Source organism: Periplaneta americana, chromosome 8 (assembly GCF_040183065.1).
Source record: "Periplaneta americana isolate PAMFEO1 chromosome 8, P.americana_PAMFEO1_priV1, whole genome shotgun sequence".
Classification (NCBI taxonomy): Eukaryota; Metazoa; Arthropoda; class Insecta; order Blattodea; family Blattidae; genus Periplaneta; species Periplaneta americana.
The window spans coordinates 19,590,064-19,734,242 of NC_091124.1; the positions used below are offsets into that span (position 1 = coordinate 19,590,064).

At 35.7% G+C, this 144,179-nt stretch overlaps 2 protein-coding genes across 11 annotated transcripts in view; one reads left to right on the plus strand and one right to left on the minus strand.

Annotated features, from left to right (window-relative positions):
* Positions 1 to 1,751, plus strand: part of LOC138704535 (cilia- and flagella-associated protein 36) — a 43,533-nt gene extending 41,782 nt beyond the window's left edge. For both annotated transcript variants that reach the window (XM_069832528.1, XM_069832529.1), the window contains exon 7: positions 1 to 1,751. This exon is cut by the window's left edge and continues 7,145 nt beyond it. The gene's annotated coding sequence lies outside the window, so the exon portion shown is untranslated.
* A 27,335-nt stretch (positions 1,752 to 29,086) lies between these two features.
* flfl (serine/threonine-protein phosphatase 4 regulatory subunit 3 flfl) lies at positions 29,087 to 94,488 on the minus strand. Of its 9 annotated transcripts, none has more exons than XM_069832520.1 (17): positions 94,405 to 94,488; positions 72,020 to 72,165; positions 69,488 to 69,686; positions 67,504 to 67,559; positions 66,792 to 67,034; positions 64,298 to 64,502; positions 62,046 to 62,139; positions 60,445 to 60,625; positions 56,635 to 56,784; positions 56,392 to 56,553; positions 53,392 to 53,584; positions 50,372 to 50,572; positions 48,184 to 48,353; positions 43,672 to 43,823; positions 37,181 to 37,365; positions 35,721 to 35,884; positions 29,087 to 33,357 (listed from the first exon to the last, which is right to left on the minus strand). In XM_069832520.1, exons 3-17 carry the CDS (start codon positions 69,627 to 69,629, stop codon positions 33,262 to 33,264), a joined length of 2,394 nt encoding a protein of 797 aa, XP_069688621.1. In that variant the 5' UTR covers positions 69,630 to 69,686; positions 72,020 to 72,165; positions 94,405 to 94,488; the 3' UTR covers positions 29,087 to 33,261. The 9 variants fall into 9 exon arrangements, with proteins under 9 accessions (XP_069688621.1, XP_069688624.1, XP_069688620.1 ...); XM_069832523.1 differs by having other exon boundaries at positions 72,020 to 72,160; positions 94,163 to 94,480; XM_069832519.1 differs by having other exon boundaries at positions 94,163 to 94,480.
* Between the last annotated feature and the right edge of the window lie 49,691 nt (positions 94,489 to 144,179).

Sequence of the window (144,179 nt, forward strand, 5' to 3'; positions counted from 1 at the left end):
CAGCAAGGGAGTCGGTCACTTGTTTTCTAACTCACACTTTTGTTCGTAAGTCAGTCTTGATAATAGAATTGTCCTAAAAAATTCAAGTAAACTGGTGTCAGGAACTGTTATTTCACTCATTATTTATTATATCAGCCACAGTGCACACTAACACTTCAACTGAACACAACTCACGAAAGGGATAACTCGGAAACTAAATTATTTTGAATGTAAAAGCTAGCTTCTGCGAGCCTTGCGACTAGGGTTGTTTAGTTACAAAGGGATGGAAAATCTGCCGGGTGGGTTACACAGAAGAATGAGTGTAAGAAACCAGTCTGCTTGGAAGCTGGTGTGTGCAGGCTTCTTGTTTACTGCTGCATCACAAATCATCCTAAGCTGCCGCATCACAATATTTAACGCATAAATATAAACTCTATTAAAATTAATAAATAGTTTTGTTCATAAGCTGCAGGTTATTATGAAATTATTATTAACTGGGGAAGCTGAGCTTTTTAGCTTACATTGACTGGGAGTAGCTGGGATATCAGGGGCTGGGACGGCAGCCCCCGATTAACATCATATTTTGAAGTATTGCCATCGTGTGTGACCTCATATATCATGTCATTGGTCTCCTGTTGGTCTGGAAAAACAGCGACTGATTCTTGGATTTTACCAAATTATGGTAATCATGTTTTGAGTTTCTTTAGTTGGCGAAAAATGTGTTCGAATACTATGAAAGTATGGATGTAAATAATGATGATAATAATAATTTTAAACATTTGGTAAAATAGATAACACGAAACAAAACAAAATTGTAATAAAGCATGGAGAGAAATGATTATAAAAGGTAAGCCTATGTGTAACACCCAAATTATGTACAGATTTCTTCACAAAAATTATAATATAGAAAAATCGATATTAAACCATTACTGCCAAAGTAAACGAAATCCTGAAAAATGTAACTTTTTGTTACTGTCTGCTCTTCCTTCCTCAATCAGCCCCTGTACTCACAACAATTATATTACAACTTGTAAAAATGCAAAACAGATGACATTTATATTGGCATTAAAAGCTGAACTGAGCCTAGTAACTGAAGCGTACAGGGAAAAAAATGATGAATGTCACATTTGTGATAAGGGTGGGATAATGATCTTATTCAATATATTACTGCAAAATTTATTGCTGTTCCTACTGAAAATGAAGGAAAGGAAGACTGCATCCGTAGTCATAATCCTTCTTTTTACCAGTTTTGATAAGAACGACAATAAAGTTTGTAGTAATCTACTGAATTATTACCCTTAACAGAACTGTGACATTCGTACCTAATAAATCTGAAGACTTAAAGCTTTTATCTAAGAGTGACGCAGTGTTACAGCAGTGACAAACCAGCAACTATTGCAATTTTCTCAATTTAACTTCATAACTCTCTGATAACACCAATATTTTGAAATAATCAGGCGCATATTATAGTAGGTACCATAGTATTATTGTTGTTGTTTAATTGTTAATTCTATGTAATGTATAAATATTTTATTTTAAAAGTTGTTTATATTTTTAATTTAACTTCGAAGTTACGATACATTTCTGTTGCATATGTTTTGTAATGTTACAATAAGTTAAAAAAATTCTTTACTTACCTTTAATATGGTACCAATATGAGTCAATGGTACTTATTAAGCTTTACAATGGCAGAAATACTGTATCATAAATTATTAATAAAGATATTAATGACTGTACATCACTAATCTAAATAATAAAGCGATTTTCAGCAATATGAAGTTATTTAGTTAAAAAAAATATGGCAGCAGAGCATAACTGAATGGAACCCAGGTTCATTTAATATACGCATGATGAACAGATTTCCATACTTGCTTCTATTCAATAATATTATTTAAATGATGATATATAATCTGACTCATAAATTGAGCTTAATAGCATATCTAAAAGGTTGCAAAATGCCAACAAATCCAACCTATTAAGACCTTTATGAATATGAATATATCCAAGAACTTTGCATTTCAATAAAGTTAAAAAAGCAACATCAACACAAAATAATCTTTTCCTTTTTCAAAAAACAACATTAAAAATTTTCATATTAACAAATAAGATTCACAATAAAGTAAAGTAAATTAAGTTACCAATAGAAAAAAGAAAAGAAAATAAACACGATTTTACAATTAATCAATGAAGTACACTATCTGTTAATAATGCCATATACATGATTTCGGAAAATAGCTGTAGAGCATTTTATGATGATACAGAAAACTGTCTTGAATATTTTTACTAATTTTATATTTACCTCTCCAATTTACAAGTTTCGTTAATTTTCCCCCATGATCTTGACATCTCAGATCATGTATTCGTATTTTATTGTACTGTTCTCCAACCAGGAGATTAACCGTGAAAGGAAAGTGCTTACTATTGCGCCATCTATTGGAGCGAAGTAGATAGATAAACAAATTTAACAGAAAAAGCCGCCTAAATAAGGGTTCAAATAGATTGGCCTACTAATCAATTCATAAAGAATAATCATTAAAACCAACTGTGTGACAATTTGAAAGGAAAAAGAACGAAAACATAGGAAATCATTTACAATAAAAGTTTGTTGGGTACAAATGATTCCTAATTATAGCTAAGGATGATTTTAACACATGAGATCCTATGGCATCAATCGTTGCATCATTACTGTTATAACGTCAGTTTAAAAAACATGCACTCTCCTGCATATGTTATTTCCTGTATGGAGGGATTAAAAGACCAGGAGATTAATCATGATCTAATTTTGTAACTAGGGTAGTATAAATGTGTATCAGTGTTATCGTTTGTGCTTTGAGAGTTAGCCAATGGAGATGCATGTACCAGTACCCATGTGTGTGACCTTATGACATCAACATCCATTCACAGCATTACCCCGCTGCGTCTCATTCCCCTGAGACTTTCTCCTGGTTGGAGTACAGTATTTATGTTTATAATTGTATTAAAATTATGTATTCTAATGAGAGTTATTGATCTTTTAAATTAATCTATTTGGGGCTATTATTACATGCTGGAGAAGCAAAAAAATTATATAAAATATTTCAATTTCTCACATTGCACTTGATACACACCGGTACCCTCAACACTGCTGAAATGCACTCTTGATATCTGTGAACATTATTCACTGAAGTAACTAACATTCTCGCTGATACTGTAAGTTACATTCTGAGTCATTATGATCCTCCATAGCTAAGGCTACCAACTATTTTTTAAGAAAATACAGGAGACTAAGGATTCGACAAAATTTCACACAGAAAACTGACAAATCTTTCAGTTCGGTTAGTAAAAAACAACTTTATACTATGGCAGCTAGGCTTAAATTAAGAGTATTTTGAGACAGATTTTGTCTCGCATAATAGTTGAAGTCGACTGCAGTTTGCAGCTCTGATTTTATTAGATGTGTCGTGCTCCTGTTTCTAATAGCTGTCCAAAATTGTTCATCCTTTTTATATGAGCATTAGTACTTGGTACGCTTAGAACAAAACTCGCTAGTTTTTCCAAACTTATAACATTAATATTGTTTGATTTTAAATGGGTGCACACTAAAAATCATTTCTGACAAGAATTACAAAGACTGCAAATTTTATGGTATCTTGAACAACAAAATTAATTCATCATATAAAATATCATGCAAGGCAAAATCAAATGTTTGTATATTGTTGTTTAGTCAACTGTCTGAAGACAGGTTTGAACCTCAAGTAACACTAATAAGGCGTCACTCATGAGGCAACTATAGTCGCGACGGTGTTATTCCCAGCGTGACTCCTCCTCTTTGCTTACGTCTTAGGAAGTGAAGGCTCTATAAAGTCTAGGTAGGTAGTATCGTTCGCCAGTTTTGTTCTTTCGTTGCCGAGCTACCATATGAGGAATCTATTTGCCACACCATTAACATTATCATGTCGTAGCTCCTATGATAATAAATCAAACGCACTTTAATTGAGCGGCAAATAATGTCCTCGTGTGCTTTCTGCGAACGCCAACGAAAGGGCCAAAATGGCGGGCGATTATATTTAGTATTTATCGAGCCTTAAGAAATGAATAACGTCTTCATAAGCGAATCACAAGACGCACACATTTAAATGTAGCCGACCTGCAACGCGATTGGCGGCAGGAAATTAGAGCGATGGGACTATAGGTCAGGAGATAATGGGGTAGGGTGGCTAGTTCCTTTCCCCCTCCAATGCATACATCGCCAATTAGCTACATATTCGACTAATCAGACTTCAGATGCATACAAACAATCAAATGTTTAGAACAAGGATTTTTAAATTATTAAAAAATAAGGGTGCAAAATGCTCGAAAAGAAGAAAAATACAGGAGCTGGGAGATTGTTAAAAATTAGGGACAAATACGAGAGGGTTGGCAACTCTATCCACAGTATAAACACTTGGTAAGTTCACTGTTCTTTAAGGAGTAAACAAAAAGCAGCACACTATCATCTACAATTCTTCAAACATGATATGAAAATTAAGGGAGTGAGACAGAAAAGATAAAGAATGTGGCCACCTGTCTTGCAATGCGGAAATTCATGTTGGCACAGTTTCCTCTGTGACAATCTCCACTGCACAACTGACAAGGTGTTCAATACTTGTTCACCCTTCAGAGAACTCCTGCACACAATACTGTAGACAGTTTGACTTGACAGGCAAAGTTCCACCACAAGCAGCATTTCTTTACGAATATCCTTTGCTGCCAGACCTTTTAACTAGAAAAATGACACAACAGAGGACTGTTCGACAATCGTACACTTGCGTAAAGGTGTCGCCATCTTGCAACTGCTGCTTCTTTGTTTCACTTGTGCGCACATTAATCATCTTTCCACCTGGATAATACTGGCTTCTAGCGGTGATAGCCTCAAACAATGCAGGTACTCAGACTCGCCTGTGTAATTACAGACACTTTCAACTGCAGCATCGAAATTCAATGTGGGTGAAAAATGACCTTGGCATGCTTTGCCCGGGGGTGGGTCAAGGAGAAGGTGTACCGAAGGAATCCACGCCACATGGATGAACTGGAAGCAACTATCTGCAACAATGTTTTCTGCACAACTTTATGCAGTCAACAGTACAGAACGTACCAGTTCATTTAAGGAACTGTGTCGACAGTGCTTGACTACACGGAGATTTAAATGTCAAACAAAACCTCAAGAAATGGAGTATATAACAGTAGTTTCAACAGAAGCGGTTTGCAAATAAAGAAGTTATAATCATTTAAAAATAGGGAGTAACTTATCACTTATCAGACACTGTAGAAGGAGCTTGTATTATCTTCTTACATTCAAAAGAAAAAGAGTTTCCATATGCAAAAAAAAAATATACTTAAGTTTTCTGACAATTTGAGTTGTATATTAATATTATTATTTTTAGATAATGTCCATTCTAAATATTTTGTCAATATAAATAATACATATTCCAGAAACAGGAACAAATAGACAGTATATGTTTTTTTGTTGTTACTTTCCTGACATTATATATCCAAATGGAAAACATCTAAAAATACTAATATTATTATAACTGATACAGAGTGGCACACAAGAGTTGACGAAATGATTTATTTTAAGATAAAATATAACAAAGTTCAATGACTGTAACACAGAATTTCTTGGAAAATGTATTTTAGCAAACATGTTTCAATATTACTTCAGTGTTGTTGAACAAATACCATTAAGTGTGTTAATACACAATGAAAAGGATTTTAAAAAAAATCTTCTCACAAAATTCAAATTTCAAAAGCTCTCATGTGAGAGTGTTGATCAGATTTTTTTTTTTTTTTTAGTTCTTACAAGTTCATACAATATACTGAGGCCTATGGATCTATAAAACTTAAGTAGCATATAGCATATACTTTTAAGAATATTCATTACTTTTTCGTAACACAGAAAACATTTCTCTAAAAAAGGAAAAAATTTTTAGAATTAAACAGGGTATAAAAAGTTTATTTTTTTTTAACAACATACTGAGAAATAAATCATTGCGGTAATCTGTCTCTAGGTCTTCAAAGACATCTCATTATAACACCTGTACACAGTATTCCTCTTAAGCGCACCTGAAGTCAATTGCCTTTAAAAACTTAATGATTTAAGATATATGTTTAAAATAAAAGTCATATGATAGGAAAACTCACCAAGTTTAAATTCCTACCATAAGATGAAGCAGAGGTCGAGTACTGTCAAATCGCGAGTATTATCGTCAAGACATGACAAAGCCACAGATCAACATCCAGGTCTTAATCTGGCATGCCCAGTTATGGTATTGCATGCAAAAGAGATTTAGACAAGACGTGTTTAGCTGGGATGCACCGAATACTAAAAGAGTAAAATTTTTTTAGCTACTGGACGTGTGTTAAACATGGTGGTGGCTGCAGAGTATCAGAGAATACAGTGGAAAATGTTCGAACTTCATTTGATAGGAAATCTAGTAAGTCACGCGACCTTCTAGACAGCTACAAATTCCAACATTTCACCCAATTGTACATTTTCAACTGAAACTGTATGCATACAAACTGCAATTGAGGACCATTTTTGCAAAACTTACTAACTGCAAAATTGAGATTTTTATGGATTCATTAACACAAGGCAGGCCTCTACGTGATGTTCAAAGCGTCTTAGTAAAATTGGATTATTTCTCTTCATTGTAGTGTGTCAAAGTGTGATCGTATTTTCAAAACTTGCTTTCTCCTATAAGTGAGAGATGGAGCAAAACTTGCTTACTATAGTGTTTTGTCTCTCCTGTAAAATTTAGTTTTTTCAGTTAAGGTTGGTTCACAATAAACCGGGAACAGAAACGACGAGAACGAGAACGGAAATATTGCTAGAATAAATGTATTTAAATGTGAGCATTCACAATTAAATGCATTTATTTTAACAATATTTCCATTCTCGTTATCGTTTCCGTTCCTGGTTTATTGTGAACCAGCCTTTAGCAAGTTTTGCAAAAACGGTCCTCAATTAGTGTACCATCAACAAATGTGCACGAATCTGATATGCCAATGATATGCCTAACCACCTATTTATTGATCCTGATTTTTTCTCCAAGATTTTCTTCTCCGCTGAGGCAACCTTCCATGTTTCAGGGAAGGTTAGCCACCACAACCTTCTCATCTAAGGCTCAGAAAACCCTCACACTTTAATTGAACACACTGGGCTAGTCCAAAACTAAATGTTTGGTGTACACTCACACAAAATTAAATCACTGGGCCACCTTACAGTAGGAATTTAAACTTGATGAATTTTCCCATCATATGGTACTCTGATGTATCTTATACCTAAAATTTTTTAAGACAACTGAAATCAGGTACATTCAAGCAGAACATCCTGTATTATAATGGGCAAATGTATCTACATGCGTGTGATCATTATTCACAGAATATTTCAATAGTTGACAAGCATCTGCAGAATGTTTGTTGTGTGTGGCAATTAAGCAAAGACAAATAGGTGTACTGTCAAATGACAAAAGTCATTTTAAAGCACATACCAGAGGGAAGTTCTTTACAAATGCCATGGGACTCAAAAAGAAAAGAAAATGTTTCTCCCTTGCTTCTGGCACATCACCGTAATCACTTGCTGTATCAACAGATAAGAGTCAAACCTCGATACAGCAATTTTCTGGAGGCCAAGAAAATTGTACTGTTATATCAGGGTTATTGTTGTATTGAGGTGTTATGAAATTTGACTCAAATTTATGTTCTGAAAGAGTAGAAATAAATATAAAACATTATACACTATTAACCATTTCATTACCCTACTTGAAGTACAAATTTTTAATATTCAGGCATGTTATTTGAAAAACATTTTTGGGTTTGAGTTTTTGAGCAACAAATGTGTTTCTTATTGCTTCGAGTACAAACAGATGTTCTGGTGGTATGCTAGAGATAGTGAACAACTTCAAGGTAGGAATGTCAACGTCTCTGCTGCAGTTTTAAACATGTTCAGGACTAATTTTACCTCTTGTGACACTGTCTTCTATTTCCTTGAATTTCTCTATTAATGTTGCAAGCATTGACTACGTAAACTCATATTTTTTAGCCACTTTAGTCTGTTTGCTTCAATTTACTATCTAAATCACTAAATATAGCTAATTCAGTCTCCAAACGGATTTGTTTTCGTGTTATACCTGCCATTATTAACAACACTCGAATGTGAACGGTGCCATGCGGCAGGAACCATCAACACAAATCCTGTAAAGGGTCACGAGACCTTTGGTCAACAAAAGTATGAAAGAGGGTAGCTGAAATAATGGGAAAAATTTTGAGAGGGCGGTACCAAATGAGAATTGAAATACTGAACATCAAAACCAAGTAAATAATAATAAAAAAAAAATAATGTAATCTTTTTATCATTCCATCAGGGTTTCTCCAAAATGATGGAAAAACATATTTAAAATATGCTGTTGTTGTCTAATGCCAGGCGTTTGACAATGAAGTCATTTGACCTCTTGCAGTCCAATATTTTTCAAAGATATTATCATGACCAGCCACTGAAGCACAGATTTTGAGGTGTTCCGAATCCATTTCTTGGTTTGAGTTGCACAATGGGCAGTTAGGGGACTGATATATTCCAATTCTATGCAGGTGTTTGGCCAAACAATCATGGCCTGTTGCCAATCTAAATGCAGCTACAGACTTTTTTCGTGGTAAATCGGGAATTAACTGTGGATTATGATGCAGAGAGTTCCATTTTTCCCCTTGAGATTGTGTTATCAAATTTTGTTTGTTGAAGTCTAAGTATGTAGATTTAATAAATCTTTTCACAGAGTAATACGTAGATTTAGTAACAGGTCTGTAAGTAGCAGTGCTGCCCTTCTTTGCTAAAGCATCAGCATTCTCATTTCCCAGGATTCGACAATGGGATGATATCCATTGGAATATTTAAAATACAGGAAATATCGTTGCAACAGGGTTTATCATTAATTCGATTTTTGTTATATGGAGATTCGATTGTGTTAATATTGTTTGGAATAGAAAACTAACACAATTGGTGAACAGTTGCATTGTGAAAATGAGGTGCAGCATTTAACAATTTTGTGACTAATAAAAAGATTTTCATGGAGAATTCTACATACAGTTCACAACTGAAACTTTGGACATTCTTCTATATGAGTAGTCCTCGGTGATCTAGAAATAAGCATGCTAGCTTTCGGATTAAATGTTCGCAGTATCAAATGACAAAGTATACTGGTCATTTCTGGAGGTAGCACAATGGGGGCACACCAGTGACCTAAATGCAGATGGGCTTGTTTATATCATCCATAATTTACCAAGTTTATTGATACTTGCAGGTTTGGCTCGTTATGTTTTTAACTAGATAATGACATAAATTAATTTCTCTTACAGTACATTAATATTGAGCCTATTTTGTTTTTTCCAAATTGACAGATGTGGAAAGTAATTACACATATTTTATGCAGGACAACACATCGCATACACTATAATTCAGTAACAGGAATCTGTCAAGTCTTTGATAATGATGCTGTGAGGTCTACAACTGTGGAGTAACGCTTAGTACAGGGATGTCGAACAGCGCTCTCAAACTATGAAATGATTAGTACTGTTTCCTACCATAGCTGAGTTGAAACGACAGTTGGTCAGCTCGCTGTAGCAGTGTTCTGTACGCAGTGTGTTTATCAACTCTGGCAGCTGGTATGGATATGGAACAACGATTCAATAGTGAGTGGACAGATAAATATTTATCTTAAAGCACGGAAAGGCACATTGCTTAATATGTAGAAAAGAACTTGGATACATTAGCCATCATAATATTAAAAGGCATTTTAATTCTACACGTCATGCTGAAGCTTATGGACCAGAAAAGTTATCCGGTTTCACTCGTGAAAAGGCTGTAGAAGAATTAAAATGAAGATAGAATTCAGAAAACCTTCCATCATCATCGGGTGTTAGTAGAATATGCTTGGTTCGTGCTAGCTACAAAATTTGTGAAATTATTGCAATGGCTTCAAAGCTATTTACTGACGGAGAGTTTGTGAAAGGCTGTCTCATAGCTGTTGCAAAAGGGATATGTCCGGAATACGTTAATGATTTTAAATCTATATGTTTGTCTCGTAATATTTTTGCAGAGCACGTATCGTAAATGGGAGATAACTTGGAGGAACAACTGATAGCAAGAATGAAAACTTTCATTTGTTACTCACTACAGCTCTTGATGAAAGTACCGACTGGAAAGATACGGCGCAGCTAGCTACAGTATATTCATAAGGAGTGTCGATTCAGATTTCAATGTTCATGGAGATCTTGTAGATGTCATTTCACTAAAGAATCGAACTCGAGGAGGAGGTATTTTTGAATCTGTAACATAACTATGAACAATTTTCAAGTCACGCTAAAAGTAATTAATTTTATACATCAAAACAGTTTACGTTTCTGAACTTGGAGTTGCACTGCTACAGCACATACACACAAAGTTGATATTTTAAACATGATATTAACAACATTATTATTATGATTTACCTATTTCCGTCACTAACGAACAACATTCATGGAATGACTCAGTAGGTAAAACATTATTATTATTATTATTATTATCATTATCATCATAATTAATCCTCACGTAAGCTACATTCTTTGATTATCAGAGTTCATCAAGTGCAAATCTAAACTGAGTTCCTAATCAATTGGTAAGACGTATAAAAGTTATCAAAGTACCAGCCGCCGCAGTTTCGCTTTTGTTTACGATCATTCGGCCGGACTGCCTGCTACCTGTGTTCAACTGTTGCACGGTAAGGGAGGAGTGAAGGCTCTGCAGTTCACAGCTCGAGAGCGCTGTTCGACATCCCTGGCTTAATATGTCTGGCTGTGAAACAAGCAGGCCCAGGTTGACATCCTGATTGGGAGAAGTTACCTGGTTGAGGTTTTTTCCGAGGTTTCCCTTCAAACAAATGACACAGAATTATTGAGTAACTTTTGGTGTTTGATCTCAGTTCATTTCACCATCATAATTACACTTCTCCTTTCTTATCATTTCAGTTTTTCTCCCATATTTCGGGCTTGCGTCTGATGTAGAGTGGGTGCAGGTCACCACCTAACTTGGACCCCTTGGTATAAGGTTATGCTATGTACCGTGGGCTCTGCTTTGGGGCTCATGGTAGCTCTTCGGACTGGGGTTGAGGGACCGTGGCAATGTTTACATGGGAAAGTAAAAGGGATTTTGGAGACTGTCGGAAAGTTCAGAGGTGGCCCAAAGCAGCTACACATAATTTCATTCTCGGTAGTACAATGGGCCCAATCAAATAGCCTACATGCGAGGGCAGCCCCCCCCCCCAGATTGTGACCCTCCCCTCAAGGGTGACTAACAGAATAGAAACATACTGTGACTTTTGGTATGTGGTCTGAAGTAACCCAATTTGAAACAGGAAATTCTGACACAGAACTATGTCTTTGTATTCAACACAATAGGTTGCCAACTGCTTTGTAAAGATGTAAAAAAAAGTATTACATTAGAATCACTTACAGTAGAGTGTCTCGTTTAGGCACAGTGAAAAAGTAACAAAGTGCAGGTAACATGTGGGGGGGGGGGGAGGACGAGCTGTAACAAAACTACAGTATATTGGGCTGAAGTGACAACACTCTTTCCTAAACATAATTAATAATTACAGTACTGTAGTTTTGTTAATTCGGTCACAGAAGACGGTGATATTATGTTAGTCATACAGAGAATGAAATTCATGACTGTAAAAAATGCTGTTTGAAAGCAACATCATATAAGTAGCAAAATTTGATGTGTTATATTGAATTATTTCAACATTACCATTGCTTGTTTGTTAAAATGTGTATATGATAACGTTATGGCTGTCGGTCAGCATGCTGGCTTCCAGATCAGGAGGTCCCGGGTTTGATTCCCGGGCTCGGCTCTCGGTGAATTTTTCTTGAAGAAGAGGAATTCCCTGGGTGCCTAGAGTCTGAAAATTTGTATGAATGTGAGTGTGATTGTGAGTGTGCCGGGTTAATATTAATTAACCAATCATCACAAATATAAAAATACATCAGGACCGTCACTGGGCAGTAACCTGAACACACGTTTCAGCATCACATTGTTGACAAGTAACTCCATCTGTTAGCACAACCATAAAGCATCTAATAGATGCTATAGAGTTATCAACAACGAAGAAAAAAAAAAAAAAAAAAAAAAAAAAGAAATGATAACGTTATGCAATTTGTGTTCTTTTGTTTTGTGTTTTTTTTGGAAAACATAATTTCAATTAATGCTCCGACATAAATGTTGTAACTAAAACCTTGTGCCTAAACGAGACGCTCTACTGTATAACTTTTGAACAAATAAACATAGTAAAACAAGTAGTAATATACCATTGTGCAGATAAAGAAATCCAGTAACCGTAAACATCCTAACAAAGCCGGTCAGATCCTCAAGGCTGGTAAGGTGAATGGGGCAAAAAATACATCGAAAACTGTGTTCCAGCCGCTATTTTATACAGATAACTCTGTGAGATTCGAACTGACCAGGACTTCTGAGTTGTTGATTGATCAAGCACGATGAGATTGACTTAATAAAGAAGGAAAAATGAGAAATTAAATTAAATTATGGTTTATTTAACGACACTCGTAACTGCCGAGATTATATCAGCATTGCCGGTGTGCCGGAATTTTGTCCAGCAGGAGTCCTTTTACATGCCAGTAAATCTACTGACATGAGCCTATCATATTTAAGCACACTTAAATGCCATTGGCCTGGGCTGGGATCGAACCCGCAACCTCGAGCTGATCCAGTGTAAACTGAATCATCAACTTTAAAAAAGTAGTCCTGAAAATTTGTCGAAATTCAAACTTTAAGAGAAATGTAAAGATGGAGACGAGCACAGCAGGAGAGAGGGTATCACAAGACAAATCAAACAAGCCCAAGATCACTGATGCGGAGTAAAAGAGACAGGAGAATGCAAAAGAGCATGATGAACGTGAGCTCTGTGGCTTAGAATGGCGAGACATGGCACTGCAGCCATCTACATTGACTCAAACAATGAATCCAAGTATTAAGAGTTATATAAATATAATCCATATTCTGTGAATCATTCATTCAATAAATTTAACAAATTCAAAACATTTCTTTTGCTAGAACAGTGAAACTCGTCTAAAACAATCATTCTTCGTTCTTTAAAAAAAATGCCCATTAGTACAAGTGACCGCTAAAATAAGGTTATGAATTTCTTAATGGAATCATATATTTTTTTGATCACATTATTAGGTATATTAAAAGTACTGTAAAATGTTAATTCATTGATTAATTCTTCTTTAATTAATATACTATTGCAAACAGTAATTATACAATAATAATAATAATAATAATAATAATAATAATAATAATAATAAATGTTAAATCAAACACACATTTGCACTAATATGACTTCTTAATTCACTTGTTAAAAAATATTTCATTGTTATTCGTTTACTGTTTGCACATAACTTTTTAGTGGCACAGTTCTCAAAAGATTCTAAAAGTTTACCGAGATGTGACAAGGTACTCTCGCCATTCTATAGAGTACGGCAGTGGGATATGACTGTCTTTATAGACCTGTTGTGGGACACTCAGGACGAATTAAAAGAAAATACATATACTGGAAGTAATATAGTACAATGCAATTTTTTAATGTTCGATTACTTTTTAAAAACTATATTTCGTAAGTAGCCTCCATGTTACCGAACACATTCCGGCAATCTGCTATGAAAAATCTGCATAACTCGCCCCAACAAAACAAGTTTGATGGCATTAATTTCGTTCCTTATGTTTTGTTTCAGCTGGATGATGGTGCGAGGCTTGTTGTGATACACCTTAATTTTGAAATAAGTAAGTAATCAGCTGCAGTCGGGTCAGGAGATCTTGGTGGCCAGGCAATGTCTCCAAATCGTGAAATTATTCGTGCTGGAAACATTTTTCGCAGACAGTTCATTGAACTATGAGCAGTGTGCACTGTGGTGCCATCTTGCTGGAACCATAATCCACCATCAAAATTAATTTCATCAGGAATTTCCAACATTGTGAACTTCGTTGATACTGTTCTGAACTGACAGTAGCAGTACGACCATCTCCTTCAAAAAAGTATGGGCTGATAATTCCTAATTTACTCACCCACTTTAGAATAGTGTTTCAGGACGGAATTCTTCCTTGCCGTATGATATTGAACGCAATCCTAAATCTTCTCTGCACACCAGTGGTCAATTCCAACTCCAAGTAAGTTCCTACTCCGAACACACGTTCTGCCATAGACCAGTTATCCATACTGTCTTTCACAACAATGAGAAAAAGAATCGCATGGCTTCGGGATCACGTTACCAACACTGCTGATTCCTTCATTCAAAATTGCTAGCAATGAGCGCATTCTAAAAACTGTCACATCCCACTGCCACACCCTATATTTGTCTAAAATATGACATAGTGACCATATAGTGTAGTCCTTAGCATCGATAGCTTTCGAGAATCACTTTTCTCCTTTCCCCAAAGCTTAAAATCACCCTTTTTTCTATCAACCTTTACTATACATTTACACTGTACCATAGATTCACTGACTGCACACAAATGAACTCAATAACTAAATTGGAGAGAATGTTTTTCTGTAACATTGGTGTTGTTCACGTAAAACTGCTCCAAATTCCAACCACTATTCAATATGTTTCCGAACAAGCATCTTTTAATGATCTTGCACAGTCGGCTTGTTCAATAATACGTCCCACTCACTGACGCAAAGTAATAAAATCTACAACTTTGTTTGCTAGCAGCCTTGAGGAGCGGATGAGGAAGATGCATTTCTTGCTCACAGAAAAGAGAAAGTACGAATTCGATGGGTCAGCCAGCTTGACAATGCATGTCTCAGGGATGAACACAGGGCTGTACAGTAGTAGTGTTCGAAGCAGTTCATGCTGATCATCTAATACAGGTCAGTCTATGAAATGTGCTGGCCGCTGACCGCAGTGCAAGGTGGTCGCTTAAATGAGGTTATTTACACATGCTTTATGTGAAAATAAACTGGTTCGAAATAAAAATGATCGTGTATTGAGGTGGCCGCTGAGTAGAGGTGGCTGTTTCACTGTATTTCATCGAGAACTATCTCTGCTGACAAACAATAGTTCTCTGTTCATAAAGTCTCCAGCTCACTTCACTAGTAAGCCACTATCGTCTTTTTTTTTTATGAAAGAAGTAAAGACAAATTGTAAGAGATATTACTAATTTGTTACATGACTTTAAAGAAAATATCATTAGATAAATTCTAATACAGTGGAGCTTTGATTTTTATCGTCTTTGACTAATGTCGAAATTTTAATGATTATCATTTTTGACAGATCATGTACCGGTACATTTCTTCTGAGTGACAAACATTCGCATTATCTCGAATATCCAGCAGGGGCGTATTTTGCGGGTAGCCCAAGGAAATTACAAAAGAAAAAGTTTATAATATAACATAATGTAATAATTTTGTATTATTAGTTTTACCATAGTAATTAAAATTAAAGTAATTGTTAGATATATTTTGTGTAATAATAGGGTCAGCGGTAGCCCAAACCCTTTAACCAGTATACGCCACTGATACCCAGTCACACATTTGAGTTTTTCATTTTGTTGTGGCACAGGCATCAATGTCAAAGCCAGTTAAACAAGTACAGCATCTTGCTGAAATATATGATTCTGTGTTTATTGAATGTTATATCTTTTTATTAAATATCTCTAAGAAATGTAATGGATTTAATCATTTTTCATTAAATTAAATCAATACGAAAGACGTTTATATGTGGCTACCTTTTATTTTTTGAATGAATCGTCACTATAAAATGGGTTTGAATATTTTGATTATGGCCATTTTGATAACCATCAATATTTCGTGCAAAAAATTAAAAACAATCAAAGCTCTGCTATATATAATGTTAAGAATATTCCAAAGCTGTGAAACAAAATATGATAATCATTTCGTGCAAATACTACAAATGTATAAATAACAAGTTATACATTTTTAATTGTGAAAGCAGGTTACAATTTACCGGCAGATGGCTCAGCTGCAGGAGAGAAACGACAGACATTGGCATTTGTGAAGAACATCACTACTATAATATTATAGATGCCAGTTAAGATTGGTTAGACCATATAAATTGATATTGCAATCTATTCTGTGTATATATTCATTTTCTTTTTCATATTACAAATTACAATGTTTTCATCCCAATAAAATGGTGGAAAGTACCATCGAATGGCCGGCTGTTTAGTGTAACATTTTTATAAGGACATTTGACAGTTTTACTAAAATGTGATAGGGTATTTTAAATGTTTTCGATATACACAGTAGGTACTTTCAGGAATTATTGTAAACTGTCACGAAATTCAAACAATTGGATTCCAAACAATAAGTAATGCCAACATATTCTGTGCCACCCTGTACCTAAATACATGACTTCTGTCATGCAAGCATCTTGTGTATGTCATGCTGGAAAGGAACTCTGACAATGTAGTCATGCACTACATACATCTTCAGGGTATGTTCATTTCTGTCACAAATAATCATAAGTTCTTCTACTGAAGCTTTCCTGGCGACGTGATATTTCGAAATTTTCTCGGGCTTCCAGCCAGGTCATAAGTTGGTGATCCACCGACATTTCGAGGATGTTCATCTTCCTCATCTTCAGTGTTAACCCTGAAGATGAGGAAGATGAACATCCTCGAAACGTCGGTGGATCACCAACTTATGACCTGGCTGGAAGCCCAAAAAAATTTCGAACTATAAGTTCTTCTGACATAACACAAATCAAATCCATTATTCTTTATCTTTCTTACGTATACAAAAAGAAAACTGTTCAATATAAGCATCACTTGGGGCATGGATTACTCTTCACAATTCAAATTATAAAATGTAACGAATCCTGATGTTAAGACACATTCTGTAATTATTGTGTGTTTTGAGAGGTTGTTTTTGTGATGGTCAAATAACTTACCAGAGTAAAAGCCATGTGGTGGATTTATATTGAAAATGTAATTGTAACAAAGTCTGCAGGAAATGTATGAAATTTATATTGCCTAGTCTAGAATGCCTCATACCAAGAAAACTATGCACTCAAATAAGCAAATGTGGACAGTTTGGTCTCTTAAAAGTAAACCAGCGATGGCACATAAATATACTCATTCATAAAACAAAGTTCTGAATACACTGTTTCATGGATTTTTTTTTCTAATTATCATATTCTGTTGTGATTCTAATAAAATACATGCACACAATCAGTTCATACCTCATTACTACCAAGAAAATTGCACAAACCTAAGTACAGTACATAGTACATATCAAAAGATGATTCACCAAGACAAATTGACACTTCATATAAATCATAAATAGACAGAAAACAAAATTTCCCGCCTTCCAATCTAATGATCGTCAATTGTTTCTCAATTCTAAGAGGCCTTCTATACACCTGATGCTTTGTTTTTATTTATGGACAGAAAATGATCAAAACAAATTATCCAGGAGACTATTGTCCTGATTTGGTGTCTATCAGGAAGACATAAATATTGCATGTAGCTAGCTATACACAACGAGTATTCAAATTACATAATATGAATATGGTATTGTTATCCTCACATAAATCTACATAAACAGATAAAAATCTTAAAAATGGAAGCTCAAAAATCAAAGTCCTGTAACAATCTGCAAATTTGTCTTGTTGAATCACAGCAGAATATTCGAAACAAATAAAAGATAGAAAATTAAGCTTTTAAAATATAAGACAAAATCAAATAATGAAATAAGTATTTTCTAGCAAAACGTAAAAAGATAAAGTTACATGTAGCACTTTATACATATATATTCCATCTTATAATTTACACAACTGTAGTGGAGGGTAATTTTTGTAACAGTCTTCCCAGCAGGTACAGCCAAAAGATAGTAACAACTTCTAAATCATAAGCAACAAATATTTCACTGAAATTCAGCATGTGTATGGTCTACCCTTCACCTCCAATTAAAAGGAAAAGCAGGACTGTGCCAATGCTATATTAAATGATTTTCTTAAGGATAATCTTTGTCTGAATGCATCAAAAGGCAACATGACGAATTGGTTTTTTCATAAGCTTAAGAGGGTTCGGAAAAACAGAAATAAATACAGAACATTAACTAGAGCTGAATTTGGTGAGCTAGAAAATCAACACACTGATTCAGAGGCAAAAGCAGTTGCTCATATAAAATTAATTAATTACATCTACTACTGTGTACTGTGTTTTTGTATTCCTACTTGATGTGGCCAAAAGAAAAGAATGGTTTGACTGACAAGGCATGGCCTATAGACGAAAAGAAGAAGAAAGAAAAACAATGTTTTTATATTCTGAAATAAATAACATACTAAAAAAAAAAAAGTACACATAATTCAAATAGCCATAACAGGTACCTTTGTTGAATTATGTCAATGCTAAATAAACCTCACTTAACATTTTCCTCAGGTCTGTATTCTTATCCATTACTGTCGAATAAATGGATTCAGTTTAACCTTTAAGCTTAAGCAGTTGCGCCTAAATTTGTAACATTGAGTTGCGCGGGGTTCTTACGGGCTATTTTTTTAATGAACAATTAAAATAACTGTCTTTATTCAATTTATACAACTATAGGAAATTATTTTGTGCGAAGATCGTTTATTACATACCTGAAAGAGGAATTTCTAATGAAATCTCCATCTTGGTTTCTGTTCAATGACGGCAAATTTGCAAAACAAAAACATCTATCTTCAACATTGTTGCTTTAAAATGTTTTCTGTGTTTACTACACTCCAGCAGGCCGTGATAAACGTCTGTCTTTTTTTCCCCCAGTCTATAAATGCGAACTTAAAACAAACGGTAAAGTTATGTAATGATTTATTTTTCATTCTAATATTTTAACAATATTATTTATATAACATATTGCAGTAATAACATCAGCAAGTTTAATTTTTGTTGGTCTTGTTGATTTTTTCACGGCTTCCTTAATGTTACTTGCATCACGAATGCAGTAACTTTAGTGGAGTTGTAGAGTTTACTTAATTTTTGCAAATATTTAAAAACAATAATTAACAGTGCAATTTAGGTGAAATTGCAGTGGTAAGTTTCCAATTTATAATTATTACTATATTGAACGTCTCTAAAAATAATATGTTAAAAGCCTAAAGCAGTAAAATCAATATGTCACTTAAGCGGTAAGAAGAGAGAAATTGTTATGTGTGTTAGGTTGGGAATACTGAATGTGGAATTTTACACTTTCCGTGGATTGGTTTTGTGCGGAAACCAAGCAAATACGCACGATCTTCACACAAAATAATGTACGATACACGAGTGGTATGTTTTCTTTCAATTCTCGGAAATTAAAAAAGTTTTTTCAAACTTTTCCTCGAACATGAAAACTTCAACATACCGCTCTTGTAACGCATATTACTATAACCCCTATCAAAATGTTATAATTAATGTACAGTAATGGTAATATTTCAATATTGGTTCACATGTAATATCCGAACGTCTATTCACTCCTAATCATAATTTACTTTTTATCTTCCTTTCCAGACCACTTTCTTCATTTTTCTGTGAGCACAGTCACTACTTAACATCCATTGTCATTATTTGTTACACAAGTATGGTCAGTATAGCCACTGTCACTCTTTACAACAGGAGTGCTGGGTGTTGGCATCACCCTACACCATTTAAACCGTTATTATCTCAAGTATGCGAATTCCGATTTCAAACATATTTACGGTTATTGTTGCCTTACCAATTCTAAGAAAGGTACTGGAAGTTTCAAAAGTACAGGCTTACTCAATATGTAGTTAACAGCTCCATATATGTGTCAAGAGTGTTAACAACACCCCATACGAGTGCATAAGGGTTAATATTTACCATTTTCGAAATAAAAGTAACAATCTTCATATTTTAACGGAAAACATTTTATGTACTTGGCATTCAAGAGCATTACATCATACAAGTGATAAGAACAGCTCAGGATGGGAATCTATAATAATAATAAATTTGTAGCCGAAATTTTTCTGGTAATTTTCGATTTTCCAAAAATAATTGGTCCTAACATATCTAATTAACCACCCTGAAACCGAAAATCGCTTTTTTGAAACTTTTGTTTGTATGTCTGTCTGTCTGTCTGGATGTTTGTTACCTTTTCACGCGATAATGGCTGAACGGATTTCGATGAAAATTGGAATATAAATTATGTTCATTGTAAATTAGATTTTAGGCTATATGGCATTCAAAATACATTATTTAAAAGAGGGGTTATAAGGGGGCTTGAATTAAATAAATCGAAATATCTCCCTTATTATTAATTTTCATGAAAAATATTACATAACAAAAGTTTCTTTAAAAATAATTTCCGATAAGTTTTATTTCATGCAAAATTTTGATAGGACTGATATTTAATGAGATAAATGAGTTTCAAAATTACAATAACGCCATTTAAGGCGGTGTAATGAAATAAAAAACAAATTAATTCGTCTATAAGGAGCCTTGGACAACAACAATCGAAAGCTATGAAACATAGCCTACAGAGAATGTTTCTGTGTTTGTATGAAGTAATATCGGAAGCTAAATTAACCGATTTTAATTATTAATTCACCATTGGGAAGTGTAGTTTCTCTAGATGGACATAATGCTAGGCCTATAATGTTATTACAGTAACTTCTGAGTGAATCGAGGACAGGTAAGATTAAAATAGCTTCTTATGCACAGAAAACTTGATAGGTATTCGTTTCCTGTATTTCCTAAAATAATTTTTATGACCAAATGAGTGGTCTCTGGATCAAAATGATCGCATTTTAATTTTTTAATACAATTTAAATTAAGTAACATAAACGATTTATCCTTCTATCAAACACGAATGTTCCCTGGATCAAATGTCCTATTTTAATTATGTAATTACTTTATACTTATTTCTAACGGGTGCAGCGGAGCGCACGGGTACGGCTAGTATGTACATAAATGTAAAAGTTTAACGAAATATTTAACTAAATCTAATGAGTCTAACTCTAAAGTATTTAATGTAGTATTAATTTCCAAATGAATCCAATTCTCTGTGATGATATATTATTATTCACTGCAATTTCAAACAACTCATTGACAAATTATCACTAATGTGTGAATTATTCCAATTTCAATTGCACTGTTGTCTTTAGATTAGGCCTCATGGAATAAAGAAGCAATTATGAAGTAATTAACGAAAAGCCTCTGCTTTATTAAATTTAAAAGCTGGGAATATCAAGGTAGAAATGGAAAGAAATGCCATAATTATATTTCAAATCCCAAACAGACTTAGAATCTAAACCATTCTTAACAGCATGAACATTTTATGCAATTACAGGAACTGAATGAATCTCCTGCCATTTTTTCTAAATTCAGATATACTATTGGTCTAAGACAAAAACTATGAAAAAAGAAAGTGTTGCCTTTCATGAACGTACTCCTACCAACATTTATACATTCGATTTAATATTTCTGACACATGTTAAAGCTGAGGAAAATCTTAAATAGTGGTATTTAGCAACAACATAAGCAGACAAACTCTAAAAACTTAAAAGGTTGTTATACTGTACAAAAATGAAGATCTACCAACCAAAAGTCTGTTGAGAAGGGAAAACTGATTTAACAGGAATATGTGTGCATGCCTATATATACAGATCATTTCATAAGAGATGAGACACCCTCAGGCATGACTTTGTAACTTCGAAACAAGCACCTATATGTTTTGAATCCACATCTAAAGCGGGACCCAAATGTTACGAAATATACCATGTTTGTGTATTGTATAATCTTGCAGAAATTAATGGATGATGCATCATAGTTACATCACATTAACTTGTTTTGTTTATACAGTCAAATGATTTATATTTATTAACTTTTAAGCAAAGGTTTTTTAGTCAGTTACTTAACAACACTGTATCAACTACTTGGTTATTTAGCATTGATGAAATTGGTAACAGCGAGACTAGGCTGTGATATTATATATACCGGGTAGTGACTTGGAACAGGCATCATAGGAATTTCAATGCTAAAACTTGTATTTTGTTATATTAGCTCCCATAATTATTGTAGAAGAAAATGTCATCAAAGTTTTTTGTGGAGAAAAAAATTCTGCATCCATGTGTTTTATTAAATTAATACCGGTACTTTGATTATAAGTGTGTTTGGAATTAATTATAATTAAAAAGTAATTATAACCATCTTTAATGAAAACTTAATTACAGTAGGTCATGGATAACTGACATTTGCTTTTAAAACAAAATAGATTAGGATCCAACCAGTTATGATAAAATTGAAAGTGGAAACAAATGAATGTGACATCAATGTGAATTAATTTTTTTTTTACAAATTAACAATGAAAATACCAATGTTTATATTATTTCATGGTAAATTAGTAAATCATAATAATATTCAAATAGACCTCCATTTGCTACTAAACAATAACTAAAACTCTCGTCTGACATTTGCTAGCTGCAAGTTTGATATCTTGTTGCATTCTGCTTGTATTGCATTTTTTAAGTGATCTAAATCCTCAAATATTCTCTCATAATAGATTTTTTATTTTATGTACCCGCAGAGGAAAAAATACACATTCTACTTGCACTGTTTCCAGTATAATACCATTTAATAATCTGAACTTTTTCTTTCATGGAATACATTTTCTCACATTAACAAATGAACTATAAACAATATCTTTGCATTCAATTATTTTTACTAATCCATGGCCAACTATGATTGGTATACATTAAAAATTAGTGCAGTTTCTGTAGAGGGAGTATTTTGTATTATTTTTTTAGATTTTTTTATCCCCAGCCAAAAATTGTTTTAATGGTATGATTGTATAATTTTTTTTCTACAAAAAACTTTACTTTTTCTTCTATAATATTAATAATTAGGGGAGCTAATATAACAAAATATAAATTTTAAAACTGAAATTCTTATGGTGCATGTTCCAGTCATTACACTGCATACAGAGCCAAATTCTTTAACCACAGGACCTCTGTGACAGATAGTATAAAATTATTAAATGGTGTAAAAAAATTATTGGTGTTTTCTTTGGAAAAATGACAGTAAAGTTGCACTCTTCCATGTACTACCTTCATACAAGAGCACATTATGATTTCTCCGAATTGTAACATTTGACATTCATATAAAATATGGTATGATTGAGAATTTGCAAGAGGGGAATTAGAACATAAGATGATAACACTATTGGCAGATTATTATTTTAGGTGACAGTTATAGCAAGAGGAACGTGCAGGTTGCATTCGACATATCTGAAGTGCTGCATCATACTGATTTGTCTATTGTAGTGAAGCTGGAGCACATGGTTGGCTTTACGAGGACTGGACCTGGGATGAGTCTGTACAAAGTCCGATAAGTGGCATTCGTGAATCCGACTCTGACAGGTGGGCCATCCTTCCTAAGCCTCTAAGGCTGTCACAGAAGTTTGAAAAAAAATATATATGATACAATCTTTTACAGTGTAATATAGCATCTTTGATCACATCTGTGACATAGTTCTGTGATAAAAGTTATGATTATCAACATACCTTTAATAAAATCTGTGACTGAGAAGAAAGAAAATGGCGGACATTAAGTACACATGGCCTGTGAAAACCACAAAACTTTTAATATGACCGGTATATATAGGATTGCACAATACTGAAGTTCTCTCAGTAGTGTTTGATGGATTCCTTTTGTATCTTTTCTTTCTACCCCAAATTGTCGGCTTAAAGTGTAAACCTGCTGACTAACAAAAAGGAAATTTTACAGGGGGAACAAAAAACTGAGTATAATTTAACTCTGAAACTTCACCACCTGTACTTTGGATTTGGTACTAAAGTTTCAGAGTTAATTTATACTCAGCTTTTTGTTTCCTCTGTAAAATTTCCTTTTTGTTGGTTAGCACGTTTACACTCCAAGCCGACAAAATACATTTTTTCTTTGATTTCTACTTTAGTATTAATGCAATAACCATTGCTGCATATTTTAGTTACAGCAAGCATAGAACTACTGTGGATCCATTATTAGAAATGTGATGAAAGATGCGATCAAAGCTTTGACATAGTGTAATATAGTCAAAATCTTACATTTGATCATATATATTTGATCAAAAATTTTGTCATATTCTGTGACACAGAAATTTGATAGTGTAATATAGGCCTAATAGAGCCAGGTCTCGTCTGCATATGAGTAGCCTGAAACCCACAGGAACCTGGAGCCCCATATGCATTTATCAAGGAGTGGCTGGTCTGATTGGAGTGGGACAAACTTGTATGATATTGTATTAACATACTTCACATTCTCTGATATTGTTACAATTCGACTTGTAAACCGAACTGTTCCTTTAAATAGCATGTTAAATTAAATGAAGTACAAAACTTGCGTACATTCATCTTGTAACTAATATTTCCAGCAGAGGTAATAGCACTACTACATGAACGAAGTATTCAAGTTGGATGGGTGAGCGACGAAGATCAAATTCCTTTCGATCGTCTTGTCTTGAGTCACTGACAGTATGCAAGTTGGAATATCCAAAACCAAACAATAGAATCTCTTGGTTAGTAAACATATTATAATTTGACGCTATTGTTGAGAACAAATTATTATTACTATTATTATTATTATTATTATTATTATTATTATTATTATATTTAAAAGTAGTAAATTTTATTTATCCATGACCATAATGAAAAACATGCCTTTACTAAATACTTTTGCGTTTGTAAAGTAGGCTTTTATTCAACATTACTTTATTTCACTAGTGAGATAAAGACTTTACCTCACAGTTCATTAGTATTTTCCTAGTACCCGGGTACACACGTATACTTTTCCATTCAACTATTACTCAAGAAGTTAATATATTAGTTACTAGATGTCACTATTTCTACTTCTTTATTACTGTTTCTTAAATATACATAACACTCAATCTCCTTCTCTTTTCTCTATCTGCTACGTCGTAATTTGTACATTACATCAATATCTAATATGAATCTTTTTAAAATTTTGCAATAATTTACCTTTTGGGATGCGAGGAGACTTGAATCTGCGAAGTTGGGTTTATAAGATTTTAAAACAACACGCGTTAGCCAACTGAGCTAAACAGACACGATGTGTAAATAAGTTTTAATATTCCTCTTAAGTTTACAGAAGTAAAATGTGAAATTATTTTAATCACAATAGTCCCGTGAACACTTCTAAATAATCCCTGAAACTTCAAAAAGACGAAAATACACGTTTAAAATGAAAAAATATATATATATTAAAATTATATAATTAATTATAATTTGTTATTTATCCAACGTCTCAGATACCATTCTTTACTAATCATGGCCTCCTACATCATAACCTACCTAGTACACGTATTGATTCTAAAATCCATGCCATGGTATGTGATTACATGAGGACTTATTTTCAACATATTTTCTTTTATAAAACATAATTTTTCGTTATGGTCATGGATAAAATTACGTATGGTACTTGTGAGCGTGATGTTTATTGCACTCGTGTAATTTAAGCACTCGGCTGACGCCTCGTGCTTAAATCTTTCCACTCGCGCAATAAAGATGCACTTACCTCACAAGCACCATAAATAACTATTTATTTTTACTGGTTTATTTTACGACGCTGTTTCAACATCTAGGTTATATAGCGTCGGAATGAAATGGTGATAATGCCGGTGAAATGAGTCCGGGGTCCAGCTAAAAGTAGTAATCAGTTTTTATAACTTAAAAATTTTCGTTTGTATGAAATTCTCGTACATTTGGGGCATGCGACATTCCTGTTTTCGTACCTAGTACAAGCCATCGAAATTCATGTGATTCTGTAATTAAAAGAAAAATAGTTTAAGATAGTGTCCTGCAATGTTCGAACATGAGAGAGGCAACCAAGACATTATAAACTTCGTTTTATTTCAAATGAAAAACTAATCGCAGGATATGTCCTAAAATTCTTAAGGGCTTAAAACATGAGTGAAAAACAGTGAATATTTTTATAACAAGGTGGAATAAATACAACAGGCTTCATTATACAAAACGAACATCGCCGAATATCGAACTTCACCGTATTCGACAAACTTGAAACAAACATAGCACCTGTAATGCACGACGCTAGTTTGAGATGTGAACGTCGTAAGATGTTTCTCAGTTATTTTAGATGATACTAGTGATATGTCTTCTTTATTGCGACTGAAATCTTGTCTTTGCCTATTATAACCAATTACAATCTACGTTTAGAAAAACTCTCCACGTGGAGGGAGAGTTTCCACATCTATGAATAAACTAAACTGCAGTTGTACAGCATGTGAAAGGGGAGAATCAAAACCGTTTGGGTAGGAAGTTGTAATTGGAGTTGTAATTGTAACGTCTTGTAATACTCTTCATATAGAGCAAATGTGTAGCTACGTAATTCCTACGGTACATGCCAGCCATGCAGCCATTTTTTTTCTCATCTCAATTGTAGTTGATTGATGATAGCGAAACAAAAATAATGGGAATCGCAATGAAGGCTGGTGTAAAAGTTGGTTCATTACAAGTAATACCTCTCTGTCTTCAAACGCAAATAAATATAAATATTAAATCTGTCATCTAGCAGATCTTTCTAGCCTTGCACTCACGATTCTTGGGTTTAAGCTTGGCCAAAGTTGACGATTTTAAAGGGCAAGAGCATGGTCTCTTCTAGAAGAGAAGTAGGCCTAACCATGTGAGCTCCATATCGTATATTTTCATCATGTGAAAGAGTCCTGTCCCTCATAAATGGCTAGACAAAATATATCAGCCGTATCTTGCCCACAAATATCAATGCTGAATAACTTCTGTAATTGGAAGCATAGTTAAATGAAATATTGCAATGTATAGATCCAGAAACAAAATTTGGACCACCTGAATTTTGTTTCTGGGCCTGTACCATAAAATCCAGTCATTCCAGGAAATAACTGTCTCAACTTTTGTTCTAAATGATTCTGTGAACATTATCGTTCAATAAGACAAAGTTTCTGAATTGATTATTGTGTTTCAATCATCAGTTACATTAAGTGATGTAATATAATTCTTAAATCAACACTTCAGTTTGTTTTTAGTTTCTGGAAATGTAGTTAGACATTCTTTTGAGTTAATTCCTGTTATTCAAAGTTCTAACTATTAGGGGTGGAGGGGGGGAGGGATCTTAAATTTTTATCTGCTACAGAATCCTTCATATCATGACTGATCATTAAGAGTGAAAGTTCCAATGTATAAAAACCTGGAAAATATATATGAGCAACCACAATATTAAAACTATGTCTCTATTGATTTCAAGAGGACACTTGTACAAAATAGTCACATAATTATAGTATAAAGGGTGATTCACGAGGAGTTACCGGTACTTACGAAGCATATTTTCAAAGGCATTTTGAACAAAAAAAATGTCATATAAATATGGGTCCTGTTGTCAATATTTATAGAGTTGCACTAATTTGAAGTTGTTTGTAAAATACCATTGTTCTTTAGCTTTAAGGGTAAAAGCATATTACAGATAAACAATGAACTATTCAGGAGTATCATTTCTTTAATTAGCTAGATTCTGAAGCTAAAAATGTGTTGTGAATTCCAGAGTCGCTTCATTTCATACAGATTTTTTTTTTTCCCCGATTTTCAACTACAAAATTACATTTTACTTACACACTTGTCAGAACAATTGTTACAAATCACACCACTCTTGTAAATTCTTTAAGACTGTACATTAGGATGCAGAATTAAACTGTAAAGAATCAAGTTCCTATAGTCGTATGATTTGTAACAATTGTCGTGATAACTGATAAGTGCGTAAGAATTATGTAATTTTGCAGTGTAGGCTTTCACGGCCGGAGTCTATAGATGTAGATTCATTTTCCGGGCTGAGAGGCCGTGGTCTATTAGTTGGTTTTATACCAGACGTTTCGTCTGCAACTGCGGCAGACATCTTCAGTGGAGTGGTATCCGAGGTCGCAAGACTCTTCTCGGCGTACCTGAGGCAACTGATCCTGTGTCTGGTTGTGCGGGCGTATTTATAGTGCGGCTCGCGGGCCGAGGCCTGTTGTCGCTGCGGTCCGCGCCGCTTTGTTCGCTGCTCCCGTTCTGGGTTCCGTCCTTTTGTTGTAGTGGCTTCTTATCTGTTCTGTTTAGGACCGGGTACCAACACTTGTTTAGCTTTACGCCTTCTTCCTTGCAATTAAAGTTGTTGTTATGTTTATGTATTTCGATCGCTTCTCTATGTAGACGGGGGAAGAAGTGCGTCGTCGTGCTCAAGATGTCCGTGTCCTTGAATCTTATGTTGTGATCGCCCTCTTGATAGGCATGTGCTGCCACTGCCGATTTGTCGATCTGTCCTAGGCGGCAATTCCTATTATGTTCTGTCAGTCTCGTCCTGACGCTTCGCTGTGTAGTACCGATGTAGACCTTGCCGCACGGACCGCAGCGACAACAGGCCTCGGCCCGCGAGCCGCACTATAAATACGCCCGCACAACCAGACACAGAATCAGTTGCCTCAGGTACGCCGAGAAGAGTCTTGCGACCTCGGATACCACTCCACTGAAGATGTCTGCCGCAGTTGCAGACGAAACGTCTGGTATAAAACCAACTAATAGACCACGGCCTCTCAGCCCGGAAAATGAATCTACATCTATAATTATGTAATTGTTAAACATTGAAAAATAAAATCTGTACAATGCAATTAACAAATTTTTGCTTCAGAAATGATACTTCTGAATAGTTCATTCTCTATTTGTAATATTCTTTTATCCTTAAACTAAAGAAATAAGGTATTTTTTTTACAACTTCAAATTAGTGTCACTCTGAAAATATTAGCAATGTTTATATGACATCTTTTGCTCAGAATGTCATCGAAAATATGCTCAGTGAGTGGTGGTGAACCCTGTATAATAAGTGAAGTGAATTTAAAAAGGAAATTATGCTTAATGAAAGGCATTGGCACAGCCCTATTAAAAAAATAGAAGAACAAAACAAATAAATTACTGTTATAAGACGTTTTCACAACCAGTCTAAAATATATGATAGAAAACATGCAACTTTAAATTCAAATGATATATCATGTGCACCAGGATCTTTTTACAAAACACATACTTTACATTAATATTCTTTTTTATTCTTGAATATAACTTGGTTACAATTTACAATTAAAAATTCCCTTCTTTATGACGCTACAAAACATGAAGACTATATTTGTCATAGCAATGGCAATATGTTGTTAGAAAGATGAGTGATGAAATCCCGAGGGGTAAAAATAACCAGCTTGACTTGGATGCACTCCCGGCCGAGCTACTTTTCCCCTCTGAGATGGGTACAGGGAGTTGGGGACAGGACGTGTACAATGAAACAGAAGACGACTTCCGAGAGGCTCGTGCTATTCCCGACTCCCTACACATCGATGGCAATGCACGAGTTACCACTATAACTGTTATGTGTGTTGTCTGCGACGATTCAAAACACAAACTCGGTAATCGGCCCACACAGAAACTGACAGGGCAAAACAAGAAGCACAATAAAAACAAAAATATGTCCAAATACTTTATACACCTACACAAAGTACATAAAAAGAGGGGAGCAACACGAACTGCAGGGAAAAGAAGCCGGCGCAATTATAATAGCAATGAAAATGTACACAAGATATATATTGCAAACACTCAACTCAGTCCATTACAACCACTCTGTATACACTGGCTCTTTGATTGGTTGTTCAAGTTTACTTTGTGCAAAATTTATGAGCAAGAATATTTTATGCCTACAAGAACAGAACCCCGGCATTCAGCGGGGTAAATAATGTTGGCCCTCAAAATTAGTTTAGAGTAAAATGAAAGTGGACTGGTATCTTCCTGCTTGTTTAACCTCCTCCTCTAAGATGTGACAGCCAACATATCGTGGTAATGTACCTTCCATAAAAATGTATAACCGTCAACGTTAAACTGCTAAAATTTATAACCATGACAAATTTTTAATATTCAAACTTAAAATTTCACTTGTTTTTATTCCAGTATATAATCCATACCGATACATTAGAATCTGTAATATTGTTAGAATCAACAATACTGCAATAGTGACTTTAGAGGAAAATAAAATAAAAAGAATCCTCATACTACGAGGATCAAAATACACAACATGAAATTTAGGAACAAGTTAAAATATCTGACAGATATTTTTACTTTTCTATGTTTATGACTTTTTCAACAAAAAATATAAAGACAAAAACTGTCTACAACCTCTACATTACAAACCCATTGCCCTATTACTGTGTGATAACTATGAAAAGGTGAGGAGTCTCGTCCTGGTCTGGAACTCAGGTACTGTACACAGCATGCACCCTGTCCCCGCCACACTTCATCCGCATGCAGGAGTGTCTCTATGTACACTTCACTCGTCACTCGCAGAGCACTGGTGGTCTCGCACTGCCCAGCCATCGCAATACAAAACTACGACAATAATTATACCCCACACAGGTAATTATTAAATTCATTTCCACTATCTATTTTCCTGATTTAATTTGTGTAGTAGTTGTAATATAAAATAGTGTGGGAAATCGTACAAGGAAATGCACAAATTCTGCTATGGTTCATGCTCAAGGAACATTTACACTGTCACAATATATTTAATTATAGTTAACATTTTTAAAATACCATCCAAAACTTTGTTTTGTTATGATGCCTGAGCTTTCCTTTCCTGTATTTACACTTTCAAATTCTTACAGTCATTGTCTGATAATAGAACCAAAAGTGAATCAATTTCGTTCACATTTAAATAAAATAACATGTTATTGCCTTTGGCCAATACAGTTGAATATAGAAGATATTTAGAAGTAATTTCAATAAATTGAACTGATAACAGTTCAATAATCACAGAGTTTGAACTGTAATATGAATTAGAGAGAAAAATTAACAGATTTCACAAAGTAGCAGTAATCCAATCAATTTATAGATAATGAATCTACTTTAAGATAAAGTTCTTGTACCTCACAATGTACATATCAATAAAATTAAATATTTCTCTTGGTCATTCAAGTAGATTCCTAATGGCACTAAAGAACATGGAAGCAATACTTCTTATACTTTCTATATTACTGTAATTTTACTCCAACAATTGGGAAGATGAAGTGACATAGTTAAGAACACCCTGAATTTATAATTATAATTGAAAGATGTTTTATGCAAGACAGGGCACATCTTTCTTTCCACAACCACCAAAGCTATGAATAGAAATTTCCTTGGAAACGTCAACTTTTGAAGTACTGTTCCCAAATCTTCAACAAGCAGAACTGAATCCTCATATCAGAAATGGAATGTCAATTGTGATGGCAAAATAAGACGGAATTTCTCACTGGCCTGCATCTCAGCACAAAAAAAAAAAAAGACAGAAAATCTGAATTTGGAATGTCAAGGCAGCATTTAATACCAATTTTAAAGTCACTGTGTTGCTTATTAAAGCACGTTTCTTAACTGCTTAAAAAAATAATAATCAAACAGTAGACTACAATAATTGACTGAAGGTAATCCAAAATCCAAACCATACTATGGATGAAAGAAATAAGTAAAAATTTCATTCAGATTCTGAATTAATTCAAGAGGCATGCGAAAATATCTTTAGTGTTAATAATGTATTCTTGATCATGTAATAAGAATAAAGTTTCTGAGATAAAATGATTGCTGAATTTATGCATAAAATTTTGAAAATATAACAAAAATAAATATTCCTTTTGTTGGCAGTACAAAATTTGTTCTAAATAAGATCAGAAGCACAAAACCACAGAAGATAAAAAAAAATATTTCATCAGATGATATATGTAGTATAATTAATTACCATTTGTCAAATACCAATTATAAAGCCTTGATAATATGAGACAAAATACATTAGGACAAGAAACTAAAAATATTCAAACCACTGGTATAGGAGTGATTGTCATTTCTGACTGGCGATAAAATATTCGTAACAGTACTTCAGTTTGTTGCACATCTCAGTTCTTCTAAAATCATAGTGTTTATTAATCATGGGCACTAGGGACAAAAAAGAACTTATTTGACAACGATTTCATTTGATTTTCATTTTACTGTTCTGCAAACCAAATGAATTCGTTTTCAAATTATCAAATAATTCCATTGTTTTGAATAACAGAAATATTCGATAGTTTTTATTCAATAATGTTTGTTAGAGTAAAGACTTCCTTCCATGTACTAATGATGGAGATCACCAGTCATAAACGACAAACCCTGCCATACTTTTTTGTTTGCAAAATTTCACTATTCTTTTTCGAGTTGTAGCACAGATTTGCAAACAGTACTCGTTCCCTATACATATTATATCTGTCACAGGTTCCAAACCCTATCAATTAAAATTAACAATTTACATCATGACTAAATACACTACAGTCAAAATGAATTCTGTTATCAGACAAGCTAATTCAAGAACTGATAAATGCATACAACCATCCCCGAACTTTAATTACAGACATCAATTATGCCATAAGACACAATGACACCAGATTCTGTGTTCGATACATATATAAAAGCTTGACGGTCTTCCTGTCACCGGACAGGTTGTAACAACAAACACAACAAATTTGCATTTCCCAACCTTCAATGCTGAAACCCAGACTGAAGCGAAGTGATGGATGAGTGATATGTGTGGCAGTGCTGGACCAGGATTCGTTGGATCGATTCATTCACAGAGTCGCTATGCAGACAGGAGCACATCGACTACTCTGCTTTCAGTAATGATATTAACTCAAAAGATGCCTTGCTTAATACTTTAATCTAATTTTGAGAGGCATCTTACAAATTTTATGAAGTTGTCTATAATGCATTCTCGTCCCACACATCCACATGAATCGTAACGCTGTACAGTCTCTCCTCCCAGTGCACAAGACAGGAAAACATGTGACACTCTCCACTGTTGCCGCAGTCTGCGCGAGATCATGCATTTCACACTTTCTCCCATAACGCCCCGACAATACTTCCCTGCTCGTACTGCCAAATTTTATTTGTTTGCGACAGCAGAAGCTTACGATATTTCGACCACTGACCGGAACCATCACTACTACATCTACCCACTTTTAAACAAGGAGATCTTGCTTCCGTAAACTGAGGGTCAAGATAAAATACTCCACTGACTGGCAGTCTTGTTTCACGCCCCCACACCTGGACCGGACTTGGAGATCCCAAGCATTCACAACACACTCAGGCACGAGGTCAATGACTGGGCACTCAGCCAGTTCACTTCACTGTCACTGTAGTCACTTGCTGGTGGGTGGTGCACTATGTCAGCCTGGCACGCTTGGGCGACGGGGATAGCACGTCTCCACCCTCCTCCTCGTCATCTTCGTCAGAGTCCCCTTCATAGTCCACCAGAGCCTGAAACAGGTCAAACACAGACTCGTGAGGAACAATAATACTGGCTTAATTTCTTCTTACTCCTCTCATGGCTGGTTTCACCAAACTTCAATAAATCAATTGAAATGAGACATTAACTAAGTGGTGAACATTAGAATATTTAACAATTCACTAAAATTCGAGCTGTTCATCAACCAAATTTTCTTAACATTTAATTAACAGTAAGTAATACTTCATTACGGATAAATGTGTTCACTGAATTTTTCATAATTATATCACAACATTTTTATGAAACCACAGCCTACTATATCGCAAATCATGTACCTGCTATATCATTTGTATGCTGGCCAACAATGAAGCAATGCAGTTACAAAATATAGTAAATGGAGAAAAAAGTACTACTACTATTATTATTATTATTATTATTATTATTATTATTATTTTTACTTTCGCCATAAGTATAGCTATTGTATTTATTGCATTCCTGATTTCAATGATCACCTCATTGGAGGGATGATGATATAAACAATAACTGCAATTTAGGTATAGATAATATTCTTGAAACCTATTACCCAGAATGAAAAAATTAAAGATATGAATTTACTGTACTATGGAGTAAAGTTGCAGAGCTGAAAAAAAGTAGAAACTTGATACCTAATATACTGTATTAAATAACTATTGTGCGAGATCGTGCGTATTTGCTTGGTTTCCGCACAAAACCAATCCGCGGAAAATCTAAAATTCCACATTCAGTATTCCCAACCTAACACACATAATAATTTCCCTCTTCTTACCGCTTAAGTGACATATTGATTTTACTGCTTTAGGCTTTTAACATATTATTTTTAGAGACGTTCAATATAGTAATAACTATAAATTGGAAACTTACCACTGCAATTTCACCTAAATTGCACTGTTAATTATTGTTTTTAAATATTTGCAAAAATTAAGTAAACTCTACAACTCCACTAAAGTTACTGCATTTGTGACGCAAGTAACATTAAGGAAGCTGTGAAAAAATCAACAAGATTTATAGACTGGGGGAAAAAAAAAGACAGACGTATATCACGGCCTGCTGGAGTATAGTAAACACACAAAACATTTTAAAGCAACAATGTTGAAGATAGATATTTTTGTTTTGCAAATTTGCCATCATTGAACAGAAACCAAGATGGAGATTTCATTGCAACTAATTAGAAATTCCTCTTTCAGGTATGTAATAAACGATCTTCACACAAAATAAGTACGATACATGAGCGGTATGTTTTCTTTCAATTCTCGGAAATTAAAAAAGCTCAACTATGTTTCGATTTTTCAAACTTTTCCTCAAACATGAAAACTTCAACATACCGCTCTTGTAACGCATATTACTATTTTCAAGGTATACATTCAATGTGTGCGTAAATTTAATTCCAATAAATGGAAGTTAATATACCAATTAAGTTTTGTTATGTTTCAATGTACATTTACTAATATTTCTTAGCTATATAGTTACAGTAACTATTTTCATGTTTTTTTACAGTGGAATCTCGTTAGCATGTTCCTCATTACCACGTTTTCCTGTTTAGTACGTCTATTTTTTAAAGTCCCAGCCCCAATTCCATTAAACATATATTAAAATTACCCGTTTACACATTTGACATCTCTCGCTTACTGCGTTCAAACTTGACGGTCAGTGGCCATATTGATGAACAATCGCACATTGCAAGCACATGCATTCTCTATCCTACTCTCAACCTCTCAACTCCGCAGCCTATGCCAATTGCATGCTGCTACTTCGTTTCCGTTAGAAGAAGACGAAGGTTGACGAAGTCCGATAGTATCGTAGCTAACTTGTTTCATTGTTGGAGGAAGTTTGTATGTACGCCACGAGTTTGTATGCCATGTATAAGAAGAAAGTAAGTCATATTACGAATGAAGAAAAATGGAACATAATTCAAGAAGTGGACCGCAACCTACACATGAAATGCATTGATATTGCGTGAAAACTTGTTGTTGTTGTTTTCTAATGCCAGGCGTTTGACAATAAAGTCATTTGACCTCTTGCACTCCAATATTTTACAAAGATATTATCATGGCCAGCCACTGAAGCACAGATTTTGCGTGAAAACTTAACATTTTTTTAACACACATGAGAAAAAGAATGTTTTTCACTAGTATGTTTTCCTGTATATGACGTTCAAATTTTTTTGTCCCTAGAAAATCATACTAACGAGATTCTACTGTACATATTTTCATTATATTACAGATATAACTACTGCAAATATCACATCAATTCTTATTACATAAAAATCCTAGCTGCCATGGTGACCACATAAACACAAACAATTTCCAAGACAAAGTGGAACATCCAAAAGTCTATTTCTGATAAACAAGACACATACCTTTTTGAATAATGTTGTTGATTTGACATCACCTGCTGTTGGACTTGGTGGTGAGCCACCTGTTGCATTATTGCTCAGGTTGTTGTTGAGAATATTACCAGTTTTGTTGCTACTATTCATCAATTTTGGACTATTACCATCCTGTTTTTTATCAATCATTTTCCCTGAAATAGAAAAATGTGACAAAATATAACAGTGAATCACATTTCAGTTCTGATCCCGTATCTATAGTTCTCCTGTTCATTTCAACATATAAAACGTAAGTGCAGATTGGTTTGAAAACAGAATTTAATGAAAGGACTATGAATATATCACTTCCATACGAATTTCTAAAATATTAATCCATTTTAGTCAGAATACATAAAACATTTATATAGTGCAAGACAACAAAAGTCACTGATTTTCACATTTTCCCTAAAATGTTTAGTAATAAGTTTCATTACAATTCGTACACTGGGTGCAATTTTATTTCATGTGATTGAATGGACGATATAAATTACTTGCTTCATGGCAGAGTTCCACCTATTAATATATAAGTTAACATGTTTATTATTAATCTACATAAAATTCACTTCTTGCAATTTGCACTAACATTAACATGTCCACAAGAGGTTAAAAAATCTTAGCTCCTTATTAATGCCTCAATACTGTCCTAAGATTAGAGACAGTGCTTGCTTGGAACTATTTATAATAAAAACAGATTGTAAATTATTTCTGTTCATATAGGAGATTCATAGACAAAAATTCAAAATGCTGGAGGGAGTCGTAAATACTTTCCACCCATATAAACAGGCTGAAGAGAGGTTGTCAGGTTTCTACAATTCCTTTCACATAAGAGCAAAGCTTTAATTTTTTTTAACAAAATTTAGCAATAAAAACATTACAGTGAAATGTATGGTAGTTTCCTGCCCTGATAAAAAGTTCATGCTTTTCAGTTTGCACATTCTCCACTTAAAAAGTTTTCAGTTCTAGAAACTTGCCAAAATCACTTGATAGTAGATTTGTTCATACAGCAGTTTCCGATAGCTTGAAACTACGATGAGCATGTGCACATCGGCTTTTCAGCTCGTAAATTCCAAGTTCACATGCCCATGATAGTTGAAAATTGTTGCATGTACAAACTTAATAAGATACTAATTTTATTGATCTCGCAAACGACTAAACATATTTTTCATCACCTATGCAAAACATTTATTTTTAAATATTAATAAGTGTAAGTACAACATTGTAAGCTTAATATTTATGAATACACTGAAATCGATCACACTGTACAAAATTCCTGAAGTCCAAGCAAATATGCTAAGAAAGGTGACATACAATCTAAAAAGTCAAACCTTCTACCAAAAAATACTGTATCCCAAGATAACAAGAAGTTCAGTCGTAGACTCGTACAGTTGTGGTTACTGGACAGAGAATAAACTCATTAAAAGAACTTAGACATGTAAACACTTTACTCATACCTATTGAGTCTATGTCAGAGTCCAGTTTCTTACTAAGAATATCGTTTGCTGCTGGAACAACTGCCTCACCATCGTCAAAGTCATCGTCTTCGTTAAACCACATCTCTTCTTCCTCCTCTAGTTGGCGTTGGTCTCTCCGGTACCGACTATTCCGCAGGATGGAAGGCACACTAGAACATATGGAACTACTGTACATTAACCTCATCACAACTTTACTTACTCTATTTACATGTGAAAAAAATGTTTCACACTTCAAACACAAACAGATTTTATCTCACACAGGAATGAATAGATACATGATACAATAGTTATTTATGGTACTTGTGAGGTAAGTGCATCTTTATTGCGCGAGTGGAAAGATTTAAGCACGAGGCAGGTTCAAGTCTCCTCGCATCCCAAAAGGTAAATTATTACACAATTTAAAAAAAAAAAATACATATTAGATATGGATGCAATGCACAAATTACGACGTAGTAGATAGAGAAAAGAGAAGGAGATTGAGTGTATGTATATTTAAGAAATGGTAATAAAGAAGTAGAGGTAGTGACATCTAGTAACTAATATATTAACTTCTTGAGTAATAGTTGAATGGAAAAGTATACGTGTGTGCCCGGGTACTAGGAAAATACTAATGAACTGTGAGATAAAGTTCAAACTGTGACGTAAAGTCTTTATCTCACTACTGGAATAAAGTAATGTTGAATACAAGCCTACTTTACAAACGCAAAAGTATTTAGTAAAGGCATGTTTTTCGTTATGGTCATGGATAAAAATAATTAAATGAGGTGAAGCTGAGTTTCATAAACACACGAAGGCCAAAAAGATAACTGTACGAATGTGTATCACACAATTTTTTATACAACAGCACAAATTTACATTAAATTACTATTTCAAGTTGGAGAGGTTATAAAATAACGATTTCACGGCCTCTAAACTCAGAACCATTAAGAATTATAATGGAATGGACTGGAATTTACAGGAGGGGGGCACTATGGCACAAAGGCCAAAAAGATAACTGTACGAATGTGTATCATACAATTTTTTATACAGCAGCACAAATTTACATTAAATTACTATTTCAAGTTGGAGAGGTTATAAAATAACGATTTCACGGCCTCTAAACTCAGAACCATTAAGAATTATAATGGAATGGACTGGAATTTACAGGAGGGGGGCACTATGGCACGAAGGCCAAAAAGATAACTGTACGAATGTGTATCATACAATTTTTTATACAACAGCACAAATTTACATTAAATTACTATTTCAAGTTGGAGAGGTTATAAAATAACGATTTCACGGCCTCTAAACTCAGAACCATTAAGAATTATAATGGAATGGACTGGAATTTACAGGAGGGGGGCACTATGGCACGAAGGCCAAAAAGATAACTGTACGAATGTGTATCATACAATTTTCTATACAACAGCACAAATTTACATTAAATTACTATTTCAAGTTGGAGAGGTTATAAAATAACGATTTCACGGCCTCTAAACTCAGAACCATTAAGAATTATAATGGAATGGACTGGAATTTACAGGAGGAGGGCACTATGGCACGAAGGCCAAAAAGATAACTGTACGAATGTGTATCATACAATTTTTTATACAACAGCACAAATTTACATTAAATTACTATTTCAAGTTGGAGAGGTTATAAGATAACGATTTCATGGCCTCTAAACTCAGAACCATTAAGAATTATAATGGAATGGACTGGAATTTACAGGAGGGGGGCACTATGGCACGAAGGCCAAAAAGATAACTGTACGAATGTGTATCACACAATTTTTTATACAACAGCACAAATTTACATTAAATTACTATTTCAAGTTGGAGAGGTTATAAAATAACGATTCCACGGCCTCTAAACTCAGAACCATTAAGAATTATAATGGAATGGACTGGAATTTACAGGAGGGGGGCACTATGGCACAAAGGCCAAAAAGATAACTGTACGAATGTGTATCATACAATTTTTTATACAACAGCACAAATTTACATTAAATTACTATTTCAAGTTGGAGAGGTTATAAAATAACGATTTCACGGCCTCTAAACTCAGAACTATTAAGAATTATAATGGAATGGACTGGAATTTACAGGAGGGGGGCACTATGGCACGAAGGCCAAAAAGATAACTGTACGAATGTGTATCATACAGTTTTTTATACAACAGCACAAATTTACATTAAATTACTATTTCAAGTTGGAGAGGTTATAAGATAACGATTTCATGGCCTCTAAACTCAGAACCATTAAGAATTATAATGGAATGGACTGGAATTTACAGGAGGGGGCACTATGGCACGAAGGCCAAAAAGATAACTGTACGAATGTGTATCATACAATTTTTTATACAACAGCACAAATTTACATTAAATTACTATTTCAAGTTGGAGAGGTTATAAGATAACGATTTCACGGCCTCTAAACTCAGAGCCATTAAGAATTATAATGGAATGGACTGGAATTTACAGGAGGGGGGCACTATGGCACGAAGGCCAAAAAGATAACTGTACAAATGTGTATCATACAATTTTTTATACAACAGCACAAATTTACATTAAATTACTATTTCAAGTTGGAGAGGTTATAAGATAACGATTTCACGGCCTCTAAACTCAGAACCATTAAGAATTATAATGGAATGGATTGAAATTACGGGAGGTGGGCACTATGACCCAGCACTGCGATCTGTTATGATCTATTGTGCTAACCCTCAAGCTAGGCGCATTCCCAAACCCACACCGGCTGACTACACTAAGGTTTACTGCATACTCAGGTTTCGAGCAGACAACCCCCTCATTCCCAGGTCAGCCCCCTATGTGTGTCGCCAGCCGCCTATTAGGGAGTGCTTTGGAATGACGACGAAATGGAGAAACAGTGATGAAAAATCCCAGACCTGACCGGGACTCGAACTCAGGCTGTCTGCGTGACAGGCTGTAGGTCTGACCACTCAGCCATCGCAGGGGTTATTAAGAATTATAAGTATTCATGGAATTGCAGCAATTTTATTCATGATCGTGATTTCATGGCGATCTAAACCGGCCATAATCAACAGAGCAGTTAGGAAAAATTAAATGCTATCTACATCTTGTTGCAATGAGTACCGTACTAAAGATGTAACTTCAGAATAATACGGGCTAAAATGTAAATATGAATGTTAAATTCGTTACTTATATGTGTTGTGTACTATTTACTGTACATCATGAAAGATCGAGGTAATACATTAATTTCTTATTGAATGAAGTTTGTATATTGAATATTGCATTTTCTTTGGCAGTGTATGAAGTGATTCTATTACTTACTTTTTTTAAGCACTAGTGTTTTAAAGGCTCACTTCATGCATTGATAACAGTGGGTAAAATGTAACTTTATGCACTATCGTAGAAATAATATTTTTAAAAAATCACAAAAATCAAAACATGCAAAACAATGATAAAATCAAATTCCAATTTATAGAAGTGATGTGTTGTCCATAATGATGGATATGATAGGAGTGAATATATGAGAAAGAAAAACTTAGAAATACAATCTGTACTAAAAAAAAAAACAGCATGTAGAGGCTGAAAACAGAGAAACAGAAGAATAAAAGAACCATATGTTACAGTTGACATTAAAAAAAAAACTGAACTGTAGGACACATGCTAAGGAAAGTTAAATATTTGAAGATAAATCTGAAAGAGAAAAATGAGGCGACAAAGAATGAATGGACAAAAGATGACGAAAAAGAGATTTGAGAGACCAGATGGCTTCTGGAGGTAACAACAGAATGGCTGCAAAATACACAATGCTCTAAGAAGACAGTAATACTGAGAGAATAACAGCTGTAATAAATAAAATAATGCCAAAACAGGCATTACTTCAACACTAAAAAACACTTTACTTCATTTATTAGGGCATTACTGCACAAATTTAACATAATGTAGTGAAGTTTGCTAATTTTGAACATTTTCATTACAGATTACCTGCACAATAAACATAATTACAGAGAATGTTGAGAATATAATATCATTTAATAGTTTCCAATGGTGAACACCTGTCGTCCAAATCTGTTGTATTTCAAAGTCAGATTTAAACTATGTAACTGGTACATGAGGGCTGTTTGAGAAGTTCATGGTCTCTACAGAAATAAGATATATGGATCATTGAGGAGACAAAGAGGAAGGCAGAAAATAGGAAAGCTGGAAGAAAGCTGGGTTTGCAGTGAAAGCTCTGTCCTTGGGCAGAAAACCGTGAATGAATAAATTTCTTTCAATTGTTGTAGTTTGTTACAATAGTACTTCAGTTATGTTTGGCCCTATGAAAGGTAGCAGTGACCATAATCACCTGAGTCTGCTACTGCCACTACTACTAACCAATTATGTATTATACAAAAACAATAAGATCTGTGGACCCATAAATACTTAATAATACCAATATGTAACAAAAAAATGTTCACATCATTATTATCAAAGGAAATATTGTTTTAAGAATTATGTCTAAACCATTAAACAGTCAAATGCCATAATAGTTATTTACGATATAAGTGTTAAAAATTACATTCAATTTTGTAACAAAATACGTTTACAAAACGTGGTTGCAGGCCAACCGTAGCAAAACCTACAAACAAAATAAAATCATTATTAACTTATGTGTCACACACTATTTTTAGACAACCATTCATTTATGCTGGTAGAGAGGCAATTCCGACATCACTGGCGTATTCCCATTCATTTAGTGAAACTTTTATCAACAGTAATCTCACTAGAGGTTTTGATTTATCTAGAGAAAATCAAAACTCGAGTGGGATTTATTTGACTATTTCACGATTAGAAGAAAGTATATAAAGATTAGAAGTAACGAAGTACTCCAATACAATAAAATATTAATTGACTTACGACAATACAAAACTGTCTTCAAATTTGTACCATCTCAACATTGCAAATATTACACTAGTAGATGGCAGTAGTGTGTTATGGTTAGCTATTTTCTTCTTATCAGACGTGCCAACTATGGAATCTTCATTGAACTCTGTTGTCGGTTACTGGTCAAGAAGGGTTTGTTGATTCAGTTTCATTTTTATTAAAACAGTTACATTCCACTTCAGTTATATCGATCCCAGTAATCAACGTCACTTGACAGATGATTTTCAATAAATCTTAGTATTAAACAATTTATGACACGTGACTATTCATAATATCATATAGCAGAAGCTATAACATAACCTAAATAATATGAACAAGTGTTAGAAAAGTTTTAATTAGGGATGATGAAATAAACAAGAAATATTTTAATTAACGATGATGAAATAAAAAATAAACATTAATAATTTTAAAAGAAACAATTACTGAAAGTACAATTTTCAAATTTGAATGTTTTAGTGGTTGGTGGTTCAGTTGATGTTATATTGGACGTGTGTGTAAAAGAAGTGAACTCGTTGATGTACATGATGTATCCCTCAACTTATTCAGGATTTCCGAATGGTGCTCTTCATTTATTTCAGGGAAGATGCATAGCTATGACCAGTGATCTTTATTAATTCTTGTTCTTGAATGCCAATGCGAGTCATATTTGAAAGTGCTGTGCATCGACTGGAGTGGTTTGTAATTTTCTGCTTTTTGACGTCCTGACCAGAGCAGTTTGAAATGTTGGCAAACAAAGAAACAAATGCTAGGGTAGTGATAAAAATAAACAAATGCTAGAGACGTGATAAAATTAAACAAATGCTAGGGATGCAATAAAATTGTTCAATAAGCAGCCATGGTTGGGTGAAAGACGTCCTTTCGTATCGTTTTACTGGTCAAAAGTAGTGTGATGTAATAAAAGTGTAATAGTCACTTTAAAGCATTAAATCTGTCTAGTATTAAAAACCTACTTTTAGCTGGCTGTTTAAAAAATTCACTTACATGACCCAAACTGTGTTACAAATGAGATCCAAACTCATTTCCCGCAGAAATAACTTTTACTTCAGATATTTTCATCCGAAAAATCCATCACCATCTGACAGGGTTTCAAAATATTATGCCATCAGGGACCAGAGGCAAGCAAATAAAATGACCATAAGATTACTAAAGGCATTATGTATGAAGAGATAATGTATAGCCTTACACACAAAAAAATGATCCAATATGCTGTAATGTGAATTTGTCTGAATCCACTTTGGGCAATGCCTGGTTCATATGACTAGAGAAAGACGTTTATTTTGCACCTAATTTACTCCTTGAATATACTCCTGTTATAGATTTGTTACAACACATGATCTATAAACAGACAGTAGAAGCAGCAAACAAAACTAAGGAAAAACAAAGCGGAGTCGCACAGAAGAAATTCCTTTATGTGTAAACCAAAGTTCTCATGGAAGAGAACTTAGCTTATGGTAATCAATCATTTTTTTTTGTCTAAGTTGGTACAGATGGACATTTTAATTGTAATGATATCAAAATAACAGGTATTTCAAGTTATCTTGAACTTGTACTCACTGTTTGCCGTTATATTCACACTTACCTATCTAATGCTGTTCTATCTCTGTCCTTGAGTTTATCCTGATGCTGGTCATACCTCAACTTCAGGGCCTTGAAGGTCTGGACATATTCAATATCGTCCAGAACTTTACCAAAGTTCTCAACAACATGTGAGCAAAGAGACTTTATGTCTTCCTGCAACAGCAATACAATTACACGTAAGTAAAGATGTTTCAAGTACAAAGACCTTCTTTACAGCAACAAGGTGTGGCAGAAAATATTAAGACGATGATATTTGATAGACGTCCCAACCAGGGTTTAATAACCGGCCTCCTAATCAATTCTAAATGAATATTTATATTTCATTTAATTTTGTCTTTAATAGAAACCCTAGTTAGGTAGGCTATCATTGAAAAATTTATTGGATATGTAATAAACATAATAGGCTACAAGACAAATTACATTTTATAAAGAAAAGAAATTATGATTAATTATGCTAATCGATGACTTCAGTGCAGTGGAGGATATCATGTCCAGGGTGCTGTCAGGAACTTTTAATTTTCGGAAGACTTCTAAGGACTCCCGTGGGATTGTGCATCTAGCCCCAATCATAATTCCTATAACATTCCATGTCTTGATGTTATATTTGGTCCCCAAATCACTGCAGCATGGCAGATAAATTGCCCGTTTTTCTTTGCAGACTTCTCTAGGTTATTCCTCGCTGTTCTCAAACGGACTGTGGGATCTAGAATGAGTCCACAATTTTTTTTTCCTGTCTATAATAATGATATCTGCTCTTCGAGTTGATCCGTCAGCAGAAAGGCACCCAATTTCCTCGTACACCTCATACTTATCAGTCCGGTGAAGTTCATTGGCAATCATGGAGCGAATTTTATTATGACGGTCAATTCTCAGTAATTCTCCCTTCCGGCAACAACCCAGTACATGGGCTAAGGTTTCTTGCTCATCGCATCTTCTGCAATGTGTAGTACCAAGGCTTCTGCCTGGGAGGCTTCTGACTAGAATAACGTTGCAGCTCATTTTGATTGCTTCAGTCCATTGGCTGCAGGAGAGACCCTTCTTGTTGGAAATCCATGCATTCCCTTTCTTCCAGTGGGAATAAAATGTGACACCTTTCCCTTTTCCAGGAAGTTCACTCAATTTCTTAAAGGAGTCCTCACGAAGTGTTCTTCTCAAACATTTTGGACGAAAATCATTAACTTGGTCTGGCTAAAGGGGTAAGCGACTAATACTCAGATCAATTTCGTCTTGAAGGTTTCGGGTAGCAGCAATATAAGGATTGTTTTCATCCAGAAGCAGCCGACATACATTTATGTGCTGAAGAAATGCTTCCCACCGAGCTCTGAAAACTCCTAGACACACCAGTCTGATATTTCAAAAGATGGTATACTATAAAAAAGGAATATGTATAGCTCAAGTCAGAAACCCAGTCAGCATGAAGTTTCCTGTTGGGATGACTACTGGTTGGAGGAACATCAAGCATTTGTCATAAAATCATTTAAGAAATAACAGCCAATGCTTCAAATACAGAAGCACAATGTGTATTTAGAAGTCTTTTTTGTCAAACAATTCTGAATTAGAATGAGCTCAGGAGAACCAGATCTGCCACAAACATAAAACCCTTTGATGTTCCTGGATTGTATGCCCTCCAAAGAGTGAGAGTCACATTGAGGTAGGGTCCAGGCATTCTGCTGATTGTCATTTGATAGCCTGCAGCATATTGAATAGAAGTATACAATATATCTTACCAAACGATTTCACTTTTGTCCTTTCAAAATGGATAGAGAATTACTCCATTGTGATCCAAATCAATTGTTGCAGATTTGCAGAAACTTCTTGTAACTGATAGACATAAAATGCACAATTTCAGACTCATCTACTGACAACACATTATACAGAATTTTGGATATTCATTATAGTTTTCTGCCCCAGGACAGTTCCTTTACTATAAACCCAGTATTCTCCAATCTCCCATCTTTTACACCTTCCTCTTTAGTCTCCATTTATGATTCATGTATCTTAATGTTGTCTATCATCGGACATCATCTTCTTACCTGAACTTTTCTCCTATTCACCATTACTTCCAGTGCGTCTTTCACTACACAGTTTCTTCATAGCCAGTGATACAGCCAATTTCTTTTTCTCTTCCTGATCAATTTCAGCATTATCCTTTCTTCATCCACTCTTTCTAGCACAGCTTTATTTCTAATCTCTCTGTCCATTTCACACGCTTCATTCTCTCCATATCCACATTTCAAATGCTTCCAGTTGTTTCTCTTCACTTTTTCTCGTAATGTCCATGTTTCTGCACCATACAATGCCACATCCCAGACAAATCAATTCACTAGTCTCTTTTTTAGTTCCTTTTCCATAGGTCCGCAGAAGATACCCCTTTTTCTATTAAAAGCTTCTGTTGCTATTGCCATCCTACTTTTGACTTCCTGGCAGCAGCTCATACGAGGCCTGTCTAAAAAGTATCCGACCTTAAATTTTCCCGCGCAAAGTAGTGATTCTAAGGCGGCGCCACTGTGCACGTTTGAAGGAGGAACTGTAATGCGCATGCTTGAATTTTTTCACCGCATTCGCTTGTGCCAGTCACTGGCTGGTGGTCGCCAAGTAAGGTGCTGTTCTAAGTGTTTGTCGGATTTAGTTTTCTCGCAAGATGACTGAACGAACTGAGCAAAGATACTGCATCAAATTTTGTCAAAAGCTTGGTGATTCTAAAGTCAAACAATTCGTAAGATTCAGCAGGTGTTTGGGGAAGATGCGATGGGTGTAACACAAATTAAGGAGTGGTTCAACCGATTCAAAGATGGCCGCACGTCAGCGGAGAGTGAGCAGCGTTGTGGCAGGCCCCAAACTGCTCAGAGTGCAGCTGTTGTTGAGAGGGTGCGAAATTTGGTGATGGCAGATCGTCGTTTGACCGTGCGAGAGATTGCCGAAGAGGTTGGAGTGAGTAAAGATTCTGCACATGCAATTTTGCGTGATGATTTGAACATGAACCGAGTGGCTGCGAAATTCGTGCCCAAGTTGTTGTCCCCAGAACAAAAAGACCTCCGTTGTGACGTTGCACAGGACCTTCTGGACACCGCCAACACTGATCCTGGGCTTCTGAATACCGTGATAACTGGAGATGAGTCATGGGTGTACGGGTACGACCCAGAAACAAAAAGACAGTCGTTGCAATTGAAGCATCCCGAGTCTCCAAGGCTGAAGAAAGCGCGGCAGGTGCGAAGCAAAATCAAGGTGATGCTGACTGTTTTCTTTGATGTCCGTGGAATTGTGCATCACGAATACGCACCGGAAGGACAAACGGTGACAAAGGAGTACTATCACGATGTTCTCCGGCGACTCCGTGATGCAGTTCGGCGCAAAAGACCAGACATGTGGACGGCGAACAACTGGCACTTGCATCACGACAACGCCCCCGCACATTCATCCCAATTGATCCACACTTTCTTGGCCAAACATGGAATTACAACCATTCGCCAACCTCCCTACTCTCCAGACCTGGCTCCTTGCAACTTCTGGTTGTTTCCAAAATTGAAGACACCACTGAAATGATCCCGATTTGAGAGTAGAGAAGAGATAATGCGGAACGTGACGACGGAGCTGAACACCATTCCAAAAGAAAGCTTCCAGAGGTGTTTCCGGCAGTGGAAGGATCGGTGGACTAAGTGTGTGTAAGCACAAGGAGCCTACTTTGAAGGGGATTAGGGTCCCATCCCCGTCAGATATTTGAAATATTTTTTCTGGCTAAAGGTCGGATACTTTTTAGACAGGCCTCGTATTACTGCTTACAGTACATCCCAAGTATTTGAAGCTGTCCATTTTGTTCTATTGCCTCATTTCGAATTCGCACATTTACCTTCTTTATTTTTCTTCCTATGACCATGGTCTTTGTCTTGTTTGCACTTATCTTCATCCCATAATGCTCACAGCTGTCATTTAGCTCCAGTAGCATATCCGTTAGTATCATCTCCTCTTCTGCTAACACTGCCATATCAGACACCAGAAATGTTACGTCTGTTGTACAGAAAACCTCAGAATAGTTCATCATCATAATGTCCTTCACGTGTTAGACCTTAGTGGATCCGTTACAGTCTCATGCCAGCATTTTTGTAGTCTTCCCAAATTTCTCCTTCCTCTTGGTACATAGGTAAAAATTTGTCTAGGCCATCTAGTGCGATCCATCCTTTCGACATATTTCTTCCACTGAAGTCTATATCGCTGAACAAAATTAATCAAGGTAACAAAAGCCACAATATAGTGGAAGTTAGAATACAGAGAGCTGTGGGAATTTTAAATTATATATTCCCACTATCCTTAACCAGACGACTCAACAAATCCTATCCTTAAGGACCTCAACACGAAATTTTGTCTTTATTTACGTTATTTACGAATAAAAGAATCTTTTACAAGCAGTAAACATATTACACACATGGTTAATAACTGTAATTTATCCTTTGTTGCTTGGGTTCAGAGACTTCTTTGATATAGCTTTAATCTTTTTACATAATAAATTAAAACTTACCAATTTGATGAATTCAAACATCTCTAATATTGCAGAATCCAGGAGATTGTATCGCCCATTGTTCCTTACAAATGCATCAATAACTGGTGCGAAGAGGTTGCCCTTTATGATGTATCTATTATAGAATTCATCCTTCAAGGCAATTATCTTCCTCATAAACCTCAATGCACCTACAAATCAAAAACGATCAATCATATTATTACACTCAATAATGCTAGACATGGATTACAGAGCCTATTCTGTGCTAACACAAAAGCATGCATGTTCCAGCTTGACTAATAAGGGGAAGCCAGAATGTGAAAATGCAATATTTTAATCAAACCCATATCAAATTGTAAGTTTCAAGAATGGACTCAAATACATTTAAGTGATGGTAATGGGCATTGATGGTTAGATTTTTTTTTGTGAAGAGACTAATTTTAATAGTGTTTTACACTCAGTTGCAGCTCATCTACCATTAAGTCAGACGGAACTAATGGTAATTATGTAGAATGCTATGCAAGCATTCTGATTTAAATTTCTGTGCTTTCTGCTTTTCCTCTTTCTTCTCTTTTTCTACTTTCTACTATTGAATGAACTTTTACATTACTGTATCATGATAATGGCACATTAAAGCTTCACATAAGTTAAAAAATATTTCTTGTTTAGACCAAACTACATTTCAACCCATACATAAAACCTCACTTTCGACCCATGTAACATAAATAACTATTTCAAAATTAGCAGACTGTAATGACGTGAAGAGATTCGTTTTTGAGAGCAGAGTCTTTGCTGTATGTCCCAAAACAATCATTATTGGACTTCGGAAGCACCTCATCATTTACATGAGTGCCACCTACACTAAATTCGTAATGTACTTCATAAAGATCGTAACATTCCACAAGAAGAACTGGGCCTAGCATTCAATAATTAGAAGTCTGTGAAATTCTAGAGATGCAATAATGCCAACTGTTCTCATTTCGCCAATTTTTGCACCATTTCTTTATGTTTCTTCTTATAACCCCCCCCAAAAAAACGCAATTTTTGAATTGTGAAAAAATTCGAATTCGTATTATAATAATGTGGAAAAAATATAATTCAAGTTTCTTAAACGAATTTCAGCAATACTTGTAGTTTTAATCGTGAAAAATCTTAACAATGTTCTATTTTTAAGCAATATTTCCATAACTTCAGTCTTTTTTACTTTCTCAAGGACACATTTCATTCCACCATTGCCAACAAATGAATGCAGCCGTGTATTAAGATCTATATAAATTGTAAAAATTCAAAACTGATGCTGGTAATGCTACATATCGTCGGCTTAGAGTGTAAACCTGTTAACCACCAAAAAGAAAATTTTACAAGGGAAGCAAAAAACTGAGTTTATATTAACTCTGAAACTTTAGGACCAAATCTGAAGTAAAGGTATAAATGCCACGTGTACTTTGGATTTGGTCCTATAGTTTCAGAGTTAATTTAAACTTAGGTTTTTGCTTATAAAATATTCTTTTTGGCAGTTGGCAGGTTTCCACTCTAAGCCAATGATACACCACTCTTTTCGTGTTTAATACCACAATCCAGGATTATAAATCTTTCATACACCTACATAAAATTAAAACATCACCAAATTGGCAATAACATTGAAATCTCGAAATTTTAAAACGAATTTTTCTCAAAAGTAAAACGACTTTCGCAGGATTCTGCCAGTCAGTCATTGAAGCAATGTGAAGCTGGTCTACAAGCAGATGAACATCATTTCGAATATCTGTTGTAATTTAAGGTAAGTTTAAACACTGTGATAGCATTTATACTTTTAATCCTGTAGAGTAATCATGATAGATTTTTTTTTATTGGGTTATTTTACGACGCTGTATCAACACCTAGGTTATTTAGCGTCTGAATGATATGAAGGTGATAACGCCGGTAAAATGAGTTCGGGGTCCAGCACCGAAAGTTACCCAGCATTTGCTCGTATTGGGTTGAGGGAAAACCCCGGAAAAAACCTCAACCAGGTAACTTGCCCCGACCGGGATTCGAACCCGGGCCACCTGGTTTCGCAGCCAGACACGCTGACTGTTACTCCACAGGTGTGGACATCATGATAGACACAGGTCAGAAATGGCTGAAATGTGTTGGGAGCACTCGAGATATGAAACCTGTGCCATCATCTGACAGTAATGAGCTATAATACTATGAAACAAATACTTACAAAGCACGAGGAACGTATGTGTGGACTTCATGAGTACTAAAATACGTCTAAGCAGATCCTTATTGAGAATGCAATTCTTAATGTGGTAAGTATGATGTTCTACACAGAAAGACAACAGCTCCAAAATGAGGCCCAGTAGCTGTACAGTCTGATAATCTTCCTTAGCCGGATGGTCTTCTGCTGTGTTAGCTAATAATGGAGCTGAAACAAAGATACAAGGACAAAATTAATCCTGATTTTCAGTACTATTTATGTATATTTTTTAATGTTATTTAATAACACATTATAAAATATTAGGTTATATTTTGGCAACAACAACAACATATTTTGGCATTGATGAAATTGGTGCTAGTGAGATGGTATTTGGCAAGATGAAGCTTAGAATTCGCGATAGGATCACCTGACATTCGTCTTAAAGTTGGGGAAAGCTCGGAAGAAACAAAACCAGGTGAGCCCAAGCAGAATCTAACCCATGTCCGAGCACAGTTCTGGATCAGCAGGAAAATGTACCTACTGCAAGAACTACATGCCAATGGTCACCAGTTATGTAATTTCTGATTTTCTTTAAAGGTGAATTACATAAAATATATATTTTTACATACAGTAAAACCTCGTTTTAACATTCCCATTTTTAAGGAATATCCGTTTTTAAAGAATCATCTGTTAAGTCCCAGCCAAATTACCGTAAGAATAATGTAATTAATTCCTGCTTTTAAGGAAATCTGATTTAAGCAAAATCCCACTTTTAAGGAATATTTCTAAGTGGATTTTGTGATAATGAAGCCCAAAATATCGACTTGACTTTTATTAATCAATAGTACCAGCATATTCAATAACACATCTCAACTGATAGTAATGTGGTGCCATGCGACGACGTTATTCTTCATGGTCTTGCTTTGTGTTGCTTTCACAGAATGGTTATTTTGCTTGCTTTGTTCTTGCGAGTTACATGGATCCTGCTTCCAAGTTTTTCTTGTTAGTTTATGCTGTTTATATTTAATAGATGTTTACGAAGAATTTTCAAAATTAGATAGCCAGATATAATCACAAACTCAAAACTATGGAAGATAACAAATCAAAAAGAAATCACAATAGAAATCAAAAGACGAAAGTGGAATTGGATAGGGCACACAATCAGGAAAGAAGATGGAGCAGTAGAAAGAATGGCTTTGGACTGGAACCCCCAGGGTAGTAGAACAAGAGGAAGGCCAAAAAATACATGGAAGAGAACAGTTTTGGAGGAAATTGCTAGGGAGGGGAAAACATGGAGCGAAGTGAAGAAGTTGGCTACAAATAGGGTCCGATGGAGGCACTTTGTGAATGCCCTATGCTCCTCATGAGGAGATACAGGAGTTTGATTGATTGATTATGCTGTTTATACATCGTTATAATGCGACTAAATGGAAGAAATTATTATCTATCAGACAAAGTGAAAATAATAAGGGATGTCGAGGTTAATCCTCAAATAACACTATCGTATATGGCAAATAGGCATGGTTTGCGAACTACTCTATTATGGGAAATAATGAAGAAAGAAGAAGTTTTCCATGTCTAGTTTCAGTGCAGTTCGGGTTCAACCAAATGGAAAAACATTCGTGCCTCATCATTGAAGAGTCAGAAAATATTATAATCAAATGTATTGTAAATAATAAGGTCTAATTAAATGCTTATAATGTTTGGTATATAACACACGTTAGAACTAGTTATTTTTAGCCTTTCCTGCTCATTTTATATAAACTTCTTTTTAAGGAAAACCTCTATTTAAGGAAAAAAAAAAAAAAGTAATCCCTCACACATGCGTTAAAAGAGAGTTCCATTAATATATATATATATATATATATATATATTTTATTCCAGTATTATAAACCAGTCTTTATCGTTAGTTAAAATCGTGCATAATATTCCACATTATTGTACCAGTGCCGTAAAATATTACCATGCCAATTAAAACGTAATGACTTCTATTATGACGACATAACTTATGCCATAGAGTTAATATTATGAAACGATTTGCTGTGCTGTAAAATTTAATACATCATTGTTGTTATAGCAATTCCATTCTTCATAAACCATATCAAAATAGCTACCTACCATTACAAATTTGATGTTATTTCTTTATTAATTCTTTTACAATGCTGTTGTAAAAAAATTATGCACAAAACACGTTTTACTCATTCCTTAACTCCTTGCAGCACAGTGGTTATTCAGAAGAACCACCGTTTTCTTTCTTTCTATATTTCATGGCACAGATATTCCGCCAAGGAACTACCTCTCGAGTATACATAGAGATCCATCTGTGTTTTGAAATTGTGTGCAGAGTTAAAATGTTGAAAAAAATTGATCGAAGCTTTGTTATGATCCATGAAATGAAAATTAATTTGTGCTGCAAAGGGTTAAACATATGCCATAAAATATAAGATTATAAACTTGTTTCATAATATACTAAAAACAGATATCAATTTGTAAATGCAGAAAGACCCTAACTTAAGTCGATTCTACATAAGTAAACTCAGACTTACTAACATCTTCTTTAAAAATATTGGAGTGCAAGAGGTCAAATGACTTTATTGTCGAATGCCTGGCATTAGAAAACAATAACAACATCTTACATAAAAAAAATCTATGGAATGCTACATAACAAAACAGAAAGACAGAATAACGCAGATTACGAGAAATGCGTGAAATCATGGTAAGTGGCAACTCAAGTCTTGCATCTAACTCTGTCTCAGTTCCTGTACTAGCCCATAAGACTGGTCTGCAAGTGATATCTTTCTGCAAACATTTAAAATGTATTTTTGTCTTATTGTTTACGTAATTTTGTATGCAAATAAAACATTAAATATTACAGTAATGAGTATTCTTTTAGTGTAACTTACTTGATACTGAGTGTGTGTAGGAGCATGATCTGACAAACGCAGATTTTGACACGTTAGCATTCTGCAGAACACTCCAACTACATAAGATCAGTTTGAAACATTCTTAACCGACTACGTAATTACAAAATTTGTATAAATACTTACCAATGAGAACATGTATACTATGTTTGTAGAAGTAGTTAAGGAAGTCTGTTTTCTCAGATTTGTTGACGGAAGCTAACATGTTCTCTGGATCTAGAAGTATTCTGAGAATACCCATCAGCTGCACAGCACCCCCCAGCTCAGGGTCGTTATCACAGATCATTTGTTCAATCACCACATTGATTAACATTTGGTCCTAGAAACAAACACATTCAAAAATAAATTAACAGAAATCTTGTGATATGGACAAGAAATCTGATGGCACATACAGTAGCTTCTCTCTTTACACTTTGCATAATAAAAAAGTTAAATCTAAATAATTTATGATTTATGCCACAGCCATTGAAGCTCACATTTTCTATTATTTATGTGCCCTGCTTTGTTCATTAGAAACCTCTACGCTTACGTGAAGTTGTCCCTTAGAGGCACTGGCCCACAGATATTTGTTCACACAGAGCATAAAAATTTAGAATAGAATATAATAGAATGTTTTATTTTCGCTGGCAGAGTTAAGGCCATAAGGCCTTTTCTTCCACTCAACCAGCCTTAATCAATACAATACATATTATTTAAATTACGAATATTTACAATACACTTAAAAGATTCTCCAGCAATATTCTTGAGTTAAGTTTTGACTAGTACATGCTTATTTAAATTCAGATAAACCTATAAGATAAAGTAACAACTTAATTTATGAGCTAATTTAATTCAATCAATTATAATTAAATTTGGTGGGGCAAGAAACACTTAGCCTGTAATTTTTTCTCTCTGTGATCCAGGCTTCCTCTATACATAGCAAATATATAGCACAGAATCTCTGATTTTACTTGACTTCCAAAGAAAGAACACTCAAGATTTAACCATTCTTGATTGAGTTTGATCTTGAGATACTAGATTTAGAAGCAAATATGTAACAGGTAAACTACCAAACAATATGTCTTAAGTCGTTGAAGGTTGTGCAACATAAATACGGTAATCCACAAGTCACAGAGAGAAAAAAAAAAGGATATGGTAGAAGTTTATGGTAAGGAAGTAAATCTTAGAAAATTATGTAGGGAAATTCTCAAAGATGACATTAGTGAGGATAGTTACAATTTTTAGATAGTTTATTACGAGTGTTGTTGAGGTTAAGGAATGGATGATCAAACTAAAGTGAACTTGATACACATGTTAAGATTTAGCAAGATTATTATAATGATGTGTATTAGGAAGAAGAGGATCCCAATGAGTGAAACCGTGTGAAGTGTTAAGGTTTAAATAGGAAATGTTAGTATAGTGATTTTACATAAGCTAGGCAGTTAAAATTTAAGACTGATATTTTGAAAGAGTAATAATGATCAATAGAATATATCGTATGGGAAATAGCATAGAGTATTGCAATGACATGGAAAGTATAAAATGTAAAAGGCTAAAGTAGGATGAATAAGATGGGCTGTAAAAAGACCATAATGATATATAAATTTATGGTAATAAGAATAGAATGCTGGAAGGAACGAAAGTAAAGTGTGATATGGGAACTGAACTAACAGATGGTGGATATTTAAGATCAATGAGGAGTTTGTATAGGTCAGTTTCTGTCAGATGCGCTTCCAATTCACTGTGGGCTAAAGCAAGGAGATGCACTATCACCTTTGCTTTTTAACTTTGCTCTATAGTATACCATTAGGAAAGTTCAGGATAACAGAGAGGGTCTGAAATTGAACGGGTTACATCAGCTGCTTGTCTATGCGGATGACGTGAATATGTTAGGAGAAAACGATTAGGGAAAATAAGGGAATTTACTTGAAGCAAGTAAAGCGATAGGGTTGGAAGTAAATCCCGAAAAGACAAAGTATATGATTATGTCTCGTGATGAGAATATTGTACGAAATGGAAATATAAAAATTGGAAATTTATCCCTTGAAGAGGTGGAAGAGGTGGGAGCAACAGTAACAAATATAAATGAAACTCTGGAGGAAATTAAATGCAGAATAAATATGGGAAATGCTTGTTATTATTCGGTTGAGAAGCTTTTATCATCCAGTCTGCTGTCAAAAAATCTGAAAGTTAGAATTTATAAAACAGTTATATTACCAGTTGTTCTGTATTGTTGTGAAACTTGGACTCTCACTTTGAGAGAGGAACATAGGTTAAGGGTGTTTGAGAATAAGGTACTTAGGAAAATATTTGGGGCTAAGAGGGATGAAGTTACAGGAGAATGGAGAAAGTTACACAACACAGAACTGCATGCATTGTATTCTTCACCTGACATAATTAGGAACATTAAATCCAGACATTCGAGATGGGCAGGGCATGTAGCACGTATGGGCGACTCCAGAAATGCATATAGACTGTTAGTTGGGAGGCCGGAGGGAAAAAGACCTTTATGGAGGCCGAGACGTAGATGGGAAGACAATATTAAAATGGATCTGAGGGAGGTGGGATATGATAATAGAGACTGGATTAATCTCGCTCAGGATAGGGACCAATGGCAGGGTTATATGAGGGCGGCAATGAACCTACGGGTTCCTTAAAAGCCAGTAAGTAAGGAGAAATTGACTGTTTGGAGTTAAGTTAATAGTGGGAGTAGAAGAGTTATTAGTTAAACAGACAGTCGGAATTGCATACTAATTGTAGATAAATGTAACAGAAAGTTATGGTGAAACCCATAAACAGAAATGAGGTGGTACACCACAACTGTTATAAATATTGATGGCAATACAATACATAAATAAATAAATAATCAGATATTCATCTCTACATAATATACATCCTGTCTCTCTTCCCGCTTTCCCCATATATCATAGCAAAACAATGCAACAAATGTTTGAAGAACAGAAGATATGGAGAAAGTCAAAATTATGATGCACAAGGTTCATACTATTCAGGAAAAACTCAAAATAGGCAATTACTAATGGTGCTGATGAATTGCAAGTACAACTGTCCCATCCTTACCTAACCTCAAGGAAATTACATTAAAGCAACATTTCCAATAGACTGGGACAGATTAAAAAAACTACTTACTTCATCTGTATTGCTGGTCTGTTGTAGGGTGTAGTCGCGGACGACGGACGGAGAGAACTCAACAATGTAAGTGAGGATATCGATGGATGCTGTCTTTGTTTGAGCATCATCTGCCGCTAGCGTGATCTCCAATGCTGGGAGAATTCCTAATGTGGAAAGGGTCTGAAACAGTAAACACACGATTAGGCATGTTTCTTTGCATAAAGAAGCCGTTCTTCGTAATTTACAATTAAAATACTGCACCTTATAAAATGACTCCTTTCCTTGAGGTTGTAAGTTTTGTGAAAAATTACAGAATTCTTTAAGAAAAAGTACCAGGTCCCTACGTTTTTGTTCATCAGTTCCTTCATCTGTTAGTTGTGCAAAAAGTTCACTCAGGAACTTTTCATCCTCCTGAAACAGAAAAGAATTATTATTGTTAATAGTGTAGAGAAATATACATTAAAGCAATTTACAGTCATTTTAGTGTTCATATTGCAATTTTATATTTTTAACAAGAGTCTCAAAACACGAAATTACAAACACTCGTTTCAAAAACAAATAAATGTAAATACACTTTAAGTATATCAATGGGAAATTTTCGGAAGCAATTCTTTTACTGTGAACAATGAATTTTTTGGTTCGTAACTGTGAAAAACTGCTCGACTGTATCTTCCTAAAAATATTAAGATATCAAATACCTTGTCTTACGCAACGAATTCATAAACATGTGATGTTTAAGAAATAGTTTATCTTCCTAATAAAACAACACAGAAAGTTATGCGAATTTTTATGAATACATACAGAGAGGTTTCTTCCCTACTCATAGGGGATTCATTCTCCCGTCTAGGGGATGAGAACAGTGTGATTCCCACCACACAGAATCCATAACAGATGAGCAAGTGAGAGGGCAGGAGAACAGTACATGTTAGATAGACTAATTCTCACCATATGGATGTAATAATAGCCAGCCCGGCAGGCAAACAGCTCTTTTACAAGTGTCATTCATATACTATAATCTTATTCTTCACCCTACATCTTCGCTAGGTACAGTACAATCAGTTTAGTTCAGATGGCTCGTTTTTATATACAATAATTTTGTGAAAATGAAATCTGTAACAACAGTGAGAAAAAGATTCTGGGAAGAATTCCCAGATTCTGAGGGTCAAATCCAATGAGTGTGCGAAATATAGATAAGAAATTAAAAGAAAGACTGGCTTCTTTTTTTTATTCAATAGGTCACAGTAGGCTCCTGCCTAGTGCAGCAAATTTTTAAGACAGCAGTTTTGTATTTCCATTTTCTTCATAAAAAAAACCTCAGATAGACATTCCAGAGGTTCAGAATCGTGCAAAAGCGTTATTTTAATTGTTACCCAAGTGATTTGTAAGATTCCTTCGTCGATGAATGCCTTCATTTACGTCCTCATCTTGTGTCACAAACTGATAAAATAAGCACATCATTAGAACTTAGTCATTTTATTAGGCAAAAGCTCCAAAATGTATATCTCGATGTGGACATTGCTCTGAGCATGTTCATATGCACAGCTATTAGTATTGCTTTCACGAACTCTCTTTCTCAACACAGAAATGTGTTAAGAACTCGCTCTTTGTCAACATAGAAATATGTCAAGAACTATCTCTGCTCTTCAATGAATGAAGACATCATGAATTACATAGCTATTCTCACCACTGAGTCCGACCTCACCTGCAGCATTTCATTTCGAGACACTAATGACTTCACAGCTCAGAGGTAAAGAAAAGTTAAGTTTAAGCTGTCAAAACCAACGGAAATGAGTCCACATCCACATAGCATGTAAGGTAATAATGTTGTTGTTTTCTAATGCCAGGCATTTGACAATAAAGTCATTTGACTTCTTGCACTCCAATACTTTTCAAAGATATTATCATGGCCAGCCACTGAAGCACAGATTTTGAGGTGTTCCGAATCCATTTCTTGGTCTGAGTCGCACAATGGGCAGTTAGGGGACTGATATATTCCAATTCTATGCAGGTATTTGGCCAAACAATCATGGCCTGTTGCCAATCTAAATGCAGCTACAGACGATTTTCGTGGTAAATCGGGAATTAACTGTGGATTTTGATGCAGAGAGTTCCATTTTTTCCCTTGAGATTGTGTTATCAAATTTTGTTTGTTGAAGTCTAAGTATGTAGATTTAATAATATTGATTATTATATGTATAATATTTTAGATGGGGGACAGATCACAAGTGTCTATGGGCGGGAAGGCTACAGAGTTCTCACTGAAGAAAGTTTAGATAACATTGGTGCTAGGCTCGAAAATTCCCTGTGAAAATCTCTCAGGCATTTAGTGCAAGAGTCACCCTTGGTAGCATAGTTGGTATAGCACTGGCCTTCTGTGCTCGAGGTTGCGGGTTCGATCCCAGCCGAGGTCGATGGCATTTAAATGTGTTTAAATGCGACAGGCTTGTGTCAGTAGATTTACTGGCATGTAAAAGAACTCCTTCGGGACAAAAGTCCGGCACACCAGCAACACTGATATAACCTCTGCAGTTGCGAGCGTCGTTAAATAAACTATAATCTAAATCTTTAGTGCAAGAGGTTGGGTGTAACAAAGTTACTTAAATTGAAGCGATATAAGACAAAGCAAGTGCATGAATTGCAACCAGGCGATCCTGACAGCAGAGCGAAATTTTGTAAATGGGTGTTACAGAATGCGCTTATCAATATGAGTAACATATGCAAGACAGGTGTTTGCCCATCAGAATGTCTCATATTGCTTTCAAGTGGTGAGACTATGAATAACACATGCTGTTCTCCACCAGCCCACCTGTTACTACTTCTGTTTGGCGAGAACAACAGCATTCTAATCCGCTCTACAAGAAAGTGAACTCATAAGTAGAGAAAAACCTCTCTGTAATATTACTTGGTTAGTTTTTATTTACAAGAGAGTGATATCTAGACAATAAATGTTTGGGGTACAGAACCTTCTTACACTAAACTACAGATTCTTATTCTATGCGCCACAAGTTCGTATAAAAATACTCACAAATATTGAATATGAATAAAATCTGCCCAGTAGTTTCAGCACTAGTGTCGTGCAGATATGAACAGATGGAATGACGTTATGCCATAAACCACTTTTCGGACTGCTGAAAACGTGTATTTCTTTCAAAATCTTCTGTAGCGTAACTATACTGTCTCCATAATTGTAAAACAGAACCAAGTACAGAAAATATACATATTCACACATCTTAATCTAAAATAATTCTGTAACTTTTCCAACAAGTCACATTCCAGTGCCTGAAATAACTGCTCTAAAAAAGACGTCGAAAATATAACACAATTTAAACTTAAATACAATTACATGAAACAGGACTATAATCAGACCAGATTATTTATACATTTTCAAGAACCTCAGATATAATTGTTACAGCAGCCATGCATTCTATGGTGTGTGTTATTATCTGTAGTCAGTTTACCATTTGAAGACCATGAATGCGAATCCCAAGAGGTGCAGTGCTATTAAAATATGGAGATCGGCAAGCGAGGATGTCGATGACTTTCAATAGCACTGCAGTTCTCTCCTGTTTTCAATTAAAAATACAACTTTTATCAATGAATTAAAGAAATACTAGTTTTTATTTAATGTACCTTGTCTGCAAATCAAGAATAAATCAGAGGAAGGGAATTTGTTAACTCAAATTATAAGTACAATATGAATAGAATAGACATTAGAAAAAAGTAAAGGGCAATGTCTGGTATAGAAATTATTCAATCAGTAAAATAAAATATGGATGTTAACTTGGAAAAAACAAACGAATGTGTAAGAAAATTTATAATGGGTCTCTACTTGAGTGTCTAACTTTAGAGAATGAAGCTCCGATGCCCCAGCATTAAGTCAGCTAACAATAGAATGACCTGATAACGTAATACATGAGTAATAGTTTAAAGTAACTGAAACTGGTCAAAAAATTTGTCTACAAAGACAGTAAATGCATGCAATGGAACATTTATCTGAATACAATGTTTATTCAACATTCCATTTGATACATACAAAAGCTTTTGTACAAAGATTAGAATTTCAAAACATACCTGTATTAATGTAACAATTTCCACTTTATTAAAAAAGATAAAACTTGATAATGTGGATAGCATATTATCTTCAAACACAGATGGAGTTGGTAATACGACATCTTGAATGTACTGTACACGGTAGGTTTGATGAATTTTAGCAAGAAGCTCTGGATTGGAAATGGGAATGACCTCTTTAAACCTGCAACAAAATTAATTTTATTACGAGTTTATTACACACATTGGTCTGCATAAAGGTACGGTCACAAGCCGCTACTTTTACAGCGCTACTTTTATACTGCAGCTGCAAAAGTTGCGTGTCGTGTTCACACGTAAGCCAAAAGTAGCGCACTGCATGCTACTTTTCGTGCTGCGCAACCCGAGTGCTGCAAAAGTTGCAACTGGAGGTTGCGAGTCTGTTCACACGCAAGGCGCTACTTTTGCAGCCGCAGTCATGCTGAAGGTTCCCATCTCCGTGTTGACTTCTCAATATACATTTTGTGGTTATGTTCGCATTATTAAGAAACTCATGCGAAATCTTCCTTATCTATTATTTGCTTTTCTGTCGTATCTAGTATTCAGAAATTGACATTATTTTTACTATAAAGCTTTTAAAAACGCCTATATACTTAAATAATAACCAACAGTATATTCACGTAATCAATGTTGGCAACCCTCCTGTTTGGAACTATGCTACGGAAAATTTTAAAAATGAATTATATCATCACCAATTATGCTCAGTCTGTGTTATGTAATTAATAACTGTTACAAATAATTTATTTTCGTCACATTTAACATTAAAATATAACCAAACAATAAAAGTATCATTGACACATTTGGGTGGTAACACTGGTTGCAACCGCAGCAAAAGTTTCAACAAAACCGATATCAAAAATGCTGCGGCTGCAACCCTGAGAACCCTGTTCACACGTTGCTACTTTTAAGTTGCGCGCAGCATGGAAAAGTAGCGGGCAGCAGGTTCGGCAGCCGCTACTTTTCGGGTTGCACCGTTGTTCACACGTCTCTGTACAAGAGTTACACAGTTTTTTGTACTGCAGTGCTGCAAAAGCAGCGACGTGTGATCGTACCTTAAGTAATCTACAAAATTCACCTTTTTATGAGATACTGAAACAGTCAAAATCGGATGTCATTGAAAACATCCCGAAGAATGTGCTTACTAATGCCATTTGTAGCACAGAAGAAAGACTATTTCTTATTGAACAACACAGTGGTTGTCATATTTAATTTTTTCGTGTTTTAATAAAAACCGATTTCTTTACGAACAAATTGGCGTTTTTATTTTCGTTGAATAAAAAAAAATTGACGAACTTATTATCATTTCAAAATGGGAACTTACTTTTGAATAACCTTATACATAGACATTAACTCAGACAGTTCATATGCCATAAATTCCTTCTCCTCCACTCCAAAATTCTGAGTTTACACTAGCAGAAACAAGTTGAAAAAATTAAATTAATTCCAGTTACTATTTGTTAATGTCAAATTTATCTATGGTTAGTGAACTCAGCTTCAAACAAAAAAAATTAAAATTCGGAATTTCAGAAAGATATATGTTAGTGCTAACTAAATCAAAGCCTAAATTAAAATGAACAAAATCTTACCTGGCCAACTGTTTCAGGTACTGTCTGTGACGTTTGGGAGCTGGGGAACTCGGATCATACTCAAGACACCCGACCACATCAAATATTGTCTCCTCTGTAAATTCAAACACAAAATTAAGTCTTATTTTCTCATCACACTTGACAATTAGATACTTGCGGGTACTATGTTCCGACTTTTCCAACCATAGAAGCAGCATAATCTGATGATGATCGAGAATAATTCGACACATATCACAAAGATTAAGTCTATCAGCTCCTATGTCAGAATAATGCATCAAGTTCGACACCAATGCTAATTTTTCTAGTTTAAAAATACGGGAAAAACGTAATACGGCAAACGCAAAGCTCCGCCCACGTCCCCTTTCCACTTTTCCCCTACAAGCTCACCACACACCCTAGCGGGAAAGAGTGGAAATAGGGGTTTAGGGTGGGGTGACATCTAGTGTAGGAAAGTGGAACAAAAAGAGTAACGACACCTACGAAGCAAAAGAGGAACTTCGTCCTGTCATTCTCTCTCTCTCTCTCCAGTCTCTCCTTCTCTGTTCCTTGCTTAATGTCTCTCTCTCTCTCTTTTTTTTTTTTTCTTACGACTTCGCAGGAGGGGAGATTCGATCCGTGAAAGTTCGTAACTAAACCTAAACGCACGCTTTTTGTTCACGCTTTAGACCTCCGGCTACCGAGGCGAGTTGGGGGTAAAAGGGAAAATGAATCTATTTATGTTTAAGGTAACTGCCATAACGTATTGTAGAAGGGGACAATGACCGAATAGCGTGGGTAGAAACTGGTGGGCTTGTGAATGTCGCTTGGTAGGGGTTGACTACGGGGGTGGCTTCATTGTGTCCGTGTCCAACTTCGTGTACAGACGTAACCACGTGTAGTGATGATCCGTACCGAAGACGTGTACTCATTACGAGTGTCCAACCTGTGGGAAAAAAAAGACTATTGTGTTACTTCGAGGACGTGCAAAGTTAACAGGTGAGTGTTGTTTAATGAAAACCACATTACATTGTGTTGTGTTGTGTTGTGTCAGTACATGTTGTGGACAGTTGTCTAATGCATATTGTCTAATGCGTATTGCATTGTGGTTGTGGACAGTTGTCTAATGCGTATTGTCTAATGCGTATTGCATTGTGGTTGTGGACAGTTGTCTAATACATATTGTCTAATGCGTATTGCATTGTGGTTGTGGAAAGTTGTCTAATGCGTATTGTCTAATGCATATTACATAGTGGTATGCAGTGATCCATCGAAGTGGGACAGATAGTAGAGAGAGACAGTAGAGAGAGAGAGCATGCGAGCGAGGTGCCGAGTGGCGCGGGTGGGGATAACTTCCCCTACTGGCGTTCACCGTAATACGTTTTTGCCAAAAATACAGTGGCACCTCGATTATTGCCACTAATTTGTTCCACAGAACTGCAACAGTTATCAAAATGAACATTTAAACTCAGGGCACAGAAACAATTCACTCCAAAAATAAAATCTATCCACATATTAATATCTTTTATAACTTTGAACGAAACTGCATATTACAAGCAATATTTTTTAACACTATTACACTGATTTAATTATTTATTAGTTTATTACATTTCTCACAGAGCTTTAACAAAAACACTTAATAATTTTTAAATTGGTTTATTTTACAATGTTTCATCAACTGCAATGGTTATCTAACATTGATGGTGACAATGCCAGCAGAACGAGTCTAGAGTCAAGCACTGAAAGTTATAAGCATCTGCTCTTAACGGGTTGAGAGAAAACTCTGGAAAAAATCTTAACCAGGTAACCTGGGCCCACTTGTTTCACTGTCAGATATGCTATTACTCCACAGCAGTGGATTAACATTTAATAAATGTTGTAACATTAAATAAATATCAAGTCACATATTTTAATAGTAAATGCTCTATTTTCAACATTATGTCATCCAAAGCTTACATTATTTTAATTCTTTCAGGCATTGATAATTTTACCAAGTTCTTATGTATTTTATTTTTGTCATTATTCTAATTGTTGTAATGCAAAATTTTGTACATATGGGTTACATCCACAATTCGTTTACCTCTCTAAAAATAAGTGCTAATATCTAACTTCTAAAGAAGTCCTCACACTGGTAGCATTTTTAGGGCTATTATGCACGAAATAAAACCATCACTCTAGTTGTAAACAATTCAACTTCACTCACAGCTATGATGTAACTCTTCAATGATCAATTGTGAAACGTAAATGTAAATATTACAAGTAAAAATAATACTTACCTCCAAACATAACTTCAAATAAAGCATTTTTATTTAAAAGAAAGATGTTTTTGAAGATTTCGTAAAGATAATGGAGGCCTTCTGTATTCTCTAGATCTTCACACATATGGAAAAGATTTAATAATTTTCTTATATAACCCTCGTTTTCGATTGCAACTGCTAATTTCTCTTTTCTCATTGGTGAAGTTAGGCAGCTACCCATCAACTGAAATAGAGCATTTATATATGAATAACATACAACAGAACTTTATTTTATTGAGTTATATTTCTGAATTCCAATAAACCTTGTTGTAATGTTCCCATTTATAAAACAACACTTATTGTTGCCAAAACTCATCTTAAGGCTATGGACGGGTGAAAATAACGAAAAAAAAAACATAAAAAAAAATGGAAATTTTGTTTTTAATTATAAAAGATAAAATAATGTTACACTTTTCTAAATCTGTGCTTATTTTGGCCCTATGGCAATTTAAAGCCCCTCAAAACGAATATAAAGGGACCAGCACGTCTGTGGAGTTATAGCCCTTTAAACTAACACTCAGCTGTCATTCTGATAGACATTGTTCTTCATTCTAACTAATTTTACTTTTCATTCAGTTCATATTTCGTGCCATTATGTAGGAGAAAAATGTGTGTGGTAGACCTGTATAGGAAGGAAGGATATCGATAGCATATATCATATACATGCTGTATTTGATACTAGTTTTCTCGATTTACAGCATTTTGTAACATTCAAAATGCTCTAATCAATGCAGTTTTCCTCCAATCTCAGTGAAATTTTGCACAGAAGTCCACAAAAGCATGTGAAGTAAACTGACACATGTGGTTTCTTTCTATTGAAAGTATTCAAATCACCATGTGTTGAGAATGTGATAAGTTTAAAAAAAATTTTTAAATTAACAACTAAAAGGGTAAATATTTTTTTTTCTCAAAAAGTAATTGGAAAATATGAAAAGCATGTGCCATGTTTCGCATACACCTATCGGAAATAAATTAAATATAAATTTAATGAAAAATTATGTAAACTTCGAAAATTGGGACAACTAGCTATAATTATTAAAAAAACAACAAAAATTAATTATGTTGTTGTTGTTGTTGTTATAAGTAAACCAATTGGAATATCAAAGTGAAAATTTGTGTATTGCATGTCCACATTGTAAGAAATATATGGTAAAAGTTTCAGATTAATTGGTGTGAAAATGTAGAAGTTAGAAATTTTACAGATCCATAGTCTTAAAGATCGTGGCATTGCAGAATTCAGTACATCTACAGAATGTCTCAATTTTTTCCGACAATGTCACTGTATTGTTCATTAGGAAGAGGAAGCAGCAACGAAGATGTTGTTAACACCTTGATCTTGCATATTGACAAAGAGCTTCTAGAGGGGTGACGACATTTTTTTATAATTCTGGCAAGTTCAGTCTCTTCTTTTGGCTTAGGCCTGACAAATCGTTCATCCACAAGACCGAAAAATGAACTAGTGGGGAAGCTAAGTAAAAGAAACTGACTGTACTGTTGTGTGTCGGTGTTGACTAACCTAACTTTGTCATTGTCAACGATGATCTCATTACTGCTGAACAAGAGACACTATCAAAGATCATTGCTAACCACACTGACAGACAAGAATAACATAGTGACGACAATAAAGAGGACAATTATGGTGTGTTGCCTCTACCATCGAGGAAGTTAGTGCATTGTCCAATGTTAGAGCATATTTGATTTCTCGTCCCGTTGTGCTGAAAAATTTATTTCATAATCTCCGCCATATTGAAAACAACGCTGTATGTACAGAGACAGAACAAATGTGATGTCATGAATAATTTCAAGGGAAAAATTGTTCCGGGGCCGGGTATTGATCCCGGGACTTCTGGTTGAACGTACCAGCGCTCTGCCAACTGAGCTACCCGGGAACTCCACCCAACACCATCTCAACTTTTCCCTTTATATCCACACAAGAGTTGAGACGGTGTCAGGTGGTGTTCCTGGGTAGCTCAGTTGGCAGAGCGCTGGTACGTTCAACCAGAGGTCCCGGAATCGATACCCGGCCCCGGAACAATTTTTCCCTTGAAATTATTCAAATCTGCTTTACAGGAAGCTTTACCTGAAAGATTAGATTTGCAAATGTGATGTCATTAAAAGAAAACGTTAGGAATGAAATACAGTAAATGTTACATTTTGAAATAATATGTTTACGCAAAGCTTGTTTCCATCTAATAAAGTTTTCTCACTTAAGTTATAACACACTTTTATCTGGTCCTCTCAAGAGCATCTCTTAAAAAAAAAAAAAAAAAAAAAAAAGATAGTATCCAAGACAGACATTTGCAGTTGCAATTTAATGAAGTAGTAAACAGCCCACATTTAATAAGTAAAACAACAGCACTAGTTTCAACATCAACCCAATATCATCTTACACTAATAAAAACGAAAAGATATTACTCAACACCAACTGCGAAAGTAAGTCCAGAAATATGAAGTATGGAGTATGTGCACTGACCTCGTTGATTTCTTCAAGACGACTAAGTTCGCATGGAGGTAGCTCGATTGGTGGAGCAGAATCTGACATGTCATCAAAACGCTCATCTTCTGACTCTTCCACAATGTCTTGTGTGATGTCCACCGAGGGGTCTTTCCCCTGGACTTGACAGATTTTTTCCCAAATTTCATCACAACCTGCTTTTTCTTGAAAACTGAGTGCCAAATCAAAATTGTCTCCCTCTGACCACACGATGAGGGTATCCTGTGAAGAGATGTAATTAACATTGTTTATTTATGTGAAGAAGAAGCAGATAACCGACATACCTACCTCACTGAATCAGAAAAAAACTCTGACGCATCAACAGTGTTCAGTGGCAGTTATGAAGAAATTATAAATGTAGTGTTTATTCATAGTATTACAAAAATGGCCCCCTTTTTTAGTGTAAACAGTAAGAATTCCCAGAAATTGCTCAAACTTGCATTAAAAATATAAACACAGATCATTTTTATTTTCAAAGAAATGTCCACATAGTTCTTGCATCATTTGTAATTGACTGAGAAAATAGGACTCATATTCCTAGCAAAGCATTCTCAGCGACATGATAATTTACCAAAATGTTATGTTTTCAAGAATTTAATAGCTGGAGTGTTTATAGGAATACATAGTCTAGACTGTCAGTGTAAAATGTCCACAAACACGTTAAAAAAATTGTTTCCATGCAATGCTTTACCTGTTGTTTTTGATATGCGGTATCTGGCTGGATCTTAGACTCCAATAAGAGTGAGCCTGGAAAAACAAAGAAAAAAATTGTATGACAAACAAATATGTATCTCAGTTCTTGAAATAAGACTAGTTTTGGTGAATAGTTTGAGCATAAAAGAGTTTTGAATTAACAGAGGGGGCTATAGTAGTACGTAATCGTGGTCAATTAACTTTTTTTTAAAAGTTACTTTCCAACTTTGTGGTTATTTCACTAATAGTAATTATATCTAATAACACTATATTATTATTATTATTTACAGATATTTTACACAAGATTCATAATTTTATATACTGAACCAAAATGAAATATTCAATTTGGACAAACTGCAGAAGCCTCAGTTTATAAATATTAATGAAATGTGCGAAAAAGTTTCTGTACTATCACAAAAAATATACATGTATTCAATTATTTTCCAAAACTTAAAATATAAATTACACCACATTATCACATTTTACTACAGCTTGTACTACATATGAAAAAGATAAAGAAATTATTTATTTTTTTTTTACTAGATTATTTTACGATGCTTTATCAACAGCTTAGGTTATTTAGCATCTGAATGAGATGAAGGTGATAATGCCGGTGAAATGAGTCCAGGGTCCAACACCGTAAGTTACCCAGCATTTGCTCACATTGGGTTGAGGGAAAACCCCGGAAAAAATTCAACCAGGTAACTTGCCCCGACCGGGAATCGAACCCGGGCCACCTGGTTTCACGACCAGTTGCGCTAACCGTTACTCCACAGGTGTGGACTAAAGAAATTATTATAAAATACTTAAATCATACACCAAATTTTCAAGCCAAATTTAATTCACAAACCTTCCAGACTGAAAATTTATAAGAAACTTGCCAGAGCCAACCTGACTATTGGCAATGAAGGATAAGGACGAAATAGGCATACATATACATAAGAACAAAAATCAATTTATAAGAGCAGAAAATGTGATTCACCAAGAGATTTTTAGACTGCACACCTTGTGATCATAAACGAAATATAGATATAATGTAAAATGTAAAGCAAAGAAAGAAAAACTCCATCAAATTTTCATAGACCAATATCAACAAAACTGAAATGCTCATATAGCAAGAATGAAATCTGGAAGGGTACCCAAATTAATGATACACCAGTCAAAACATCCTCAAAACACGAAGAGAACTATGTCCTATAACAGGTCTATTATATGCCCATCTATGGACAAGAAGAAGAGAAATAACTGCAGAACAAGAAATAATTCAATATACAAAAATAACATGGTTTGAAATTATATTGTATTACAGTCTATTTTCTATTCTCTCCTAATCTATTTGCAGCTCAAATAAACCCGTATGAAGTGTTAAGGGATATGTTACAATATTGGTTGAAGAGATCGATATTTTCTCACTTGATAGTAATGAAGTCAGGGTTAATAACAGTTGAAATGACAGGGAAAATTGGACAGCCCTAAGAAAACCTGAACATCTACATTAAACATCTACTACGTGTAGCAGTGCACAATAAATCAGTCTATTATGTCAAGAAACCTGTAGGTATAAAGTTACGCACTGTCATACTAAGGAATTCTTTTTAGTAAATAATATTCTAATTCTAACTATAACATTGTCAGATATATGGCTTTCTCCCCTCCTTCACTTCATTTAAAGTTATGATAAGAAAAATAATGTTGCTACTCTACTGTAGGTTTCATTTTACATGAACCTTGGAAAGTAAAAGAGAAAGCATTTTCTCAAGGATCTACAATTTACTAAAATACAGTTTATCTGCTTCAATGTTACAGCTCCACATATGTTAAGGTAACATACATATCACAGAAAATGTTAAAATAAACCTACAACTCAATGAAAGCTAGCTGTATTGTGTAATGGATGCGATAAATCTGCATAAATGTCTTTCACACTAATCTCACTGAATGAATTAACACACTTCAAGAGACTATTTATATGACGAACTCACCATCAGATTCAGCTCGAACCAGCAATGAAATTCCTTTCAGCCGATCCACATACGAAGACGAAACATGCCCAGTTCCTCTATCATCCCACTGCCGGTCTGCATTGAGTGCGTAAAGCTTAACCCTTCTCCTTGTATCCGTCATGGCAGAAATCAACAGTTTCTCTGCAGACACCTATTTCACTGTCCCAAGCAATATCATCTACAAAACAAACACAAAAATCACATTTTTAATTATTATATAAACATATTCAATGTCAGTCTCATGCACTCATCTGTGAAACAAACTTCAACCATGTTTCTTGAGCAGCAGTGAGTTTAAAATTAGGCTCTTATGTACTAGGATGCCAATTCACTGTCATCAGCAGTTACTAGGATGCCAATTCACTGTCATCAGCAGTTCATACTTTAACTATAGTAAGCCAGTTTGAACAACCAGAAACAATATGCTGCAAATGTTACCAAAGAAGCGATTTTTGCTTAAACCTACCTGATACAAAGTCCAGATATTTGGAGATATATTTTGCAGCCTAAATTGGCAAGGATTCTGTAAATTTGGAAATGTCTTCTTCTGTGATCTACTGGTTGCCATACTTTCCACTGGACCAAACTACATGGGTTCAATTCCAGTTCAGGGCGAAAACATTTATGGAGCAATTTCCTGAGTATTGTTTCTAATTGAGGACCTAAAATTCTAAATGTATTAAGAGCTAAAAACAATTTTCTGAGATACTGATGAAAAACACACTGTGAAATGCATGTTAAGATACTCCTACAACCGTCTTTTGGCACATGAATGAGTCACTTACAGTTGAGCTATGACAAAGACAATTCAGTATGATATTCTCATATGGATTTTCCTCCCTAAGATTGAATAAAATGAAATTTGAAAAATTGGCACTTAGCACATTTAGAATGTTAGGTCTTCAACTGATAAAGTCTCTGACTCCATATGGTAGACTTTTTTTCTCCACCATTGTGTTCACGAATGAAGGCAAGTAAAATCCTATATTCAGGCACACCATTACTCCAGTTTCAATCCTTTCTAACAGCATTCACTATGATGGTGACTATGAAATTCTTTGAGGTAATAAGCAGGAACAAATGAGAACAGCAAGTGATTGCCATTGTTTCAAAATGAGTTTTCTCCATCTTAGTCATTTTTTCGTAAAGTGAAAAAAAATCCAGTCTGCTCTGACCAACACTTTCTTATTAATATCATATTAATTTTAATTAGGCCTATGTTTTATTTAACAATGCTCTCAAATGCCGAGGTTATATCAGCTTTGCCAATGTGCCAGAATTTTGTCCTGCAGGAGTTCTTTTACATGTCAGTAAATCTACTGACATGAGCCTGTCGCACTTAAATGTCATCAACATGGGCAGGCGTCAAACCCGCAACCTTGGGCACAAAAGCCAGCACTATACCGACTGCGTCACCCAGGCCGACTATCATATTAAGATGGAAGAAAAGTCGTTCTGTTAGGTTACTGTTGCAAATTTGAATTCTATGTTCATAGAATGTAGAAAAAATGCTACATGTTCAACTTTTTAAGAATGGAAAAAACACGTTTTCGATGCTCTGTAGCTTTTAGGTTTCAACAGTGATTGTGTTCAAAAGAACTTTTAATTTTTAACAGTGTGTTAAGGTTTAATGTCTTTAACATTACGGAACTACTTGCAGAATTGTAAAGTTACTTAGGACCTGGAAAGTCATCTACTCTGCTGACTGAATCCATTGTATTATCTAGTTGTTTGGAAGGAAGAAAGGAATGATTCTATAGAGCACCCAGTAAAGGCTGGTTCACAATAAACCGGGAATGAGAATCAGAACGAGAAAGAGAAGTGGAGTACATGAACATGAAGATTTCTTATTCACAATAAACCGAAACAGAAACTGCTGTGCATATTGATATATATCTCAATAATGATATGTAAAGTCGATATTACGCATTCAGATGTTACTTGTGTATAATTGATCAATGGCTTTCTCTCATGAGTACAAGCCAGCCAACATAAACTTCAAAATTTATGACACGGAATATGTAAGAATTCAATTCAGGTTGTAGCCTGGTCACATATAGGCCTACACGTAGCATATATTGAAAGTGATTCTACTGAATTTCTGTGTTAGATACGAGCAATGCATGAAGAAGTAATTGTTATGGCTCCTTGCTACAAAATATACGATGACCAAATAGCTTTTTGATGGCAACAGAATGAATATAGTAGACTGCAATCAGAAACGAGAACGGCAAAGTTAAAACTTGGCCAACCCTCACATTTCCATTCCCGGGCTCTGGCAAGCTTCTCATTAATTGTGAATGCTGACATTTAAACACATTATAACAATATTTCCGTTGTCGTTTCTGTTTTTGGTTTATTGTGAACCAGCCTTAATTTGTGCCGCATCTAAGTCTGGCACTGCTGCTGTATTTTGGAGGTACACAAGCAAAAGAATACCACTAGTCTAGTGCATAAGGGCCCTTTGTTGCAAGGTTTTGAGAATAGAATATGAAAGCTAAAAATATGTACCTCAATACTATCAATGTAAGTTTTGTTTGTTACGATGAAAAATGTTGATCTCCTCAAGTTGAATATGAAACCAAAACATTATCCATCATACTGAAGATGTGATCTCAACAAGAGGCAGTCATCTTTGACCCATCTTCGTATCTATCCTAAAACAAAAGTCACATATAAATTTCAAATGCTACCAAACAAACATTTATTAATAATAACATTAACAAGTCTTCTGGTAAAAAGAAACACATCACAGAAATATTTATTCATATACTAAATCAAATTTGTTCCTTAATATTCAGTATTCCCAGAAGTTTAGTATTAATTTCATGAAGTACAATCTAACTCTAAACAAATCCACTACACGCCAACAAATTTTATTATTAACAAAATGAATGCAGCACAGAAATAATATTTTCTAAAAATTATAAGAATAGGATCGTGTTTTATTCCAAAAGAATGTTGCAATTATGACTTCCCTAAGGATGTTACGTATCCTCTGCTTCATCATAAATATTTTGAATTCAACTAGAGTCCACACTGATTTTCATAATATTTCTCCTCAAACTCTCTGTTATGGTATTTTTATATAAATGATTTCCCAGAAATAAGATAGGAACTGAATCAGTAAATCATGATATTTTTAAAATTTTATAATCAAGAACATAAAATACAACAAATAGATCTATATAATCCCAAATATCAAAAATATAGCCTATAATTTCTACAAGACATTACAAAGTAAAAAAAATCCAATAATGAAAAACTTTCATAGTGCTAAAGCAACCAAGGGATCAGAGCCAAGCTCAGCAACTGCCATCTAGCAGTCAAGTGTGTAAATACCAGATGGGATAGGGGTGCTGCATCAACAATGTTACAAATCCCCACAAATGTTATAATCAGCTTTTCAGGAGATCGCCACTTATTGTGGCTCCAGAATTTTCCGATCACAAGGCTGTGTGGACCCTATTCCAATTTCTACAACCCTGAAAAATACTTGGGTAAAGCTGAAAATCGAACTCGAGATCTTCTGGTTCATAGTCACATAATCACGGATTAAAAGACCAATATTAGTATGAAGTCAGTGTTGTGCAAAAGAGGCAATGATTTGCAAATGCATATAATTCAACATAACTCCTATAGATACTGAAAAGTGGCATTGTCAGCATACTACTACTAAATCTAACTACTTCATTTAACTTACACCAAGGAGAGTATCTTGCTTAAGTTATGTGGATATGCAACTTTTGAAATCTAGTTGCTTTATTCATGTATCTACAAATGCGTTTTACACATAATTCTACACAATACAAAAATTATATTTCAAATTAGATCCCTTCCCTTGTTCTCCCCTCCAGTTCTATATTACTGTAATTTCCAAAGACATCTCTGTGACCCAGTAATTGGTAACATGACTTTTATGTTCCACATGCACTCCCTTTTCAATCATCAGAGTTTTGAACTTCAAGACCAATTCTCGTATCACACTCAATCAATCAATCAATCAATCAATCAATCAATCAATCAATCAATGGGCTTTAGAGATGTTTTATTTACAAAAAGAATAATTATGCAACCATACTTCACATTCATGATTAACGAAAATCATTTACAACATTAGCACAAGTCTAGAATATGTCAACAGTCAAAACAAGTAAATAAATACAAAGTCCAAAATACTATCATAAAAACAAAAGCCCGCATAAATAATATTACACTTCACTCAGGTGAACACTTAATTAAAATACATAACATATATTTTGTCCATTGGGAGAAGTACTCAGAATAAAACATAACACCATACGTTCTAGTCCACACCTGTGGAGTAATGGCTAGCGAGTCTGCCGCGAAACCAGGTGGCCCAGGTTCGATTCCCGGTCAGGGCAAGTTACCTGGTTGAGGTTTTTTCCAGGCTTTTCCCTCAACCCAATATGAGCAAATGCTGGGTAACTTTCGGTGCTGGGCCCCGGACTCATTTCACCGTCATTATCACCTTCATATCATTCAGACGCTAAATAACCTGAGATGTTGATACAGCGTCGTAAAATAACCTACTAAAAAACTAAAAAAATAAAAAAAAAAAACCATACGTTCTAAGATCGCAGATACACTCCGATCCAAAAATTTAGAAGTCCAGGAGGAAGTTCACTGTGTTGCTGATGTGGGAGCAATCATAGGATCAATATTATAGCTATAAATAGAAATAAACAAACAATCGAAATAATTCATTCTGCAATCAGATTTTAAATCTCAACCACTCAACCATCTGAAGTGAACAAAGAGAAAAAGAAAATCTACAAGCCCACGATTCAGTGAAATACAACACTGAAAAAATCATAGTTACCTGTCTCTTCTTCAGGGCGAGAAAAACTTTGTAAAGTGGAGGGAAAAATACAAGCTTAAGAGAGATCTTCAAGATGCCATCGTCACCACCATAATAAAATTTTATGTAGTAATATTTCGCCAGTATCTTTATGGTGTACACCCAATTTAAATTGTACTAGGCTCTATTTTTTCTTATATGTCTTAATCTCTTTTGTTTGAAACCTGCCTATATAATGTTTCATTTTAAATTTTGTGAGCTATTCTGTGTCGCAAAGCAAACCTAAAATAATGGGTCAGACTAATAAGTTAAAATAAAAATACGAGATTAAATTGGAAAGTAATTTGATTCATCCATCCTTGTAATAAAACAGATAAAATGAAAACAAACTCAATTCCATAGGTCTACCAAAATAAATGTTTTATATTCAAATACTAATCGATCAAAATAAAAAATTGCTATTCACACAAACTGATAAATTTAATAACACACAACAGGAAAAAAAAAAACTAAAACAGCATTTAACAAACTTCATACATTCGTTGTCCTTACAATATGGAAGGGATTTATATCTTGAATATAACCCTATACCCTACATATACTGTATAAACAAAGATAAACTGACTTACATTAAAAAAAAAAACTTGTCAGATGAGATAAGCCTTAATGGCAAAAACATGTTACTTTGTCGTCTAGAATCTCTTTCTGAAAAAGACACGCGAATTTGATGTACACCTACAATGCTGAACTTAGAAAATGTTTTCTACAGTTCCGAAACTATGTATATGAGAACTGTTAAAAATCAGGAAATCCATAGCAAAGATTAATATTAACAACTCATAGTTAAAAATAAACGTAGTAGTTACTTATAAAAACACATTATTAGTAATTATCACAATACTATTTGTATATAACTCCTTTCAAAGCTTATTCTGACATACATTAATTTTCCTCTTCCCTTCTTTTCTGATTTCTCATACCTAGTGCAACTCGAAGCCGTCCATACTATTTTCTGAGAACTTTCAATTCTCTGTATAGTGTTTCTGACTTGTCAGGTTTCAAAGCAGAGGTCATAGTGTGGCGGATGACATGTTTACAAAATATAAAATACAAACAAAAAATTAATTAGTGGACAGATGAACGAACAAAGAATAGAATATGGATTTTATATACCGAACAGTAAAAAGGTAAAGGTATCCCCGTAATATGCCATGAAGGCACTTGGGGGGCATGGAGGTAGAGCCTCATGCTTTCCGTGACCTCGGCACTAGAATGAGGTGGTGTGGTCGGCACCACGCTCTGACCGCCTTTTACCCCCAGGAAAGACCCGGTACTCAATTTTATAGGAGGCTGAGTGAACCTCGGGGCCGTTCTGAAAGTTTGGCAACGAGAAAAAAATCCTGTCACCACCTGGGATCGAACCCCGGACCTTCCAGTCCGTAGCCAGCTGCTCTACCAACTGAACTACCCGGCCGCCTATATACCAAACAGTAAGATATTAAATACATCAGCAACAAGAGGAATAAGAATTGAATGTTCAAGGAAACGACTGAAGGTTAGTGGGTTTAACAGCCTACTAATCTAAATGTAGACAAATATGATTAATTTTCTAGTGAAATACAGATAAGACGAACTCTTTTAGACTGGAAATCAAATCAGATTCATTAATGTCATGTGATGCTTAAAACATCCATAATGCTACCAGCACTGGTTTACATGCTCACTGGTATCTTACAGATATCTTATCATTTGTCAAATAACTTCTGTTAAACAACATGAAAAAAGTACAACTATTAAAATACGTGTATCTGTGTTTTGGATGTTATTTCCTCTTGCATTATCAAGATTTCGTCATACATACAAGCTGACGAGTCAGGAAAGACCATGGACGTAGCAGAAGATATCTTTCTCCACGTTATCTTAAGTGGTTATGGATAGGCAATATCAGCACAGAAAAGGTTTATAGTAACTAGTAAAAACTGATCGCATATTCAAAATATGCCTATGTTACACGGTTATCTTCAATGTTACATCCAGACAATCTCTGCCTGTACTGAAAATAATGGGTATGACTTGAGACATCCAAGCTGTCAACATGGTGTGAAATTATTAGCCCCTCCCCACCTGGTATCGCAGGTAAAGTGCAATAGTGACGCAGTCTAAGACATTATGCCTCGGACTAATGTTACAGAATGAATACTGGTTCGAATCTTCAAGGGGGAAGACAATTCCACTTAAGTTTCAACTAATGTATGGAATCAGCATCCACAAACCATGGAGATAAATTTGGGGAGCTACAGTATACAGCAAAATCCAGTTCCATGAGTAGCCTAAACTAACGACTATGGAGATAACAGTGCTAACCACAAATTACCCCCACAGTAATTGGATGATCGTTCACCTCTGCTGAGGCATTTGAACGTTAGGTTAACAGTTGGTTGGCCCACTATGGCCTGTCGTGCAAAGGATGACGATAATGATGATGATTGTTATTATTATTGAATCTATTGTGCTAGCCTTCCAAAGAAATTAGTTCAATTAATTAAAATCTAAAGCAAGGAGATTTACTATCACTTCTACTTTTTAACTTTGCTCTAGAAAAGTCCAGGATAACAGAGAGAGATTGCAATTGAATGGGTTACATCAGCTGCTTGTCTATGCGGATGACGTGAATAAGTTAGGGCAAAATCCACAAACGATTAGGAAAAACACGGGAATTTTTCTTGAAGCAAGTAAAGAGATAGGTTTGGAAGCAAACCCTGATGAGCCATTATATATTAATGTCGTCTATCATCTGATATCTTCTTCTGCCCTGAACTCTTTTCCCGTTCACTATTCCTTCCAGTGCATTCTTTAGTAGGCAGTTTCTTCTCAGCTGTTCCTCTTCCTGATCAGCTTCAGCATCATTCTTTCTTCACTCACTCTTTTCAACACAGCTCAATTTCTTATTCTGTCTGTTCATTTCACATGTTCCATTCTCCTCCACATCCAAATTTCAAATGCTTCTATTCACTTCTCTTCGTAGTAATGTCCATGTTTCTACCCCATACAAAGTCACACTCCACACAAAGCACTTCACTAGTCTCTTCCTCAGTTCTTTTTCCAGACTTCCGCAGAAGATGCTACTTTTTCTATTAAAAGCTTCCTTGGCCATTGCTACCCTCCTTTCGACTTCCTGGCAGCAGGGTGCGAAATAAGATTTCTGATGAGAGGGAGACAAAATCCTAAGATAGAGAATACCTTGTTGGCGTCGGACCTCGGACTCATTTCGCCACCATTAATTCACATATCATAAATTCATCATTATGCATACAATAGCCTTGGGTAAGTTCATGATGTGGCGTGCTGAACAGTACAAGCATACAATCATATTGGAATTTCTCTGAAGTAAACGTATTTACTTATTGTATTACTCCTTTTATCTTAATACACACAAACTGATGACAAAAGAGTGACAGAGCCGACCTCAACCTCATTCAATATGACAACACTTGGTTGCACTGAGTTGCTTGTCTTGCATCTTGATCATAATAATAAGATGTGTAATTCCTAAGTTATTGATTGTTGTCAGCTTGCCGATAATACATCAATATTATTTTCTTTGCTTACTTCATACTTTATACTCGTATTAAAACAATTTTATTTTGTGAGGGGGATAGAAGTTATCCCTGGCAGGGATGTTAATATGAATTTATGAGAGGGGGGTTAACTTTCCAACGGGGTGGGGGAAAATCCCCCCCATCCCCTCCATTAATTCGCACCCTGCATGGCGGTAGCTTATGTTACTGCTTATAATACACCCCAAATATTTGAAGTTGTCCACTTGCCTCATTTAGAATTCGCAAGTTTACCTTCTTTATTTTTATACATATGACTGTGGTCTTCGTTTTATTTGCATTTATCTTCATCCTGTACTGTTCACAGCTGTCATTCAGCTCCAGTAGCATATCCCTTAGTATCATCTACAGGTCTAAATTAAATTCTACTTCAAAACACTTACGGAAAATAATTATGTTACAATTAATCTGTATCAAGACCATACCCATCATAATCACAAACTGTAGACTTTGTAACTAAAATAAAAACAATTTCATCTATGCTACATATTTTATAAATTAAATAAAAATATCATCTTCACATGATATGTTAAGAGAATTAATATAAATGTTAGAGTTAATGAATAAAAAATAATAGTATACATGATAAAACTTTAGAATATGTAGGCTTATATATATCCTGAAAGCCACCAGCATAGCTCAGTCGGCTAAGGTGCTTGCCTGCCAATCCTGCGCCCTGCGTTCGGACGTGGGTTCGATTCCCACTTGGGCTGATTACCTGGTTGGATTTTTTCCGAGGTTTTCCCCAACCATAAGGCAAATGTCAGGTCATCTACGGTGAATCCTCGGCCTCATACCGCCAAATATCATCTCGTTATCACCAATCCCATCGATGCTAAATAACCTCGTAGTTGATACAGCATTGTTAAATAACCAAGTAAAATATATATATATATATATATATATATATATATATATCCGAATAATGACAAAATTATAAAAAAAAAAACAACAGTACTAAAATAAAATTTATTATATATTTAGCACATTTAGGTTATGTTATAAAAAAAACATGCAGATGTGGCGCAACTATCTTAATGTGCATGCGTCAATTGTGATCAATTTTGTCAGGAATTTGTTTATGATGGTTTGACATGCTGTCTAAATTTTAGTCAGTAACAGTCAGAGTTTTTTAAGTTATTGCTGTACGAACAGCAAAATCTATGTTCGCATATTCGTGAATGTTCAAACCAGTTTGAAACTGCTGTATGAACAAACTTAATATAAGGTACAAAGACAACAAATCTCTGACTGAAGTAGAAAATAGGAGTCAATAACTGTTTCAGAATTGATTAATGACTATCATTTTTAACACATTTTTTATATTATTTAATGAAAATCAGGTAAGAGATGTGGCAATATTTAGATATTTATTATCGATTAGTATTAGACTCGCAAAAATTGTTTCATACCGTTTTTTGCACTAATTTATTTAACTATGTATATACATTATTGATATTAATAAATAATGGGAAGTTTGGGAACATACTAACGTCCACGAACTTGTAAAACAAAAGCTACTGAAAGAAACTTGAATTTCCCCAAAACCACTGCCCAATTAAGCTCCCCTGCTTTGTAGTCTATATGTACCGTACGTGTTACTGTACAAACCAGAGATATAGTAAAACTATTTATTGAAGTGTAAAACCCAGGATTTACCAAAAATCTGTGGTAAAAGTCTGAAGAGCTATGAATATGTACTATATAGTAGTTTCACCAATAAATCTTGATAAACAGTAAGTTATCACTCAAGGGTGATGATCCTCAACTGTTTTTATAAGTCTCCCAGGGTCCTTGGAAAAAAATGTCACTTTCTTGTAGTATGAATAGCTGAAAACCAGTCAATGAACAGATTCATGGTTTCTTCTGATTTTCAAGTAATAAGTTTAATTTGTGTGAAAATATATTGTGAAAGATGTAAATAATTTTTTTTTTTTTTTTTAAATTAGAGAGTGATTTCACTTTCAGTTTCCAATGTTTGCTCTGTATAATTTTACAATTCTGATAACTTCTTCTCTATAATTTTATATTTATTGATTAGGCCTTCGTAAATATAAATATGTTACAACAACACCAGAAACAGGGTAAGAGACCTATGCAGGTTTTCGGACTTTCACACTAACAAGTATATATCAAGTAACTAGAGTTTCATTGCGCAAGGAACTAATCAACTTCATGACCACCATTATTACTACGTACATTCTAATCTTATCTCTAAAGGCTACGTGATATGAAGCTGAAATTAACTACAAAACTAGAAAATTAGTTCCTTTAATGGGAATCAAACCTCGAACTTCCCATCCTCAACCACCTATTTACGTAGTTAAAATTAAATGCCTGGTGGGAGAAGCAGAAGGGAGGGAATAATGGAAATGAAGATAAGAGTGTGACCTTAAGATTTTTAACGGCAAATTGTGTATGACGAAACACAATACCATTATAACTTACTACACTACAGTATAATGATAGTGAATTCTCGTGCTACGCCATACAGTTTTATGATTCAAATACATCAATGAAACATTTTAAATAGGTTTAAAATTTTTCATTTCATTGTTCAGTATTATGTAACTTATAGTATAGGTACTGAATACAGTCAGCCTTGGACCTTCATTATAAACAAAAGTGAAAGTCATTATCATGCGGAAGAGTATGCTGTTTCAAAATTTTAATGATAACAAGCTCAGCCGAGTCTAGGGTGACCAGATTCACATCGATAAAAAAGAGGACACAAAGCTTCAAAGAGGAGGAAATTGTTCGAAAAAAAGAGGACAGAAAATATGTATTTAGATTTAAGCTTATTATACTTTAAATTACGTCAATATCTATTTTACTACAAAATATTTACAGTAGAGATTTAGACTTATATCATACTTAAATATATATTAATATATATTTTATTACGAAATAATTACGAAAAATGTAATAATAATGATTTTACAATTAGCTACATATGAAAGTCAAGGGAACTATAATTATTAAAGTGGACAGATAATATCTATTTAGATTTAGACTTTGGCCTATATTATACTTAAAATTATGTCAATATCTATTTTATTATAGCATACTTATGATAACAAAGAGAGTTATGATCGTTCCGTCAATGTTGCAGCCACCTACAGGCAAATTATTGGAGAAAGGCGTAAAATCAGATAATTTTAAAATATCAGGTATACAAGTTATGAAAAAGAGGACATTCCTTGATGTTTTAAATTCTGCCCAGATCCTGGACAAAGGCCTAAAAAGGAGGACATGTCCGGACAAATGTCCCTAGCCGAGTTTATATTATGAATTTTTAAAGAAATTATGATACATTCTATTTTGACAAAAATGGTTGGTGGTGAAGTAACCATTTTTGAAAAGGTTGTCTGGCAGAGAAATTTATGCGGATACTATGAATACACTGAGGAATCATTATCATTCGGAAGTTGCCATTTACAGAATTTAAGAATGGAAGAACAGAGATAAAAGATGAACATCGTGTTGAAAGACTTGTTTTTGTGATCACTCCAAAAGATATCGTTCCCATACATGACATAATTTTGGAGGATCGACGAATTGGGCTCAATGTATATCAGAAATTTTTAAATATTCTATGAAAAAAAAAGTTGTTTTATTTAACGACGCTCGCAACTGCTGAGGTTATATCAGCGTCGCCGGGTTGCCGGAATTTTGTCCCGCAGGAGTTGTTTCACATGCCAGTAAATCTTCTGACATAAGCTTGTCGCATTTAAGCACACTTAAATGTCATCGACCTAGCCTGGGATCGAACCCGCAACCTCGGGCATAGAAGGCCAGCGCTATACAAACTTCGCCAACCAGGCCGACAATATTTTATGAATGTGTCTTTCATATCGCACATCATGATTTGGATATGGAAAATTATCTGCTAAATGGATTCCAAAATGTCTCAATGCTGATCACAAATGCGCGCGCGCGCACACACGTATGCGCACCCCCCCCCCCCGAGCGAATATAGAACTTTGCTGTACATGACAAACTTGAACCGAACACAGCGCCTGTAATGCATAACGCTAATACATATTGTCGTATAAAACATTTATAAGATAAATCTCCCATAATTTCCGTATTTTTATAAATTACCCCTACAAATTTTAAATACAATTTCCGAGTGAAAATGAAGCCACGACGACTTCTATGTACAATGTACATTTTACACATGACATTCATTTATTCACCATGGAACAACTGGTCTAACACCAGCAGAGAAAATAATTTTACTTTAGTGTAAAGTCTTCCACGTTGTGGGGTAACGGTTAGCATATCAAACTGTGAAATGGGCGGGCCTGGAATCAAATCCTGATTGGGGTTTTTCCCAAGGTTTTCCTCTTAAACCACTTGAAGCAGAATTGCTGGTAACTTACGGTATTGGACCTTGGACTCTTTTCACCTTCATGTATCATATACAATAGTTTCAGGTCGACACAGAGACTCAGCAGATGTGGTGCCGTGATTCGCCTACAGGTGTCATCTGTCTGGGGGAGCTGGACATGATCCCAGGGAGTCGAAGGTTGACAGATTAAGGACCTGGTAGCTTTGTGTAGCTCCCTCAGAGAGATGGCGCCATGGTGGATCACAGTATCTATGGTGCTGTGATCTTTGGGTCAATATAGGATGCAGCAGGATGTTGTATGTGATTTGCGAACAGATGCCTTCGATCTGTAAAGGCTGAGGACAACAGGGAGACTCCGTCAGACCTAAATGCCGTAGCTGAATTGATAAAATGGCACTAAGAAGTGAATAATATACTCACAGGAATGCGGTCCTAAGGGCTTCAATAATGATCCCACAATAAGGAGGTTGGCACAACATGCCTCAGGCTGCAGTGCAAGCCTTCGAGTTCTCCTCAGAAAAAGGAAAGAAAAGAAACCTTATACGAAATTCCATACATTCACGCATATATAAGCAGCTATTCACGTCATTTATAAAAGAATGAACTAAAACTACAAAAAAAAAAATAATAATAACAAGACTATATGAATTCATGGTATCTGGCAATATCTAATTTATATTCATGCTAACATTTAAAACCAAAATAACCTACATACTGTACAATTAAAAAAGCTAACAAAATTACGTTCCTAAAATACAACCCTCTCACTATTTCCTCCTCCTCTGCTTTAATTTTTAAACGTGATTACGCTTACGTAAAAGATATGGACCATTTCGGAAGAAAGATATTCTGACTTCAAATAAATAAATGTGTATAATAAATCTGAAAAATATTAATACTTCCGACATTTAACTACCTTACAAATGCCATACCCTCCCCATGTGGACCAAATATATTAAATAAGATGATTTTTTTATGTCAATGGACTAAAAATATATTAAAGATTCAATTATTATACGAAACTTTCAAGTCAGGCAGACATGCCCATTTTTTTTTATAACTAGCCTACACCATACCAAGAAGCCCATTCGATAAAAGCATGTTGGTTCTATGTTTGGAAGATCATTTACAGCAATTAACTTATCTCTTAACATGTGATGATGGATGAGTGGAACAGAGAAAAATTCTCTCCGGCACCGGGATTTGAACCTGGGTTTTCAGCTCTACGTGCTGATGTTCTATCCACTAAGCCAGACCGGATTCCCACCCTCAGATTGAATCCTCCAGTTTAAGTTCCACCTCTTGGGTTCCCTCTAGTGGCCTACCCTCATGCACTGCGTCATAGATGTATGACAATAGCACAAAGTCCACACATGTGCAGAGGTGCACTCGTTATGAGTGACTAAGTGGCTGGGATCCAACGGCATAAGCACCGTCTTAAAATCACAAAGTGATTATTTTTCGCATATCATATATTATCTCTTAACAGTTATTATTTTGAGTTTCATAAACAATTGCGAAAAATAAACTGTGTTGCACTTCATTATATTTTATTCCCTAAAGATTCAACCTGAACATTATGTACAATCACATTAATCATTAATCACAGGGGACAAAAAAGCTTCAATTAATGAACTTAGATTTAAAACGTAATAACTTTTATAACAATGAAGAGATGCTGCAGTTTACTTCCTACATGCACTCTACGGTGTTATGCATTAAACATTTCTTTCTCGCTGGAAAGACACATTTATCTAAACATGTTGGACTCTTTCCTCTCTCCACAAAATTGATGACAATGAAGAACAAGGTGATATTTTGTTTGCTGGTGCTTTACCCTATTTCAGTCTTCCAACACAAAACGTTCTGAACGTCAAATTTTCTAATCAATGGATTGGAAGAGATGGACCAATGTAGTGGTCCTCAGAGTCTATCTCTCACACCAATTGACGATTTGTGAAGTAACATCGTTTATACAAAGAAATTCCCGAGATCTTCCTAATTTGAGAGAATGAATTACCACAACTTATCACATTGTAATCATGCCAGAAAAACTGGAACGAATCTGGCAGGAAGTTGAGTCTTGCCTATATCTATGCGAAGCACACATTGAGACTTGGTAAGGTATGTACGATAACTTCTGCAGATACTGAATATGTTACAACAAACCTCATCTTTTTATCTATCTTATCTTAAGTTATTATGTCTCAAAACTATGTACACCATCTCCAATGACTCAGTAGAACATCAGTAACTGGATTATTGAAGCTTTTGTTATAAAGAATGTTTAATATTTGTCATGCTTTTACAGTTCTTCGTTTTGTCAACTTTAAATCAGAAAAGCTACAGTAATAAAAAAGTAACAACAGAGAAAGATGAAAACAAAAATGGTAGAGTAAACTTAAAATAATCAGAATAAATGCATTCCAAAAAATTGTCTTGTCCACAAATTCCACAAAATCTGCCAAGAATCGAATTCCATTCCTCTTGAATAGAAAGCATCCACAGAATCTGTTAAGGATCGAACCCCATTCCTTTTGATCAGAAAGCATCACCTGAGCTACGACTGAACCTTTTCTGAAGTTTATGATATGCAGTTTATGAATTCCTGCTTTTACTCAATATAACAGTGATTTAAAACAATATTTCGTTCGTTCAATTTCCTTGAGTGCAGTTTCATACAAAGGACTCTGCCAACTGACCCTCTACTATCCCTACTAACTGGTTATCGTAAATACATGTCTTTCTATATTCCTGTCTTCGTCTGTTAATAACCAATCACATACAACCCCTCATTTAGAAAAAATGACACCCTCCCTTCATCTCCACGTGGAGGGAAAGTTTCCACATCTATGAATAAACTGAAGTAAGTCAATAAGCAGTCGAAGATAGCTAGGAATGTGGCAACTGTTCAACATTGAATGGAGATGGTCAGAGCTGTTTGTGTAGATGTCGTAAATCTGTTAAGTGGACGTTCAAAGACGATGCCAAACTACACACGAGGAAAACGTACGAACTATACATCTTCTGGACCTTCCTGGTGCTCACGAGATTTGTTAACACAGCTGAACTGGTGAATAACATTGTAGACCTAAAGACTGGTTCACAATAAACCGGGAACGGAAACGACGAGAACGAGAACGGAAATATTGTTAAAATAAATGTATTTAAATGTGAATTTATTTTAACAATATTTCCGTTCTCGTTCTCGTCGTTTCCGTTCCCGGTTTATTGTGAACCAGCCTTAACTAATATCACGTCTTACTAACTTCACATTAATGACAATAACTTACTATAGTTAAGCTTGCAATTTAGATTATAATACAGCCTCGAATACTCAAATTTTAAGATAAAAAATCCTTCAATATATTTTTCACCATCACATATAAATTACACTTGAATTCAACAGCATTTGTTTAATGTTAAGTCCATCATTCGGAACATGAAGTTATTCTATAACACGTAAATTAAATAGGCCTAATTAAAACAATCATAATTATATGCGGAGACTAAAAGAGAGGCAGAAAATGGGAAAGATCGGAGAATGTTGGGTTTGCAGTGAAGGACCTGCTCTTGTTCAGAAAGCTATGAATGAAGACACTGATAAGTCAGAAATTAATTAAGATGTACGTAATATTTTTCTATTTAAAGATTTAATTCTCGTGCAATATGTTAGAGAAATAATAATTAGCATTGTACTTCTTGAATGTGAATGTTTATGTAATGTTGCCAAAGTGATGCTGGAATTTGATTACATGAACTGGAATAAATTGTTATAAAGCTGTTGCTAAAATTCGAAATGTAGGCCTATCATTACTGACCACGTGATCAAGACAGTTTGGATAGTTATTCCATATAAAACTGGTTTCTTGCCTTTGTCAGACTGGTTAAACGTCAAGAAGAAAATATGGTCGGAAGACAAAAAACTTTGAAAATACATTCACGAGTTATTCTTAAATAATTGGAAAGCAAGAAGGATGACATCATCCTTAATCCTGAACATACACACGCATACATGCACGCGCGCGCGAACGCACGCACGCACACATACGTTCAACTACATATACTCGTACACACATACATCCACACTCCACAAAAGTATACACAAATACATGCATACATAAACATACACCATACACACGCAGTGATAATTATGGTTGCTTCTATGAAGTCAAGGACGATAAGCTATATTGGTTGTAAGAATTCAGCTACTGGTGACAACTAATAATGTAAAGCAACTTAAAAGCAAATAACATTAATAGGCAATACGGCAAATTCACAACAAGGTATGATATAGACCTCTGTGAGCACTTGCTTGTTTTAGTTATAATCATAAACTATAAAAGACTGCGCTCTTCGACCCCTTCTTTTCTCGTGCTTATTAGAATTATGAACAATCATTAATCATTCACAAGTAGCAAAACTCCCTGTTCATGTGGTCAACATGGCGCAAGGCCACTGTTTAAGAAAATGTAAGGCAAACTCAAGGACGAGGCACGCACATGCAGTCTCTATAAAAGGAACATGTCCCTCTGTCGGGAATCGAACCCAAGTCAACTGAATTTCTAATAAAATATGCCATAGCTTGAGCCACAGTGAACGGCTGCACAATTTGTATACTCTGAAGACGGGAATGAAGATGAAATTATGTCCGTAAACATCACTTTCAAAGATCAATCTCTTCTTCCTAAATTATGACAGGTCAGAACATGAAAATACAGTATGACTAAACAATTACATGCAAACGCAAAATTAAGAAAAATTTTCACAAAATTAATTTACAACAAAACATTTTCTAATGCTCCTTTTTATGTGAAAACCGTATATCTTGCCTAAAGAGAACTAAGCTACTACCTACTTTAAACTGGACAAACAGAAGAGGTTAGTTAACCTGTTTCAACGTGATCGAAGTGAAAGAAGCAGAAACGATAGTATTACTATTGTAAATAGTAATCACTACAGACAATTACATTTAAAATATCTAAAATGGTCACTATGTGATGCGCAAAACACATTAGTAACTTATTCAGTTTTGTAAAATTGTACTTGGAAGGATAAGCAAGCTAGTTCTGAACATAATATATAACGAAACCTATTAAAAACTATGCAGTAAATCATATACAATTTTAAATCTAGCTATTCACCTTCTGTTAATGTATGTAGAGGTAACTGAGTCTACTGCTGTGCTTTATATGCAAACTACAATACATTGTATTTACTACGGTATTATTATAAAGACAAAGGCAATGTGTCACGAACTCTGATGATAAATAAGTGCATAATCAAATCCAAAAAATGACAAAGTAGTAAATAAGTCATAACTTTTTTCTCTTAATTTTTAAAAGACAAAGATCTGCTGAGAATATGAAAAATAAGTATGTTCATAATACTTCACATCTTATCTGGCACGAGTTGCATTAATGTATCATTAAACATGGCCACAGTCTACTATTAAATATCAAGTGTAATAGAAGATTGAAGAGGAACATATTCTAGGTCTGAAGTTCAATACTCTTAGCTTGCAGAAAGTATCAGGGAAGCACAGGTAAATGATTATGTAACACACAACTTTTAGACCTAGAACAGATGAACACAATCCCAACATACTGGATTTACCTATGGCCATCAGAAAATTATTTTCTACATCAAAGCTTTAGTTTGTTGTCCCTCATTGTCGTGATTTGAGTAAAAGCCACAAGAATGTGTTGACAAAGGTATGTAGGGACTATAAAGAATTCGTTCAGAAAGGAGTTCTTAATCTCTGGATAAGTAGGAGGAGGTTAGTCATTCCCTACGTCACTAACACAATCAGAGCACTATTTTCCTCCTCTTTCGAAACTACTTCCATTCTCCTATTTGGAAATCTACAACTAAGTTTAAAAGCTAACTTCCTAGTTCCAATTTCAGGTTTGAATCTTGCTCTAAAGTCACAGATTTCTTATCATATAAAACTTCTTTTATCTGAAAATATGTGAGAAAAAAATATGTAGCTAGATATCTGTGTTAATCAAAATCGCTGAGCTATCCTTTTAAAATTGCCTGAGCCTACACTAATTTATGATTATAATGTGTATTTTAAATTCAGTAAATCTTACAAGCAAACATTCTCATGGGGGCAGATACAGTTATTTTTATGTCAAAACAAGTGTTTATACAAATTTTGGCCACTCGAATGCAACTATAAGGGCAGTAAAACATAAGTTTCCCTGGGGCCGTTTACAGAAAGCAAAAACAATTTCACTGGAAAAATTTATTGGAGCCGATACAGTACAAGAATTGTTGTGCTATTTTTCAACATATTCCTCACTGGAATTGAAACATTTTTCATATCATGGGATCGACAGAGAGGTGCAGACGGCTGTCACGCACTGGTTCCGATCCCAGGCAGCAGACTTCTATGACACAGAGATACAAAAGTTGATCCCACTGTATGACAAATGTCTCAATTCTGGTGGGAATATGTTGAAAAGTAGCTCAACAATTGCTGTTATCTGTTCCAATAAATCTTTCCATGAAACTGTTTTCTTTCTGTAAACAGCCTCAGGAAAACTTAATTTTTTACGGCTCTTGTAATTGTGCTCGAGTGCCCAAAATTTGTATAACCACTTGTTTTGACATTATTAACATGGTGGTAAAAAAAAAAGATAAAGGTATCCCCGTCACACGCCATGAAGGCACTTGGGGGGCATGGAGGTAGAGCCCCATGCTTTCCATGACCTCGGCACTAGAATGAGGTGGTGTGGTCGGCACCACACTCCGACCACCTTTTACCCCCGGGAAAAGACCCGGTACTCAATTTTATAGGAGGCTGAGTGAACCTCAGGGCCATTCTGGAAGTTTGGCAACGAGAAAAATCCCGTCACCACTTGGGATCGAACCCCGGACCTTCCAGTCCGTAGCCAGCTAATTAACATGGAGGAAGAAAAAATTTAACTTTTTTGTCTGCCCCATCAGAATGTTTGCTTGTTAGCCTATTTGAAGATTTTCTTCAGCAGTTCACAGGAAATATATACATAGGCTACTAACAAACATAGGGATAAGGAAAGAGAGAAAGAAAGCACGAGACTTGATACAGCATTTTTGTAACAGATAGTTGCTATTCAAGTAAAGAAAAGTCAAAATTTACTTTAAAATTTCCCCAGTAAACTAGAGAGATTTTGAACAGTACTAGAGAGACTCAAATCTAGAAGTGCAAGGTAGCAATATCATAATCCTTTCTCCATAATTCATGTGAGAAAGAAAAATGTCTGCTAATACAAAATTTTAATAGAGTAGCTTACACATTTTTTTATAGTAGTATCGTACTTCAAAATAGGCCCATTATAAGACTAAAATGAATCTCCAGTTTTCTTTCTCAGGTCACTTACACGTCAACTGAATTGGGCTTAGATGTAGAGACAAAGATAAAACTATTCCTGTATACAGCACACAATAGAAACTAAGATATGCACTTTTTATCTTTGTATCAGATGGAGAAATGTGTTATTTCAAGTGTTTGCCTTGAAATAAAGGATATTTTAATTAACGTTAATAAAAGACAAAAGTGTAACAGACACACAAATCCCCCTCCCTCTCTCTATATCTATCAAAATATTAGTAACAATAACCAATGCTTAGTACAAATTTGAGATCTCATGGTAGACAAGCGTATTGCATGCATTCTATTGATTATGTTCTACTTCAAACTGATGAAAGATGCACGTATCTTTGACAAAACGCATTTGCAAAATTAAAACCAGTTTCTTATGAGGTGTCTAACACATGGCAATGCAATGGTATGAAGCCATACACAAATTTACCTACAAGGATTCCAACACATAACCTCAAAGCGAAAGCAATGCAATTACGTGATAAAATATAACATTTACAAAAATACCTTTTCTTAATGTTAAATTATAGCTATGTACCTACAGATAAAAAAACACAGTTAAACTTTAATTAAATTGTACAATAAATTAGAAAATAACATTTAAATTGTGCGCGTGTGTACTTTTATTAATGGGTAATCTCATTAATTAGCTTCAACACCAAAATTACTAATTTCAAGGTCCAACAAATAACTCTTAAGCAAGATACTCGCGTAAATGAATATATTTAGCCTACTACTGTCTACATATAAGCACTAAGTTGCTTACATAATACAGTAAAACTTGGTTATAGCGACCTCATGTTGTGCGACACCTCGCCTATAACGTCAAATATTCTGTGGTCCCAACTAATTCCCCATAAGACATATGCTTTTCTACCTTACTTAATACAACAAACGTATATATGCGCCTATCTCGCATATAACGTCATTTTCAACCTCAGTTTGGAATACAATTTTCTAAGAACCAAAGTATTTTAAGAAATATTTTGCTGAAATCTGGCAAATCCTTTACTGTTCCCTTCTATCACAGACCCCTGGAATGCAGGCAGATTCCCCATCCCATTGTAACCTGCCCGAATTCATGCGGTATTAATGGTACCTGCATGCAGTCAGTTTCGACAGGAAGTTTTCACTAAGTGCACGCATTTTAACGCAGTATGGCCACTAAAAGAAGTGAGTGACACTTTAGAAGCCATTAGAATTGTGAACATTTCTATGAAGCTAGGAGAAGGAGCAGTGAAATTGCAACTGAAATAATGAACATAGAATTTAATTTAGAAAGTATACATTGGGCAAGTAGGAGACAACAGAGTAAAATGACTGATTACTTCACTCCTCAGTAAATAAGTTTGGTGAGTAATGAACAAACTGTTTTAATACAGAATACTGTATTTATAATTGTACATGTATTTTAGTGTTCATGATATGCTTAAAAGTGAATACATAAATCTAAAATAAGCCTAATTATGTTTATTATTTTTCATTTTCCACCTCACTAGACTGATAATATGAATCTCGGTTACTACGACACTCGTTTATAACAACATAATTTTCAAGATCCCTTGGATGTCGTTATAACCAAGTTCTACTGTATATGCATAAAGTTTTTAAGATCAAGGTTCACCATTAGTTTTAATACTAAAACTAAATACTAATCAATGTAAATGAATATATCTCATTTTTTTAAATCTGATAATTATTTTCTTCTATGACAAATTGAAAGTTGGTCAGATAGCAGACATCATCAAGGATAAGTGACAGGTTAGGTTTGGTTTGTTCAGGTTTTAGGTACTAAAAACATAGGCTATAGCAGAGTAATGCATGGCAGCTCACAGCTCAGCACTGCCAACCTGCACACGTCAGCAGCCCAGCCCACCCAAGACCAACATTGCTTAACACAGCTGCTTCCTAGCCCATCACACTGGGCTTCGAAGCCCACCACACTGCTCAGCATTGCACTGACATCAACCCAACAGTTGGTTGCATTCTACTGCTTTTCCGCTTGAATGCATTGATTGTGCTTTCGCTTCGCATGTGGCATGAGCATACAGTTCCCCACATACCAGACAACATACAAAATTAAATTTTTTTCACTGCTGTCGAACAGAGATTTAAAAACTGTCCCATTGTTACTTTTTTAATTTCCACCCAACTCTGTTCTTTTAATCTCTCTAGCAGGGATTTTACTCTTCACTACTTTTTCTCTAGAGGTACTGTATTTTATAATCTGTACTTTCAAGGCTGGTGTCTGTGATCAAGATTTTCCGGGCTGAGATGCCGTGGACTACCATTCTACCAGTAGACCACGGCATCTCAGCCCAGAAAACCTTCATCACAGAGACTGTATTTTGTTTGCTATGCATCATTATTTGAACTTATCTTGAAAAACAAAAATCAAAAACTAAAACAAAAATGTTCGAAACAGTAGCTCATCGTTGATCGAATTGCACACGCAAGCACAAGCCCATACAAACTCAATGAATAAGTAACTGATAGAAGAGGAGGTTTGAGCTTGATGCCTTGTTACTAGCCCACCGCATAAAACCGCTATGCAAGCAGCCCGCCCGAAAAGTGTGGTGACGTCACGAGCTTGTTCCGTGCGAGACTATGAAGTCCAGTGCGGTGCAGTGCAGAAGCAGCCCATGGGCTAGGCCGTTGTGCAGGTCTCTGGGCTATAATATGCACGACAAAACAAAAACTTGAACAAACCAAACTTCACTGATCCTCGATGATGTGTACCATGTTCAATTTGGCACAAAAGAAAATAATTACCTTAAATTTAATAACAAGCTTCATGTTATGTATAATAGCGTTATAATACCAATAAATAAATAAATATGTGCATGACAACGCAAATCAACGCTGAATTAACATATCGGTATCAATGTTTGTACAGTTGAAATAGTACAAAAAGCGATAATTTGGGTTTTAAATACACTGGAAAAGCTGATACACTTTCATTAACCTTTTCTACAAATTATAGCTAGTCATGAAGAAGAATAACAATGTAATTCTAGCTGAAATTCTCACAGTTTTCAGTAATTATTTTCGGAGTTCATTTATTCTACTGTTCAAAAATGCTATTTCACTAATAATATAAGATGATTGTAAATGGGGGATACAGCAAAGTGAAATTTTAAATTTGTATTTGGTAGGCCTACTTATAACAGTGAATTTTAAATAGATATTAGTATCTAGTAGGCCTATCTGCATTAATCTGTAGACCTATTAAGTAGTAATGCTACTATTATTATCAATAAACTTAAAGAGGTAGGCCTACCGGTAAACAATTTCTCAAGCCATTTAATACTTACTTCTGATAATGAATTATTAAAAAGGTTGTTTAGATGAGAAATTCGATTCATGAAATAGGCATAGTAACTGGCAATTTAATATACTTCAAAGCAATTTTATTTGTGTGATCAAGTCACTTCGTACTCTTTCCTGAGGTAAATCAACTTTCATGTGGTAATTTTTAGCAAACATTCGAATTAAATTTTGTACAAGCACAAATAAGGTTATGTCTAACACAGATAGCAGACAGACCTACAAATCGGAAGAGAATTTAATTTGCATTACTATTGTAGTAAAATAATATTTTTTTCAAAATATCACATCCTAATATTTACCGGTAATCATTCACTATTGACATATCAAACACCTACTTAGGCCTACAACAGAAATTAATTTTAAAAGGCCTTATTAAACACACGCAGTTACTACGTCTATTTATAGTGTTGTGAAGTTATGCATATCATGACAAAATTGACAAGTTTATATTGTCCCAAAATTATTATGCTCAAGTAAAATTGTCTAAATTCTTTACCTACTTATGAAATTGAATAATTAGACAAAAATGTAACTTGTTTAGCGGGTTACAAATGGTATGAAATCATGTTTATAAACATTCATAATATAGCTTTATCTATAAGATGTAGTAGGAAGTGGTGATGCCAATATTAACATTTTTTATAAAAATTAATGAATAAATAATTAATTAGAAACTTTATAAACCAGATAAAATGGGACTCTTATTCATTTTGATTACTACTTCACGTTATGAACACGGTGAGTCATGCTTAAAAAGTAGTTACTGAATATGCAATATCACACCAGAACTTCATTATCAAATGAAGATCTGTATGCGTTTTCGTTCAATTTCTTTCATAAAACAGTATAATAATATGCAATGCTGCATAAAATTGTATGACCTTCCTGAGGTTTATCTCGATCAAAGATTATAATCTAATTATAACAAACATAACCTAATTTGTCCTTAACCGAGCACATTATTATATGAATCACAGACTATAAAACAACTTATAGCATAAATAACTCAACTCAGCATTGTTATTACAGTCATTATAGTAATAACAAGGTATATAGCTGACTTGCCAAGAATTTTGCACTTACATTTATCATATTTGAACCCATTTTTTAACACACAATACTAAAAATTAATACCACATTCTTCAAAATAGTACTGGTTTACCCATGACAATCCAGCTGTAACTTCTTCTCCCATAAAAAACAGTATCACCAATAGAGTACACTAATAAGCTTTCGCTAAGAAAATGATAGGCCTTGTCCATACCGAGGACCTACAAACACGTCTTAAGTTAGTAAGTATGTGTTAAGTTCACACACGTAAAGTTACTAGCATTTACTGCTGATATTAATCAGTGAATAATATTACACACTGCAACACTTATATTCTTCTTTGTTTAAATTTACCTAATGTCTTAACACACTGACGTTCCCGTACAATTCGACACAACATTAAGCGCCATGTTGGATTCACAACAACGCGCTACGGGGTCCACAGAAGGAGGAAAATGGAAACCCGCGTAATATGAAATGAACTTTCAGGATTTATAATCATAATATTGTATGAATTACACGCAAACAACAGCATTTAATCATAAACAATTGCACACTAAAATTATATTTATTTGGTCCTGATACATTTTACACAGGATAGTTCGTATAAGCTTGTTCAAATTGTTACATGACATTATATGAGAAAGTAATTGCTTCTGCTGCGATCAATAAACAGTTGACGTTGTATAAGCGTGACGTGTTAATTTACTTCTGTACAATGGCACAAGTGAATTCATGACTTAACCAGTTAAAATGCTACAGTTCTGACCACTCATTTCTGCATATAATTAACCGGTAATCCCTAATAGTTCAACTACGTAACATTTCTATGATAGGGCATTTATCTTCAGCGCTTGCATTCATCAATGCTCTGAAACGAGCGCCAAATACCAAAATTATTCTCTCGCAAGGAACCTGTATTTTGACATCAGTGTTTACATATCAGGATTGAACATGTTACGAATTATGTATGCTCTGATTTCTGCATAACATTTGGGACGAAACTGAACGTCATGCCACTCGAAGTCAAAAAGTATTCCGATTTATCACATTCGGAGAAATATTGACAGATAAACAAAGGGTCAGTTCAATGGACTCTACTTTTTCCTTGTGAAAACCACTGTACTGTACATTCTCAGTGGTACATGTTATTATAGTCATTAATTTAACACCTGAACCATTTGCATTGTTGAGTGGAATGAATGAATCAGACGTAGAACTACATGAATAAGAGTAGGAATTGATTCTACTGTATTTATGTATTTTCATAACTAAGTCCAATAAGTACTGCACATGTACAAGTTTATGCAGTAATTTCGAAATACTGTTATTTAAATTCATAATGAAGACAAAACGTATATATTCTTTATGATAATACTATGATGTAGGCCTACTGGGTAGTTCTGCCATACAATAAGGGTATTTTCGCAAATGACGAGTTATTTTACCTGGACCAAAAATACAATACAAATGAATAAAAAATTAGTATTTTACTGTGAACCAAATATGCATTAAAACGGCTCAAGTAACTTACATATTACCGTGGATCACTATAGCTGTCCCAGTTTTTCATATGCAAAGAAGTCACAATTTGACTGTTAAAAATTGCACTTCTCATGAAAAGCATATATACCATACGTCATTGAACTCATATATTCATCTTATACTTGTTTGTACTTTTAATAGAGCTAAAATAATTTACTTTACTAATACTACAACTATCACTATTACTGCTATGACTAGTTTACTTTTTGAAGAGATTTTTTAAATAATATAAATTAAGCTTGTGTAGTTACATTCAGAAGTATCTTACCTTCACATTATTCTAATTCGTAATAAAATATAACACATTCAGGTTATTGTATTGATAAATACGTAAATGCAAGCATGAATTATTAAACGAAGGAGAAATGTAAAGAAAATAGAAAAACTTACATATAAAGTAAATGTCATTACATCAAAATGAGGAATATGCACTGTTCTCTTATTACTTTTTCCGGTTATCTCTTAGCTGATTAAATTATGGACAGTGTACTGTAGAGTTACATAAGCACAGTCTCATATCAAATTTTAAATATGTTAAAATTGCAATTGTTTGGTGTTATAAAGAAAAATTATTTTTGTTCGTCAAATAGTTGTAAGAATCTGTGTGAGAACTGGTTTCCACTTTTCTTTCTTGCTCGTTTCCTTTAAATGTTACTACATTAAAATATGATATGGGTATTTTTATAATCTAAAATCTCATTCCAATATTATTAACATAACTGATCCTTAAGGAACATTGTATTAAAGTAGCTCAAGTTTTTACAAACTTTTACAGCAGTTTGAATTAAATTATCCGTTTACTGTAGGCACTGTAGCCTAATAACATTAATTATATTAATAGGAATAAATTTATTTATATTTTATAATGACTGAAAAGGCTGATAAGTTTTTAAAGAGTAGGGCCATGATTTGAAAAAATAATATAGCAGTATTTCAATTAATTCTTCAATACGAACCAATCATTTATAGGATTTTTTTCTTCGAATACTTCGTTTCTGCTGTCTTTGCCATACACTTATCTTTTCATATACTGTTTTTTTTTTTTTGCATTCATACACAGGAGTCCACCAGTCCAGCTCTTTATAACCTATGTCTAGTGTTGGTGCAGAAACTGACAGTAGCAAATGAAATGTTAATGACTTAAAATAACATTATTTTTATATTATATTATATTATATTATATTATATTATATTATATTATATTATATTATATACCACACAACACCATATCACATCACATCATATCATATCATATGATTCATTACAGTATTTTTAAAGGTTTTGGTATAAACCTACATATTTATGGAAACAGATAAAATAGTATGAACATAAACCGGCCATAGTATCAGCAAATCAAAAGAACCAGACAGCAGTGATTTGGAATTAATCTGGAAAGAGAAAACTATGATGTCCAAAGGAGCTGATATAGGAATAAGAAACAAACGTAGGATATACGAAAGAGAAAGCCATGACGTCTAAAGAGGCTGACATAGGAATAAGAAACGAACCTAGGATATGGCCACAGTCTAGTATATACAGTCGCGAAGCTCAATACGTAGTAAATATGCAAACATTAGATAGTTGCTCATCACTAGGATCGCTAATATCGCCTCATTACAGGCAATGCAAAATAGTACCGTCATAGTCTATTGTTTCTAGCACCCTCAAAACTCAAACTTCGTGACTGTATATACTAGACTGTGATATGGCCTACTTAATTACAACAGTTCCATCAGATAAAACAATTACAAGAAAGAAGGCTGAGAAGATCTTGAAACATAAGGATCTGATGATTCAATACAACGCATGTGGAAGACCACAACAAAAATCATACAATATTATAATCATTGACTCAATTGCGAATATATCATATTTGCTGCAAATTATGTGAAATGTTTCCGGAAAACACAACACATAATGCTCTGGGTTCATACAAACAATAGCCAAGTTCAATTGATGTGAATGGAATAATAATAATAATAATAATAATAATAATAATAATAATAATAATAATAATAATAATAATAATAATAATAATAGCATTAAATAGTAAAAATAATGTTACAATCCAGCCACTAGCGTAGCTCGGCCAGCTAAGGTGTTTACCTGCCGATCCGGAGTTGCGCTCGGGCGCGGGTTCGATTCCCACTTGGGCTGATTATCTGGTTGGGTTTTTCCGAGGTTTTTCCCAACCGTAAGGCAAATGTCAGGTAGTCTATGGCGAATCCTCGGCCTCATTTCGCCAAATATCTCGCTATCACCAAAACCCATCGACGCTAAATAACCTCGTAATTGATACAGTGTCGTTAAATAATCAAATAATAAAAATTACAATCCAGAATAACCTAAATCATTCCTTTTAACGGTACAGTAAAATATGTAAGTTTTATTGGACCTGAAAATGCCTAACAATGATGTCACAAACTACAGTGTTGTTTATACAAGACTTCCCTCCACACATTTTGCGGGTTATTTTTCTGCACCCTACAACATCGTAAAATATAAAGGTAAAGGTATCACTTTACACATCACGAAGGCGTATGGGAGGGATGGAGGTATAGTTCCACGTTTCCATTACTTCGGCACTAGATTAAGGTAATGTAATCGGCACCACACTGCAGCTGTGTTTACCCCATACCCGGAAAGACCAGGAACTCATCTTCTTCACAGGATTTCAGGTGCTGTTCTGGAAGTTTCGGCAGCAAGCAAATCCTGGGATTCAATCGTCCGGCATTAGACAACAACAACAACAATATTAATTCGGCGTGGCTCAGTCGGTTAAGGCGCTTGCCTGCCGGTCTGAAGTTGCGCTCAGGCGCGGGTTCGATCCCCGCTTGGGCTGATTACCTGGTTAGGTTTTTCCGAGGTTTTCGCCAACCGTAAGGTGAAAGCCAGGTAATCTACGGCGAATCCTTGGCCTCATCTCGCCAAATACTATCTCGCTATCACCAATCCCATCGACGCTAAATAACCTAGTAGTTGATACAGCGTCGTTAAATAACCAACTAAAAAAAGAAATATTAATTAACAGACATTCGTCTGACGGGTGGGAAAAACGACTGAAAAATAACGCAAATAGTTATGTTAAGAGAGGAAAGCAAGTCTAGGAGTGTATTTAATAAATTGTTTACTGTAATAATTCATTATAAGCAGGCTGCGGGAATAAAATATATATAAGTTGAAATGCGCACACACCGTGCATGGGGTAAGAAACATTACTTGTCTTTACTATAAGCTGCGATGGATTTCTGTCTCTTCTTACACTTGATAATATGATAGTTCTGAGCATAAAACACACACACGCTTATCATTTGGTTCGTGGTAAGTCTTGTTGCCGCACACCTTGTGGTGGAAGCCATGAGTTGCCAATCTTGTCGTCAGGTGTCTCATTTCATGATTAGCTTCCGTCCATGTCCTATCTTGCATCGCACACGTTGCGTAGAATTCCTCCGGTATGCTGGTTTTCTTCTCGTGCAGATCTTGTAGGAGCCGTTTGTAGGCGTCGTTCGCTGGGAGCATTATTTCGCACCTTAGGTCCTCTATCAAAAAGGTCTCTCTGGTTAGTTCGTACACTAGTCTCGATCTTGCGTTCTGTGGTAGTCCTAGAGCTCTCTTCAAATACCTAGCTTTCACCCGCTCTAGTTCTTCCATCTGTTTGTATGCGGGAATAAAATTGGTATTTGAAGGAGTTTTCCAATGTATCGTTGAATAGTACAAAAAAAGTTAAAAAAAAAATAAATAAATAAAAGATCTTAAACTAAATTCTATGTCGTAATTATATTACATTACCAAACATACAACTTATAAAGACTACTTTAGATGTTCAAAAATCCAAAACAATTGTTCATTGGACCTAGACATTCTGGCTCTTATCATCGTTACACCACTAACACATTTCTGTTTTCGAGGACGTTGCGAAATTAGAGTGTTACATCCCATGAAGATTTTCCCGGTATAAGGATGTGACCAAGAAAATTATATTTCATGTTTCAGGGGAAAAGAAAACAATTTCAGGGGAATATTTCATTAGGCCTATATTTACTAGCCAAAGTATATGATTATGTCTCGTGACCAGAATATTGTACGAAATGGAAATATAAAAATTGGAGATTTATCCTTCGAAGAGGTGGAAAAATTCAAATATCTTGGAGCAACAGTAACAAATATAAATGACACTCGGGAGGAAATTAAACGCAGAATAAATATGGGAAATGCCTGTTATTATTCGGTTGAGAAGCTCTTATCATCCAGTCTGCTGTCCAAAAATCTGAAAGTTAGAATTTATAAAACAGCTATATTACCGGTTCTTCTGTATGGTTGTGAAACTTGGACTCTCACTCTGAGAGAGGAACATAGGTTCAGGGTGTTTGAGAATAAGGTGCTTAGGAAAATATTTGGGGCTAAGCGGGATGAAGTTACAGGAGAATGGAGAAAGTTACACAACACAGAACTGCACGCATTGTATTCTTCACCTGACATAATTAGGAACATTAAATCCAGACGTTTGAGATGGGCAGGGCATGTAGCACGTATGGGCGAATCCAGAAATGAATATAGAGTGTTAGTTGGGAGACCGGAGGGAAAAAGACCTTTAGGGAGGCCGAGACGTAGATGGGAGGATAATATTAAAATGGATTTGAGGGAGGTGGGGTATGATGATAGAGACTGGATTAATCTTGCACAGGATAGGGACCGCTGGCGGGATTATGTGAGGGCGGCAATGAACCTTCGGGTTCCTTAAAAGCCATTTGTAAGTAAGTAAGTATATTTACTAGCAATGACTTATCAAGGATACAAGTTTATTCTACTATTGATGCAATAATTTATTGTTATAAATGAATACTTCAAAATTACGTTTTAAACCTAAGACACATGAAGAGTTCGCGGGAAAAACGATGAATGTCACAGTTTTGTTAAGGTTGATGTCATTACCTAATTCAATGGATCACTACGAAATTTAATGTTGTTCTTATGAAAAATGGTAAAAAGGAGAATTATCACCACGAATACAGTAATCCTTTCCTTTATTTTCTATTGAAACAGCGCTACATCTTGCAGTTATAGTCTCAATTAGATCATTATCTAATCCTTAACAGAAATGTGACATTCATCGTTTTTCCCGCGAACTCTTCACATATTTCAATAATTTGATGTTACATCCTTTTTCCGGGGAAGTCTTCTATTTAAAAATATCTGGGTAGTTTAACACTACTGGGAAATAATTAGTAAGCCTATATTATGCTTGTATTACATTTTAATAGACATAATGACATTAAAAACATGTAATAAAAAGTATTGTAAAAGAACACAGAAAAGAAAAGCTACTTGCAGCAGAAAATTCGAACCCGCAGAGGATACAGACGTAAGGATTGGGTACTGAATGCCCAGAGGGTGAGAAACGTCGCAGATGCCGCGGACACACGAGCCGAGCCTGCCGAAAGCGACGCAGAACTGACCGTCCTCCCACAGCCGGAAAGAAACGAGCGCACATGCGTTTCCGCGGCAGAAGCGCTGTCTCCGGAGCAAGGACTCGGGCACGTGGGCGTAGTCCCGCCGGCTCAGGTCCTTGAGTGACACGTTGCCCCGGTGAACCAAACGTTCTGTGAGGACCGGCGCCGGAACGCAGGACTCGTCGCGTGGGTCGAGGCAGCACGAGCCGCAGAATCCCGGCTTCTCGTTGCAGAAGCACTCGGTGAGGCCGAGTCGAGTGCACTCCAAGCTGTGGCAGGATTCGCCCACGCAGGAACCCGACAGCCCGCAACTGCAGTTCGGTCGGTCGTCAGGGCAGGGGCACACGTTTGCCTGGTCGGAACAGTTCTGCAACCAGATATCATGTATCAATAGTGGTAGGCTTAGTTGTCTGCGGTTGTCAGAGACTTCACCATCCAAAGAGGCAATTTTTTCTAGTTTGCAGGCGTCTAGTAACCCAAAACCGGCCCTGCACAAGATGCACCTTCTAAGATTGTGTTGTCAGTTGATACATTTTCTATTTACACTAGTGGCTTGTGCAGCAAATGCTACAAACTAAGTTCATTAGACGTTCAAATAGAAATTTTTCAGATTTATTTTCAATGAAGAATACCAGACATTTTGAAACTTATTTGCTTCCATAATAATGAAACATACTCCCTCTGAATGGTTTTTATGTCAAATACTTTTTCTTGAACCTATGTATCCTACGTATCTTGTGTTTCAACGCGAAAACGCAAGTAACAATGTCAGGGCGATCAGTGGGTTTTGCATGTGGGAGTAAAGCAATAGCTATTTGAGGTCATTGTGGATTATAAAAGTCAGATTTGCTATGCTTTCGAACAATAGACATAGCATTTTGGTATAGCTGCTGCATGTAGAGATTGAAATGTAGAAGGTAAAATCATTTTATCCTGTTAAGAGATCTTGCTGAAATGATCGAGAGACTACAAAATTTTGTAGGCCTCTTATTCTATCAGTAAGTAATACCGTCTTTCCTTAGGAACTGTAATTTTTGCGCTCTCTCGAGCCAATACTGAAGAGAATGACGCATATAAGTAGGCTATCTACACCACACCGCCATTAAGTATATGAAAAAGACCCAACCCCACTTGAATAATAACTATAAAAATATTTGATTTTTAATAACAATATTATCTTACGTAAGTTTTGTAGTTTTATATACCGTATATATATATATATATATATATATATATATATAATACCGCCACTCAGTAAATTATAGAAATGAATATCTAATTTAACATATTCTCTATATCTACTTACATAACCCCAAAACGTTTCACTTTCATATCACTACTATAGCACTAACATGTATAATTAATGAAAAAAAATCACATCATGGCATTAACTATAATGAAATTTCATTTCTAATGGTAATAATGTCATCAAACTACTTCAAGTTTTGTAGATTTTAATATCCAATACACAGCTGTACTCAGAAAATTACACACCGCAGAATCAGACCTGTAAATTACTTTTACTAAGTCTTGAAGATTTTAATAACCAATTAAATTTGAGCTCTAAATATGTCAGCAATCCTGCAGGTCAAGGTCTTCGTGTAATAGCTATTATTTATTGTAGTGTGTGTTTTGTTTAATTCTGAAATCACGGCCGTGCTGAAATGCAATTGGTTCTCAAAACTGAAGAAAGATGGATTTTGGAAAATAGGAAAATAATGTAGGAAAATTGATATTTCACTGAAAACTACTATTTTTCTGAAAAACTTTGCGCACCAAGCTTCAAAATGAGGGGTCATTTATTAAAATCCGTTCAGCCGTTTTCCCGTAATTTCCATTACCAGTTCAAATTATATATATATATATCACGGTGAATTCCAACATTCGTGTTTGCATACCTGCACCCTCATTCAACTGTCAATAGAAAGTATGTAACCAATGGAAGCAAGACCTGTCCTGTGACCTCATCACGTGTCGGCTATATCACCAGTGGGTATGGAGTAGAGATGAACAACGACCGAGAAAGCAAGACTAACAGCGCCCGCAAAGCCGAAAACCCGCACGACAATGTTGTAAACGTCGCGTCGTTGACGCAAAGACTGATTGTGAGTGTTTCGAGACGTCGAGATTGATCACTCCCGAAGTCCCGAACGTCAAGCAGCTTGAATCGCCACAGTTGTTTATACCTGACTGAACTTTTATCTACTTTGGCAACTGTTATATATGTATAAACAATCAAGTAGCTTATTTGAAACATCTCTACATTTCAGTGTATAATAATCCGTTCCCCAGTCTTTATTTAATTACTAGGCCCTTATTAAAAAGCTAGGAAATTTATTTTCGTATGTTTGAGATCAAGTATGCAATCTTAAGTAAAAAGATATTAACGTTATGTTTTATATTACTTAGAAATGCAAATTTATTTGAGAATTTTTTTATACATAACCATAGGGTTTCTGGTCTTTTGTTTGGTGCACGTGGCACAGTTCCTAAATTCACTTGTAATACTTTAAAAGCACTCGGTCTCCGAAATTTTGAAATTCAAACAAATTTATTGAATATTCTTAAGAATTCAGTCCAAATATTACATTACCATTTATATTTTGGCCATTGATGATTCTATTGGGTTTGCATTTCTCTGGATTTTTTACTAAACAATTCCTGTATTTAATCTTTTTGTCTTTCTAAATTATTCTGTAGTGCTTTTATTCTGGATCTTTATGGTCACCCTCATTGAGGGCAGATTGTTTTGTTAAAAATTAATATACATATAATAGAACCAGAACATTTTGATAACTAAGATACTGTTCTGTTTTGTCTTTTTGTCTCATATTTATAATGTTATTTATTTCAATGATGTATGTTATTCAAAGTTACGAAATCTTTCCACGCCGACCAAATGCTATTTCGAGAATGATGAGCGAGACTCGAAGCGCACGAGAATGACGAGACGAGACGCGAAAGACAAATGCAACGAACACAGCGAGCGAGAGCGGCAGTTAGTTTTGTTCATCTCTAGTATGGAGGGGGAAGATAAGTTTTAGTCTGAGATGAACTTCTATGTCGGTAGATTGGTATAATATTAACCATTCTGAAACAAACTCTTTTTCTGATAGCTCATTCTTTCCCCTCTCACGCAGCTCACACGCCAGGTCTCGCCTCCCCATCTGTACCAATACATACCCCTAGAGAACTTCGGCCGATGCTTCTGTTCCACACACAGTCTTAAACCTAGGCCGATGTTCATTTGGACTTACAGATATTCAAGATCAATAGGAAGTAAAGCCAGAAAATTAAAACTGTTAAAATAATTCTAGAAATATTTTCTTCGAATTATGTTAAATTAAGATCTGTTTATGACCTTGAGACTTTACTGATATAAAACATTATCAAATATAATTATTTTCAAATAATTTGAATAAATACAGTACGTACACCGGTACTAGGCCTACATTCCTTTGCTTATAATCTATACTAATAATAAATCTGTAGCCGAAATGTTTCTGGTAATTTTCGATTTTCCAAAAATAATTGGTCCTAACATATATAATTAACCACTCTGAAACCGAAAATCGCTTTTTTTTAATTTTTGTTTGTATGTCTGTCTGGATGTTTGTTACCTTTTCACGCGATAATGGCTCAACCGATTTATATGAAAATTGGAATATAAATTAAGTTCGTTGTAACTTAAATTTTAGGCTATATGGCATTCAAAATACTTTATTTAAAAGGGGGGTAAAAGGGGGCCTGAATTAAACAAATCGAAATATCTCGCTTATCATTGATTTTGTAAAAAAATGTTACATAACAAAAGTTTCTTTAAAAATGATTTCCGATAAGTTTTATTCTTTACAAAATTTTGATAGGACTGATATTTAATGAGATAAATGAGTTTTAAAATTAAAATAACGCCATCTAAAACGGTGCAATGAATTAAGAACAAATGACTTCGTCTATAAGGGGCCTTGGACAACAACAATCGAAACAGGGGCCTTTGACATCAACAATCGAAAGCTATTAAACATAGCCTACAGAGAATGTTTCTGTGTTTGTATGAAGTAATATCGGAAGCTAACTTAACCGATTTGTATAATTAATTATTATTTCACCATTGGGAAGTGTAGTTTCTCTAGATAGACATAATGCTATAATGTTATTACAGTAACGTCTGAGTAAATCGAGGACAGGTAAGATTAAAATAGTTTCTTATGCACAGAAAATTTGATAGGCTATTTTGTACATTCGTTTTCTGTATTTCTTAAAATAATATTTATGTACACACTCATTTTAATCTCAGATAATTAACGAACAACGAGAATGTATTGATTTAGTATGCAGTAATAGTACGTTAGCTTAGCAATCCATTATTTTATAATTCAAATTTTAACTATGCTCAATTGAATCGTGTTAAAATACATAAAATATATATGCAATAAATGCAATGCAAAAAAAATTGGGTACTGAGCCAAGCAGATTATCTTGCGCTGTTGTAAAAGTTGTTCCCTGGATCAAACGTCCTATTTAATTATGTAATTACTTTATATGTATTTCTAACAGGTGCAGCGGAGCGCACGGGTACGGCTAGTGTGTAAATAAAATATAGGCTATTCATTCAATCTTCTTAACATCCTTGAGTCACTATACAATTTAGATTAATCTTGGGAATGTTTTGAAGTACAGTATGTAACTGTGTATCCTTTTTTGAGATTTTCTTGTAATATGATGAATGAATGAATGAATGAATGAATGAATGAATGAATGAATGAATGAATGAATGAATGAGGGAGAGAGGAGGAATTATCAATTAAACGGTACACGATGATAATCGCGTCCTTGCAAGGGCTTTTGGGACTCAACCTTTAAGTGAGCACTTCGAAGAAAGTTGATCTGTTAACATGCCACACATTGGTGGTCACAGGTGTATTCTCGAAACCGAAGCTGCTACATTATACCGCTGGTATGACAGCAAGTTCCAAGAAGAGTCTTAGAAGACTGTTCGCAGAAATGGTTACACCACACACAATTTGTTAACGTTACTTGGAACTCACAAGTAAACCTTCACCTGAGGTAAAAAACAATGAAAATGAAACTTATATTTTTGGAATCAGCATAATAAAATATGAATAATCCTAAAATTTCGTAATTCGACTGCAATTATCAAGTGCGATACACAGCGCAGAACACGAGGCTTCAAGCAGCAAGAAAACACACCTTCAACTACTGCATAAGAAGGAAAACGATGATGTGGTCATCATATTACTTAATGCATCGTATTCCAAAATCTGATTTTTTTTATCCAGAAACATATGTCGCACAACAGTGATAGCTAACAAAAAAATGTTGGAAACACAAATTGTCAGTACACAACCCTCACTTTATACAGGCTGATTTTGCACAAATCGTATATATTCCTTGTACATTTCGGATACAGTACTCTGTAGTGTTTTGAAAACGTTGTCTACTTCTGGATCCCAATTCAGCTAACACCCAACCATACCCATGCGCCTGTTGGAATCGTTGAGAAAGAAACTGCTGGTAAACAAGCGACTGTAGTTTCAGTATATTGTTGCGTTGTTGTAATGTATCAGATGAATCTATATTATGAGAAATGTGTCGAATCATATACTTGTACATTCGAAAAAAGTACCTGTCCAAAGGTTGCAACTCATAAGTCGTATTTGGTGGTATGATTTTCACTACTAGTTTTTCAAGACCATAGTCCTCTTCTTCTGACAGTTGCTTAATTGTATTTTCGTTGCAGTGGACACCATATGAGTCTAACAGGAGAAGATTGCGTGTTGAAGAATTAGGGAGGAATATTTCTCGTAAAAATTCTATCCATATTTCTTTGGTCATTTTTCCCGACGACGTCCATTTTACTACAAGGTTGTCACTCTGGAAAATGCGTTCCGCAACTCTTGCACTTATACCTTTCGGTTCTTGGAGAATCAGTAGTAACTTTGGCATCAGTTTTCCAGCTTTAGAAACCACCGGCATTATAGTGTAGGAATGTGTAGTTGCCCTTTGGATTGCACGACACCACACACTTTACTGGTTCCTTGACGTTCTAATGTTCTGCCGAAAGGCATTTCCTTATGGAACCCACATTCGTCGGCATTAAACACATGATCATCATCGTACATGTCCATAAGTGGTGCGCACTCACGTCTGAAGGTTTGGATTGATTGTTCAAGAGCTGTCTTGTCGCGTACCTGACGCTTTGTTACATATGATGTTATTTTGCGGCTGACAATCTTATAATGCGTTTTAAAGCGATGCAACCAAGTAGGACTTGCGTTGAAGTATTTCTGATCTATGCCTAATAAATCACAAGCTGTTGTCAGTGCAATTCTTTTTATGTCACTTTCTTTTACAATTTCATTTGACGACCGCCGCATACAGAATTCCTCAAATGTTCTTCGGTGCACTTCTTTCATTTTATTCATAACATCGTTTTGTTGTTCGACAGCGTGCTTCATTTTGTAGAAGTTGACTTTCGTGTGTTAACCATGTAAATTTATGTTTCATACTGCTCCATGACCTATGGTTAAACATTTTCTTTTTGTTTGTTGGTACACCTGGCAGAATCCAATACTCTATTACCTTACATTTTTCTTCAAAGTCAATGACTCGGGATGTTTTGGGAGGGGACGGAGCGTATTGAGAACCGGAAGTTTGTGAAGTACTTGATTCCTCTTCTGATGCAGTATTTGTTTTTTCAGTCTCCCATTCTCGTACATGAGACATGTCATTATCATCATTTCGTGGTTCATTTTCATCAGTGTCCAGAGTATGACTTTCTTCAACTGCTTCCGATTCATAACTCTTTAATAAGTCATATATATCATCAACAACTTCAAGTTCCTTCTGTCTCCTTATAACCCTCTTCTTTTAGTTTATCCAGAATTTTAATCACTATATTCACTGGGTTCATCTTCAGCTCACTGCACATAACATTACACAATAAACTGCAAGGTACAAACTAGCTGACAGCGTCTATAGCAGTACTGTCTTCGCTCACGCGTCTAGCATTGCTGCATGGTATAGTTGTTTGCAATCTAAGTAGCCCATGTCAACTTGATCTTGATTAGTCGCGATCTCTGGTGTTCACTGCGTTCGAGTTGTAAAATTTACGTATTTTGCATTGGTTTTAATGCTTAATCGAATGGTAATAAAGGCAAGTCTTTGTTTTTTTACCCCATCTGAAGGTTTACTTGTCAGCCCTTAACGCATGCCAAGTGTACAGGCATTGTACGATGTGGACTTCCAGAAACGGATCACATTTGTTTTTCATACCACAGCTGCAACAGGAGAACAACATGAACACGGTGTTTTAGCAGGATGGCACACCACTTCATTGGGCAAAAAATGTTCGTGAATAACATTCGGCATCAACTGGTGCGGTCATAGCGCTCAAATTCTCCAGACCTGACTACACGTGATTTCTTTGTTTGGAGTTTTGTGAAGAATAATGTTTATGCACGGCGACCCAGGGATATTGATGATTTTAAATCAAAGATTGTTTCAGCTGTTGAAAAAAATTACCCCTGAAATGTTAGAACACTCGCGAGAAATTAGGTTTACGATATGAATTGTGTTGTGTATGTAATGTTTGAGATTTAATGTGGCCAAAACGCTCATCCTTCTAGAAAGTATTTACGGATTACTGAAAAATAAATAGCAACGGTCCTAATGTTACAGCGTTTTTATTTTATGTCTTCCGAAAGGGATCACTCTGTATAATACTTCGTGGCATTATAGAGAATTCTTTTTGTGTGCAATCCATAAAGCGAAAGTTTGCTATTTTATGTGAGTGCACAATAAATCATTTTATTTATTTATTTATTTGTCCGTCCGACCGTCCGTCCGTCCGTCCATCCATCCATCCATCCATCGTTCTGTCTATCTATCTATCTATCTATCTATCTATCTATCTATCTATCTATCTATCTATCTATCTATCTATCTATCTATCTATCTATCTATCTATCTATCTATCTATCTATCTATCTATCTATCTATCTATCTATCTATCTATCTATCTATCTATCTATCTATCTATCTATCTATCTATCTATCTATCTATCTATCTATCCATCCATCCATCCATCCATCCATCCATCCATCCATCCATCCATCCATCCATCCATCCATCCATCCATCCATCCATCCATCCATCCATCCATCCATCCATCCATCCATCCATCCATCCATCCATCCATCCATCCATCCATCCATCCATCCATCCATCCATCCATCCATCCATCCATCCATCCATCCATCCATCCATCCATCCATCCATCCATCCATCCATCCATCCATCCATCCATCCATCCATCCATCCATCCATCCATCTATCCATCTATCTATCTATCTATCTATCTATCTATCTATCTATCTATCTATCTATCTATCTATCTATCTATCTATGTCTTACAAAACTGCAGTGCCTGGGAAAAGTGACATAAGTCAGTTTTCACAAACCTTTTTTGATAATTTATTGACAACTTACACTGGTTTATATCGATTTGATTTTTTTCTGTATGAATTATTGTAATGGGAGAAATACTTATGTTTCTTTTTCCAAGCGAGCAGATGTTCCGTAAGTTGTCAATAAATTATCAAAAAAGTTTGTGGAAACTGACATGTCACTTTTCCCAGGCACTGCAAAATAGTAATTCAAAAATAAACTAGAGACAGCAATATCACTGACAAAATAACAAATGAAGGGTTTCGTCGGCCACACTCTGTGCGTTTTTTAGTTTTACTGTTATTAAACCACTTTTCCAACATATTTCTCTAAACCCCTATTCTTAGCTGACATATTATCACAGTAGTATATATATTCGCGAAGCTTGAGTTGTTGAGGGTACTAGGAACAATAGACTGTGCCGGTACTATTTCGCATTGTTTGTAATGAGGCGATAGTAGCGATCCTAGTGGTTAGCAACTATCTATGGATGCATATTCCCTACCTATTGAGCTTCGTGACTGTATATACTAGACTGTGATATTATAGTGACATGAAAAATATTTATAAGCCTTTGTTCTTATCTGCGTCATTGTAAACTCGGAAAACGAGTTCAAGATAGATTCATAAGCCACACAAAAATGAAAAAAAAGCAAAAAGGAAACTGTTGTTTGAATCAGAAGAAAAGGAAGATTTACAAGATGTTCAAGCAGCAAAAAAACAATGTTAACGATAATTTTATTGGCAGTGGTAGTGAATCTGATTAGGAATCTGAGGATAGGGACGTAAATGAGCAATAATATGTTTCACATTGCTTCACGCGGATTAACACAATCCAAACATATCGAATAGCTTCACATAATTGGTTTAAAATGTCATTAATTAAAATTTTATTGATTGGTTGATTTTCATATCTTTATCTGTATATTAATGTTGAAACTATCATATGAATCATAGTTCGCGTGTCCTTATTATAGAGTTTATAAAGCCTACAATTCTTATTGTGGCTTGTGATTGTCTCTCGGTTTAAATACGTTTTGTTTTGTTCCTTGATATGATATTCAAAAAAAGCAAAGGAAAATGAAGTGACCCCATCCAAACATCCTTTTTTTTTTAAATTGGTTATTTAACGACGCTGTATCAACTACGAGATTGCAAATCAAGATTTCAGATATAAATCCCTGTAAAGTTGATTTGAATAATTTCGAGGGAAAAATTGTCCCGGAGCCGGGTATCGAACCCAGGACCTTTGGTTTAACGTACCAACGCTCTACCACTGAGCTACCCGGGAACTCTAACGGATACCGATCCAATTCTTCCCTCTATACCCACAGACCTCAAAGTGGGCTGACAACTGTCAAGCAACCAACTTCGAGTGCACACTAACTCCGTGTGACTTAAATTGTGGTTTGCTGTTAACGAACAGTGACGTGTATTATGCAAATCAAGATTTCAGATATAACTCCCTGTAAAGTTGATTTGAATAATTTCGAGGGAAAAATTGTTCCGGAGCCGGGTATCGAACCCGGGACCTTTGGTTAACGTACCAACGCTCTACCACTGAGCTACCCGGGAACTCTAACCGACACCGATCCAATTCTTACCTCTATATCCACAGACCTCAAAGTGGGCTGACAACCGTCAAGCAACCAACTTCGAGTGCACACTAACTCCGTGTGACTTAAATTGTGGTTTTCTGTTAACGAACAGTGACGTGTATTATGCAAATCAAGATTTCAGATATAACTCCCTGTAAAGTTGATTTGAATAATTTCGAGGGAAAAATTGTTCCGGAGCCGGGTATCGAACCCGGAACCTTTGGTTCGATACCAGGCTCCGGAACAATTTTTCCCTCGAAATTATTCAACTACGAGATTATTTGGCGTCGATGAGTTTGGCGATAGCGAGATGGTATTTGGCGAGATGAGGCCGCGGATTCGCCACAGATTACCTGACATTCACCTTACGATTGGGGAAAATCTCGGAAAAATCCCAACCAGGTAATCAGCCCAAGCGGAGAACGAACCCGCGCCCGAGCGCAACTTCAGACCGGCAGGCAAGCGCCTTAATCGACTGAGCCACGTCTGTGGTTCCAAACATCCTAAAAGTAGAAAAGAAGAATAAAAGTTTGAAGAGCTGATCTCGAACAAAGTGCAAAATAAGAATGATCGGGCCAATGTTATTGCGGAGAATTCTAAGTTTGATAACGAAAATGAAGAGAGAACATTTTAAGGACGTTGAATACTTTAAAAATCAGTAGGAGTGGGTGTAACCCAGACTGTAGTGGCAATAATCCGATTCCTCTGTCGCAGCTCCCACAATTTAATTTGAAGAACAGCACCCCTCCATTATGAAGAGTTAGGCCTACCAGTCTTACAATAGTTTGGATGAAACGGAGGTAAACATCAGGAGCAGGTGACGAAAGTTCTGCTTTAAATCCATTCAACCTTCTAGAGAAATACCGAAACAAGTTAAAAATAAATAAAAATAAGCCAAAGGATGTAAAATCGCTTATGAACTACATTCCAAATGCTAATCCTGGATATTTCTTGTCTCTTGAAGCAGATGATAGTGAGGAGAACTTTGTTGAAAACTTGAATAACAACTGTAATTTGGTAGACTACTGAAAGCTGTATTATAGTTATAACTTTACCTTTGCGACTTCATTTATCATATTACTGGAGGTCCACACCCGTGGAGTAAACGCTGGTTCACAATAAACCGGAAACGGAAACGACAACGAGAACGAGAACGGAAATATTGTTAAATAAATATATTTAAGACTATTTCCGTTCCCGTTGTCGCTTCCTTTCCCGGTTTATTGTGAACCAGCTTAACGGTTAGCGCGTGTGGCCGCGAAATTAGGTGGCCCGGGTTCGAATCCCGGTTGGGGCAAGTTACCTGGTTGAGGTTTTTTCCGGGGTTGTCTCTCAACTGAATACGAGCAAATGCTGGGTAACTATCGGTGCTGGACCTCGGACTCATTTCACCGGTATTATTACCTTCATCTCATTCAGACGCTAAATAACCTGAGATGTTGATACAGCGTCGTAAAATAACCTACCAAAAAATTACTGGAGCATTGTAAGCTAACGAAAGTGAAAGCCAGTGTACCTGATATAATGACGAGTCACATAACGATACCTATTATTTATCAAAATATGTAGTATTAGTAAAAATGTTTACGAGGATCAATTCATAAATAATGCACAAGTTGGCAGAACTGTGAAGTGAATGACGCAACATCAATGGAAATTACGTCGGTTGCAGTTGAAGGACTGAGGAAGAAACACGTGTGTTCGTTTCATCCATTGCATACTCTGTGTTTAGGTAACGAGAGCTAGAAATGGAGCATACACGTGTCTAGGGTATTGTGACGATTGAAGACCAAAGATAGACTCTTTGCGAGACAAACCCTCCCCTCACAGAAATCCACACTTCCAGAGTGCTTTGAGTTGACCGTAATGCAGTTTCTCATTGGGTTACTCGTTTTCGTGATGGTCCTGTCAGCAAGTTTGCAATGTCTAGGCGTTTCTACTTCTGTTCAGCAGTCAAGCAGTAAGGGACCCATCTTGCATAAATATTTCTCTTCTTCAAATTCTTTGTCATACGGAATACTGAATTTGGTGAAATCGCCGTAGCTTCTGAAAGTTTCTCACACGTCGTTCGACAAACTTCTTGAAGATCATCCGCCACAAGATTCACACTTTGTTCATGTGTTGATGTTTTCAGCCTTTCTGGTCTTGCATCATCGTCTAAGCTGACACGAAAACGAGTAGGCCTAGCCCAACGAGTAACTGTACTACGGTCCACTGTAAGCTCACCACAAACTCCGCTCTACTGTGGATTTCTATAAGGCTTTCCACATAAATATTCGAGCTTTTCATCTTAAATCGTCACAGTACCCGAGACACGTGTATGTTCCATTTCTAGCTCCCGTTACCTAAACACGGAGTATGCTCTGAACGAAACGAACACACTTGCTTCTTCCTCAATCCTTCAACTACAACTGACGTAATTTTCATTGGTTTTGCATAATCCACTTCACAATTCTGTCAACCTGTGCATTATTTATTAAATGACCCTCGTATAATATATCGCCTTTTATATCTTAAATTAAAACATGAATACCAAAACAACACTTACATATACATACCTGACAATTATAATGCATTATCTGATTTTAAGATTTTTATCAAACTTTAAAATGCTTCTCTGAAAGAAAAAGTGATTTTGTGGCTTATGACTATCTCTGAAGGAACCCTTGAAATGTTCTAAAATTTACGAAACACACACAAAACGCCTGTATAATAAGAAAGTATGTGTTTACTTGGTGACGCCAATTTTTTTTAACGGTTTACTATAAAAATGTTTTAATAAAATTACACTTTTCGTGAAAGCCCTGTATATGCTTATGATCATTCTATTGAATCATGGTCCTCGTATTATTTCCTGACATACTGCATAAATTATACACAGATATTTTAACGCATCACTACTGGAGCAATGCTTACTTACTTACAAATGGCTTTTAAGAAACCTGCAGGTTCATTGCCGCCCTCACATAAGCCCGCCATCGGTCCCTATCCTGTGCAAGATTAATCCAGTCTCTATCATCATATCCAACCTCCCTCAAATCCATTTTAATATTATCCTCCCATCTACGTCTCAGCCTTCCCAAAGGTCTTTTTCCCTACGGTCCCCAACTAACACTCTATATGCATTTCTCGATTCGTCCATACGTGCTACAGGCCCTGTCCACACCTGTGGAGTAACGGTCAGCGCGTCTGGCCGCGAAACCAGATGGCCCGGGTTCGATTTCCGGTCGGGACAAGTTACCTGGTCGAGGTTTTTTCCGGGGTTTTCCCTCAACCCAATATGAGCAAATGCTTGGTAACTTTCGGTGCTGGACCCCGGACTCATTTCACCGGCATTATCACCTTCATCACATTCAGAAGCTAAATAACCTTAGATATTGATAAAGCGTCGTAAAATAACCTACTCGAAAAAGCTACAAGCCCTACCCATCTCAAACGTCTGGATTTAATGTTCCTAATTATGTCAGATGAAGAATACAATGCGTGCAGTTCTGCGTTGTGTAACTTTTTCCACTCTCCTGTAACTTCATCCCTCTTAGCCCCAAATATTTTCCCAAGCACTCATTCCGAGGCTTATTGTATGGATTCATAACGAGCTGTTTTTTTTATGGTGATGAGCAATTCTGAATTGAAATATTGGGGAACACAAATATATCCTAGAACTATTCTATCCATTTTAGATTGGGTATCGCCCCTTTTTATGCTTAACTGTCAGCTAATTAAAAAAAAAAGACATAAAAATTCTCCCATAGTTATTTTTTGTGTTGCTGAAATTATTTTTAATCCACGTTTTTTAATTTCAGAAGAGCGCTTTCGTATGCATCCCGCTGCAGGCTCTTTCTCCTTTCCGAATTGTTATACAATTAATTTTCATAGCAAAACATGAAAGCTTAGCATAAGTTAAAATTGTGATAACTATTTCAGGAATTAATTGCGCTGTCAGAAGACATAAACGCAGACTACCGCATTTTAATTTCTTGTTGGAACAGCCGTGCTGACACAAGCATTAAATGCAAAGAGGAGCAGGACGTCAGATCATACTGTAAAAGTACTTGCCATTCAGACAGCGCACCGTTACAGATTGACCTTTGCTGTCTTACGATGTACAAGTTCCATTTCCCGGACATAAACAAGTGTAGCTTGCTGACCTGTGAGATCGGACTTAGGTATGGCAAAATTTTGGAGTTTGAACTGTGATACAATTAGCGTCTACTTCAACATTTTAATTACAGTTACTTATTGAAAATTTCCTTTTAATTCCAGAGTCCATTGTGACTCAAGTCTTTCGAATTCAAGTTCAGGGATTAGGCCTGATTTGCATATTCCATTTTCAGTTGATTTTTTTTACTTGGTTATTTAACGACGCTGTATCAACTACGAGGTTATTAAGCGTCCATGGGATTGGTGATAGCGAGATGACATTTGGCGAGATGAAGCCGAGAATTCGTCATAGATTACCTGACATTTGCCTTATGGTTGGGGAAACCCTACCTGGTAATCAGCCCAAGCCGGAATCGAACCCGCGCCCGAACGCAACTCCGGATCGGCAGGCAAGTGCCTTAACCGACTGAGCTACGCCGGTGGCCCTTTTCAGTTGAAGTTCGTTAATCTAAAGCAGTGATGTCAAAGCAAGCGCATTTCTGACCTTGACGTCGTGCGCGGGCAGCAAGCGCTAAGTATGGAAAGAGGAAGGGTTGTGTATATGAATAAGCAACCTGTTGGATTAAGAAAACAGTGGTGCACAAATTTCAAACGGAACGTGAAATTTTATGTCGTTATTTTTATATGGCTTCTTTCTGTTTAATATTATCTATATTGTCTGTAAAACAAAAGTACTAACACTGATTTCTTAATATTGCACTTGTGTTTTAAATCTTAATAACATAATAGAGAGTTAAGAAGGAATATTCACTTAAATTCCATAGTAGTATAATATTATACTGTATTAAGTGGATGAAACACATCATTCATAAAGAAAGTGATATTCCAAAGAAAGAGATTGAGTATTCCATGATAAGTTGGAATTTATATTGATGGTATCTTTAGCCTTACAAAAGTAATCAATAAACTAATCAAAACAATATTACAGTACAAAGCAAAGTTACCTAGGTACTGTATCTGTTTTAAGTGTAACTAATATTACATAACAAAACTCTTATCGCATTATGCTTTTAAGGTGATATTTGTGAGCAACTTCCTATCATCAGAATATTAAATTATTTTCTCGAAATCTGCTGAAGCTATAGAGCTGACATTTTTACAACACATGGGCATGTATCTTTTGCTTATGATGTAACAGTAGTTGCTTTGTTAATTTATTTCCTTACAAACAATTTCCATGCGAATATTTTCAAAATTTTCAATACACTATCTTCAGTAATACGTAGGCCTATATACGGTATATTAGATTTACGAAAACATTCTGTAAGGCTACTAAATAAATAGGCCTATACCTGAAAATTTCACTTTTCTATACGAAAAGTTGAGAAAATATTTCTTTTGAATAAAAAAATCAAAACTTACATTCTTATAATGCACTTATACTTCTCAGGCAAATCTAAAAATTAACATGGATACAGTTTTAATAAGTTCTCTTCCCTTTATCTATTGAATCAGTGCTGGCCATCCCTGAATATAGCTCGACCAAGCGGCATATACCCCCTCTTTCGTCTGTCTCTTTCCTTTCCGCTGTAAAGCGCTCAGGCTCTCCTGGGCTCTAAAGCGCGCGCTTGCTCCTGTGGTCATCAATTGACATGCCTGATCTAAAGTATTTGAGATCTTCCCGATCGTCTCTGTTCTCTCGGTATTCTTATGATATTTTTAGCAGTCGTTAGTAGGCCTATTCACTTCTCTATAAACGGTCCTTCCTTAGGGCTCAATTCCTTATTTCTATTTTTGTCTACAATCTGTATCCCATCACATTTTTGTCATTTATATGCTCCTCAATGGTCCTTTCAATTTTGTATGCATTATTTCAGTTATTCATAGATTTCCAAAAGGCATATGGCTCAGTTAAGAGAGCAGTTTTATATAATATTCTTATTGAATTTGTTATTCCCAAGAAACTAGTTCGATTAATTAAAATGTGTCTCAGTGAAACTTACTTAGGCCAATTTCTACCTGATGCTTTTCCAATTCACTGTGGGCTAAAGCAGGGAGATGCACTATCACCTTTACTTTTTAACTTCGCTCTAGAACATGCCATTAGGAAAGTTCAGGATAACAGACAGAGTTTGGAATTGAACGGGTTACATCAGCTTCTTGTCTATGCCGATGACGTGAATATGTTAGGAGAAAGTTCACAAACGATTAGGGAAAACACAGGAATTTTACTTGAAGCAAGTAAAGCCAGAGGTTTGGAAGTAAATCCCGAAAAGACAAAGTATATGATTATGTCTCGTGACCAGAATATTGTACGAAATGGAAACATAAAAAATTGGAGATTTATCCTTCGAAGAGGCGGAAAAATTCAAATATCTTGGAGCAACAGTAACAAATATAAATGACACACTCGGGATGAAATTAAACGCAGAATAAATATGGCGTTATATCGGAGGTGGCCCTGGCATTGAGCTGATCCCTCATCCGGGGAGGCCCTCCATGTCCTTGTGTGGTCAAAAAAGTATGTATGTGATCCATAGATTAATTCCTCTCCCGACAGGTCGCGGCCCTGTAAGGCCCGGGTGGCGTGGGTCGTGTAAGTGAACCTAAAAGAGAGAGGTTAAACTAAGGCAAAGAAAGAAAAGAAAGCTACAGTGAAGACGGTTAATTGGACGTTGGACAGTTCGAATTACCCTTTAATTTCGTATTTAAATCGATGTTGAAATGGAACATTTAATTCTAATTTTAAAAATTGACATTTTTATAATCTGAAATACAATTATATTCGCCAGAAATCCGCCTTGGTAACAGTTCTGTTTCTAAATAAGTCTGCTGTCGTGAATGCATTGCATCGCACAATATAAAGCTCACCTCTGTATCGTACTGGATTGCTTTTGTGCAAAAAGTTAGGTTATAGCAATGCTTTTCCGTCTCCCCTAGCTAGCTTCTTCTCTTGAAATCCTACCCAGGTAAAATCGATTATAAATGCACTCTTGTTATTCATTCCGCCCCGTACAAGCAAACAGACTGATGATAGCCTGTATGCCGCGACACGTAACAAGCATTTTGCTGCTCTCCCCATTTATTCACCTTGAATTATCACTTTAATTGAATTCACTTCTCAGAACATTATCTAAAAAAAATCTCCAACAGGAGCCAAATTATGTACATAAAACTGTTAAACATTTTACATGTGAAATACAATAAATGTTGGAATATCATCAACTCACGCTAACAGCCTTGGCAGACACAGAAGCTTAACACGCAGCTATTTGGATTTCATTAGCAAGGATTGCTGAATCATTCTGTTTCAAACAAATCGAGAAATGTATAGCTTTAACAAAACAGAGCATACCTTCTCTCAACCTTCGCTAGCTCAGTGTTAAAGCGAGGGTTTATTGTACAACGAATTCTGGTTCGATGCCCGGCGTTGACTGGAGTGATGCGTGTGGCGTAACTGTGTTTTTCCGAGATTCTCTCAACATTGAACATTTCATTCCATTCTTAACTTAATCTCATACAGTTTCATGTAATAAAAAATTATGCCTTCAGAAAAAGATGTACGAACTTTGGTGATGGAGATGAATACTAACAATACGAAGCACGATCAAATCAAACCCGTTTGTCCCGCTTCACGTGGTATGCTGTCCTTGAAATCACGTGAATAGGCCTATGTGGTGTGATAGTTGCCTCGCTTAGAGCAATCAAGAACAGTTTGGTGTCCATGCCTGTGGAGTAACGGTTAGCACGTCTGGCCGCGAAACCAGTGGCCCGGGTTCGAATCCCTGTGTCCACACCTGTGGAGTAACAGCGCGTCTGGCCGCGAAACCAGATGGCCCGGGTTCGAATCCCTGTCGGGGCAAGTTATCTGGTTGAGGATTTTCCGGGGTTGTCTCTTAACTCAATATGAGTAAATGCTGGGTAACTATCGGTGCTGGACCGATATCCCATTCAGACGCTAAATGATCTAAGATGTTAATACAGCGTCGTAAAATAACCTACTAAAAACTAGACACAGAAAGGTTGTAGATATCAGGCACCTGTTAAAGGTGCTATTATTATTATTATTATTATTATTATTATTATTATTATTAAATTAATTGTTAAATTCCAGCAGCATCTCTTAGTACCTTCCGGTTGAGCTCATAGATATCGTTATTTATGAACAACGTGACGCTGAAACATAACCCGGTACACTTGCAATTATACTTACATTCATGCAAATTTCCAGATTGTAGACACCCAGAGAACTTTTCTTCTTCAAGGAAAATTCCCCCAGAGCCGAGCCCCGGAATCGAACTCGGGACCTCCAGATCTGTAAGCCAGCATGCTGACCACCAGAATACGTAGGCAGTTAACAAGTATTGTTAAAAATCCGTTCAAAGTTCACCAATGTGCGGTGATTCAATTCTTACTAATAGAAAGCTCTGGGCCACTCAACTTACAGCTCCGATTTGTCATAATGCAGACATGAACAGACATGACTCAAATAAGCCAGCGTGCTTCGCGATATTCATTCAATACTCTGACGTAAGTGTAATATAATCCCTTGCTTGCGCCTCGGCAAATGACTCGCGTATGCTCATCGCTGTTCTAATTGTAAGGAAACCTACTAAAGCCATACGATATAACACAGGGATCGTCGGTGTATTCGATTCTTCCCTAGACCCTTACAAGTCAACGTCGGAAAAGTAAGCGTAGCTCTTAGCCGACTATGATCAGAGAAATGAGTGAGGTGATTTAGAAATTTATCTTCAAGGCGTATAAAAACTGTGTTATAGTAGGATTAAATAAACTTACTTAGGCTATATCGCAAGTTTGTCATTACGATCATTCAGAACGGTTTCACGACACTTGTACTGAATTGTCATCCGCTCGGCAGTAGACCTATTAACAGGGAGTTTGAACTCAGCTGACATGTATGTATGTCTGTGCAGAGTACTGCCTGCTGAACATTTTGCCACGTCTCTCACGCCAGAATATTAACAAATTTAAGCATGCATTATTATTTAATTTATATTAAACGTAATAGAACACACAAATATTTAAACTAATATTAATATCTTTGCTAGATATACCTGCTTATGTAATTGTTTTCGTAATTTTACTAACGATATAGGCCTAAGCAGTACGACGCAAACTAAATAAGAAAAATATTTTTCTGGGGAAAACTATCAAATTCTGATCCTATGTTGTATGGACATTTTTTGATGGCCGACGGACGGCACTTATACCCCATACATCCTGTATATTACTTTTGTGCGAGATCGTGCGTATTTGCTTGGTTTCCGCACAAAACCAATCCGCGGTAAGTCTAAAATTCCACATTCAGTATTCCCAACCTAACACACATAACAATTTCCCTCTTCTTACCGCTTAAGTGACATATTGATTTTACTGCTTTAGGCTTCTAACATATTATTTTTAGAGAAGTTTAATATAGTAATAATTATAAATTGGAAACTTACCACTGCAATTTCACCTAAATTGCACTGTTAATTATTGTTTTTAAATATTTGCAAAAATCAAGTAAATTCTACAACTACACTAAAGCTACTGGATTCGTGATGTAGGTAACATTAAGGAAGCCGTGAAAAAATCAACAAGATTCCAGATGCCGATGTTATTACTGCAATATGTTATATAAATAATATTGTTAAAATATTAAAATGAAAAATAAATCATTACATAACCTTACCGTTTGTTTTAAGTTCGCATTTATGGACTTGGGGGGGGGGGGAAGACAGACGTATATCACGGCTTGCTGGAGTATAGTAAACACAGAAAACATTTTAAAGCAACAATGTTGAAGATAGATATTTTTGTTTTACAAATTTGCCGTCATTGAACAGAAACCAAGATGGAGATTTCATTGCAACTAATTAGAAATTCCTCTTTCAGGTATGTAATAAACGATCTTCGCACAAAATAATGTACGATACACGAGCGGTATGTTTTCTTTCAATTCTCGGAAATTAAAAAAGCTCAACTACGTTTCGCTTTTTCAAACTTTTCCTCGAACATGAAAACTTCAACATACCGCTCTTGTAATGCATATTACTATTGAGAATGATGATGATGATGATGATGATGATGATGATGATGATGATGATGATGATGATGATGTGATCATCTCGGAAACGGTTTTATAAGAAAAAGAAGAATTACATAGACTAAGAAAGCAATTACTCTCAGTTCTTACCAGGCCGAGGTGGACCAGGTTACGGTACTGGCAGTTGGACAGACAGCAGTGTCCCTGGGACGGGTGACATGCGTGGCCCGCATCGCGATTGACACGGCACTCCTCCCGTGAAGCCCCGCGAGGGACGCAGCAGGGATCTCGCGTCAGACAATCTATGGGCAGCCCACAATCACACTCTTCGCCCTGTTCAACCAGCCCTGAAACGAGACGACAGTAAAAGTCAGTTCGCACTAATGACGTAACACGGATAATTTTCTACAGTGGTAGGCCGTGGATAAAGACGCGAATTTGCTTTCTAATGCTTCTAGCACTAACGCCCATTCACAATGAAAATCAAACATGAACGTAACATAAACACAGACGTTTACAGTCAGGTTACCAAATGGGATCATTCACAATGATTTATATAAACACTGACATTAACATTACCGTCAGACGTTAACATGAAAGTTTGGAAACTTCAAACGGGATTTGGAAACAATAGGTTTGTTCCAGCAAGCTATTCGGAACGCGTTCCGAACTAATACGGTGTCTGAACTATAGTTCCGTCGCTCTTATTTACGGCAGCCAATCACTTTGCAGGTCGGCTACATTTAAAGGTGTGCGTCTTGCCATTCGCTTCTGATGACGTTATCCACTTCCTAAGACTGGATAAATACTTAATATAATCGCCCGCCATTTTTGTTCTTTCGTTGGCGTTCGCAGAAAGCACACGAGGACGTTATTTCCCGCTCAATTATTCGCTCAATTACAGTGCGTTTGATTTATTATCATAGGAGCTACGACATGATAATGTTTAACGGTGCGACAAATAAATTCCTCGTCTGGTAGCTCGGCAACAAAATAACAAAAATGGCGAACGATACTACCTATAGTCCCGTCGCTCTAATTTCCGGCAGTCAATCACGTTGCAGGTCGGCTACATGTAAACGTGTGCGTCTTGTGATTCGCTGATGAAGACGTTATGCATTTCCTAAGGCTCGATAAATACTTAATATAATCGCTCGCCATTTTGGCTCTTTCGTAGGCGTTCGCAGAAAGGACACGAGGACGTTATTTGCCGCTCAATTATTCGCTCAATTACAGTGCGTTTGATTTATTACCATAGGAGCTACGACATGATATGTTTAACGGTGCGGCAAATAGATTCCTCGTCTGGTAGCTCGGCAACGAAATAACAAAAATGGCGAACTATACTACCTACCTATGGGAATCTGTGGGGGCGGAGTCTATCTGTGCCGAAGTGTATTGTGTGCAGTATCAGCTCGAGGCCGCTAAGGGGTAAGATGCTCGTAATAGAGAGTTCAGATAGAAATGATACCCTCTCTGCAAGCGATTGGTAGTTTCGTTCAACCAATGCCTCCCCTCAGAGCAGTCATTGGTCCTAGTCCTCCCACATATCACTTGCGCAGAGGTCTTATTTCGTCTTTATACTCTATAGATACCTGGGATGGACCATAGACTTTATAGAGCCTTCACTTCGTAAGCAAAGAGGTGGGAATCATGCCGGAAATAATAGCGACACCTCTATAGTTCGGGATTTTACGTTGTTGGAACGATTCTTGAACTGTTCTTTCACGGTCTTCGGAGTTTCTTCTCATATTAAAATTATATTCATCTTCCGAACTTAACTCGCCATAAAATATATCGCTATCACCTTCCAAATCACTTATGATCGACTATTTTTTTATTTTAACCTGCCTATTCTCAAAGCTTTTTAGATTAAACCATCTGCGCATGCGTCAACAGTTCAGAATTCCCAGTTTTGCTCTTAATCGAGAACCAATTTCACTCGTTCCAAACGAGTTCTAAAGCACGTTGGAACAGGGAACTAGGAGTTCAATAGCCTATCGGTTCGGAATCAGTTCTAGTCTTATTGGAACACACATTGAGCTATTGTGCATGAACAGGCAGTTCAGAATCGATTCCTATCCACGCTGGAACAAACCTTTTACATAATCGTAGAGCGCTGAAGTAAACAACAGAATATGACGAAATGACGTCGTTATGTTTCCATAGTTACCAAATACCTTTGCGGTCATGTTTATGTTCTCATAGTAAATGATGGTATTATCTTTTGTTTTACAGTAATATTTACTTTCTCAAGTTAACGCTTACATTGTGTTTATTTTGCAATGTAAATGGGTCTTTACACGCATTCACAACGAAAATTAAACATAAACATAACATAAACAGATAAGTTTGCGGTCAGGTTACCAAATGGGATCATTCGCAATGATTTACATAAACACTGACATTAACATTACCGTTAGACGTTACCATGAAAGTTTGAAAACTACAAACTCTCATGTTCATGCTTAAGCCTACGTGATTTGGAAACAATACACAATCGTAGAGCGCTGGAGTATACAACACAATATGACGAAATGACGTTGTTATGTTTCCATAGTTACCAAATATCTTTGCTGTTATGTTTATGCTCCCATCGTGAATGAAGGCAGGCTCATTCACAATGAAAATTAAACATAACGTCAGCATTAACTTAAAAATGTAAACGTTACGATAAAATCAAAAAGCCGTACCATCATTCACGATGGGAACATAAACATAACCGCAAAGATGCTTGGTAACCATGGAAACATAACGACGACGCCATTTCCTCATATTCTGTCCACGATTGTGTACTGTTTACAAATCACGTAAGCATAAGCATGAAAGTTTGGAGTTCGCAAACTTTCATGTTAACGTCTAACGGTAATGTTAATGTCTGTGTTTATGTGAATCGTTGTGAATGATCCCATTTGGTAACATGGCCGCAAACTTATGTGTTTATGTTACGGTTATGTTTGATTTTTATTGTGAATGGGCCTTCATTGACAATGAAAATTAAACATATACGTAACATAAACATAGAAGTTTGCGATCAGGTTACCTTGGGATTATTCGCAAAGCTGAGATGTGGTAAATAGCCTAAGTAAATAAGCAAGACATTGTTATTCTTAATACTATAATAATAATAATAATAATAATAATAATAATAATAATAATAATAATAATAATACGTACATGGCATTGTGACTTTACCGTCTTTGGTTGATAGAGATTGGATTAATCTTGCACAGGATAGGGACCGATAGCTGGCTTATATGAGAACGGCAATGAACCTACGGGTTCCTTAAAAGTCATTTGTAAGTAAGTATTACTAATTAATTATTAATTACGTTAAAATTTCATTACTTAGTATACTTCCGTATTCTTCACCTGACATTATTAGGAACATTAAATCCAGACGTTTGAGTTGGGCAGGGCATGTAGCACGTATGGGCGAATCCAGAAATGCATATAGAGTGTTAGTTGGGAGGCCGGAGGGAAAAAGACCTTTGGGGAGGCCGAGACGTAGGTTGGAAGATAATATTAAAATGGATTTGAGGGAGGTGGGATATGATGACAGAGAATGGATTAATCTTGCTGAGGATAGGGACCAATGGCGGGCTTATGTGAGGGCGGCAATGAACCTCCGGGTTCTTTAAAAGCCAGTAAGTAAGTAAGTAAGTTATACCCGTACTTCCATTTCATCAGTTCCTTTACTGCAAATCAACATGTGTGTGTCTAATGCCTATCCACTTCACTTGCGTGATTCGGATTCCGCATGCTGCGGATAGATGGCAGGACTGTGACCCATTTTCAAGTTGCACACCACTTCGGCGGGCCACGTTATGCATGATGTATATCTGTGAAAAGTTATGTCGTGTACTAGGGTGAGTGTATGTTAAGTGTTCGTGTAAGTGTAATGTAGGGAATGGATGAGGATGATGATGAAGGCGAGGAAGGGATAAGGTGAAACCCGGTGCCGGCACGTAGCCTACTCCTATCGAATAGCACCAAGGGGGCCGCCAGGCTTAACGTCCCCATCTCTTCATATGCACTGCGGAGAGATTTGGGATTTAACCCAGGCATATTGGTGCACAATTTAGTGATTAAAATTTGTGCACCGCCATCTCTCCTAATCCCGAAGTAGAAATTTTACAAGAAAATTTCTGAACCCGCCGGGAATCGAACCCAGGCCGGCTAGTCTGGAGACATACACAATACCACAGAGCTAACTCGGCGGACTATCTGAACAGGTCTACATGCAGAAATTTCGTCCTCCCCCGTCACACATAGGCTACATACATACACACACATGCAAACATACATACAGAAGACATTTTAACAGGCTAATCATTTAGAAAACGACAGATTGGATAATGCATCAACTTGGGCAGTCCTGCAATATTAAAAACGCGTAAGAGAGACAATATCGTGGAGCAGAGATTACACAAGCACTCCCGTGGTGCACCGTACGCTAATAGGTTTACGACGGCTCCTTTGCCTATCCCCAAGGCGTAGATTATTGCCCCTACGTAATGTGCCAGCACCGTCATTAACAGAGTCCTGAACGCTCCCGAAATGCGGTAAGCGTTGTCTTTATTCACACTCAGGGTTCATGTTCCAGGGTCGCAGGTCATATAAGGCTATTGTAAGCGTTCCCAGCGCAACTGGATTCGATTCTATGACGTAGTAGCATGAGAAACAGTACTTAAACTTTGAACAACGTAGTTTATAAAACGAAAAGCTACCTAGTCCACCGCTGTGGAATAATGGTTAACGAGTCTGACCGTGAAACGAGAGAGCAAAAGATGGATAACTTTCGGCGCTGGACTCGGGACTCATGTCGCTGGCATTATCACCTTCATCTCACTCAGACGCTAGATAACCATCGCAGTTGATAAAGCGTCGTAAAATAAACCAGTTTTAAAAAAAAAGCTTCCTAGAAACAACTAATAAATTTGTTAATGACAGAGCCTCTTTATTACTAGTAGGCTACATTTAAAATCCAAAAATGTATTCAAAATGGCGGGTTAATGGGCATGTTCTATGTATACGAAGAAGTTTGGAATCGAATTCTAAATGTTTTAAATTAAACTTTTATGTCTTATTCCCCAACAGAATCGGTATAATGTGCAAGACTCAACATATATATAGTCCGGGTCAGCTTATTTCATACCCTAAGGGTGAAACTTAACCATTTTTCCCCCATTACTACATATGATAGGGGATTATAGTGATTTTCTAGTTTGCAAGTTGAATTTTCTTTTGCCAACTTCGTTTCGAATTTCGATACTGACAAATACTACAAATGGTAGTGATTTTGTAACTGATATGTTGGCAGCTGACTTCCATGAAATTTAAATTTTACTAGATCTCTGAGCCTGTTAGTGGAAGCTAATGAAATTTGAACATACTAATAATTAATTAATATCAGTATCAATATTAATACATAATAGTTATTTTATGTGTTGCGTTGTGGTTATAATTCAAGACTATAGTCAGGTAAGTTTTCGGAATTAGTACTAATAATTTCATATGGTCAAACAAAATACATTTTTAGGTTAGGTCTCGTGAGTCAATTGTTTAGTCAAACCAATGAATTTCATATTGCCAGACAAAATACTTGATGTGTTGATCCCTTTCTCGTATAGTTTGCCGACGAAAATATGTTACAAATTATTGAATTACTTATTTAGAATAACCTTCCAACATAAAGTACTGTAAGTAAATAAGTCATTTAGTACGTAGGATCGTGTGATATCTGATAATAGTTGGCAACACTGACAAGACGGCAATATTTGCTGTTTAGGGACTGTTCTGATGTGACTCTCACTATAGCTCCTGCCCTGTTTCCCACAATGTAGGTGTAGGTTATACTGGGTGTTCAGTTCAAAGTGTGTCATGGCTCGCTGTATGCCGTCATGTGGCTAGTCGATGAGCCTAGAGAATTCAATCTTCCTACACTTCCGCAGAGGTGTATTACTTATGTGCTAGAGAAGTTGCCTAGCAAGTACGGCGTTCATTCAGAAGAGTACTTACCGATACGTACGGTAACGCCGGTAGTGGCAGGTATGTGAACTTTTTCGAAATGTGTACTGAGGTATTTTTTTTTATTACTGTCGGGATATGGGGAGAGGGTTGAGACGATTACTTAGCCTACGTATTTGTTGACATTAACTTCGACGGTCAACATGGACACGGAGCATTTGATTTGTATTGTGGAATGTTACCGTACGCAACCGATGATAACAAATACCCTGCGTACGACTTGGCCGCGCAAAATACAGTTCGAAAGAGGTTATGGTAGCACACAGACCGAACAGACCGTCATCTGTTGCTACGACGTTCAAGTTATACCGTACACGTTCTCAAGTTCAGATTGAACGCCTTGATTAATAGGCAACTTCTCTGACACAAAAGCTGAAACTCGCTTCAAATCGCTGACTCATCAACAGTGACGTCATGACACACTTTGAAATGAACACCCAGTATACTATGGTATGCACCAAAACAAACACTACTGAAATTGTCGCTCTGATACTGCGCATGTACGTGTCGTATCCATGGTGAAGTTTGTTTATCTCACGTTGTATTGTTGATATATAATATAATAAAATGGTTCTCACAACTGAGGAAAAAGTGTATATTGTAGAGTATTATTTCCGTTCATACGGGCTAGGAGGCCCTAGTATGAAACAAGTTTCAGATGAGTTTCGTGGTAAGTTTCACAAAGCTCCGCCGAGTAACGCGGTTTAAGTTGTTGATAAGTTTCGCCGTACAGGAAGCGTCCTCACTCAAAGAAAGGCTGCACAAGTCGGCCTGTTACTTACTTACTTACAAATGGCTTTTAAGGAACCCGAAGGTTCATTGCCGCCCTCACATAAGCCCGCCATCGGTCCCTATCCTGTGCAAGATTAATCCAGTCTCTATAATCATATCCCACCTCCCTCAAATCCATTCTAATATTATCCTCCCATCTACGTCTCGGCCTCCCTAAACGTCTTTTTCCCTCCGGTCTCCCAACTAACACTCCATATGCATTTCTGGATTCGCCCATACGTGCTACACGCCCTGCCCATCACAAACGTCTGGATTTTAAGTTCCTAATTATGTCAGGTGAAGAATACAATGCGTGCAGTTCTGTGTTGTGTAACTTTCTCCATTCTCCTGTAACTTCATCCCGCTTAGCCCCAAATATTTTCCTAAGCACCTTATTCTCAAACACCCTTAACCTATGTTCCTCTCTCAGAGTGAGAGTCCAAGTTTCACAACCATATAGAACAACCGGTAATATAACTGTTTTATAAATTCTAACTTTCAGACTTTTGGACAGCAGACTGGATGATAAGAGCTTCTCAACCGAATAATAACACGCATTTCCCATATTTATTCTGCGTTTAATTTCCTCCCGAGTGTCATTTATATTTGTTACTGTTGCTCCAAGATATTTGAATTTTTCCACCTCTTCGAAGGATAAATCTCTAATTTTCATATTTCCATTTCGTACAATATTCTGGTCACGAGACATAATAATATACTTTGTCTTTTCGGGATTTACTTACAAACCGATCACTTTACTTGCTTCAAGTATAATTGCCGTGTTTTCCCTAACCGTTTGTGTATTTTCTCCTAACATATTCACGTCATCTGCATAGACAAGAAGCTGATGTAACCCGTTCAATTCCAAACCCTGCCTGTTATCCTGAACTTTCCTAATGGCATATTCTAGAGCGAAGTTAAAAATTAAAGGTGATAGTGCATCTCCGTGCTTTAGCCCGCAGTGTATTGGAAAAGGATCAGATAGAAACTAGCCTATACGGACTCTACTGTAAATAATGATAATCATCGGGGAGCTCCTGACCCAGGTGTTACAGTCTCCGAAAAGAAGTCTTCGGCGAACAACTTTGAAAACTGGTATCAGTACAATGTCCATCGAATGTTCAAGGGATATGCATATCGAATCCAGATTGAACAGCGTTTGAGTAATATTGGTCTTCGTGCCAGAATTGTGTACTATGGTTCGGATTTTCTGTATCCATCGCATTTACTTTCCTTACATCACCCAATGCGTATGTATGGGGTATGTTGAAGAAATCAATTTTTCGACAGAATCCGCCTACAACAAATTGTGGACTTGCGAGGAAAAATCGTAGTTTTTTTCGCCACTTGCAAGAACCTAAATTTGCAAACATGTTTCGAAATCTATGCGAACGTTATGAGTATTGTTTGGAACATAATGGAAAGCATTTTGAACATGTTTTTTTTATAGAGAAAGTTAGAGAAAAGTGAGTCATTTTCATGTCTTCATGTTTAGCCTATTATACAGTATACATACACAGGGCTTTCATTTCAAAATTTCCCAGTCTAAATAACTAATTATTAAATTGAATTCAATTGAAACAAAAAATAGTTTTTTTTTATCATTTGAACGGAATCAACATACCTGTCTTGTGCAATAAACTTGCTAGAACGTGTTAAGAAGAGAGTGAGACAGAGATACTACACCTCACTCTTTCTTCTAACGGAGGCATCTTGCGGCAACAGTGTACTATTTGTATTGAGGGGAAAGTCTGAAACCAGGCTTAATTGCATTTTAGATATCACCCCCACCCCCAGCCACTCCTACTTTGAAATTTCAAATGGCACCCCTGTATTTTTATACTTAAATATGAAAGAACATTCAATTGTTTATACACCTCATTTGTTTTCGCATCTTTTGTTTCTTATCGTCGCCTGGCAATCTGAATTATTGTTACTGTTGATTAGAGCTAAAGGGAATAAAGCTACAAAAACTTATTGAGCATTTCATGTAATAGTTGTGTTTGTGTATTAGATTATTTTAAAATGGTGTGTATCCTTCAAGAGAGAACATAAATCATCCTTATTGATTACATTTAGGGAATTACACAAAATAAGCTGTTTTCATCTTATAATCAACTGATAATAACAAAAAGACAGGTTGCCAGGCGATGACAGAAAACAAAAGATGCGAAAACAAATGAATGAGATGTATAAACAATTAAATGCTCTTTCATGTTTAAGTATAAAACTATAGAGGTGTCATTTCAAATTTCAAAGTTCGGGGTTGGGGGGTAAAATCTAAAATGCAATTAAGCCTAGTTACAGACTCCCCCCTCAATATCTAAATTGACGTGCTTTTGTTTAAATTGAATTCAATTTAAATAATAGTTATTTAGACTGGGAAGTTTTGAAATGAAAACCCTGTATAACAGACTTGGGGATATTTGCATGACACGATTACGTCTGTATGATTAAACTGGTACAAAAGCTGTAAATGAAAACGTAATTAACTGAACACGAAGAATATTAAATTAAAAAAAAAACTTTTTATGCTCAAAACAATAAAATCTACAATGCCTTGTTGAAATAGTTTTTTCTCGTTATTTAGCAAAGCTATATCAATTACACGGTTCTCTAGTATCTGTGGAATTGGTGACAATTATAGCGAGATATCTGGAGAGATGAATCTGGAAATTTGGAATCTGGGATTAACTCGAATTTCCCTTATTGCTGGAGAAAATCTCTGAACCAGACAATCCAAGCGGGATCAAACCCACGTCTAAGAAACAAATATTATCATGGGGGCAGATAAAAGTGTTTTTTTTTTCTTCCACCATGTTAATAATGTCAAAACAAGTGCTTATACAAATTTTGGCCACTTGAACGCAGTTACGAAGGCCGTAAAAAATAAGTTCGCCAGGGATCGTTAGCAGAAAGAAAACACAATTCATCAGAAAAATTTATTGTAACAGACACAGCAATTGCTGAGCTATTTTTCAACATATCCCCCACCGGAATTGAGACATTTTTCATATCATGGGATCGACAGAGAGGTGCAGACGGCTGTCAAACGCTGGTTCCGATCCCAGGCGGCTGACTTCTACAAAACACACACACACACACACACACACACACACATATATATATATATATATATATATATATATAAGTTCATCCCACAGTTTAACAAATGTATCGATTCCGGTGGAGAATATGTTGAACAATAGCTGAACATTTGCTGTATCTGTTCCAATAAATCTTTCCATGAAATTGCGTTTTCTTTCTGTAAACGGCTCCAGGAAAACTTATTTATTTTTACTACCCTCGTAACTCTGCTCGAGTGACCAAAATTTGTATAATCACTTGTTTTGACATTATTAACATGATGGAAGAAAAAAAAATATATTTTTTTATCTGCTCCCATACGAATGTTAAGAGTAGCCTCAAATAAAACAGTCATCAATCAGTATTGGCTATGTCCTTATACGAGTTTTTGTATCCTTAAGCATGAGATAACCCTGCTATAGAAGGCGACCACAATAACGTCTTGAAAAATATTGGGGTGGTTGAGGGCGCTGACAGATGGCCTTGTTATGCATTCCTGATGCTTGCTCTATAGGATTCATGTCGGGTGACTGGACGCATTATGCATATGCAAAACTTTTGTGGATGTGTGTATTGAGACACAAGAAGCAACCCTCTTAGATATAACATGTAGCGCCGACCAGTTCCTGAATAAGAATGAGTTTTGACGTAGTAGCTGCTTGCTTAATACCCCAAAATATTTCAAATCAATTAAAGATAAAGATCGGAGTACAGAAGTCTGATTAGTGTAATCTGTTACTAGTCTGCGATGTATGCGATGGAGGAGGAAATGAACTGGCCGCCCTACTCCGTTATCTCCTGGCTTCGTTGCCTCAAGAGTGATGCCTTATTGACGTCACTTACGAGGTTCAAACCTGTCTTCGAACAGTTGACTAAAAAACAACAATACACAGTAGAACCCTTATTATCCGTGGTAATGAAGGGGATTGACTGAACGGTTAATCGAAAAAATCGGATAATCCGTACCGTTACAAGAGCGGTATGTTGAAGTTTTCATGTTCGAGGAAAAGTTTGAAAAAAGCGAAACGTAGTTGAGCTTTTTTAATTTCCGAGAATTGAAAGAAAACATACCGCTCGTGTATCGTACATTATTTTGTGCGAAGATCGTTTATTACATACCTGAAAGAGGAATTTCTAATTAGTTGCAATGAAATCTCCATCTTGGTTTCTGTTCAATGACGGCAAATTTGTAAAACAAAAATATCTATCTTCAACACTGTTGCTTTAAAATTTTTTCTGTGTTTACTATACTCCAGCAGGCCGTGATATATGTCTGTTCCCCCCCCCCCAGTCTATAAATGCGAACTTAAAACAAACGGTAAGGTTATGTAATGATTTTTGCAAATATTTAAAAACAATAATTAACAGTGCAATTTAGGTGAAATTGCAGTGGTAAGTTTCCAATTTATAATTATTACTATATTGAACGTCTCTAAAAATAATATGTTAGAAGCCTAAAGCAGTAAAATCAATATGTCACTTAAGCGGTAAGAAGAGGGAAATTGTTATGTGTGTTAGGTTGGGATTACTGAATGTGGAATTTTACACTTTCCGCGGATTGGTTTTGTGCGGAAACCAAGCAAATACGCACGATCTCGCACAAAATATTTTTGCAAATTAAGTGAATAACACCCACTTTCTCCGTGGTCTTGTGTTTAATAAGCTTGGTAGTGAATCAGAAGTTCATTAATTTAAGTTCGGTTGTCAACGACGTGTTTTAAGGGGTAAGAAAACTTCTTTTAATGGCTGTCAGCGGAAAGATAGGAATAGTAAAGGTCTCATATTGTAGATTTACATACTGTATACACTTTATCCTTCATTTTTATTAAATCGTGCACAGTTGTAAAAAAAATATTGCCCCCTCAAGCAAAAACTGAAATAACGCCCCTGATATAACTTCCAAACAAACTGAGTCATCAAGCTGAACTAGGCAGCTATGGAATGTGTGCAAGTACGGGATCTAGCCTGTGCACAATTACTGTGAGTAATGACTCCACAATGAGAGTAAAGTAGGCCTTATCTGTCCCATAGTCTCTAACGATGCGAAACTTGCATTACTGAGATATCAACTTGTGGATCAGCTGTACTGTAGCCGGGATATATGACAGGTGAAGGGGAAGGCTAATGACCACCCAAAGAAGTATAATCCATGTTCACCTTTTTGCTCTCCCTGTGAATGAATGAATGAATGAATGAATGAATGAATGAATGAATGAATGTAATTTGGCTGCTCCACTTTTAAAAGGGGCCTCGTACTTACATCATTAAATGTGCCCATTGTGCCCCAGAAAACTATGAAGTTACAGCAGATCGGTCTTTATTAAAAGGCAAAAATATCCCCAACTCCCCAGTCTCGTATTGTGATGCGAAATAACCCACAATTTCGCTATCCCCAAACAACTTAATTATTTGCATTTTGTTCGATACTTAGCACAACACGCTTTATTTTGACACTCATGGAATTCATTTTATATAGAAGTTGTAGAGTACGGCAACTCGAACAGTAGACCAACACTTTGTAAGTGTAAATACTTGTAATAACACTCTGTAGAAAAAATACATATACTATAGTCGCGACGCTGTTATTCCCGACGTGACTCCTCCTCTTTGCTTACGTCTTAGGAAGTGAAGGCTCTATAAAGTCTAGGTAGGTAGTATCGTTCGCCATTTTTGTTCTTTCGTTGCCGAGCTATCACACGAGGAATGTATTTGCCACACCGTTAAATAGTATCATGTCGTAGCTCCTATATAATAAATCAAACGCACTGTAATTCAGCAAATAATTGAGCGGCAAATAACGTCCTCGTGTGCTTTCTGCGAACGCCAACGAAAGAGCCAAAATGGCGGACGATTATATATATATAGTATTTATCGAGCCTTAGCAAATGAATAACGTCTTCATCAGCAAATCACAAGACGCACGCGTTTAAATGTAGCCGACCTGCAACATGATTGGCTGCCGGAAATTAGAGCGACGGGACAATAATATGATATACAATAGTATCTACTTCATATGTTTCTGTAGGAAAAAAAAATGAGCGAGTAAAAGACAGTCGGATAATCCGCCAATCCGTCACTCTATTAACCGATTGGTGGATTATCCGTCTATCTTTCTCTCGCTTTTTTTCTGCAGAAATACGTGAAGTACGTTACTGTACATTGTATTAGCACGTTATTTTTTCAAGAGATAGCTATTACAAGACTTTTCTCTTACACAGTATGGTCTATTGTTCAAACATCTGTATAACTTCTACATAAAATGTCTTCTACAGGTGTCAAAATAGATTTTGTTGTGCTAAGTATCGAAAAAGTGGTTTGGGGAAAGACAAACTGTAACTCATCTCGCATCAGAATACGAGATTGGAGTGTATAAAATATATAAATCTATAACACGAGACCTCCACTACTCATATATTTTCATAAACAGCCATTACAAGGAGTTTCCTTGCCCCTTAAAACCTCGTTTTTGACAACCAGACTTAAATTACTCAACTGCTGATCCACTACCTAGCGTTTTAAATACAGGACTATGGAGGAAATTACGAAAATGTAAATATTATTCACTAAATTTACGAAAATCTTTCATGGTATGGATTATCCGACTTTTTCGATTAACCGTTCAGTCTGCCCCCTTCATTACCACGGATAATAGAGGTTCTACTGTATTATTTTGTAGGGACCGGTAAACACAATTTATAAATATCTCAGTAAAATCTCTGACTGAAGGAAAAGAAGCTATATATGTCATTATAATCTATATATTACGTATCAATATTACAAAAAAAAATATATTTAAACGCCCTTTTCAATAAATCAGCATTACTTAAATGGGAAACTTTGGAAAACAGACGTAGGAAAACTAGAATAACATCATTGTATAGAGCACATCTAGGTCAGAAAGCATGGGTAGACATAACGGCTCGGTTAGAAAAGCCAACGTACTATGGTAGGAACGATCATGATTTTAAAATCAAATGTAGGAAACAAAAAACGGATGTAGGTAAATTCTCATTTTTAAATAGAACTATAAATGATTGGAATGACCTACCTGCAGCGGTCTTTGAGGGCTGTCCTTCCTTAAGGAGATTCAAGAATAATTTAAAAAGTTGTATATAAAGTGAAAATTAAAATTAAGGTGACATTCAACATTTAATTTTTTTAAGGTGACATGTATTTATCTAGGCTGACGAGTTTACTTCCTTGGTTTGAATTGTAAATTATTTAAAACTAGCGTGTAAGAGGGCCTTAGACTAGAAATGTTTAGTTTAAATGTAGTTCTGTTTATAAGTATGCATAAGGATGTAATTATTTGACTTATTTGAACTGTTGTATCAGTGAAGCGAGGTGAGTCAGTGAAGTTATGGTTTTACAGTGCAGTGAACAGTTCCGATCAGTGATAATTTATAGCGTAAATGAAATGTGTTCTATAGTGTCAGTGAAATGAGCTACAGAGTGTCAGTGAAATGTGTGCTAAAGTGTCAGTGAAATGCGTCATAGTGCCACTACAGGGAATGAGATGAGAGTAAAGTGAAAGACTATTGAAACTTATGTAGGGCCTATACATAATTATGTAGGTTGTGTTGTAAAATTAGGTATTTTATTTTATGTTTTATTATTATTGTGTTAAATTGTATTGTGTATTATTATTGTATTGTGTGTAAAATTGTATATGTGTTGTAAAATTGTATTGTGTATTGTAAATTTTATTGTGTATTGGTTATCATTTTATTGTGTATTGTTAATATTGTATATACCACTGCCACCGGGTGCTTGCCCACTTGCAGTGTAAATGAATACATACATACATACTTCCTTTCCATTTATAACGAATGAACAGTTTTATAGGTTAAATTTCATCAGTCCTAAACAGTTAAACAAATTAAATCATTGTGAATCATAATGATGATGATGATGATGATGATGATGATGATGATGATGACGATGATGATCTTCGTAGTCACCTTACGCTATAATATTTATTTGCACGCATTCTACAACCCTCCGTTAAACAATGCTTGTAGTGTAGCGGTATTAGAAAACGACTACGGCCCGTTTGCCCTACAACTATCGCCCCCATTTGCTTCACGATTGTAGTTCACGTTCCTTAAATCCTGCGAGCACGATGAGCCCCACTTTCTCATCTGCCTCACCCTCGCCCCTTCCTCATGCCCCTTTAAGGCTCGACTATCGACGAACAACGTCGTGGCTACCAATCGATATCCGAGAGAAAGGCGACAAAAACCTCACTAGGAGAAGCGCGCCGTGCGGAGCAGTGGATTATATATGCCTCTCGTGCAGCTACTCTGCATACACATCTAAATACTCCGCACTATGGCAACGCGTCTCTTTTGTTCCCACACAAATATGTTACGTATATGGGGCCATGGAAACGTCCCGTACCTTGACGGTGTTGTATCCCGCCGCAAGATTCAGGCTTAAGATTCGTACGGTGAAAGTACTTCAAGCCGTGATTCCACAGATTCACTGGCAATACTATGGAATCACAGGCAATGCTGGTGAATGCAACAAATTCAAACATCGTCTCGTATTATCATCTGTGACTGTAAATTCACAATTGTGGCTATGTCAGTGGCGGCTCTAGCATGTTCACTTTATCGATTATATGGATCATAGGCGCCGACTTCTTTGAAATATTGGAAGGGGGACAGGAATCTGCACAAAAGTCTCAAGGGCAGGTCTTTCACTGCAAACCCAGCATTCTCCAGTCTTTTCTATTTTCTGCCTTCCTCTTAGTCTCCGCATATGATCCATATATATTAATGTCGTTTATCATGTGATATTTTCTTCTGCTCCGAATTCTTCTCCCGTTCACCATTCCTTCCAGTACATCCTTCAGAAGGCAGTTTCTTCTCAATCAGTGATCCAACTAATTCCTTTTCCTCTTTCTGATCAGTTTCAGAATCATTATTTCTTCACTCACTCTTTCCAACACAGCTTCGTTTCTTATTCTGTCTGTCCATTTCACACGCTCCATCCTTCTCCATATCCACATTTCAAATGCTTCTAGTAGTTTCTCTTCACTTCGTCGTTATGTCCATGGTTCTGCCCATACAATGCTACACTCCACACAAAGCACTTCACTGGTCCCTTCCTTAGTTTTTTTTTCTCCAGAGGTCCGCAGAAGATGCTTCTTTTTCTATTAAAAGCTTCTTTGCCACTGCTATTCTCTTTTTAACTTCCTGACAGCAGCACTGCTTATAGAACACCCAAAGTATTTAAGCTGTCTACTTGTTCTACTGCCTAGTTTAGAATTCGCAAGTTTACCTTCTTTACTTCTCTTCCTAATGTAAATTACGTACCGTGTAAGTAGGATAAGACGTCAAAACTAGGCCTATGTGTGGAAACTGGAAATGTAAGCCTACCGTAAGGTGGAGTAAACTTGGCCATAAAAATAATATAAAGCATAATATCAGCCACTTATGACTTAAAATAAAACATGCTTAAGAAATGGAGAAATAATAATTAACTTTAAAAATATGTTGCATCTGATATCATGACAAACCATTTTTTGTTATGACTAAGTTTACCCCAGCAGTCAAATTTACTCCCGTTTACGGTATGGAAAACAGTTCATTCCAGAGTAAATATGAAAAGGTACGCCACGGGATATACTGTACTCTATAAGGTCCTTCCTAAGAAAATATTGCTCCCTCAAGCAAAAACTGAAATAACGCCCCTAATATAACTTCCAAACAAATTGAGCCATCAAGATGAACTAGGCAGCCGTGGAATGTGTGCAAGTACGGGATTTAGCCAGTGCACGTGGATTGTCTGTTGTCCATATTCACAATTACTGTGAGTAATGACCTCTACTTTTTAACTTTGCTCTAGAATATGCCATTAGGAAAGTTCAGGACAACAGAGAGGGTTTGGAATTGAACGGGTTACATCAGCCTCTTGTCTATGCGGATGACGTGAATATGTTAGGAGAAAATCCACAAACGATTAGGGAAAACACGGAAATTCTACTTGAAGCAAGCAAAGCGATAGGGTTGGAAGTAAATCCCGAAAAGACTAAGTATATGATTATGTCTCGTGACCAGAATATTGTACGAAATGGAAATATAAAAATTGGAGATTTATCCTTCGAAGAGGTGGAAAAACTCAAATATCTTGGAGCAACAGTAACAAATATAAATGACACTCAGGAGGAAATTAAACGCAGAATAAATATGGGAAATGCCTGTTATTATTCGGTTGAGAAGCTTTTGTCATCTAGTCTGCTGTCAAAAAATCTGAAAGTTAGAATTTATAAAACAGTTATATTACCGGTTGTTCTATATGGTTGTGAAGCTTGGACTCTCACTTTGAGAGAGGAACAGAGATTAAGGGTGTTTGAGAATAAGGTTCTTAGGAAAATATTTGGGGCTAAGAGGGATGAAGTTACAGGAGAATGGAGAAAGTTACACAACGCAGAGCTGCACGCATTGTATTCTTCACCTGACATAATTAGGAACATTAAATCCAGACGCTTGAGATGGGCAGGGCATGTAGCACGTATGGGCGAATCCAGAAATGCATATAGAGTGTTAGTTGGGAGGCCGGCGGGAAAAAGACCTTTGGGGAGGCCGAGACGTAGATGGGAAGATAATATTAAAATGGATTTGAGGGAGGTGGGATATGATGGTAGAGACTGGATTAATCTTGCTCAGGATAGGGATCAATGGCTGGCTTATGTGAGGGCGGCAATGAACCTCCGGGTTCCGTAAAAGCCAATAAGTAAGTAAGTAATGACTCCACAATGAGAATAAAGTAGGTCTTATCTGTCCCATAGCCTCTATCGATGCGAAACTTGCACCAACTTCTGGATCAGCTGTAGGCCTACTGTAACCGGGATATATAAGACAGGTGGAGTTGGGGATCTTATTGCCTTTTAATAAAGACCGATCTGCTGTAACTTCATAGTTTTCTGAGGCACAATGGGCACATTTAGTGGCGGAAGTACGAGGCCCCCTTTTAAAAGGGAAGCAGCCCAAATACATTCATTCATTCACAGGGAGAGCAAAAAGGTGAACATGGATTATACTTCTTTGGGTGGTCATTAGCCTTCCCCTTCCCGGTGAAGGTATGCAATCCCGTCAATAGTTTAATGTATAATACTAACGACCTATTGTATTCTAATAGCCAACGGTTTTCATCAGACATCGGATGTTAACGTGATAAAATTAAAGATTTTAGACACCTAAAAAGGAATGGGTCCCGCACCATACAGTAGTAGTCAAACGTATCATATCTTAACTCGCGTTAAGGAATGAACTCTGGTTCGAGTCCTCATGGCAGAAGAAAATGTATTCTTATGAGGGATGCAATTGGACTACTACCCCTGATCACATATATAACAGATTGCTCAGGCTTATAGGCTTTGACGGCAACCCTTTTATCAGTTTCACAATGCTGCTATCTAGCTACTACATAAGAAGTCATGTTATAACTCTCATTTGAATTGCATGAGAAACTGTACTTCCATCTAGCGATCGTTCTCAATCGACGGTGGTGATCCTGGCAGTTGTTCTCTTCCACAAGTTACTGCTTTTGAAATGGAAAAATCGAAAAATCGAAGGAGAATTGGGAGGAAAATTTAAAAGGTACGCAAAACGCGTCCTTGCAAGTGGGTTGGGGGCTGTACAAAACTAAATATGTGAGCTCCAAGCCTGTTGGCCACTAGTCTCACTCCGGGTTACGCTGCTCCCCTGAAGGAGCTCTAGAAAATTTTGAAGGGGAAGCCGAAATTGGACGTAACCTCTTAGGTACCACATACGCGAGGGGGCTGACATTGATCAATTGATCACGGAACGGGGCGAGGAGGAGTTGGCTGGTGTTTGCCGTTAGAATGGCAAGATGCCGTCATCTGTTGTTCGATGACAATGCATGTGAAGGCCGTCGGAAGAAGCGCCGTGAAATCTAATCTGCAATTTGAGAGGTCCCTGTCCTTTCAATTTGCGACTTATTGAGTGACCTCGTATATTTAATAGACTATTAATATTATCTGAACTAGGGCATACATCGTTTATAATAAGGGTGGAATATGTATGGGGAAGGGCATATAGGTCCGTGGCCCATTTCTTATAGGGCTCATCCCGACATTTGTCTTACGCCTGAGGAAAACCACGGAATACATTAGGCGAGATGAGTTGTCTCATGTATAAGAGACTAGCCAATTTGGCTATTATGTAGGAGGTGATTGTTGTCATGAGCCTTGTTGAATCGTCTCAATTTTGAGACAAGCCATTTGGCTATATGATAGCTCGATTACGAAGAGGGGGAGAGATGTAATTAGTTGATTAATTTAAGTAATTAGGGAGATTTTTGAAATGGGGATGGTCAATCTTTTATATACGTGATCAGGGCTATTACGAACAATCGGCGAAATAAACCTCGAGAAGAATAAAGAAGTTTAGACCTATATAGTATGTGTGGACCTGGAAAAGGCGCTTGACAGAGGGGATTGGAATAAACTGATGGGGATCCTGAAGAAAATATGTGTGGATTGGAAAGAGAGAAGGCTGTTCAGTAATCTTAATATGAAACAAAGAGTCAAAGTCAGAATCGGAAAAGAAATGTCAGAAGGAAGTGAAATAAGGAGAGGAGTACGACAAAGATGTTCAACATCTATTTGGAAGATTTAGTGAAGAACTGTTTTCAGGACATGGAAGGGGTACCAGTAGGACGAAGAAGAATAAAGTGCATAAGATTTGCTGATGATATGGCATTGTTAGCAGAAGAGGAGACGATACTCTGGGATATGCTAGTCCTACTGAAGGTAAATGACAGCTATGAGCACAATAGTATGAAGATAAATGCAAACAAGACGAAGATTATAGTTATCGGAAGAAAAATAAATACGGTAAACGTGCGAATACTAAGTGAGGGGGTAGAGCAAGTGGACAGCTTCAAATGGGCCTACTTGGGGTGTACTATAAGCAGTAACATGAGCTGCTGCCAGGAAGTCAAAAGGAGGATAGCAATGGCAAAGAAAGCTTTTAATAGAAAAATAGCATCTTCTGCGGACCTCTGGAGAAGGAACTAAGGAAGAGACTAGTGAAGTGCTTTGTGTGGAGTGTAGCATTGTAGGGACAGAAACATGGACATCACGACGAAGTGAAGAGAAGTGACTAGAAGCATTTGAAATGTGGATATGGAGCGTGTGAAATGGACAGACAAAATAAGAAATGAAGCTGGGTTGGAAAGAGTGGGTGAAGACAGAATGGTGCTGAAACTGATCAGGAAGAGGAAAAAAAATTGGTTGGGTCACTGGCTGAGAAGAAACTGCCTTCTGAAGGATGCACTGGAAGGAATGGTGAACGGGAGAAGAATTCGGAGCAGAAGAATATATCAGATGATAGACAATATTTAAGATATTATATTGTATTGTATCGTATTTATTAACATTCCATGGTATTCATACATTGCTTACAGCTAGAATATGGAACAAGTCAAAAAACTTATTACTATTATAAAATCTTAATTTATAGTCACAGTCTAGATGAAATATATACAGATGAGATTTACAATATAGTCTACTAGTACAACACAAAGTTTTAGTATCATTTTCATGAAGTGTTATTGAATGTCATGAATTCACCTACAGAATAGAAGGCGTGAGAAATTAGGTACTTCTTTAATTTGGCCCTAAATAATTTTATGTTTTGAGTATCATTTTTATGTCGATAGGGAGGCTATTAAAAATTGTTACTGCCATATAACGCACTCCTTTTTGATAGCACGATAGACTTGCCGATGGAGTATGAAAGTCATTTTTTGACGTGTATTTATGCTATGAACTGTTGAATTAGTTACAAAGTTTTCACGATTACATACGAGGAAGATTATTAATTAAAAGATATACTGACAAGCGATGGGCATTATTTGTAGTTTTTTGAAAATAGTCCTACACGATTCTCTAGATTTGGCACTTACTATTATTCTAATTACTCTTTTTTTAAATAGAAATATATTGTTACTATCTGTGGAATTTCCCCAGAATATTATTCCAAAACTCATTACCGAGTGGAAGTATGCAACGTATATTGTTTTTAAGGTATTGATATTTACTATCTTTTGCATAGATATAATAGCAAAACAAGCTGAATTTAGTTTGGGGGTAATTTCTTTAATATACAGTATTTGTCCAATTTAACACATTATCGATTTTTAAGCCAAGAAATTTAGTTGTTGTTGTTTCTAATAGGGATTTATTATTAATTATTGCGCTAGAGATTTGCGACGTTGAATTTGGACAGGATTTAAATTGAATTATGTTAGTTTTGTTACAATGTAATACAATTGATTGACTGAGAACCAGTCACATATTTTGAAGAGAATTTCCTCTGTTGAAGATTGGAATGTGTTGGAGTTACTGGCTATAATTATTATACTTGTGTCATCTGCAAATAATATGGGATGACCTACATCTTTTATTAGGGGGGCAAGATCATTTATAAACACTAGAAAAAGTAGGGGACCTAATATTGATCCTTGAGGAATTCCATTATTAATAGTTCCCCATGTCAATGCAGACTTCATAGTTGTATTTATTTCAACTTTCTGTTTCCTATCTATGAGATATGGTGAAACCATTGGTGTGCAACACCTTTAATTCCATAATAGTCTAATTTATCTAGCAGCATTTTATGATTTATACAGTCAATATGTGGATCTTATGCGGAGACTTAGAGGAAGACAGAAAATAGAAAAGATTGGAGAATGCTGGTTTTTAGTGGAAGATCTGCCATTTGGCAGAACACTACGTATGTAAATGTATTCATATTATACCTGCGATATGAAATATATTAATAATTCCTCGGTATCGGGCTTATAATATAACATGTGAAATGAAGTGATTCAGAAACATTAATTATTCGCATGTCCGAAGAACGACAAGAAAGTATTAATTTACTGAGTACAGTATTCAGTATATTAGGCCTTCTTCTTTCTCCCCACTCTTATCTCTACTAAGAGTTCATTGTTTATGAGCTCTTTGATAACGTGTATGTATTATTCCGCTTTTATGATCTTACGATAAAGAATAATTCCGATTTAACACTTGTAATCTTCCTGTTATTCAGCACTTCTCCTTATTAAAGAACCTGCAGGCTTGCATTTGTTCTACAGCTGGCATGTTTGTACCCAAGATTGTATCGCGTTCTGTTTACGAGATATTGTGTACAGTCGAGAATTCTGTCTTTTCAGCATTTTATATATGCAGGCTCTTATCTGTGCTTGCAATGAATAGAATTTCCATGTTATTTGTGGTTGACGTATCTTCTTCGAATATGCAAATAATGTCGAAATAAACAAGAATATAATTTTATTATTAGTTTAAAATTAAATCTCAGATCTTCGCAGTTTTTGAAATAAATAACCACTGAGTAATCCGATTAGTCACAGTGAAACTATACATTCATAACTTCTTTCTGGGTTCTTTTCTTTAATCTATCGATTAGTCACAGTGAAACTATACATTCATAACTTCTTTCTGGGTTCTTTTCTTTAATATATCAATTAGTTACAGTAAAACTATACATTCATGACTTCTTCCTGGGTTCTTTTCTTTAATCTATCAATTAATCACAGTAAAACTATACATTCATGACTTCTTTCTGCGTTCTTTTCTTTAATCTATCGATTAGTCACAGTGAAACTATACATTCATGACTTCTTTCTAGGTTCTTTTCTGTAATCTATCGACTAGTCACAGTGAAACTATACATTCATAACTTCTTTCTGGGTTCTTTTCTTTAATATATCAATTAGTTACAGTAAAACTATACATTCATGACTTCTTCCTGGGTTCTTTTCTTTAATCTATCAATTAATCACAGTAAAACTATACATTCATGACTTCTTTCTGCGTTCTTTTCTTTAATCTATCGATTAGTCACAGTGAAACTATACATTCATGACTTCTTTCTGGGTTCTTTTCTTTAATCTATCGATTAGTCACAGTGAAACTATACATTCATGACTTCTTTCTGGGTTCTTTTCTTTAATCTATCGATTAGTCA

Excerpts from the sequence above, each read along its gene's own strand:
- flfl (XM_069832520.1), bottom strand. The coding sequence starts at position 69,629 with ATGACGGATACAAGGAGAAGGGTTAAGCTTTACGCACTCAATGCAGAC. Across the intron at positions 62,140-64,297 it reads ATTTGAAGTTATGTTTGGAG|AGGAGACAATATTTGATGTG; the intron begins GTAAGTATTATT and ends TTGAATTTACAG. Across the intron at positions 50,573-53,391 it reads TAGTATACATGTTCTCATTG|CTCCATTATTAGCTAACACA; the intron begins GTAAGTATTTAT and ends TCTTTGTTTCAG.